Genomic DNA, 144,179 nt, shown 5'->3' with positions numbered 1-144,179 from the left:
GTCACACGTCAAAAGCAGCCCATAAGCTCACAACACGTATACACCTTATAAGGGTGAGTGGCTGCATCCAAAACAACCCATTGGAACCATGCGAGACATACAGAGAATTCTTCAACCAATAATGCAGGTGATGAAGATTTTGTGAGCGAAAGGTGAAAGGCCATGGGCAATTGCTCTCAAATTAGTTGTGCAGCCAGAGCCAGATTAAGCTGTTCCAATTGAATTTCAAATGAAACGCCCCCCCCCTAGCCACCAGTGTGTGGCTCGGGGAATTTGTAGGCATAGCTCCATTGGATTTATTATTTTGTTATTTATTATTATTGTATTGTTTTGCACATTTATGAGCTGCGCTCATCCTGGTGAAAACGAGAACCATCAGATGCATCTCAAAAGACTTCTTCCCCACCCGGTAAATGCAAAGCAGAAAAATGCAGCCATCCAGTTGACAAAATGTAGGCTTTGGCAAACAATAACATGCACGTCAGTGAGTTTGTTTCATTCGTTAATCTCTGTAAGTCTCAGGCCTATAAACTCAGACAGGAGGATAGAAAAAGCAGAGCACTGTCAGGGGAAATGCATGACTCACAAATACAACCATTATTATTTAATTCAGAAATAAAGAAATGGAGCATATGTGTGTGTGTTGGGGGAGGGGGAACAATGGCAAAGTGGAGCATGCGTGTGTGACTGTGTGTGTGTGTGTGTGTGTGTGTGTGTGTGTGTGTGTGTGTTGGGGTAGGGGGAACAATGGCAAAGTGGAGCATGCGTGTGTGTGTGTGTGTGTGTGTGTGTGTGTGTGTGTGTGTGTGTGTGTGTGTGCGTGTGTGTGTGTGTGCTTACTTGAAACAGGAGTAAAATTCCCTAAATTCATCGCTGTGGCACTGAAGCTTGTACTCTGAAGTCACATCCAGACTGTTCTCTGTTTCCTGTTTTTCATCTAATTAGGCAGTAACATGATACAGGTGGTTCTTCGGGCAGAGCAGAGTGATAATTGGTCCTCACTAATAAAGAATTAACATGGTCATGGTCCGTCTGTGTCTCAGAGGTGGGCTGAGGACAGTTCAGAAACCTGCCTACCAATGCAATGACTACTGATTATTTACTTTTTTTATGTTTACAATGGCTTTTATTTCAGCATGCTAACCTTGCAGAAAGAGCAAGGCTGTAGTTTCAATTTGCTTCTAAACCCCGCCAATGATGTCACTGGTAGGCAGGCTTCTGAACTGTCCACAGCCCACCAATGAGACACAGGGCGAGGACACGGATATTGTGCCTTATGATAATGAGCAATTAGTGAGGACCAATTATATGAAGATAAGCGCTCCTTTAGGACCTACACTATGAATTTAAACCTTTCCCATCAAGACGCTAGAAAGACAGAGGGGTTTATGGCGCCAGCAGAAGCCTAGTACAGTACAGTATATTCTAAACAAAATACGTCTATATTTCAATGTGCTGTCAGCACTATAAGAGTACCATAATCTACACCATGTGTCTTCTTGTGATTCCCCTGCAATTAAATTATGTTCCCCTCCTCTAAGCTACGATGCATGGAGAGTGTAGAGAAAACAGTTTATACTCACACTTCTATTGATTTATCCTTTATTGCTTGAGATTTATGAATTATTGTAAATCTGGTGGTGTCGCTCATAACAGTGCCACAGGCCTTTTAAATCAAGCTGACAGGCTTATTATTGTGCTCAGGCAGAGAAGGAGGAATTTACCATCCCTGATCCGGGAGGAGAAATTATTACCCAGGTCTCCCCTGGTGGTGAGGGGCTGTTCCGCCATAACGGCATTCCCAAATCCTTCCCATGACACTCTCAGACATTCATGGCAGTGAATAAGTCATTCAAGGCTATAGAATTATTTAGCCTTAAATCAATAACATCACCTTTAATGTTGGTATTGCATGATTACAAGACCCGACAACTATTTCAAGCACAGTTGTATCATAATATTTTCTTGACAGTGGTCTTTGGTAGAAATCGGAACAATTTTTTACACTTAACAGATTCCTGTGTGAACAGAGTAGAGTGGTGCAGTTTCATCTGCTTGTGGCATTATGTGTGAAATCCTTTTTTTCCCCTTTTGCTCCCCAATGTAGTTGTTATGTCAATTGATTCCACTTATTATGTGTTGTCACTGCTCTTGTTGACACTTTAAATGTTCTGATGAATTTAAAAAAAAGACCCAGATATAAACAAGTATTTTTTCTGGTTTTATCCTCGTAGCAGCTTTTGTATTGACCCGTACTTTCTTTGAACTGTGCCCATTCTACAAACTGTGAATAAAATGTTCAATCAATCAATCAATCAAACCCATGAGTAGCCCCACCAGGAGGACATAGAGCCTTCGTCATATTTCTCTCACCCCACACTCCCTGCCTGCTGACAGCCTTTCCTGGCTGCCTTTGCCCTGGGTTGGCTCCCACAGTGTCAGTTTGCTTGCCAATAGTTCCGGGTGCTTGACACTGCAAAACAGGGGGTGGTCAGATGTTCAATATTACCTCCCAGCCAGTATCCCTGTGTTTTACCCTGATGCACTCTTTGTGGCTGGTCCATTTCACATCTGCATGGGACCACATTGTGTAGATGAGTACCGCTGAGTTACATTGTGTCCGGAACCGTTCCTTTTTTTTAAATTAACCAATCGACAACCTCACAACGCGCCTCAATGAGATGTGTTGTGACTGTGAGCTTGTAGTAACCACAGTTGTCTGGCCATGGGGGTGAGGATATGCTGTAGTAGCAACTCTTGCAGCTTTGTGATAGCAGTACTATTATTTACTAGTACTATTACGCACTGCTCTGTACCACAAAAATGGCCCTCTATGATGCAAAAAAACAACAAAAAACTAAACTTCCAGGTGTCACAGCAGGCTTTACTTCATGAATAAAATGGAGGATTTGAAATACACTCCACTCACTTTGCTTCTCCGTTCCTCCTCATCTTGTTTTATGAAGTGTTTTTAAAACAGACGTTAACCTCAAGTAGAAGAGAATATGCCTTTTTTTTCTTCAAAGGTACAAGATTCATCTACTGTATCTCAGATTTATTGCAGACACTCGTGGAGAGAAAAGACGTGACCCTCTTTTATTGAGCTTCCATCCATTCACTTTTATAAGATCGTCTTTGTTGCTTCCACAGCAGCTCTATGCTACCTGACATCATGCATATACATAGGTTACAGTATTATTTTGTGAGCACTTGTTGAGAATTGCCTCATAATATCTCAGCCCCTTGTTTTACTATTGAATTTTGAAATGAACTTGTTTTGTTTTTCCTAATAGAGTTGAATTATGTTTTCTTTGTGAAGCGATTATTATTATTATTATTATTATTATTATTATTATTATTATTATTATTATTATTATTATTATTATTATTATTATTGCAACCAACAGTTTGCAGTTGGTTATAATAGTGATGTAACAGGAATAACTTCCAACAAATTTGGATCAATAGATTTATTCATTGTATGCCACTTCATACAATGAATAAAACACATACTGTAGCTTCTAACAAAAGTGATTAAAAGAGATCCCTCTGGTCCAAGGTCCCACTCCTGGTTTGCACACAACAGAGGGACCCCTGCTGTGTGTTTGGGGCCTCTGGTCCAAGGTCCCACGCACCATGCACTCCTGGTGTGCACACAACGGAGGGACCCCTGCTGTGTGTGCGCGCCGCACACCAGGAGTGTGCACAGTGTGTGGGTGTGTGTGTGCAAAGTACTAAGTAGCAAGCAAAGCAAGGTACTGCAAAGGACTACTACTGAAAGACAGTGGTTGGTACCTTGGGGCCATAGTCTAAGTACTTGACTAGGGGGTTAGACTCCCCATTGTTGTGTGGGTTAAAGCTCCATGTGATGTCTGAGAGTAAGATGCTCTCAAACAATGCAGTACTCCTGAGGAATAACCAGAACCTTTATTCATTTTTTGAATTACTGTATGTTTTTGATTCTCTTGTTAATTATGCTATTGCTGTAAACAGCGGGGCACAGCAACAAAGTACATTTACTTGAGTACTTTAATTAAGTACATTTGTATTTTACGTCAGTATGTACTTGGATAATTTGGATACTACTTTCACGCTGTAAAGCATAATCCAAGGCACCGCTCACTTCACACCGGGTGTGATTTATTTTCTTCCTGAATTGCAATTGGCCAGATTATTGTACATGTTGAGTCCACCACTTGTTCACCACTGCTTTTAAATGCATATAATTCGACTTTTCAAGGACTTTGAAATGAATTTCCCATTGAAATGTGGTATAGAAATACACTTCCTTGCCTTACCCCTGTAGTCCTGCCTTGAGAATCACACATGGCTCCAGTGTTGTTCTCTTCACTCTCAGCGCCATCACACAGGTTAAGATAAATGTAAAGGTTTCCATTATAGTCTCAGTGAATTGTGTATACACTGCAAATTAGACAAAAGACATATTTTATCAAAAAGGTTTGGCTGTATTTTATTCTTGTGATACCAATGGATGTGTGTCCACAGCTATTAATAGATTAAGTCCAACAGTCATATATCTTCTGTCGGTATATGGCATGACGCACATGTCCAATTCGTGGCTTCCTGTAAATTGATAAACATGCAGGCATGCAAATCAATCATCTGTCCAGCTGATAATGTCCCTAAAGAAGCTCTGCTCTACTGGCTAAACTATTCCATTCGCATGAAAGCCATTCTTCAAGCTCCTACAGTGCTGCTGCTTGATGTGTTATCAATTTCCGTGCGTCTGTATTGAACATGCATCCACTTTATAGTTGTGTCTATTTGTGTTGTATCCTCGGTCGATATCAAGAACCACTTTCCATCTTGACGTTGTGGGGAGGTTCATTTTTCTTTTGTCTTTATTTCACACTAAATTTAGAGCAGCCAATTATTTTGTACCCCATTTTTCTCCCCAATTTAGTCCTGCCAATTAATTCCTCCTCACACTTGTCTGTGTTGTCATTGCTGTTGTATCCTACTTACTCAGTAGCTTGTAGATCTGCTATTGTCATTATTTGTCATACAACAAAGTATATACTGTACTGTACAAACATACTTTGTTGTATATAAAAACAAAGTATGTTTGTACAGTGTACAAACATACTTTGTTTTTATATACAACAAAGTACTGTATATGTTCGAAAACAGCTCGAATTCAAACACTGGTGTTTGGTGATTGAAGAAATATGGAGATACAATAGTATACAGAGGCCCCTTTTCCACCGGGGTTGAACCGGTTCAGAGCATTTCTACTGAAAATGAAGGTTCCAAGACTCTGGAATGGAACCAGTTCTAGAACCAAAGTTATTTTGGTGGAAAAGGCGCCCGAGTGCAGTATCCCTGTTTTAATGTTGCTGGCAGTACAGCACATCTGAAAGACTATGATGTATGTTTCTCTACTACATCATTTAAGTCGTTTGCATAATCAGCCGTTATTATTTCAAGAATTATGGCTGAAACAAATTCGCTTTGTTTATTATTATAAGCATTTCATGACAACTTGATGGCTAGCGCACCATAAAACGTTTAATACATCATTGTTGCAAGTTAAGCATATAAGCACCTATATACTTTTATAAATGTGTTCACAATGGGACGGTCCTCTTGCCTCTTTTACTGTAATTTAACGTGGGGGATAATTTAATTTACGGATTGTCTCTCCCCTTATTGAAAAGGCTGCTGTGTGCTCTAAACATTATGCCGTTTCTTTTTCCCTGGGTCAGCCACATTGTTGGGGGGTACTTTAGCTAAATGCTGATGGCACCAGAGCTGTGGCCACAATCCCATTTGAGCAGTCACTGATACTTTGCATTAAATGCTTTTCAATCTGCTAGAGATCACATTAGGCGGTTCCCTCTTATCGACTCATCTAAAGAGTTTATGTCTTCATCTAATTAGAAGCGATGCTTTCTTAATAGCTCAATGCTTAGAATGATTTCATAAGCATGTCCCATATGGCCCAACGACGGTCCACTGCACAACACCCTTGCAGTCTCACTCAGAATGAACATTGAACAAGGTGTGGTCACGTCATATTGTGGCCTTCGCCATATTAACTATGACCATTATTGTGAATGTCACAGCTATTGTGATGATCTCAGATGGCTCCAGTGGAGAAGGAAGTTATTACCAATGTCATCGTCGTCAGCATCAATTCCATTCTCGTCATCATTATAACTACACATGCTGCTAGTGGAGAAACGGCTGTGTCGGTTTTTCAGTCCGCCTGAAGTTTTAGTCCCAAAAAAGATATGGGGGGGGGGGGGGGGGCACAATTAGGGAAGCCTGATGGGCAGGACCAAAATGTATTACTGCACCAGTAACTCTCCTACAGGTCAGGTTATGCAGGTTGTCTATCACCAGGGGGTGTTGAACTGTGGCTCTGGTGTTATTCCACTCATGCTGTGTCTTCCCGGCAAAGCCCATAATGACTGACTAGAAAAAGCTAAAAAAAATGAAGTAAACTACATGCAGTGCACTTGTACTACTGAATTCGAGATTTAGCACAATATGCTACTAATAATACTAGTACTGTATACTACTACTAATATTTATTTAATGATTTTAATTAGTGAATCATTAAATATTAGAGGCATGTTACCAAAATGCATCAATCTCAAACATAAAATAAAACATTTGTTATTTTTGTTCTCATAATCTGTTGGAGAACCTGCCTTGCAATCAGTCTACAACTACAGCTACAATTTATGTCCCAATATGAGCAACTATGGTCCAGTGTCCAAAACACTGCAAGCGTCTGTGTATTGGTATAGACCTTAGAGAATATATTAATAGAGATGTCACTGGATTTCTCCATCCATCCACTTGCATTAAGTTGCTCAAAAGCGCATGAGGCTATTTCACTCCTCCTTCCGGGTAGGAACAGAGTGCATTCTGGGATGGATTGGGCCAAATCGTGAACGCGCTGGCTGTTGATTAGCATTGCGCCATTTGCGCACGTTCACGTATGAAACATAGCGTTCACGTGTCATTGCCCCAATAACACAAGTAAGACACGTAAACGCGGGAAGCGAACGAAGCTGTTGTGGCAGTCTGACACACACACACACACACACACACACACACACACACACACACACACACACACACACACACACACACACACACACACACACACACACACACACACACACACACACACACACACACACACAGAGACCTCTGTATCGTTTCAATTTCAGTTGCCCTCTGGTGGCGGGCGGGTGGTGTTACAGCGTGACACACAGACACACAGACAGACAGTTTTGGCCAGCTTCTATAGTTGTCTCCACCAGGCCGAAGGCATGGGGAGAGAGTATGTTTTGCACTCCGTCCGTCCGTCCGTGTGTCCGTGTGTCCGTGTGTCCGTCCGTCCGTGTGTCCGTCCGTCTGTGAACAGCTAATCTCCGGCACCGTTAACCTGGTCGATGCCAAATTTTGCACACACACTCCCTGGATGCCAACGATGAACCTCTGCCCCAAAATTTCCAGAATGGCCTGTTATAGCGCCACCAGGAGGCCGCTTTGTGCAAAACAAGTTTTTGGACAGTACACCTACATATTTTGTCCAAACATCACGCAAATTGGTACACAGTCTCTCTAGAGCCATTCAACTAAACGGGTCTTTCAGATTTCTCAGACTCCATCCTGATTGGCTAAGATTGGCTTCCAAAGTTTGCAGGAGTGCTCGGTTTCAAACAAAATGCTGCAAATCATGAACACATCGTGTGATTTCCGTGAAATTATGCACGCACATTCCCACTAGGCAGAGGAAGAAATGTCCCATGAACATTTTCAACTCAGCCTCATGGTGGCGCTATAACTGGCCGAAAAGTGTTTTTACCTCTAACTGCACGGATCTGTGAATAACTTTGTATGCCAACTCCCTAGAGGCCAAGGAAAAACCTTTGCCTGGAATTTTTCACATCTGCTCTTTATAGCGCCACCAGGAGGCCGACATATGTAAAACACATTTTCTAATATTACTCCTTCAGATTTTATCAAAATTTCACGCAAATCGGTACACATGCTCTCCATAGTCATGTGATCAAGACGGGTTTGTTTGATTTCTCATAATCCACCCTCATTGGCTATGATTGGCTTCTAAACTTTTCAGGAGTAGCCCGCTTTGTACCCGTTTTGTACAAATCGCCACAACTACTCAACGCAGCGTCCGATTGTGGTGAAACTGTGCATGCATATTCCCACTAGGCTTTGGAAGAAATGCCACTTGACCGTTTTCAAATCAGCCTCATGGTGGCGCTACAACAGGCCAAGCCGCGACACACACACACACATTGCCCCAATAACATGAACGTGTGCAATGATGGTCAACGGCCCAGCGCTGGCTCGAGCAATACCAAATTCGGCCACTATGTCCATTTCGCCTCAGGGTTTCATCTCGGTGACTTTGATTGATTGAAATATTTATTAACAGTTTGCAGAATTACAGTACAATTCAAGCACAAACTCAATACAAAGACTGTTAACTGTGAGTGGACGACCCAATTAAGCATTACACTTGTTTACAAGAGGGTCCACCATGTTCAATTCATCAAAACATTTAGAGACGTACAAATAGACACTTCTATATAGTCAAAGAACAGAACAGGAATTCAGCCGTCCGTATAGGTGCCCTTTGACGTTGCTATTATATTTATACTCTTGTATAGACGTCTTAACAGACGACGTCACACTGATAAGCAACAGCATGCGCTCGCATACTGGCAGCACAAGAACCCTGCCTCTCATAAGATGCAATGGAAAAGTTCTAACTGCACTCACGTGTAAAAAATGCACCATCAAACTTTCAGATGCTGTTTTTCTCCCAGTGTGGAGGAAGAATGATTAGGATTTGTATTGTATCTCTCGCCCTTGAAATATATAATCCTTGGTTTCTGTTGTGTTCCAGTCGCTGTCATAAGAACGGCCCCGGGAGGTGCGCTCATGGCCATGGCAGCAGAGCCTGTTTGTGCACGGCTGCACGCGCACATGCAGCCCATGCCCATCAAGTACTGTAATTTATGCTTCGTCCCGCGATGGTGTCGCACAGACCACTACGCTCACAACAGTCGCATCCGCGATGCGATGTGAGCTTGTATGTCAGCTGTTCTCTGCGACTCTGCGTGCAATACTGTTGCGCAATGAAGTATAAATGTCTCACCTCAATAGAGCGTCGCAGTCCCGCCTCCTACCCTGGCCCAGGAAATGAAACCCAATGCATTATTCTCATAGACATTTCGTAAAGTATTTATTTAAAGACGGTTACGCCGCGGACAAAGCCAACTCGAGTCGTGACAACTCATGACAACACAAACAATATTTTGGACCAAACAAATAATTACAAAGAAGAAAAACAACAAAAAAAGTGTTGTAACCTGCCGTTTTTTTCTTCTTTCTAATTATTTGTTTGGTCCAAAATATTGTTTGTGTTGTCATGAGTTGTCACGACTCGAGTTGGCTTTGTCCGCGGCGTAACCGTCTTTAAATAAATACTTTACGAAATGTCTATGAGAATAATGCATTGGGTTTCATTTCCTGGGCCAGGGTAGGAGGCGGGACCGCGACGCTCTATAGCCAACACCCAAGAGGAGGTTGAATGAACTGAAACCAGCGCTCCCCAAAACAACAGGTTTGGAGATCTGTTGGGAATTGATTACAATACATGAAACAGTCACCCATGCGCCTGCAGTCCCAATGTTTGTAAACAAATAATTGGTCTATATATTCACAATCAGCAGACAGACAGAGTGAAGCTGACAGGATCAGGCCCTGGCTGATATCAGTGATATGAGACACGTCCCAGGTGTCCATGGCCAAAGTGTGCTGCTCAACATGGCTTTGTACTGTGCTGCATGTCACAGGGGCAATCCTTTTATTTAGAAAAGCAAATGGAGCTGCATGGATGTTTTTTGTTTGTTTGTTTTATGCATGTGCATATTATAGAAGATGTGTCTACACTAACAAGCCAGGTCTTTAGCTGCTCCATCTTTCACAGGGCAAAACCTGTCACTCTCTGAATCTGTTGTGTTTTCTGTTTTTCAATGACTAACAGAAAGTGGAGATACAAGAGGGAAATTGGATGCCAACATCACATCGTTGTAATGAGGAATCCCAGTGACATACCTTTAATACTGTTGCCTAACACCTCACGGTCATTCGCTCTCATTTTTATCGCATCTACTATCTCGCAAGTATTTTTTTCCAGTGGTTTCCATTATCTGTGTTTACCACCTGTGTTTTTTTTTTATTTTTGCTTTGCGTAGCAAAACCCTGTTCCTTTGTGTTTCAGCTGCCTTGTTAAATAAATGAGTCTTGACTTCAATCTGGGTAATGTAGTGCTGAAAAGACGAAGACTGGCAGGTAGAAAGAAGGTAGCCTGAGCCTTCTGTCCATACGTCCCAGACTCTTCGCCCTTCTGGCTCCAAAGCTATGAAATGAACTTCCCATTGCAATCAGAACTGCGGACTCACTCCCAATCTTCCGCCGTGGTCTGAAGACCCACCTCATCAGACTCCATCTTAGCCCGTAGCACTTGCCCTAGCCTTGACGACCTTGCAGGCGTATGCAAAGGCTCAACTTATGTATTTAGATAGCATTTATGTAGACATAGCACTCTATAGTCACTATAGAGTGCTATGGTATACACTATAGTATAGTGTGTACTCATAGTTTAATTGTACAGATATTTTACTGTTAGATGGATGTTAGGTTCTTATCTTATTTACTGTAAATTGCTCTGGATTAAGAGCGTCTGCTAAATGCCTAATTGTGACCTCCAGCTTTTCACCAGAGGAGAAAAACACAGGCAGACTCTTCACATACTAGAGCATGTCTGAAATATATGTCAGAGGTTCAAAGCTGAAATTGACATGTAAATATGAAATAAATGCTGTGTAATGTTAGAGTCCACAGAAGTGAAACTTTCAAGCCTGTTTTCTCAACTCGCTGTTTTCTGCAAGACATAAGCCATATCTCCAAAACTGGTGGGTCAAACTGAACAAACAATATGTCAATTTGAAGCTATGATTCCCTGATTTCATATCAAATGACATTGTAAATTATCCTCCCTTTATGAAGAAAAGGCACTGCCTTCTGCTGAAAATGAGGTGGTGTTTGTTTTGTATATAAATGGTTTTACATCATCATTATTCATTACATCATCCTCGATGGTGTAAGACGTAAGACGCACAGGGTGTGATTGATATGGAAAGTAAGTATGTAGGCAACAGTATTGAAAAATTAAACTAGCAACATTGAGCAATTGCACGGCCTATTTATCCTCTAAAATGTATAGATTGTTTACAGAGACGGACGGTGGGTGTTTGTGTTTCTCCTCCCTGTCTGTGAGCTCTCCTGCCAGGCACAGCTGCTGGCTTGAGACCCCTGGAGCTCACGCTGATTAATTTCCCTTAGGTTTTGATATAAAAAAGGCGGTGCCCTGGTTTTAAAGGCAACACAAACACAAATGTTGTGCATAATGAAGGCATATGCAGATCATGTACAGTCTCAAGCATTGCATACAGTGTTTTCTTTTCTTTCTTTTTTTTTTCTTAAAATGAAAAACAGCCATCATCATGTGATCGACATCATTTGTAAACTGAGTCTATTGGAAAGTGCCGCATATTGACAATGAAGTTTTAAACTAGTTGGTGTAGATGTGAAATTAATTAAGTCTGAGCAACTACATGGTATCCATCAGCTAAAATGAATCAATCTTTTATAGACAAGCTGTCAGTGGAACACCAACTGTCTGTGTTTCTCTTTGCAGGCTGTCACCTCTCTCTTCTGGCGGGCATGGCTATGGAGCAGTGCGACTGGCGTTGGTGAACCAGCGATATATGCATAGGTATGCCTTAAAGAACTACTTTGAGGTAGAAGGGGAAGAGGGACGCTGTGTAGTCATGATAGCCGGGGAGCCACAGGCCCAAAAGCTCAACGGTTAAGGATTAACCTGTGATGTCATGCCGTACCTTTTATTTGTGTTTTTTCTATTAATTTGGTCATTAAGGTCCACAGAATGAGAGGCCTGCTCTGCCGGAAACACTGCGAAGAAAAGTTATGGCCATTTTTGTATACCACACCATAGACAACCTTTAAGTAGCATGTGACAATTGTGACATGTCAAACTAGGCGGTTTTCATGATTCTGAATCCATTCCAAGCATTAGTTTTGCACGAAAAACACACCAAAATTCGGCCTTAGCCTCTTGCCACAATGTGCCCAAAATATGTGCTGACCTCATCACATTTGTGCTGACCTCATCACATTTGTGATGACGGCTATGGCCGTGTTTAGGCCAAGGAGTGTTTTTCGTGCAAAACAAATGCTTGGAATGGATTCAGATGCACTCTGCTTAGCCAGAAAGAGTGCTCTGATCAGCGCCTGCCGCTGTGTGGTTGCCTTTTGGCATTTCTCATAAGGCGAATGTTTTGTTTTTGTTGTTGACTAGTGATTGAGCATATACCCTTATGAATACTATACATATCTATGAAATCCTTTCCACCCAACTTAACAGCTTGATTGCTCTCTAGAGTCAATAATGATGAATGATGTTGGTTGTCATGCTGAGATTCTAAGAACTGTAGTGTTAAACACCATCACACATTGTCAAACACATGTTTAGCTGCAGCATGTATTTAGTAAAACAAAGAGAGCCATTGCATAGAGGGCGCCAGCTGGCCAGCAGAGCTGCACACACCCCAGGCACCTTCCTGTACTGGAGGTGAGATGGCGTTCCATGCTGTGCCGGTGACACGCGTGGCTTTAATAGTTCGGCTAGAGGACGGGCAAAGTAGCTTTCACACTAGCAAGCACTGCTGTGAAAGAACTCATAGAGCTCTGTCTGAATAGAAAGATGGATGTGGTTAAACTTTTTCAATATCTGAAAGTAAATGTTGATGTTTTAAAGAAAGAACCACATTCAGTGATTAAGAGGATAATAAATATTAAACTAGAACTGCACTCTGTCGAGTGCCTACTTGCTTGTTGCATGCGCAAGCAGAGCGCGCAAGTACTGTCGACCGCTACAAACTTTAGAATCTCAGCCTCTCTGTGAAAGAACATTTGCATTACATTACATTACATTACATTACAGTCATTTAGCAGACGCTTTTATCCAAAGCGACTTACAATAAGTGTATTCAACATAGGTAGGGAACAAAAACTACTAATCACCAGAAGTCTTTAGTGCATTTTCTGCAAAAAACAAGCAACCAAGAGTATACCTAGCGCTAAGGTAAAAGTGCAATATATCAGCTACCTATTTCCTTAACCGGATGAGACAAAATAGCTAAGTCAAATGAGCATGAGCTAAAACAATTAAGTGTATCGACTAAACAAGATCCAATAAACAATACAACAATAGAAAACAAACGTTCGTACAACTAGTTAACAACAAGTAGGTCAGGCAGAGAGGAAGGGTAGTGTTTCCTGAAGAGGTGGGTTTTCAACCTGCGGCGAAATATGGGCAGTGACTCTGCTGTCCTAACATCAGTGGGGAGTTCATTCCACCACTGTGGGGCCAGAACAGAAAAGAGTCGTGACCGTGTGGATCGGCCAGAAGGACCCTTGAGTGACGAGGCAATCAGTCGCCCGAGGTGGCAGACCGAAGTGGTCGGGCAGGGGTGTAGGCATCGACCATAGCCCGGAGATAGGAAGGAGCTGTTCCTTTCACTGCCCTATAGGCTAACACCAGGGTTTTGAACTGGATGCGGGCCGCTACGGGGAGCCAGTGTAGAGAACGGAGAAGGATGGTTGTGTGGGAGAACTTGGGGCGGTTGAACACCAGACGAGCCGCAGCTTTCTGAACAAGCTCCAGAGGTCTGATGGCAGATGCCGGAGCACCAGCAAGGAGGGAGTTGCAGTAGTCCAGGCGGGAGATGACGAGAGCCTGGATGAGCACCTGGGCTGCCTTCTCCGTGAGGAAGGGGCGAATCCTCCTGATGTTGTAGAGGAGGAATCTGCAGGACCTTGTCACTGATGCGATGTTTGCCGAGAACGTCAGTTGATCGTCCAGGGTCACACCCAGATTTTTCGCAGTCCGAGTTGAGGTCACCACAGCATTATCAATGGTGATGGCCATGTCTCGGTGCGGACAGCCCTTCCCCGGGAGGAACATCAGCTCGGTCTTGTCCAGGTTGAGCTTCAGGTGGTTTGTCGACATCCACGCCGAGATGTCAGCCAGACAAGCAGCAATGCGTGCCTCCACTTGGGTATCAGAGGGGGGGAATGAGAGGATCAGCTGGGTGTCATCGGCATAGCAGTGGTAGGAAAAGCCATGGGAGTGGATGACAGCACCCAGAGATGTAGTGTAGAGAGAGAAAAGAAGAGGACCCAGAACCGAGCCTTGGGGAACCCCAGTTGTGAGCCTGTGTGGTTCTGACACAGACCCTCTCAGCATCACCTGGTAGGAGCGACCCGTCAGGTAGGATGCAAACAGGGAGAGTGCAGAGCCTGAGACACCCATCCCCTCGAGGGTGGAGAGGAGGATCTGATGGTTCACCGTGTCGAACGCTGCAGACAGGTCCAGGAGTATCAGGACGGAGGAGAGAGAGTTCGCTCTAGCGGCATGGAGCGACTCCGTCACTGCCAGCAGGGCAGTCTCTGTCGAGTGACCCACTTTGAAACCAGACTGGTTGGAGTCCAGGAGGTTGTTCTGGTGGAGATAGGAGGACAGTTGTTTAAAGACAGCACGTTCGAGAGTTTTAGATAGGAAGGATAGAAGGGAAACCGGTCTGTAGTTCTTGATCTCAGAGGGGTCAAGTGTCGGTTTCTTCAGGAGGGGGGTGACTCTGGCAGTCTTGAAAGTAGAGGGAAAGTAGCCAGATGTCAGAGAGGTGTTAATAAGGTGGGTTAAGAAGGGAAGAAGTTCAGGTGCAATAGACTGCAACAGAGTGGTTGGGACCGGGTCCAGAGAGCATGAGGTGGGGCGACTAGAGGTAACAAGGAGAAGGACCTCGTTAGGGGAGAGGGGAGAGAAGTGGGATAGAGAGGGGATGGGGGGGGGAAGAGGAGTAGATGAAGGTAGAGAGGGGGGGGTGGCAGGCAGACGGGTGTGGGCAGTGCGCAGGGCACCAGCCGGGGGAGGAGGGAAGGAGGATCGGATATCGTTCACCTTCTTGTCAAAGAAGTTGGCGAAATCGTCAGGGAGGAGGGACGAGGAGGGAGGAGGGGGTGGTGGTTGTAGGAGAGAGGAGAAAGTTTCAAAGAGTTTTTTAGGGTTGGAAGCAGAAGCCTGAATTTTAGTGCAGAAAAAAGCAGCTTTAGCAGCTGATAGAGAGGAGGAAAAAGTAGAAATGAGAGATTGGAAGGTGAGAAGGTCCTCCGGGAGGTTGCCCTTTCTCCATTTGCGCTCAGCCGCTCTCAGGCTCCGTCTCTCAGTCCGCACTGAGTCCGACAACCAGGGGGCAGGTGGAGTTTGGCGTGCAGGCCTGGTGGTGAGGGGACAGAGATGGTCGAGAGAAGAGGATAGAGTAGAGAAAAGAAGATCTGTGGCGGTATCAGGGGATAGAAGAGCAAAGGATTCAGGGGCAGGGAGAGCAGAGAGAACAGAAGAGGAAAGATCAGTGGAGGAAAGTGAGCGAAGATTGTGACGTGAGGAAATCATGTGGGTAGGGAGGGGCTGTGAGGGGGGAGAGGAGAGAGAGAGAGAGTAGGACATGAAGTAGTGATCAGAGAGTTTCTTACCCTTTTCACTGGAAAGAGGAGTGACAGACAGGTTAGCAATAGAGCAGCCTCTGGTGAAGATCAGGTCCAGTTGGTTGCCCGCCTCATGGGTAGGAGGAGATGGGGAAAGAACTAGGTCAAAGGCGGCGAGAAACGAAAGTAGTGGGTCTAGCTGCTTCTCAGTCGGGAGGTTGAAGTCACCCAGAAGGATGAATCCAGAGCCATCGACAGGGAAGTGGGAGACTAGATGGTCCAGCTCCTCCAGGAAGCCACCAGGAGGGCCCGGTGGGCGATAAACAGCTGCAATGGTGAGCTTGACTGGATGAGAAACAGTGACCACATGAAATTCAAATGAGGTAGGAGAGAATAGTGACAGTGAAACAGGAGAGTATTTCCATTTTCTGGAAATGAGCAGACCAACCCCACCACCTGTCCGCACGGCTCTGGGAGTGTGAGAGAAAGAGTACACATCTGACAGAGCCGCGGGCGTAGCAGTGTTTTCTGGTCTGATCCAGGTCTCAGTCAGAGCAAGGAAGTTAAGGGAGAGCAAGGAGGCGTAGGCTGAGATGAAAGCAGATTTGCCTTCCACCACAGCCGAGTGGCAATTCCAAAGCCCTCCCGTTACCACTTGCTCGACGTGAGTTGAAAGAGTAGGATAGATGAGATTAGTTGTGTCGCGACATCTGGGTGTAACCCAGTGTTTGTGCGACCGCCAGGAAGAAGAGAGGACAGGAATAGGAAGAAAACACATTGTAGATCACTAAACATATACTACAATACACTACTATATCTATCACACTACTATATATGTCACTAATCAATGCTACAGCTTATCGTTCAGTGACGAAGTCGGACTTTGACAAAGTCGCCTGTCGCCTTTGTTCGCCTGGCCTTCGTTTGCTGGCCGCCGCTTAACAGCTGACGCTTTCACCTGGTGGTATAAGGCCAATCCAACTGATTGCTAATCGTCTGCCAGGAGTGCTGGCTAAACCACTCACTTCACACTTCACAAGGAAATCAAGTGGCCTATACTACTTATCAAGTGGCCTATTACAGGGTGAAACTAATTAAACTAGTCTACTAGCCTACTGTTTGAACACAAACAATACAACTATAAACTACTGACTACCACACAAGCTAATAATATAATACTAATACAAAAGCACTTAGAGTAACACTAACAGCAGTTTGCTAAAATACAGAATAATGCTACTTACTCAACTAGACAGGTCAGGAGCTCTGTTCACTTCAATTGCAAAATTGAATTATTAGGTTTAGCTATTTGCTACGTACCTATCTTTTGGAGGTAAAAAAGTAGTATGGTAAAAGCTTCTATCTATAAAAGAAATACAGTCCCATCGATTTAGAAGTGTCCAGGATCCACTTGTAGTTTCTCAAAGAAAAATATGTTTCAGTGTCGGTATATATATGTAATTTGTAAGTTTATTAGCGGTATACTGTGGTTACTTGGGTCGTTTGATGCGTATGTCCCGTAGCAGCATATGACGTGATGAACATATGACGTGATTAAAGGACATGCCTCTATGTATATATGTAATTTGTGAGTTGATTAGTGGTATACTGTGGTTACTCGGGTCGTTTGATGCGTATGTCCCTTTAATCCACCCGACACTGAAACATATCATCATTACGTCACCATCGTAAACCAATTATACCCTGGCATTGGTACATATCTTCATCACGTCATGGGACATACGCATCGTTAGCCTGGTTAATAAACCAGACCGAATCAGCCGTTGGCAAAGAAAAATTGCCAGCCGGCGGATAGTGTTGTGTGATATTAGTCTGGCTTATTAGCCAGGCTAACGCATCGTAGCACCGGACAAAAACATACCTGCACGGTCTGCTTGCGTATGTCCCATGGCAGCGTATGGCGTAATGATTACTTGAGCTTGTTATGGCAGTGGTGTCGGATTACATACATGTATATACATAGGGGCATTACCTTTAATCCACCCGACACTGAAACATATCATCATTACGTCACCATCGATAACCAATTATACCCTGGCATTGGTACATATCTTCATCACGTCATATGCTCATATGCTGCTACGGGACATACGCAATACGCATCGTAGCACCTGACTAAAAACATTACTTGCACGCTCTGCTTGCGCAAGTATTTAACACTTTCAAAGTTTGTGGCTTACTGCATCTACCAGTAAGACGCCCTGAGGGCGAGAAGCGACGCATGTATCCACCTGGGTGACGGCAGACTGCTGTGTGAGCGCTAGCGCTTTGGCATGAGGGGTCAGATCAACATATGGAATGTACTGTTCTGTACTGGCCATATATGGAGTGTGTACAGGGTTTGGTGAGGTCAGATCATCATATGGAACGTCAGAACAGGTCAGCTCCATATATGGAGATCTTAGGGTGGCAGCGGGGGGCAGTGTCATAAGTGTACTTGGTTTGATGAGGTCTGGCCATATATGGAGCGTGTCTTGATAGTACAGGGTTTGATGAGGTCAGATCAACATATGGAATGTCAGAACAGGTCAGCTCCATATATGGAGATCAAAGGGTGACAGCGGGGGCAGTGTCTTGAGTGTACAGTGTTTGATGAGGTCAGATGAACATATGGAATTAATTCTGTATTGGCCATATATGGAACATGCCACGAGGCGTGGCGGACGGACGGACGGACGGACGGATGGACTGTAAGATTCTGCAAGTCATCAGGGTGTGTAGTTGCATTATTATTGCATATGATGCATGTTTAGGTGCATGATGCAGATGCAGATGCAAACACACAAACACACACACACACACACACACACACACACACACACACACACACACAGTCGCACACGCCTTGTGTTGGTTTGATATCAACTGACACGTCCACCTCAAAGCTATGCTTCAGGGAAAGATGTAGGTGATGATCCAGTCTTCTCCATGTATGGCTATCCAGGGTTTGATGGGGTCAGTGTCATGATCTTCATATATGGAGACGGCCATATATGGAGCGTGTCACGAGGCGTAACGGACTGATGACCAAATATGGAGCGTGGTCACGAGGGTGACGGACTGACGGCCATATATGGAGGCGTGAGGGTTGGATTGGACTGACTGACTGACTGACTGGCAGGTTTTCATAGTTATCTGCGACCTGGTCGCCATAATCTGCGACCTACGGTCGCAACTACGTATACTTTCAACCTGGTGTCCCTATTTTAGGCATGTCATAGAAGAAGTTGAAAGCTTTCAAAATAATTGTCCATGTCCAATAAGGCATTTTTCCTGAGTACAGTACACACATTTGGAGTTGTTTTCAATGAGAGTGTTGCATATTTTTACTGTGCTGGAAATGGCAGCAGCTAGCGCAATGAGGTGCTGATCTTCTATTTAGCACTGCATGTTATGTCTGCCATTTTTATCTGGTCGCTGAAAGTTGAAATATGTATTGTGCTTTGAGCTGGGAAAAATGCTTTGGTGGACACAATGCCTTAGCTCATTTTTATAAACCTCAGTCTCCGCTGTCCAACATAAAACATAAAACATAATTTTAACACGAAAGCTAGCAGAGCCCTTCCAGTGCGAGCTCTTGACACACAGGACATGTTTGGAAATATATCAGATTTTCACATATTCTAGGGGATTCTGGGTACAAATCTGCAAAATTGTCCTTTAAGAAAACAAGAAAAGTGAGCTATTTTAGAAAGTGAAGGGGCCAATGATCATGTTGGTTCTCTTCCTCTGTTATGAACATTTTACCTATAATGCTAATGCTCCCTAGAGGTGGACCATGGACCATGGATAGTTCAAAAGATTGCATTGGCTACGAAATTACATCTCCTTTTTATTGAAGCAAGAATAGTGGCTGCAGTCGTGCTGCGTGCCAACTTTCCAGTAAGAGAAATGATGCTGTTTCCATGAGCTGATGTTGTCAATTTTAGGCATATTTCCATACTATCCACAGCCCACCTCTGCGACCTAAAGTGAGCAGACAGAAATGGTGCCATCTTATATAGACAAATTCAGAAACGGGTCTCATGGTCGCAGCTTACGTATTTCCTGTAGGCAGAGCCGACATAACTGCGGGGTAAACTTAAAAAACCTCTTCTACTAAGGTGAATGGTAGAGTGACTGATGTACAGTCTGCCTCAAACGTTACTCTTTTACCTGCTTTTTACTAACACTATCATTACAAAGATTCCCAGAACATTGGGATGAACCTGTGTAGTTTATAGCTGCTCCAACAGTAGTGGCAACATTCCAAAAAAATAAAAACGAAATGTCAAAATATCCACCGCGGTGGCTGAGAGCAGAGCCATAGAGTACCCAATACCCAATCTTTCAGTTTTATGAACACAAGCCTGCTGTACTTTATACCTCATAATAAGCATTTAAAGTATGAGGTATAAAGTACAGCAGCCTTGTGTTCATAAAACAGAAAGATTGGGTATTGGGTAAGACTGACGCTATGTATCTTTCAGGACCTTTCACTGCCTTGTCTCAACCATTACTCTATGGCTCTGCTCTCAGCCACCACGGTGGATATTTTGACATTTCGTTTTTGTTTTTTTTGGAATGTTGCCACTACTGTTGGAACAGCTATAAACTACACAGGTTCATCCCGATGTTCTGGGCATCTTTGTAATGTTAGTGTAAAAAGCAGGTAAAAGTAACGTTTGAGGCAGACTGTACATCAGTCACTCTACCATTCACCTTAGTAGAAAAGGTTTTTTAAGAGGCAGGTTTACCCCGCAGTTATGTCGGCTCCGCCTACAGGAAATACGTAAGCTGCGACCATGAGACCCGTTTCTGAATTCGTCTATAATGAATTATTATCTACATAATTATATGTAGATAAGGTTGAAAATAGGTGATATGTTCTTTCAACCACTTATACTAAGTCTTAGCAGGCGACATATAAGGCTCTGGAACAATTTGCCAATATAAACATCAGTCGAGTCGATTAAAATCCCCATTAAAGACTGCCTGCCCTTCAGTGACAGCTGATGGGCCTTATCTTTTCCCTTACTGGTGCTAATGTTTTTTTTGTGTTTATTATCTAATGGTATGCTAATGTCTGTTTATATTGTTTATAAATGTGCATGCTATTTGAGTTGAGTTGAGTAGTCTACGACAAATAGCTATAATATAAATAGGTGATCTATAGGCTCACAGCGCATTGAATCATGATGCAATGTGAGCTTGTAAATCAGCTGTGAACAATATTTGAAAAGTTACCAGGATAAAATTATGTGGTTAAAGGTAGAAATGCATGTGATGTACAGCCTATCAGCAGAGGAGCCAGCCTCTGTTCCTCACTCGTTTTGATCAGCCTGTTGCTCCTATTCTGGGCACAAGTCTGTACTGTGCCTGCAGACCACCTCTCAGTCCAGGACCATGTGTTTGATCTCTCTGCACTGTTCATCAGCAAAAAATACAGCACATCATGCATGCCACCCTCAAACATAGGCACTTTGTCGCGTCACGTGTAAGATGTACAAATTCAACAGCACATGTATGCCTCTGAAGTATCATTTGAAGATCAATCATTCTGTTTCATTCCTCTGACAGAAAGGACATTTTGCATGTGATGGTGAATTGAGTCTATTTGCAAGTCTTTTGAATAGAATAGAGGAATAAGCTTTGTTGTTGATGTTTTATTCATTTATTTTCATTGTGATGATAAGGATGTGAATAATTAAGTGGCACATGGGGACTGATTTCAATTACCTTCAGGAGGATCCCTGTTCACCGACAGACCGTATAGAATTCTGTAAATGGTTCTGGATCAAATTATTCTGGACAAACACAAGAGACATAGGCCCAAGGCCCAAACGCTATTAAGAATTCATTTGCAGGTTCATTTTGATATGCAAATTAAAAGAAGAAATCTAAATATTGACCACTTGTTCTTTGCTTTGGTTGAGAGCTTTTCATGCGCAAAATAAATTCAAAGGGCTATAATTAAAACGTGTTAAATCTATATTTTGGGAGGGCGGATTTTCATTTCAATGCAATTACATTCAGACAGGCTGTTTTTCTCCCCTGGTGTTAATCATTCAATACAAAAGGCACTGTAATGTATATGTAAGTGAAAGTGGAATGTCTTTAGAATGAATTCACAACACCATTCAGCCATGTATATCTATATATATCTTCTCGCATAAGTGCAACATACTGTTTACTGGTACTTTCTATGCATGGCCATATTGCAATACCATTAACACTCTTGCCTATTCAGGCTGCCAACATAAAGTACAGGACTATGGTATTTTTGTTATATGTTGATGCATTGTTAGGTATAGAGACAACCTGCGGTAGATGCTACTAATGTGATATGACTCATAAGTCACAGTGAATGGTATCCCTGTTAATTATGCAAATACTGCACCTGAGTAAAAGCCATTTGTCACAGCCTGTTGTCTAGGTTTCATTGAGGATGCACTCACCAAGAATTAGCCAACAGGTCCGGAGTCGGTGGGTGTGTGTATGTTGAGAAAGCTACTCACATAAATGGATATGGACATGAATATTAACGTCACAGATGGGAGAATCTCAGCCGCACACACGCACAGCCGCACGCGCACATGCACACACACACACACACACTTTGCTTTTAAATGGGTTTGAATTTCACTTTCTCCTGGAGGTTTGTTGCACTTGCAGCCGGCATCCACAGCCTGCCACCACCTGTGAGGACTCCCTCCTTTCCCCTCTTTTAGGGCTGTGAATATTGGATGAAGGAGGAGTGACAAGAAGAGGAATCAGCAGTGAGGCAGATAGAGAAGATGAGAGCCCCCATGGCAGAAGAGGTTTGTTTCTGCTGTAAGCTAACAGTCCCTGTAAGAGAGAAAAAGGATGCTTTAGGGGAGAGAGAGGGTGGGTGGCCGTGTGCACCTCATCCCCACCATGCTTCTGGCTAATTATCAGTAGCAACCTGCAGTCGAAGCAGCCAGATGTTCATATTATGAGGAACGTTGGCCTATACCATCTGGCATGGGTGATTTGACAATACAGTAGGTTTCATGTTTTAACCCTTTTCATTGCTGGGTAGATACTTTGTATGTCCAAAACTGTTACTTTTCAGAAATGGAAAAACCGTATTGTGCCGAATATAAGACGACTCTGATTATAAGACCACCCCATTTTTCAAGACTAATTTGTGGAAAAAGAACATTGAATGTCAAATAGTCTAGTCCCTGATTATAATACGACCCCATATTATAGGCTATTGCCATTGGAAAAAACATATTCAGGCCAATAGGGTATATAACCTGTGATCCAATGTGGTTATTACTTAGTAAAAAAAACTCTTGTTAATGCTTTTCACTTGTAGTATATTTATAGAAACCACAGACAGACCACTTTCAACCTGGCATCCCCATTTAGAAAATGTTCAAAATCTTTCAAATATTTTACTAGTGTAAATAGCAGTTCTGCAGGCTCAATGTGTCCTGACTCCTGACGTGACACTTGTAGATCAGCATTTTTTGCTACTTGTGTGTGACATTGTCATACGACAAAGACATATGTGTAAAATGTGGTATTTAAAAATGAAATAATGAGACACCAAGGTTTCTGCCTGACAGTGATGTTACATCCATTGTGCACATAACGCATGGATCCACGGATATAGTGTTCCAGGAGTGACTGACCACTGGTTCATCTGATCCTATCATTGGGGATTCGCCTTTTCTGTGACTATGCTAACCAGCGTTAGTGAGGGGGGAAAAAACGGTATATTGAGTACAGTCTGTCTTGGCTTTTATATAGTCAGACCTGCAACATACAGGATTAGCCTGTTAAACACCACACGCCTGCAAAACCTGCCTTCATAACTGGGACTTCCCTTTAAGCAAAAACTACTGTGCCCTGCAGTGCCAGCAGCTGCATGTACTGTTCACAGTAGTGAGCTATGACTGTGTACTGTTGTATATGCTCAACACGTACACAGCTTAGGAAGAATTTGTGTTACCACCAGTCCAGGAAGAAAGAAAAAAGTAATAAACTAGGCCAGGCCATTTTTGCAGTGGAAGAATGTGTTACAGGTACAAGGCATGCTTACCTGCTTGTTGTGCATTATAGTCACCCAGTCTACGATTCTTCCACTTCCATCTCAAACCTCCCGCCCCCCTTTCTGTAGTACATTGTTGTGTCTTAGAAAGAAACGAGCACACTGTGATTTACAATCCTTTACACACTATATGTACTATCCATTTGTCTATGTTCATGTAGCTCAGCATGTTTTGTGTTTCTGTGAGAGGAAGGTTTTTTCTTTTATTTATTTTCCTCCTCACATCTAAGGGTCCAATTTAGGTGATATACAGTATGGCACACATTGGTGCATGGTCTAAAACACAGGACGCAATTGCATTGGGAGGGTGTCCGCCTCCAATGTCGGTAGTTAAACATAAAGTAGACCAATCAGAGCATCTTCTACCATTCCCTTTGGGAAGTCGGAGGACAATTTTCTGCAGAGGAAAAGTGGACGTGTGCAACCATCTAGCAGTATTAATGTGATATGACTTCGGGACATAGTGGGAACTGGGTAGTCTGGGCACGCAAAGAATCACACTTTCCTCTATAGCAATGTCTCCTCATTCTAAGACTGCCCGATCAGATAAATATGTGAGCAAGAAAGAAAGAAAAATGGTAAATGGGGCATTTATATAGCGCCTTTATCCAAGGCGCTTTACATAGATTGTGCATTACATTCACACATATTTATACACCGATGGCGGTGGAAACCATGCAAGACACCAACCAGCACATCAGGAGCAATTAGGGGTTCAGTGTTTGCTCAAGGACACTTCGACACTAACTCTGGGGGAGCCCGGGTTCGAACTGGCAACCTTGCGGTTACCATCTGGCCACCCCTGAACCACCGCCGCCGAAAGAAAGAAAGAAAGAAAGAAAGAAAGAAAGAAAGAAAGTTCTAGCAGCATAATGCATATTGTTTGGGACCAAATTAAGTGTTGCCATTAAGTTCCATGCGAGCAGGCATCCGATCTGTGGCATGTAGCATAATTTGTACGATAATGTGAAAAATACTGGATTAAAGACATATCTGTGTGAGTTTGGTGTGTATTGCATTGATATTGGAACATCACAAGACCACAATTAAAACCAATTACAAGAATGAAAGGATAGTGAAATGAAGAGACTTGAAAGGCAGATGCAGTAGGCCGTATAGCAGATACGATTCATGATATATTTATGCCATACTACCAAGAAGACGTCCTTCATGAATACATACAGTACATTAACCAAGCGGTTACACACTTTAACACTTAGCACACACTTTATAGCCAACACAATATCTTTGCAGTTGTACCTGCAGTTATTTTTTACTTGGCCAAAAACCTTTAGCCAGCTATGTTATGGTGATTTTTAATTTAAAATGGTGCCCGTAGTGTAGTTTTTCCACCAAAAATGAGAAGAAACGAAAATGTATACTCTATTTCACCAGCAGAACAATATTGGAGCACATTCCTTCTGTTTAGGCCGATACAATTTCTTTTTTATAGGCTGTTTTGAGATACCATTTCAGTTCAGATCAGTTATAAGGTTTTTGTATATTTTGTAAATTCAAAATGTGATTATAGAATTTATTGCCCACTTAAAACATCTATACTTAGTAAACTAATACTTAATTGACCAGGGTTGGCTCTGTGCTTAGTCCGCTCGTTTCCCCCCTCTATTTTTTCCCCTCTTGCCAATCTACAAGTTGTGAGCTTGTTGATCTGCTTTTTTCAGCTAATATTTCCCCTCAGAATAGGGATGCTTCTAAGCTACCTGTATGCAACACCATACAGCCTGCGATATAGTCTCAAGATAGTATATTATTCTACCTCAGGTAATAATGAATGACATTCTGAATGATGACATTGGCAGGGGGTTAGCAAAGCTAAATGTTAGCTGTAGTGTCGTAGGCCATAAACTACTCGTGCATGCTAGAATCCTGTACCTTTGGTAAGCAATAAAGAGCAGGTCTTCTCTGTGTCCGCCCATTGGTCAATCGATCACGTAGTAATAACTGCTGTGGCATCGTCCCATTAGTTTGGTTACTACTACACACACCAATCAACATCCATTACATGTCCCATGGCCCGCCCCATCTTACTGTTTCTACAAGAAATCATTATGTTAGAATCAAACATGATAAGCGTGTCATATAGGAACATCATCATTGATCAGATGTGAATTCAAAGCAGTAAAATCTATGATAAAACAAGGGTATATTTTTGATGGCTGGATGGACGCTAAAAAAGTCTATTCCAAATGTGAAGCATCTCACATTATTATGTCTTGGAGTTTCATCCCATATCTCCACTAATAGCCCAAACTGTTGTAAGCAAATGATCATTACTTTTTTCATGAAAACCCCATACACCATGAGGCAGAATCTGAAACAGCACATAAGGTATGCAGAAACTGTAATTTGTAACTACGCAGAAACTGTAATTTGTCAAAGTATTTGTATACTCTGCAGTGACAATACATTGAATTTAATCTAATCCATAAAGCTTCATTTGTCAATCACCAAAACGATTCAGCATATTTTTCTGATCTTCGGATCAGCTAGTTAAATTACAGTATATATCATCTGCATACAAGTATGCCTACAATCATATAGGCCTAACTTGAACCCACAATTCAGAATTCACCATATATGTACCTGTATATATCTCTGTTGTCGGGAAGAAACCACCTAACTCCAAAATGTTCATTTTTCAGGAAATGAAAAATATACATTTTAAAGCAATACTGCCTCATCAAAGTTGGTGTTTTGACTTTATATATTGTCAATTACTTGCATGAGAGGGGGAGAGGTGGTGGAGTTAGTTGCTTTAGCAGACCGTTTGAGGGTCCAAACGAGTAAGGAGGTTTTGTCCTAAGCGTTTTTTTGGTTCGATATTTTTTAAACAACACACAGACGTAAAGGGTGTTCAATAGCACTGATTCATGAACAAAAGAAGAAAAAAAAAAACCCCCATAAAAAACAAAAACAAAATGATTTAGGTGGTTTCATCACGGCTGCAACGATACATACATGCATAAAGTAATTTACCTGAACACAAAAAATGGGTGCTCATAGAGACGCCTTAATGGAGGCATGAACATCGCCCATTATTAATCTGTATTCAAGGAGCTCTCTATAAAGTTGAAGGCCTTCTGAAAATCAATATAAGCATGCATATGTTGATTGATTTATTTCTTGAGGTCTTGGTGGAATAACAGAAGTCACTCAGTGGTCAATACAACAGTATAATAAAGTATCATATGGGTTATACATTGCAAAGAGAGGAAATACTGTGGTGTTTTCAGGGGCGGCCTTAGGAATCTGGAGGCCCGGTTCAAGACCAAATATGAGGCCCCCATATATACCTATGACATAATAATTCTGTTGATACAGGGTTACAGGCGTATTCACACGAATTGTTTTGACTGTTCAATATCGCGCGCAGCCACATCGACAATTACCTGATGCTGCACATTTTACCCAGGTTATTAACAGGAAATAGGTGTAACTTTAACATCGTGGGAGAGAGCAAGGCAGTGAGCGAGAGAGAGAGAGAGAGGGCCAAGGGTGGCGGGGGGTTGACTAACACCTGGCGGTCAGTCAGAGCTCGGAGGCCCCCCTGAGGGTGGAGGCCCATTTCAATTGAAACTGGTGAAACATAGCTAAGGCCTCATATGGGTGTTTTCTCTCTTTGCTATCTTACTAACAGCCGCTAATTTATTGATCATATTATATGAACCTAAAGCCTTGATGTCATGTAATCAATATGGTCTCAGACACAGGTTACTTGGTTCCCTGGTTAATTGTGAAGACATTGAGTAAAAAAAGAAGAAAATCTATTCTGAAAACACATAATGATTCAGAGCAAGTCCGGGCAATAGTACCGCTCAATTATCCCAGCTGAATATGGAAATGTGATGACTTTATTAGAACATGCTTCAATCAATACTATACAGTGAAGATGCATTTTAACAACTACCTGGCTTTCCTAATTTATACACGTCATTAAAGGCGAAATCTTCTTCAATATGCGTATACAATGCGTATACAATATATGCGTATACAATATGCGTATATACGTCAAACATATTCATGTGAGTATTTATTTTCATCTCCTGTTTGTGGCCCTTGAGGCAGGAGCAAGGAGTAAGTCCATCGCATTTAACCCTGTCTAATTATGGACGCTTTTCCTGCTCCTGTTATGACTGCATGTTGCACGGTTGCCACGGCAGCGGCCTGATATTCCCCTCCTCTGTGACAGGCTTTAATGAGGTCTGCAGGTTCCCCCCTCAGTATGCAGAGCGACGTTTTCTTTCAATCTGCTCAATGCTTCTAACACCAAATCAAATCCTCTCTTGCCACAGGGTTCCCTGGATTATCACACCGCCTACCTGTGCCATCAGATCAGAGGCCTCGAACAACAGACATGGAGATCAGGAGGACTGGTAGTGATCGTGGGAGGCATGGGGAGGGAGGCATAGTTGATGGGGTCAACGATTACAGAAGTGACAGACGCTGATCATTATTATCCGAGGGTTTTCCAGGAATGAGAGAGTGGTTAGCAGAGGTATTTAAACCTTGCTGTTGCCTGCTGCAGCCTGTCGATATTAGCAGCAGCCTGCCTTCAGATCATTCCCATTTGGCTGTAGGGGCCTACTCTTCTACTGTGGAGGAAACGAGTATAAAGTAACTGCAATAAATACAGTGATATGGTTCCGAATCATGCATTGTCCAGTTGGTGTGCATTTTGCCCATTAGCACAGCCTTCATGGGTCAATTCAAGTCAATTCCATAACTAGTGTGACACCAACATCGTCTCCCCTGGAGACTGGAGTGCATTGAGCATCATGCAACTACAATACGTCCAAAACTCAGCTGCCCGCCTGCTCACCTCCACCCGCTCCAGAGACCATATCACCCCAGTCCTCCGTGACCTCCATTGGCTCCCCATCAAACACAGAATTGATTTCAAAGTACTTCTCACCACCTACAAGTCTCTGCACAACCTGGCTCCCCCCTACCTCTCCGCCCTCCTCGAACCACACGCACCATCCCGCTCCCTCAGGTCCAGCGATGCCGGCCTCCTGGTGATCCCCAAGAAGATCAGGCTCAAAACCTGGGGCGACAGGGCCTTCTCTGTGGCCGCCCCTACCCTCTGGAATGCCCTCCCCAAACAGATCCGGGATGCCCCCTCACTCCCCACCTTCAAAACCGCACTAAAAACCCACCTGTTCAGACTGTTACTTGTAATGTTTTACTGGTTTTATTCTTATTTTCTTTCTTCTAATAAAGTTGTCCTTTTCTCTTGTTCCCCCCGGCCCCCACACATGTAAAGCGTCTTTGGTTATTAGAAAAGCGCTATAGAAGTCCCAGATTTTATTATTATTATTGTCTTTAAAGGTATATCCAGTGATTTCACTTAATTCAAATATCACTTATTTTTTTTGTTTTGTTGTGATAATCCTCAATACCATAGAGTGTGCTGACCATATAAGGAGTTCCTCCCTGTCCCCAGTTAACCCCTGGGGGTCAAAGAAACGTAGGTTTCGTTTTTTGGCTAGGTGGCCCAGCCTTCGTCCAATCAGGATAGAGAGGGGCCTTCCGGCCAATCATGATTGAGCGGGGGCGGGCCTTGGTGTGTGTGCTGTTGGCCTGCCCCACTGTAGTGCGTGCATGTGTGCACATCTTGTTATCGGGGCGGACCGGGGGGGGGGGGGGGGGTTCCAAATCACCCAAATAACTTTAATTAGTGACCTAACGTGTGCAACCGTGCATTCAAGCTGTTCAGCAGGTGGAGTAACAGGTCGTTAATCAGACACAAGCTTTGAGATTAATGCAGAAGCATGTGCACATCATCAGATGAGATGATCCCCTCTCAATACAGGCAAATAGGTTGTTGTGAATTGCATGCAGCAACAGCATCAACGCTGCTACAGTATCAGGAAAGGCCATGTTTCAGCGGATCCACAATCCCAGGGGGTTGAGTCATTGAAGTCGGATACCCCAGAATACATTTCATATAACTGACTGACAGGCCTTCCACGCCATGTATGCAGTGACAATCAATCTAATCTGCCTGCTGAATGTCAGAGAACATTCCAACTCCCACCTATCTCATGTGCCTGGAGTCTGATGAGGTTCTGACCGGGTTGTTTGGCATGCTGCTAAAAACAGCATCATCGTGCAAATCAATTTCAGAGCGGAATATATGTGCTTATGCTGTGCTAAGACTGGTATGGTTGGTTTACTGGACTGTAAGTGTATGGGAGATGCATGATTTTTATCCTGTCTGAAAAAGTGAAAATGACAATAAAAGTTAACAAGAAGGGCAATGGAAATGAAAACTAAAATACTGTAGTGTACTGTGCAGTGTGCATGGATTTGACATTCTGATTCGACGATTGGCTTCCAAAGTTTCTGGGAGGGTCCCATTTAGCCACAAATCACTTATGCAGCGTCCGATCTGTCACATATTGAGGTGCCTCTAAACAACACATGACAAATGCGATTTTATTCCCCCCACCTAATTACAGTTTGCCTGTAATTACCTTAACAAATTTGTGGGTGGGAGTATTTCTTTCTAAATTGGCATATGCAGTATTATGAACGCAAACTTCACTAGTGTTATACAGTAGCCTACATGAACCGATGTGTTCATGAAAATACTTCAGCTGCGTTACTGTGGTAACAGTTACACTGGAACTGGAACAAAAACGGAGGAAAATGTATCCAATTGAAGATGCAAAATACATCAAAATATAATCATTCCTCTTGTCATTCCTTCCTCATGACAAGACACTTATTTTGTTCACAGGCAGCCTCCACCTTGACTGACGTATGAGTTGACAGACAGACAGACAGACAGACAGACAGACAGACAGACAGACAGACAGACAATAAAGTGACACTAAAATAAAGTGACAATAAAATGTAAAGTCCTTGGCAGAGGTAATAATCTTATAAATTATATTTCCTATGTGGATTACCAAAAAGAGTTGTGTTATACTGTAGCACGTAACAGCATTGAAGACTGTGTGGTTGTGTTTCTGTATACATCTTGTCCCATATGTGTTACACAGAGGAATCATCTCAGATTCTATTTGATTCAGATGCCAAAACGTACAGTATATCCCTGTAGGTCTTCTCCCTCTCCCCGCTTTACATGTGTATGTTTTAAAGAACTGGAGTCATAAAGAAGCAACACGGCAGCACCGGCGCTCACTCTTTGCCTCCCCGAGGTGCCGCAGCGCCATCAGCCTTTGGAGAAGGCAAATTAGAGAGCTTCTACAGGTCCCCCTGGGTGGCTGGAGGGCTCTTAGCCTAACTTGGTGGAAAATGCCAGCACCCACAGGGGCCCTGTAACACACAGCCATGCAGGCTAATAAGCATCGCATAGAGATTCAAACGTTCACCGGTGAGCCGATACTGGAGAGCATACTGTTTATCAACCAGTGGTCCACGGACCACAGTGTGGTCCATGGCATAGCTACAGCCACAGGTGGTCCTTGGGAAAATGTTTAGCATTACTTAAATGGAACAAAGAACACTCGTGACGTGTCTATAGTGCAGCAGGGGGAGGGGGGTTTGATTGATTGATTGAAATATTTATTAACAGTTTGCAGAATTACAGTACATTTCAAGCACAAACTCAATACAAAGACTGTTTAACTGTGAGTGGACGACCCAATTAAGCATTACACTTGTTTACAAGAGGGTCCACCATGTTCAATTCATCAAAACATTTAGAGACGTACAAATAGACACTTCTATATAGTCAAAGAACAGAACAGGAATTCATCATAAAGGAGGTAAAAAGGGAAAAGAAACATACATATACAGTGAGGGGAAAAGGGGGGGGGGGGGCGGTGGGGGGGGATTCAAATTTTACGGGGGCTCGGGGGTATGTGTCGATTCATGTTCATGTTTCTGCTATTCCTTTGTTATTCATTCATGTTGTTTACTTCATCTATCTTATCTTTCCTCCCTTCCTTTTTGTCTTTGTCTCTCTTCCTCTCGTTCCTATTTATATTTCTATCTTTCTACTTGGTCCTTGCTTTCATATTTCTTTGTTTTCAAAAGTGAGATTAGATGCCATATGTTTTTGAGGGACTCTAGCCCCTCCTATATTCAGCTATAGATTCTTTACATTCTTAAATGCCATTGACAATGAACAGAGAATTTACGTCATATGTGTCTGAGCAAATGGCTATTTTTGTGTCAACACATGCCATTGACAATGAATGGAGAACTTATTTCATATGTAGACGAGCAAATCAACTATTTTTTTATTCTTCTGGGTAAGGTTACACAGAGGTTAACTAAAGTTTCTTCAGCATCAGGTAAGTGAAGGGTTAACTCAAGGTCCATTTGAGTTCATACAGAAGAACGTTCCGTTCTTCATAAGGTAAGACACAGGCTGGGTTCCGTCCTCAAGAAAGCACGCAAGTAGTTTTTATCCTACTTTGCATAGCATTTGGGGTTCTGGGTTAACGCTGGGCTGGGGCCCTGGTTTCCTGGTTCCTTAACCTCTCATATCATCATCATCATCACATCACATTTAGTATTGAGCCCAACGGTCAACGGGTGCCTGGAATGAAAGACACATGCAGTCACTATAATGTCTATTTCATATCATGTGGGAATGAAATAAGTGAGCGTTTGCTTGCCCGGGACTCTGCACTCCCACCTGGTGAGTGAGTGGGAGGCAGGCGTTTTTATAGTGCTGGTTTCAAAGCGACAAGGTGGCGGCTCATCTCGCTGATTAATGAGATGCACAGGTAGATAAAACCCATCCACAATATAACCCAGTGCTTCACTCCGCCTCCCGCTGTCTCTCTCTCTCCGAGGAGGAGGTGCCTACTTGGTGCATGGTCCCATATATATATATATATATATATATATAGCTTGTAGATCGGCTATTTTTCACATTTCACAAATAAAGGGCAGTTCTATCTGAATAGGCATAATATTATGCAACATAACAACGTGAGTATACTGTAGATACACCCTGCATGGAACTACGGGATGCTTCCAAATAACCACAATGACTGATCCACTTAAACATTCATCATAATAAGATTGCAAAATTACTTTAGTGACTCCAAGCAAAAACCAGCGGAAGACTTTTTTTCTACACAGTGGATAAGTTGGAGAGGCATGAATTGGCTATTGTTATGCAGTCGAAACAGCAAGGGATTCCAGCAGCTCATGCCAAGGATTAGATTTGTCACAGTTAAATTCTACTACTAGCCTTAATTTAAGGGAGGGAGGAGAATATTTAGCTACCTAGAGGTGGTCTGTCTTGTTAAATGGGAAATTCTCTGCTAGGGGACCTTGTGGTGCAAATATATCTCATTAACCATAACCTAGTTTTCATGGAAGAGGGAAACTTCATGGTTCACTCCCACCACAAGTCTCCAACACAAGTATCGAGTCACTTCAGTCACACACCCGAACCAAACTCCCCCATTCCACTCTCACATCTCTATTTCTTCTCTATTTGTTCTCTCTCTCTCTCTCCCTCTTTAGTTTAATAAGACAGCGTGAATAGCTGTGACCAAATTCAATGTCTTGGACCTGCTATAGCAGTCTGTAAATGCAGCCCTAATGGCTAAACCATTATAACATTTGGGACATGTCTCCACCATAGTGGATGCACTGCTGGAGGAAAGTGAGGCATGAGTGTGGGGAAGTGGGGAGGCGGGAGAGACAGCTGCCTGTCCATTAGCTAATTGAATTGGAATCACTCCTGTGGTCTGGGCTTTGCTCCCTTCACTGCCAAACCACAGAGAGCACGATTCAGAGAATTTCAACCTATCTTCATATAATAGGTCCTCACTAATAATCATGAAAAAATGGCACGGTTCTTTTCTACTCAGTCTGTGTCTCATAGGACGGCTGTGGGCAGTTTAGAAACCGTCTTCCAGTGACATCATCATTAGGCAGATTTTTTTTTAAACAAGATTTTTTTACAAAAATATTTAGATTTTCATTATCGTGAGAACGATGGCTTCTATTTTCGCATTGCAACTTTTCAGGACTAGAAAGCCTGCAGTTTTTATTAGCTTGTATTCTCCATCGATGATGTCACTGGAAGACGGTTTCTGAACTGCCCACAGCCCTCCTATGAGACACAGACCGAGTAGAAAAAAATTGCAAAATCTTTTCATGATTATTAGTGAGGACCTATTATATGAAGATAGGTTGAAAAGTGGTGAAGTGGTCCTTTAAGTAAAAGCATCAACCATCAATACTGCAATGTAGACATACTGTTAAAAGTCCAGAATTAAAAATTTAATTGAGTAAAAGTACTGGCAGTAAAGTATTGGCATCAAAATATACTTAAAGTACCAAAAGTTAAAATAGTCATTATGCAGAATGCCTCATTTCAAGTTTTCAAATGTATAAAAAACATTTGAAAATAGCAGATCTACAAGCTCACAATGGGTCGCGATGTGACGTACATTGTGAGCTTGTAGGTCAGCTATTTTCAAATGGCCAAAATGAATATAGGGCTGAAGTGGTTACTGTATATTTTGTGATAATAATCAAAATCTACAAAGTAACTAATGTTTTCAAATAAATGTAGTGGAGTAAAAGTACAATATTTGGATCCGAGATGTTGTGGAGTAGAAGTAAAAGTATTGGAAATTGGACATAATCAAGTAAAGTACAAATAACTCAAAATTGTAAAAAAGTACAGTACACCTACAGTACTTAAGTAAATGTTCTTAGCTACTTTCCACCACCAATTCCAGTTGTTTTTAGATTAATCGGCATCAGTTCAATCAATCAATCAGTCTTTACAGATAAACAAGCCCAAAGTAACAGCTTGAACAGATCTACAAGCTCACAATATTAAATATAAAGGTATTTAAGTTAAATCTGACTTGCATAAGCCTGCAGTGCAGATACCCTGTTACATGTATTTTTCAGAATGGACAAAATTATTATAATTTTTCAATACAGAATGAGATCATATCGACATCGGTAATATCGGTTATCGGCCATAACAGCAATTAATTATATCGGATATCGATATCGGCCAAAATGTCTCATCGGCACAATACATACACCAAAGCAAAAACACTCCATCCATCCATCCATCCAACCACCTTATTTATAGCAGCAGTAGTTGCCCTGGTACATTTCCCAATACTGGGGTTGTTTGGTTTCATCCAGTCCATGTTTTCCATGAGTAAGAGTGAAGGCCTAATGGACCATGCCGTGCTGCAGTAGCTGGCTGTCTGAGACAACACATCCCACGTTAAAACCCAACATGGACCCAAGTGCGATGTCAGATTTAATAATTGATATATCCCTGTTCCGGCTTGGTGCCTTGCCTTCTCCCATAGCTAAAAGTAGGTGCAAGAGGAGGAAAGGAAGTGAGAGGCTTCACAAACCATCAGTGTGTCCGTATTATACACACGGCAACAGCCTGGAACGGCTGGGGTGTGGAGCTGTTGTGATGCATAGTTGAACATGTGCTATATGGTGTGGTAACTGGTAAGGCCTCTCAGTTTGACTATTGACTATTTTAGTTTAGTCATAGTCTTTGGAATGAAACTTCATTTAGTTTTAGTCATGTTAGTGACCTGGAATGTTTTAGTGTCTAATTTTAGTCAACTAAATCTACAGTTGATTTAGTCGACTAAAATGTATTTTGGCGGGCCTTGATGGTGTCATAATGGCTGATTTTACACTCACTGAAAATAGCTCATCTACAAGCTCACAACGCGTCGCAGCGTGACGCGTTATGTGAGCTTGTAGATCGGCTATTTTCAGCATGCAACTAAGTGTAAAATGACTTGTACTGGATCTCTTGTCCACTAGTCCCTTGTGCTAACCTAGTTTTTATTTGTTGACGAAATTGTCAATATATTTCGTCTTAGTTTTAGTCATCATTGATTAGTTTTCAATTATTTTCCATTTAGTTTTCGTCAGCGAAATAAGGTAGTCGACGAACATTTTTCGTCTTAGTATTAGTCAACGAAATCAACACTGCTCTCTCTCAGTCAGAGTGAGATTTCTTTTGGAGGCCAAGGAGGCCTGTTCAGTCTCTGCAACGTCTTCCAAGAGTCACATCCGTGCATGGCAAGGGGGAGTGACCAAAGTGAGAATCAGCGCAAGGCAGCCAGATAGAAGCTGCACTACTCATCATCCCCTGTGGAGGAGGGGGCAGAAGGAGGGGGAGGACTGAGGAGCTATACGCCATACAACTTGCAGAAGTCTGGAAATGAGATGCTCATAACTTTTGAGAGAATAATGCAAAGTTAAAAACGAAAAAAAAAGAAAAATGCAAAAACAAAATGCAGGAAACCGTGAATGCACACCCTCTGCTTCTGCATTATTCAGCCAAAGAGAAAAAAAGTTATCTGTAGCCTACGACCTCAGTTTGCCCTCCCACGTTAGCCTGCTAGGTGTTTGAGCTGACACTGTAATTATGCGCTTGTCACTTGTCACAGAGGGTTTGACAAACCCTGGCGTGTTGTAATTGCAGCCGAGGCAATCTCTGCATTTTCAGACACCACACCTTTTAGAGAGAACCAAACTCTGCATGATCCCATACAGTGTCAGAGGTATTGTCTCAGGGTCTGATCAACTTAATGATGTGCTCAGATTGTACAATATATCATTACGTGTAATTACAGAGGTTGCATGCCGTAACCACACAGTATAAATACATGGCCCTGCTAGTGGAGCCTTTAGCAGGAACTCAGGAGCCAATTAGCAGAACATAGTTGACAGCGGCACGTTAACGGTTCACTACCTCGAAAAAGTGAGAAAATGTGTCTCAATTCTAGAGAGCGAATGTCATCAAGCCAAGGATCTCTGATTGCGACCACAGGTCGCAGTTACTATGAAAACGTACAGGAAGCCTGTCACCGCTCAAGCCTGTCACACTTCCTGTACTCGTTTTGCCCGTAGTGCTTGCATAGCTTTATATGGGCCAACCATAGAGAGTGCTTGCCTGTCACGCTTCATGTAATGCTTCCGTCACACGCTCTTCATGTAATGCTTTGTCACGCTCTTCATGTAATGCTGCTTGCCACACACACACACACACACACACACACACACACACACACACACACACACACACACACACACACACACACACACACACACACACACACACACACACCAAACACATGAACATGCACTAGGCTCCGCCTACTCCAGAAAGTTTCAGCTCCGTAGTAACAGCGGAGCACTACGCGACTGCCCGCATTAAACCAAGGAAGCTTTGAGAAGGAAGAGAAGTGGTCACATGACTGGGCTGCGCCATGACACTTTCATGGACACTTTCATGGGAGCCAAACTCACACCGGAAGTGCAATGAATACATGGCAGTGAATGGAGTCGGCTGGACCAGCTCATAACAAACATTATTTATGAACAATTGAGACCTTTGTCATATAATCGGTTCAGGAATATAAAAGAAGAAATATCACAGGTTGTTTTCTAATCATTTACTTTTCGATGTGCACAGAGTGCACAGTATATCATTTTATTTGAGGATCTAAACAGCAGCATGTATCGTTTCTGGCTCCGAAGTATCGCGATATTTGGCTGCCAGACAGGAAACAATGGGAAGTCTCGCAATACTTCAGAAAAGTACTTTGTGCTCTTTAGATACCATAAAAATTACACAGTGTACACATCGAAAAGCAACACAGCAGCCAATAATGTGTTACATGTCTTCTGTTATTTTCCAGAAGTGATAACTTTATAAAAGGTCTCATTCATTCATAAATAATGTTTGTTCATGAGCTGGTCACTGAGCTCTCATTGACTCCAGTGCATTCTGCACACGGGTAGTTTGGCTCCAATGAAAGTGTCCATGAAAGTGACCACTTTGTGTGTGTGTGTGTGTGTGTGTGTGTGTGTGTGTGTGTGTGTGTGTGTGTGTGTGTGTGTGTGTGTGTGTGTGTGTGTGTGTGTGTGTGTGTGTGTGTGTGTGTGTGTGTGTGCTGGGCGAAGTACAACAATGTGCAAACACAGCAGCAAGATTCGTGAGTTGCTGTGATAGGAGAAGGATATCAAACGGAACACAACCACCCTAAAGACTAATCATTGTGTGTATATTCCTGCACTATACCTGCATCCAGTGATCTTGGTACATAGAAGATTCTGACTTTCAAATGTACATAATTTTTGTTTTGATTGTATTGCTGTATTGTTGTATTGTGCTTTGGCAATGTAAACGTATGTTTCTCATGCCAATAAAGCCCTTTGAATTGAATTGAATTGAAAAGTGTGTGTGTACATTGCCAGATTTACACTGACTATTTTTTTAAGTCTGTTTCCCCACGGCCTGCGGTCGCTTCTCGCCCTTAAGGTGTCTTTTATGTTGATGTGACTCGACAAGTGATGTTGGAGAGGAAGCAAGTTGGGCACGTACTGAACCTATAAGGGATGGTAGACCTAAGAAATGCCCATATTGTTGTGCAAATGTACTGTAGGCCTACATAATAAGCATGCAATTATGTGTATTACACAGGGAAGCTCAGTGGCCTTGTGGTTAGCCCTGAGATTGGGAGGACAGGGTTCGATCCCGACCTTCCAAAATAGACAGATAAAAATGGGACTCCCTGCTTTGCACTCAGCATCATGTCCAGGGAGTGTATACTTCACTACATAAAGCTGCCTCACACTAAAGAAATAGGAGATAGGGCCCTATTGTCGACAGTTTCTTACCCCCTAAACTTCTTTGCCTTTTTTTGAGGGGCGCTAGCCCCTCCTATACATAGGTTTAATGTTTGTCTTTAGTTAAATGTTTGTTTTGTAAACGCCATTGACAATGAAGGGAAAATGTACGTCATAATGTCTCTTTATTGTTAATGGTGTTTAATGTTTGTGTTGGCACCGTTTGTTTTACATCATTACATCACCAAATCAACATGAGTTAGACTTTAATATATTAGCGGGTCACTTCACACGGGTGTGATTTTTTTGTACTATTTTGAAAAACATCTTAAAGTTGTTCAATTAGCCGTCCTACATCCACAAGTTGTGAGCTTGTAGATTAGCCATTTGAACTATTAAAAAATATTTTTCAAAATCGTTAAAAAAAAAGGCAAATAAGTTTAGGGACAATGGGTTTAGCACTGATGAAAATATGGCCCATGATATATAGCTCCCTATAAAATCACATGGCTCGGCAAGGCTTACTTTCTTACTTACATACTGCATGTACACAATTACACACAGACACGTTACATGGACTTTTCTTATAGTTATAGCCTATACTTATGTACTCACGTAGGTCTATAGCCCACAGTGTGTCTGTAAGAGTGGTTGTCCAAGCAGAGCGGAGATGCCATGTGTACAGTATAGATCTTATGATTTAGAAAACAGTAGAAAACAGTAACACGTGTCATGCATAATACCATGTCAATAATATTGTATAAACGTACTTGCAATGTAATGCATTATAATCTGTTATTTCTCTCTCTCTCTCTCTCTCTCTCTCTCTCTCTCTCTCTCTCTCTCTCTCTCTCTCTCTCTCTCTCTCTCTCTCTCTCTCTCTCTCTCTCTCTCTCTCTCTCTCTCTCTCTCTCTCATCATTTGCTGGGAACACGTAGAGCAACAGATATGCATGATGTGGAGGTAGATTGGCATATAGAAACATTTGATGTATGATATCACAGTTATCTGCAACCATGGTAAATTAGGTTTCAATTATGCCAAAGAGTGGCATGCGTTTGAAATGTATCAGCTCCAGGGCTACTTCAAATATTATGTTCCAATCATTACATCAGCATTATAACAATTAGCTAGCAGGCTATTTATCCAAGGCAGGCCCCAAGGATCCCTTTGATAATATTGGTGCCATTAAGCAGCAGGGATCATTGATTAATATGTGGCCTCTGTGGCTGATAATCATTTGTGTTTTCACTTTGAATGTGGGCGGGCAGTGGCCTCTATGGGCAATCTTCTGTAAAGCGAAGTGGACATTTCTGTTGCTCTGAAGCAAAAGCCACATTAAAGTAATGTAATATAAGAGATGTAATTTTATATAAATGTGGTCAAATTAAAAACTAATGCTGCAAGTGACTGAGGCAGTGAAAACATTGATCATACGTGCAGGCACAAAATCCATGTCACAAACCCACTACACGTGCAGGCACCTATATTCTGCGCACTCATCCGCACACATAGTCACATAAAGAATGCACAGCGTAGAAGCGCCACATTTTATTGGCAGAACAACTAAATCCATTCTTGCTGCATTTGTTTTAATCCCTGGCCCACGCCCGATTGTTCTTTTATTTTATTGTATTTGTCTCGTCATGATTGCACTCACACTTTCTGATAGTTATCGCACGTCGTTTTAACAGAAAAGGGAAGCGGGATGAGTGAGGTCCTCGATAAGACGCGCTGCTGAACAGCAGCTGCATGCATGTGCCGTGGACAGTCGCTCTCCAAGGTTCTGAACAGCGGCTGTGCCTTGGACAGTCGCTCTCCAAGGTTCTAAAAAGCGGCTGTGCCGTGGACAGTCGCTCTCCAAGGTTCTGAAAAGCGGCTGCTCCGTGGACAGTCGCTCTCCAAGGTTCTGATCAGCGGCTGTGCCGTGCAGGACAGTCGCTATCCAGGGTTCTGAATCGAGGCTGTGCCGTGGACGGACAGTCGCTCTCCAAGGTCCCGAATCGAGGCTGGACGTGGCGTGGACAATCGCTCCTGGAAGTCGGAGCGCGTCCTCCTCACTCGCAGAAGGATGATGACAACTTGCTCTGTCCGCTTTCACATCACTGCCCGCATTCGGACTTCTTGAATCGTGTGGTTATTTTCAAGCCGGAGGGATGTCCGTACAAAACACTTTCAAGCTCACGGTGAGCTTTCGCCGAAAACCGAGCACCAATAGCGCCGCATTATATCTCTGTAACTGCCCTTCTTGAATATTTTTCGACTCTTGAAGTTGTACAGTAAGCTATATTGTCTGGATTTTGTCTAATTCTCTCAGTCTATATGCAAAGTGTTGGATGTATGCAACAAGACCGAATGCCATTTCATACACCTGCATCGTTTGGAAATATTATAATGACTGGGTGACCGATTGCTCTGGGAACAATTCATAGGATTTCTCTGAAGGTTTTCCCCCATTTTTCCCCATCACGTGTTTTTCTTTCCATTTATTTTATTTTCGTTTTTTACATTACTGCTATCATGCTTATGACCAGTGAGTTCCCAGGAAAACCATGAATCAGACCTAGTTTTACGTGGATATCACTTTGCTTGCGGTGGAAAGGGGCTATCGATGTCTACAAAGGGCTGCTGCTTTAATTGCTTTTAAGCAGAGCCGCAAAAGGGGAGGATTACGCTATATCTTTTCGGAGCCTGGCGAATTTACCCCGTGGATAAACTGAAGGTGGCTGTCTTTGATCAGCTCTAGCCAATGCCAGATTCTGTTGCTTCAGATTAAGTGGAATCAAACAATTTAACGCGGTGAGTTTGTTGTTGCCAAATTTCCTACAGCTTACAGTAACTACCATTTGCTGAAATACATCATCTTTGGTGATTACTGTATACCTCACCCTGCTCGCTGCTGACAGTAAGTGACATTTCAACGCATTTCAATGCCAGTGAAGCAAATGCCGACAAAAGGAATCAGAGAATCCTTTAAGTGTTTACAAAGTCTATTGTGCTCTGCTTTAGTTTCCCCCTCACAGGAGGGCGATACATTTGGATTAAAGCCCACTGCGCATTTAACAGTGAATCGGAACATGATGGTGTGTACACTATAGGCTACCGTCTATAGCAGGCTACCTGTTGTTCCGCGCAACTCATAATGGATTTTAAATTGTTAAAATCGAAATTAACTATTTTAATTTCGACGTAGGCCTAAGAGGGGAAAATAAAGCTAATAGCCTGCACTCCACCCACTTTAAATAATGGACGTGTTGACATTTTCACACGATGGTGGGATCATAATTGTCATGACTTTGAATTAGGCCTAGTATTGAAATTAGAGTCACTCTCTATTCTCCCTCTCTCTCTGCCCCCTCCCCCTGGCACACACGCACACACACACACACACACACACACACACACACACACACACACACACACACACACACACACACACACACACACTTGTTCTATATTATGACTGAGTATGACGTAGACTTAATAGTCAAAAATGCGTTTAATTTGTGTCTGTTATTTCGTTGTCCCCATTGAAGCGCAGGAAAGGCGAGTGGACACAACAGGGGCCTAGAATGACATCCAGACCCTCTTGTTGAATGCAATGTTGGGAATACCGCCGTGGCGAAGGATGGGCCCTTTCTTTCCAACGACCTGTGTTGTTCTCCTCGCCCTGAACGCCGTCTCTCCAGCCTCCGTCAGTCCGTCAGAGGATTACCCCGTGGCGCCGGACGAGGCGGAGCGGACAAACAATGACAACATCGTCTTCGACGACTACCGGGGGAAAGGCTGTGTGGACGACAGTGGCTTCGTGTACAAACTCGGGGAGCGGTTCTTCCCGGGACACTCGAACTGTCCGTGCGTGTGCACGGAGGACGGGCCCGTGTGCGATCAGCCGGAGTGTCCCAGGATCCACCCCAAGTGCACAAAGGTGGAGCACAATGGATGTTGCCCCGAGTGCAAGGAAGTTAAAAACTTTTGCGAATACCGAGGGAAAAAATACAAAGTCTTGGAAGAATTTAAGGTAAGGAGCCTTAAACTTCGTTTAGAGCCAATTCAAATAATTTGCTTCATTGATGCGTTTGGTTCCATTGTGTCCATAAGTTCATTCAACATGTAGGCTATGCCTATAGGAATCTTTGGAAAAGCATTATTATCCTATTATTTAGTTTAATGTCTGGAGGTCGCAAAGCAGCCATATGCTATTATGGCTGAACCAGTTCGAATCAGCGGTCCGACACGTTAAAATTACCACCGCTGAAGTGCCCTTGAACAAGGCATTGAACCACTACGATGAAATGTGTTCTATGAGCAGGGCCTGGATGGAAACAAGTTCTTGAGCTTACCCTGGGTAAATATAGTAATCATTTCATTTCATTTCATTTCCAGAAAGTAAATGTAACTATACAAATAGCCTTCTCCTGCATGCTCACATTAGGGTATTATGCAATATGGTCAACATCACGATTGCCATTGACCCAAGAGCACTGCACAACGTCTCTGTTGTTGTGTAGATCAGTGCTTTTCAACCAGTGGTCCCCCCATGCTAAATGATGGAGAGTTGGTAAGCCTTATATATCTTTAACTCTTGAGAGTGTAACATGAAACCAAATGGTCCATTTGGTTTCATGTTACACTCTCAAGAGTTGTTAAACATCTGCATTAGTACTTAATTTAAGTCTACACAATTAGAGAATGTATGCCTGTATGAATGCCTGTTATCTCTCCTGGTACCAACATCAATACAGCATGGAATTGTAGACAAAACGTTTTGGGTCTGAGAGGCTAAATTACATCATTTGGTGGTCTGTGGCTCAAATGCAGAATAAATAATGGGCCTTGATATGAAATGGATTGAAAAACACTGGTGTAGATGGTTGGGTAGCATATAGCCTACTCTGAAACAGTCAGGGACCACCAACTTCTTTTTTTTTTTAATGTTTTTTTTTGTGGCTTTCGCCTTTATTTTATATATTTTATGGAGGGACAGACAGTAGGCTGACAGGAAATGGGGAGAGAGATGGGGGGAAGACATGCAGTAAAGGCCGAGATCGGGAGTCGAACCCGCGGCACACTGCCAGACTGGATTACCAGCCAAGGTGCCTGGACCACTGAGCCATGGCCCAGGCCAAGGACCACCAACTTAATATGTATTTTTCTGTGGAACCATCTGGAAAGATTTTGTGCCAGAGATGCTAAATAAGAAAATCAGGATCTTAAAAAATTAAAGAAAAAAGAAAAGAAAATGCAGATATAGGCCTTCATTGCAATTTTGTGAGCTTGTACAATAGGTCTGCTATTTTCAAATGGCCGCTGTGGGTTAACTTATAAAGCACGGTTAGACTGTTTTTGTTGCTATATTAACACATTCAGCTGGGGACCCCACCCCCGCACGCCCCTCAACAACCCCTTGGAAAAGGTTAAGACATGTGCAAATGCGAGTGTTAATTTAACACTCAAGTTTGTGGTATGTGAAGAGTCAAGACATGTGTTTGTGTGGGAGGTATGCATAATGATGGCTGCCTCTCTGAATGACATCACTTGCTCCTCGCTGCTCCAGTCATGCCAACATGCAGCATTTCTAAAGTTCCAAAATGCAGTGCTGATGTTGGGAAACCTTTGCTCTGTGGAGGATCTGCTGACATCAAACCAAGAAGCTGTTAGATGTGTGCTTGTGTGTGTGCGTGCGTTCGTGCATGCGTGTGTGTGTGTGTGTGCGTGCGTGCATGCGACCGTGCATGTGCAGCTGTGCTCCAAGATAGTTTATCTTTCTGGAACATGCATGCATGTAAACCTTGTGCTGTTCTTGATGGAAATCGCTTCCCTTGCAGACATACAACTTACAATTTAGGTGTTTAGCAGATGCTCTTATCCTGTGCTTACAAAGTGCAAGATGGGAGAAAGCAGCTTGAACCTAAAGTATAGTCCACTGGTCCTCAACATGAGGTCCAGCAAACTCAGGAGTCTTTGAGGGAGAACCACAGGGGTCCCCACAACTAAATGATTGATGGTTAGAAACCAAATGGACCCTTAGGTCTTTTCACTTTCTTGTCTGCATGGGGTTATTTTAACTGCTTTTCTGAGCACCCCAGACAGTTTTTATGTTGCTCGATTCAGTATTGAGATATTTGATATTAATTTCTATCAGACACACGGTCACCTATACAAACCCATTAAAAATAGCAGCGAGTGCCGCTCGCTACGAGCTTGTAGATCTGCTATTTTTTTTAAATCATGAAACTGTGCATGGCGCAAACAGCGAACGTATTTAACTCAAATATTTGCTTCTGGGGGGGTCCCTGGAACAACATATTTTCAGATGGGGGTCAGCGGCCAATTACATAGTTTTTGGGGTCCTTGACATGAAAAACTTTGAGAACCAGTGATATCAAAAACACACATCCTTGGGTCTGGTGACTCGTACTGCCCTCCTAAAACGTGACCTGATACGTGAACACTGAAGATTTTACTGTGTATTTTTGGGTCCAAAGATTAAAATAAAATGAAATGGGGGGTCCATGGTATCAAACTCTGAGTCCTTGAAATGAAAAGGGTTGAGAATCCTTAGTTAGTCAACCAACAACAGGTTGAAATGGTAAAGTAAATAGAGTGCCAAGAAAAGAAACAGGTACACAAAAGTATATACATCAAACCTATAGTTTCTCATAGTCCAGAGGCTTAGTGCACATTTTTAGGAGAATAGTGCACTTGCGGATAAAAGCGCCAAATTTTTTATGAGGCTTCTTTATGTCATGCTAAAGGATTTTAGCCTAGGAGCCCTTGTCAAATATCTATTTTAAATATCAAATTGCAAGACTATCAATATCAATGAAATATGTGAAATATGTGAAAATCCGCCTAGTATTTTTCAGACTATATACATCATAAAATGATCAGATTACTTCCAAATGTGATAAAGTTGACTTATTTTGACATATACAAGTCACAGAACATGAAATATCATCAATAACACCTTTATTGCAATGAAGAATACAAATGAATATGCATCATAGTGCGAAACATGTTATAGAGCTGTGCGCATTCTGCCTAGCTGTCACAATTGCATTTGCAAAGTTGGGGAACAGTCCAAATTTGCATTGCTGCATTGGCAGGTATACATCACCTTTACAGGTGCATCTGATCAGCTCTCTGCAAGCTCTGGAAACCTTTGGAATGGTCAGTAAACTAGCACCCATGACCCTTCTTCCTTGGCCCATAGTTTTGTGGAGAAGGAATTATTTGATGGCTTTGTGTGCTGGTGGCCCAGATGCCTGCTTGGTAGACTGCCCGTTTCACATGTGAGTGCACCCTGGGTGGGAGGTAATTTCTCTATCGTTCGATTTTGTTCACAGAAGAGTTATTTTCTTTTTTCGTTGATGGAGCTCAAAGGACTGGATTTGTCGTACAAAATTACTGTCAGTCTTTCAAGCTCCCGGAAGTGCTGGCAGTCAACATCTAGTTGCTGGAAGGGATGCTTTGCCAGATTGACGAATGTTTCTGTCGCAGGCAGCATCATAGGCTTGCCAGGTCCGCCAAGCTGACTTCTTACCCTTTCCAATAATAGCCGGGGAGCGGGAATAGAGATGAACCTGTGATGTCATGACATACTTTTTATTTGTGTTTTTTCTATTAACTTGGTCATTAAGGAACACAGAATGAGAGGTCTGCTCTGACCAAATTAATAGAAAAAAAACACAAATAAAAAGTATGTTATGACATCACAGGTCCTCTCAAATTTTGGGTGACTGGCTCCCCGGCTATTAAGGCATATGTTGTGTCACAACCGGAATATGCGTGAAACATAGGCAGGGCTCGAGATTTGGGTTCCCCTAGGGCCTAGGCTATTGCAGTCTACCAAGCGGGCATCTGGGCCACCAGCACACGAAGCCACCAAGTGATTCCTTCTCCACAGAACTATGGGTGGGTTAAGGAAGAAGGGTCATGGGTGCCAGTTTGGCTGAGCATTCCAGAGGTTTCCAGAGCTTGCAGAGAGCTGATCAGATGCACCTGTAAAGGTGACTGTAGTGTAGTACCTGAAAATGCAGTAATACAAATTTGGACTGTTCCCCACTTTGCAAATGCAATTGTGACAGCTAGGCAGAAAGCACAGCTCTATAACCTGTTTCACACTATGATGCATATCCTTGTACTATAATGGAAAGGGGGAGCAAACCAATATATTTATCCGTCCGGCTTCTCCTACGAAACTTGGCTATTCTGCTCAGCAAGCCATCCTGGGAAGCAGTATAGGGGAAGGCCTCTCGGAGGACATGAACACCCTTTCTTCATACCTGAAGGACTGCCGCCTCAAGCTCAGTGTTGAGAAGACTGTAGCAACAATGTTCCACCTCTACAAAAGGGAAGCAACTCGCCAAATCAACATCATGGTCGACGGTGCCCGGCTACAGTCCCAGTCCTCACCGACATACATGGAGTGAAGCTTGACAGAACACTGTCCTTTAAACAACACCTGGACAGTGTTAAGGGAAAGCCCGTGCCGCTCTGATACAGCATCTAGCTGGCACCACGTGGGGAGTCACCACAAAGACACTGCGCATCTCCACCGAGGCCCTAGTTTTCCCTGCCGCTGAATACTGTGCCTCAGCCTGGAATCGCCCCAGCAGAGGTCAGGCGAGAAGCAGCCACACTGGCCCTCACTCGGAAGGCACAGTTGAGCAAATCTCACCTCCTCCACAAGGTCGTCACGGAGACACCACAGCGTACGCATCTCAAGTCCCGGCGGCCCTTTGCCACACAGGCCCAGGAACTGCTCGGCACAACACCAGCCGACACCTCCAAGGCTTCCTGGGTGAAGGCAAGATGGAAGGACCAGTGGAAGGCAGCAGATCCTTCCAGGCTTCACTGCTACATCGAGGATCTCACAGATGTTCCTGGCCAGCGCCTCCCCCGCAGGGAGTGGACAACCCTCAACCGCCTGAGGTCGGGTGTGGGACGCTTTGGTGCATCCATGCAGAAGTGGGGTCTCACAGACAGTGCCCACTGAGAATGTGGGGATCCATTACAGACTGTGGAACACGTGCTGACCAGCTGCCCCACATACCGGCCACCAAATAGTGATCAAGGCTTAATTGACCTAGACAATGACACACTGGACTGGCTTGCTGCAATGGAGCTGAAGGTCTAAGGACATATACTACAGAAGAAGCACAAACAAATTCTACATGCCACAGGAATCCATCTGCACTACATTGCCTCCGCTCACCTGTCATATGTATTGTACAAATATTGCTTTTGTGTGCCATACTGTTATTGTGCAACATTTTGCTGTGACGCAAATTATATCACAATTTCCACATTCACCGACCCCTCCCCTTTTCACTTCACACACACACACACACACGCACATGCACACGCACACACAGCAGCACGGTATGGTACAGTACAGTATGGTACGGTACGGTACAGTACAGTATGGTACGGTACGGTAACGTACAGTATGGTACAGTAACATACAGTATGGTACATTGCAGTACAGTACAGTATGGTACAGTAACATACAGTATGGTACATTGCAGTACAGTACAGTACAGTACAGTACAGTACAGTACAGTACAGTACAGTACAGTACAGTACAGTACAGTACAGTACAGTACAGTACAGTACAGTACAGTGCAGTCTGGTACAGTACAGTATTGTACAGTACGGTACAGTATGGCACAGTACAGTACGCTACAGTATGGTTCAGTACCGCACCCAAAATGTAGTCTGACTGAACAAGTGGGCACCCTGCACAAGTGGCCACCCGGACAACTGGCCACCTGGATGGTGTGGCGCGAGACCGTCCGATGGCCGGTCGAGTTATAGTTCATTTGTATGTATTCTTCATTGCAATAAAGGTGTTATTGATGATATTTCATGTTCTGTGACTTTAATAATGTCAAAATAAGTCAACTTTATCACATTTGGAAATAATCTGATCATTTTATGATGTATATAGTCTGAAGAATACTAGGCGGATTTTCACATATTTCACATATTGCATTGATAATAATGTCTTGCAATTTGATATTTAAAATAGATATTTGACAAGGGCTCCTAGGCTAAAATTCAATAACTGACCCTAACGAACCATCATGCAAAAAATTACGCTTTTATCCGCAATTGCACTATCCTTTCACTAAGCCTCCGGACTATCAAGAGCATACCATTTTTTAAATATCAAACTGAGTAACCAAACAGCAGAGCAAGCCATACATACAGTATATCTAATTACCAATTAGAATGTACTAGACCCCAAGAAATTACATCTGGCCACAAAAGATCGCAGGATCTACTGAATGTGAAGGTAGCCTACTGGGGGGAAGCCTTATGTGTGTTTTAGGCTCAATATGTCAGTTTGTCACATTCAATAGATCCGGCAATCTTTTGTGGCCAGATGTAATTTCCTGGGGTCTAGTATGACTATAGTAAATAATAAAAATCACACCCATGTGAAGTGAGTGGTGCAACTCCGTGTGGGGGTCCGGGGGGGGGGGGTTCCAGACCCACAGGAACGCACCCAGGGTGCTGGCCCGATTCCGGCGAGCCGCCCCCCGTCCCGAAACGGTTGAGAAATGACAGAGTTACCGTGTGGGGGTCCCTCTACTGTACCCTCTACTGTACTGTACTGTCACTGTACTGTACTGGCACACCCAAAATCACCATATATATAGTTAATATGTGCGTGTGTGTTTGTGTGTGTGTTAGGTTGCGCACAGGTGGTGAAAAACAACCATGCTGTTTTCGTGCTCAGACACACCCAGCCAGCCACCCAGCCACCCACCCAGCCAGCCAGCCACCCACACACATAGCTCCGTAAGGGAGTGGTTGCACCACTCAAAAATAAATTGCTATAACATTTTGTAAAAACATACATATTTAGCCCCATGTTCGAATGCCCCCGCCCCCTGTCAAAAATAGCTACAATCCCTAAAACGAAAGAAAGCAGCAAATAAAAAATACGTAAACACTCGTCTTTTATTTTCTCTAATAACAAACTAAAACATGAAACTTGTTTGAAAAAAACCAATACAGGTAAAAGTACCAATACAAGTAAAAGTCCGGTATTCAAAATTTACAAATACAATACAAATACAAGTATTTGCATTTAAATATACTTAAGTAGCCTACTGAAAGTAAAAGTACTCACTATGCAGAATGAGTCCCATTTTACAAGTTTCCAAATGTATAAAAATGCTTTGAAGACAGCCGATCTACAAGCTCACAATGTGTCACATCATGATGCATTGTGAGCTTGCAAATCTGATATTTTCAAATGTCTGAAATATAGGACTGAACTGAAGTGGTTAGTGTGTTTTGTAATATTAATCAAAATCTACAAAGTAACTAGTAACTAAAGTTTTCATATAATTGTAGTAGGGGTTATGTAAAGTGGGCCATCAGGTAAAATGAGCCAGCTAAGATTTCAGCCTCCTAGCTACTGTGTCTTTAATTTTGTACAGCCAATGACTGCACAAATGTCTTGCCACAACTGTACTTGACTTCAAACAATTGATTTGATTGGCCTATGGTTGCATTGGAGGGAGGAGCAATGCCTCAAAACCAGACTGCATGTCAGTGTTTCCACACCTAAGCGCAAAACGGCCGACAGCCACGAACAGAAGAAGCTGTCCACAGCTTCTTTTTCCGGGTTTTTAGACAGCTGGTGGATGGAAATTAAGCTCCACCTCCGCGGACGACTGCCGCGGAGGAGAGAGTTTCCGGGAATCTGGCCATCGCGCAAGTCGTCCGCGGAGGTGGATCCACCAGCTGTCTAAAAACCCGGAAAAAGAAGCTGCGGACAGCCGAGAACGTCAGCGGCTCTTTAGATAGTGTGGCAGCACCTTGTGGAGTTTACAAGTTGAGTGAGATGGCAGAGAGATTTAACTTGTCAATGATAAGGAATGATACAGCAATGAAAAACAAGTGCACATCTATAAAAATAAAAAAAAACCCATCTTAGCTGATCAGGTGGCTCAATTTACATGAAAATGTAAAATCAAAAAAATATGTGACAGCTTATGTTTCAAAAGCTGTAGGGCCTGAAATATTCTTTTTTTTAATGTAAATGTAACTCAAACATATTGAAAACAGTCAATGTTAATCATAAAACCCAATTTAGTGTCATGTGTCGCTTTTTCTTAGATTCCCAGGCTAATTACCAAAAAGCGGCCCAAATTATTAAGATATTTTCCTGAGGTCATGATTAGTAGAAGTAAAAGTATCAATTGAAAACACTCAAGTAACACTCAAGTAAAAAATACCTCAACATATTGTACAATACTTGAGTAAATGTACAGTAGGCCTACTTGTAACTTTACACCACTGCTATGAGCAATGTCAAATACAGGCTGTTTAACCCACTTAAACTCTATATACTTCATTGACCGGAGTACCCCATGTGGCGTAGCTCCCCTCCTACGTTTTCCCTCTATACACCATATCTTAGTGGAAAATTGCCGATCTACCACCTCATGTTGTTGTTGTTGTGCTGCCAACGAGGTTCAAACAGCTTCATCCAACTGTGTGTGGGCTGTGGATGATCAACATCACCTTAACCCATTACTTTAGCTATTGATGCATGAAGAAGGTCAGTAGACCGAAAGCTTGCAAAATAAATACTTTGATTGTGCGCAGATTTGATTGTGCGCAGATTTGAGTGTGCGGAGCTTCCCTTTATTTTTCTCATTTTCCGTTTGTGACTCCAGCACCTCACTTAATATTTTTCAGCAGATGAGCCGTGGTTCTTTTTACATATATTTTAGCTATTGAAAAATAGCAGATCTACAAGATCATAGCGCGGCACCGAGCTACGTGCTACGAGCTTGTAGATCTGCTATTTTTGAAAAATCGTGAAAACATGTCGCAAATCTTTGAATATATTCTTTTAGAGTGAATGTTTTTAACTCAAATCTTTACTTCTGGGGGTCCCTGGAACAACATATTTTCAGATGGGGGTCCGCAGCCAAATACAGATAATTCTGGGGGTCCTTGACATGCCTTTTTTTGTTTTCTTTTGTCTTGTTCGCCAACTGTCTGTTACATGTCTGTCTTGTGGCAGCGGTGGCCGAACGGATAGCGGCGCGGTCTAGATACCGGAAGGTTCCCAGTTCGAACCAGCCGTCCGACACGTTAAAATTACCACCGCTGAAATGCCCTTGAACAAGGCATCAACCACTACGATGAAATGTGTTCTATGAGCAGGGCCTGGCTGGAAACAAGTTCTTGAGCTTAGCCCAGATACCCTGGGTAAATATAGATTTCATTTCATTTCATTTCATTTCATTTCATTACATGTTTGTCTAATTGCTTAGAAAAGTGTGTATTTCGTAATCTCTGGATCCCCTTGAAAACGAGATGATTCATCTCAAGGGGCTATTCCCAATAAAGAATTTCCAAAAGGTTGATCACCACTGACACAGAAACATAGGTTTTTCAGAAAACTTTTAGGATTTAGAAGACTTTTTTTTAGAATCGCCCTCGGGAAGTGTCAGGGACGAGTGTTAGAGAGACAGGGGCAGATTTTAATTTCTTTTTTGGCAAAAAAAAAAAAAGAAATGCGAAAATAGAGGATCCACAAGCTTTACAAGATTTGTTGATTTGCATTCCTTTCACCATAGTAAAAACTGCATTCTTGGTCTTGAGAGGGCAGTTTTTTACATATGGGTAAATGGCAGGGGCTCAAGCCCCCTTTGAAAAACAACAGAAAGGAGCTTTTCTCATCTTCAAGCCCTATAGTGCCACCGCAAAACAGGAGATCTGCTATTTTCACTTGGGGACTTGGGGAAATGTGTGAAAATCTTCACCTACGGTATAGCAACATGCCCAAAATAGGAATGCGAGTGTTCACATGTTTAAGTGTTTACAAGTTAAGATTTAGCATGATGCACTCATCGAGAGTCCGAAATAAATCAAAACAGCATTAATAATCCTGTTTAGGAATCCTATTACTACTATTAAATCCTAATACTTTTGAGTAATACAAATCGGCTTTTGAAAGTGGATGTAAATGTAGTGGTTTAAATAATTGGATTGAGGTTGGAACGAGAGCTATACTCAAAGAGTAAATGAGGCCTTAAATTAAGCTTACATGTTGAACTTCAAATTAATGGTGGTCTATGACGAGGCGGTGGCAGCAACAAGGGCCAGCAAGAGTATTATATGCACAGCAAAAGCCGGCTTAACCACTTTAACCCTATATAATTAGTTGATTGTGGTCCCTCCAGGGGTCTATAGGTCCCCTCCTTGATTCACTCTACACCCACTCTCTGTGCAGAAAATAGCCAGTCTACATGCTCACGTCAGAATGTTAATTTGCCTGCTCTGAATAGGGACGTTAGGATCCATGTGGTTAATTTAACCCATTTTGACCTGAGATAAGATTCTAAAAATGTCTTCTACATCCTGACAGTTTTCAAAAATAGCAGACCTACAAGCTCGAAGCGCCACTCGGTGGCGCGCTATGAGCTTGTAGATCTGCTATTTTTCAATAGCTAAAGCATAACATAATGCTAACACCAAAAAGGGTTCCCACCCAAAATGGGTTAACTCTGAGAGTGTATACGAATGTCTTCAGATTAAGCTTGAATATTGCCATAGAAATGTTGGATTTACACAGGATATGTTTTTATCATATCCTGTGTTTTGGTAAAGTAAAGTACATACTGTATACAGCCACTTAAACGTTCAATCATTCTAAATTCAACTACGTACATTCAGAGTATTACTTAATTCGTCTGGCTTTAGAGTCACATTGGACTGTGCAAAGTGTACCTGCACCGGATGAGTGCAATTACACACAACTGCAAACACTACTTATTGACTCACTGTAATATTTGTTTTAGGCTAATTTATGAGTCATATGTCAGGGGAATAAAAAAAGGTTCTCATTCATCAAATGTTATTTGAGGAATCGTTTTGATCCTGTGACGAGTGCCCTGAAAGCATACAGGTACATGTTTACGCTGAGAGATAAATTAGAAATCTGGATTGTCTGTGTAGGCATCAGAAGTAGCATTTGTGTGAGGGGCCTTTTATTTTTCCCAGGTACATTTTCACGAGCATATGTTTTTTTTAACATGACAAGCAGTAGGATGAGTCAGAGCATTTCTCTTTCTCAAACACCTGGAGCTAAATGTGGCTTGCTATTGTTTACACAGCTTATTAGCTCTCGGGGGCTTTAACATCAGGCATGAGCGTGGGGACTTCAAGCACAAACTTGATCTACTTATCTATGTCACATTGATAATCCTTGAATATTATATCTGCTATTTTTGCAAGCATTTGAATATTTTAACTTATGACATGCCCAAAATAGGGACAGCTGTTTTGAAAGTGGTTAAGTGACGTAGTGTGATGTTAATCAGGGGATGTGTAAAATCAGCCCTTTTGCCCATGTAGCTAATCTTATGTGACCAGTGTGTTTGCCAACATCAGCCCCAACTCAATGTACACACTCCCCCTGCAAGCATGTGAGCATCTCAGTTTTGAGTCCATCAATAGTGCATCTCACCCTCACAGCCACACTAACCTTGAATTGCGTGGCCGGTAAGGGAAGGACATTTCACGGCACTCAAAAAACGATTCATTTGCTGTTATTGATTTTTCCAGCATTGAAAAAAGACAGCCCTAAAGAGAGGGGAAATCGTGGCTATGAATGGCCACCCAATGTTAATCAGTGAAAAAAAAAACTGATATTACCCAACTGGGAAGGGGCACAGAACTGCTCTAGCAAGGCCATGCGGATTACTCTCAGGACAGCAAGTCTTTGTCAAATACAGCAGTGGTATCTCAACTTAGGGTCCGAGGTCCCCAAAGGAGATTCCTAGGGGTCCCAGAAAATATTTTCTGGGCTGCTCCTTACAGAAAATATTTTCTGTGAACTCCCAGAATGTGTTATTTAAATTGATAATGTTTTGATCATGAAAGGAAAAAAAGACTGCAAAAGCAGACAACCCGCAACACTCCAAATTAGAAGAGTATTCTTATAGAGCGTTGCAGTTCTGCTCCTTTCATGACGACAATTAAGCGTCCGTCATGATTTAAAGACCTGTAAGCCTCGGACAAAGCCAACTCGGATGGTGACAAATCATGACAATAAACACAATCTTTTGGGCCGAACAAATAATTAGAAAGAAGAAAAACAACAAAGAAGTGTTGTACACTGCCCTTTTTTTCTTCTGACCTCATCAAACCCTGTACACTCAAGACACGCTCCATATATTACCAATACAGAATTAATTCCATATGTTGATCTGACCCCCCATGGCAAAGCGCCAGCGCTCATCCAGCAGTCTGCCGTCACCCAGGTGGATGCACGCGACCTCGTCCTTTAGGGATTTAATTTCATCAGCAAATGCAATCAATATATTTGAGAAGATTTAACACGGGACCTCGTTCTTCTCTCCACAACCCGCCTTTGCCAGAACGAGGGAACTCATCTTTCTTTAATTTAATTTAATCCAGTAATTAAAAATAATATTTTAAAAATGTTCTGCTCAAAATGAGACAATCTGGGGTGTTTAGGATCTTAGAAAACATGAAAACTACACCACATGGTTAGTCAGGGAGCCCTTCTTCTTCTTTGGTTTTTCACGCACGTTCTTCTGGCACTGGCGCCCCTTCTTCCCCTAGAGGGCTGGGATGGATTGTGTTTAACTTACAAGCAAGCAATGTACAAACATACAAATAAACACAAGTGTGTTTTTGATACGTCATTTAATAAAACCACTTACAGTAGGCCCTATTAAAACGTTTAGAAAATGACCAACCTACAATGTTCACATGTCACATTGTGACACGTTGAGAGCTTGCACATCTGCTATTTTAGAATGTTTTTGAAAAGGTTTGAAAGCAACACACAGGCTGTGTGAGTTACCGCAGTGGGGGCAGCCATGTTTGTTGTCTGACGCTGTTGAGTGACGGGGCTGATGGCCAATCAGCTTACTACTTGGCTACGTTCGGATTTCCGAACGTAGCTAACACCGTCGTCGGGAGAGACTCCAGACCTGAATCGCCAGAACATATTTTCTACCGATGTATCGGTCTGGCCCTAATTTGGTGGACCTTGACAACTAAAAGGCTGGGGAATACACAGCATCCAGCGACAGCCTGGAGTACTTCAGTCAGGAAATGAACGGCCTGGCACCCTGCAGTGTTCAAGGAAATCAAACACTCCCCACAGTGTCTGAGAATAGAGACCCAATTAAAAGATGCCGACAGGTTAACCTTTGGTGCAGGCCTCGTGGCATTTATTTGGATGTGATCCTGGGGAGTTGTGTGCAGCTCTGTATTTGCATTCGACAGCAGGAGAGGATCTGCATTGACAAGAAAGGACCTCACATATAATAAATAGAGCAGTGGTTCTCAAACCGTTTCACCTCAAGGACCCCCAAATTGAATGTATTTGACCGCAAATACCCCATCTCTCAAGATTTTGTATATATATATATATATATATATATATATATATATATAAGATCTCTACAGTACAAGCATACAACGCAAGCTTTCAGATATAGGCTATTTCCGAATAGCCAAATTATATAATAGGCTTGCTTAAACTGACTTTGATGCTGTATCAACTCATTTTAGCTGGGGACCCATTGGACCCCTGGGTGTCCCCCGGGCCCCACTTTGAGACCCACTGCAATACAACATCGCCCTTGTTCGCCATCATTACAGTGATTCTCATCACATAACACAACAGAAAGGTCAGCCATTAAGTGACACTTACATAATGCTGAGAGCCGACATTGTGTCAGTGTTTTCAAGGGCCATTCACTCCACGTATAGCGTTGGACATGTGGTACATTGTTGGACTTCCATTTGTATAATTCTAAGCCTGGTTTGCCTCATGCAGTACATCAGCAACACATGACAGTGAAGCCCAGTTTTGCAGGGCAAAACTACTTTTACAGCTTCCCCCAAGCAGATGACGGCTCAGATGGCTCTGATGAGCACACAGGGGCATCTGTTATGGGTTAAGTGTTTTGGACAGGGAGGGACAATTTGACACGTAGACGTAGACTGAGCCGAGGGTGACCTTCCAATTCCCAGATGGCCTACATACAGTATAGTATACCCATTCATCTACAATACAGAACAGCCGGACTGTATCAGTGATGCAGTCAGTGGCGTTTCCAGGAATTACATTTTGGGCAGGCAAGAATTATATTTTGGACAGGCAAGATGTGTTAATTGTCGTCTCCCCGCGCACAATCGTAGCACTAAAGGTTTTCAAGGAGATATACCTGCCAGACGAGTAGTATACAAAGGCTGAAAGGCTTGCATTTACATTCCAATGGGTGATTGAGGGTCGCGCTCTACCGCGACGGCCAATCAGCTGTCCATTAATAGTTCTCAGGTCTTGTTTTTGTCTTCTTTTTTTCTCATTGTATGGATTTTGGCCAGGCCAGAAATGGATTTGGACAGGCGGACGCCTGCCCTCGCCTTATTGTAGATACGCCTCTGGATGCAGTGTTGTTTTGCTGTCCATTACTGCCCTGAGAGAGCTATACCACTCACTCTAGGCATTTCACAGGGATTTCATAGGTATTCCGCTTAGAGATACTGCAGGGGGGCCCAACAAATCATTATTGTTCGGCCCGAAAAACTGCGTTTGTTTTCATGAGTTGTCACGATCCGAGTTGGCTTTGACCGAGGCGTACAGGTATTTAAATGAATACTATATGAAACGTCTATGGAAAAAAATAATTGGAAATTGTATTCTGGGCCGCTCGTCGGGGGCGGGACTGCAACGCTGTATAACATCCCCATTGTGAGGAGAACCTTAGCCAAAGGGGTTTGGTGTAGATAGAAAAAAATAACAAGTACAGAGTGAAATGTCAAGTATTGATGGTTTAAGTGCATGGTTAAGAGTCTGAAAATACACATTAACATGAATCCAACATCAAACTATATACATTTCTATACTATACAAAACAATACAATCTATGATAATGTTTAATCTTCAACACAAATCTGTACAATATGTAGTGGGGGTCCCTTCTCTCTCTCTCTCTCTGATAGTAATATAGCTACTGCTATATTACTATCACTAGTACTATTTTCATAGAGTGTTCACTTTAGGGCTGCACTGTCTTGTCTTTTTCTATGTGGCTGTATGCCAAGTAGTAATTTCACATCATTCACTCTTACAGTGTATACAGTATGTATGTGCTGCACAAAAGTGTCTGTGTTTGTATGTGCATGCATGCGTGCGTGCGTGCGTGCGGGGGGGGGGGGGGGGGGGGGGGGGCGGGTGGAGGTAGTAGTAGGCTAGGCAACATAGTGTCAATCATTCACTGACTATCTGATCAAGATTATCTCTCATCTATTATCTCAAATAGACCCTTGGCCTATAGATTGGTGTCAGAGACAATAGTGACACGTTTCACTATTTGAAAGGAACATGGCAAGTACATGAAGTAAAAAAAAAACCACCACATTCCAGAACACATTAAAATTCACTATGTCGTCATGCCACTTTGTGTTTTGGCATCAGCCGAACCCGGCAGCGTGCGTTTTGTCTGCGTCTCTGTCCTCAGGCTGCAGGCAGTGTGTGAGCTGAACCTCTTTGAACCACTTACTGTAAACCCTATATACTTCATTGACCGCGGTTCCCGGAGGGTCTGTACTCTTTTTATTTCCCTCAGCTGAATGAGGTGCACAACTAAAAAGCATTCTCAGTGGTGCTGAAGCAGTGCATGCTTCCGCACAACAACAACAACAAAAGAGAGCGTCTCGAAATAAGGTGCTGTGTGTGTGGTGGCAGTGGCACCACCACTAGCCAGCCCTTGGCTTATAGGGCACGTGTGCCACTGAGAAAAAGGGAGCAGTGTAGCATGTCTGTTCAGGAAAACGTCTGGCCCCAGCCTCGCTTCAATCAAGAACCAAGAGACATAGCTTTCGTCTCTGCAGAACAAGCAGAATAATTCCTCATTTAAAAGCTAACAGAGTTTACTGATTCATTGTTACAATAAGATAACTGTCGAAATCTGCCATCTAAATACTTTTTATAAATCCTCAGGACACAGATCCAAATGTATTCAGTCAGTGCAATCATTGACTAATGTGTAGAAAAATACGGAGGAAAAATGACTTTTTGAAGTCCTATAGGAAATTAAAAAAATCATAGTCTCAGATTACTTATAAATGTGAATTTAAAATGCTCACACAGCTTTGCATAACTTGACATGATTACTGAAAACTAGATTAGATGAATGCACACATGCGCAGCCGTGTGCACACTCATAATAACCAATCCTGGGTAAACGCGTACGCACGCACGCGCGCACGCACGCACACACGCACACACACACACACACACACACACACACACACACAATTAGTGACTTCTCTTGCTCTTCATCAGTGACACCTATGAGAGGAAACAGCTATAAAAAGCTGCAGCGATGAGTAACTCAAATTGATTTTCCTATCCAATCTGCCTAAAGGCAAAAAAACTGTTTTAATTTGAAGAAGTGATCAAGAGCAAACAAGTAGGCCAGAAGCAACTTTCAAGACAGTTTTTCCTCAAGAACTAAGACAGGTTTAAAAGCAGTCCTTGCAAAAAAAAAGAACATTCCTCCTCTTAACATCTATCAAACAACCCACCACCTCCATTCCTTCCCCTGATGTGCTGAACTCCCTGACTGCTGATAACATGCAGCTCTGACACGGGTGACACCAGCTTCCAGTTTGACTGTCAAAGCACTAACCCTTTATCTGTTAGCTGCCTGCATGAGCTCCCTTTGACCATGTTGTCTGGCTTCAGTGTACGTTTACTCTGCTGTTTACCCGCTCGAAGGTTGGCTTTTAAGCAGTTATTTTGCCTCCTCCTACAGTAAAGTCGGAGTGAAACTGGAGGGGCGTGACAGCCGACTCACTCATACAGTATACCGGGGTGAATGGGATTGGGGGGGACTTTGTCTGAGCATCACAAAAACATCCTGCGGCACTTCTGAATTCGGTGTCGGTGTTGAGGCAGGGCTGAGGCATGCATAACTGACACAAAAGTTTTCATTAAAGACTTGAATGCCACTGAATACTGAGTTGATCGCTGCTGTATCACAGGTGCATGTTATTTATTGTCTCGGCCGAAGGCATGGGGAGAGAGTATGTTTTGCACTCCGTCCGTGTGTGTGTGTGTGTGTGTGTGTGTGTGTGTGTCCGTCCTTCCGTCCGTCCGTTACCAGCTAATCTCCGGCACCGTTAACCTGGTCGATGCCAAACTTTGCACACACACTCCCTGGATGCCAACGATGAACCTCTGCCCCACATTTTCCAGAACGGCCTGTTATAGCGCCACCATGAGGCAGCTTTTCACATTTTTTACCTAAAACTGCACCGATCTGCGTGAAACGTTGCATGCACACTCCCTAGAGGCCAAGGACAAACCTTTGACCTGCATTTTCCGCATCTGCCTTTTATAGCGCCACCAGGAGGCCGACTTTTGTAAAACACATTTTTTTATATTACTCCTCCAGATTCTGTCCAAAAATCTCACAAATCGTTACACAGTATCTCTATGGTCATGTGCTCAAGTCGGATCTGTCCGATATTTTATATTCCATCCTAATTGGCTATAATTGGCTTTCACAGTTTGCAAGATTGCCCCGTTTTGAACAAAAGCCTCAAATCATGAACGCAGCATGCAATTTACGTGAAATCTTTCACACATTTTCTTACTAGGCTGAGGAATATATCCCACCCTTTTCACATTGGCCTGTTATAGCACCACCAACAGGTTGATTTTTGCAAAACACATTTTTGGAACAAAATGCCTCAAATCATCCAATTGCCATCAAAGGCGTACCTTTTCACCTTGGCCTATTATAGCGCCACCAGGAGGCCACAACCTGACCTGCCCTGGTGGAGACCTGTGCCCCGAGGGGCACTTTTTCTAGTTATTATTATAATTAAGCCATTTAGACCGGCTGCCATGGCACCATTACTTTATCGCCAGGAATGCATGCACTTCTCCTTGATTTTACTCGGTACTTGCTTTCTGCGATTCTACCAATAATCATTAATCTTTGAGCCATGCATCCGAGTTTTGCGGGGACAAACAAAGAATCACGTTCCCCTGTTTCATTCTAGGACATGACGTATGTGTAGGCAGAAGAATATAGGGCTTGTGTGGTTTATCTTTGTTATTTTTTGTAAAAAACACAGTAATTTAGTTGTAAGATTACTTGGAAGTGGTCTATCTGGTAGTATAGTTTGCAATGTAATGTATATATTTTCACAGAAAAAGGATTAAAAGAGAAAGAGACTGGCAGTATCCATAGCAATTATATTTGGTTTGGAACTCATATGAGCACCATTATGATACAGTCCACAGACGTGAGATTCCAAATCCTACACAGGTTGTTATAACAACGGCCCGCTTCTGTGGCCAATGCGGAAGTGCCTCTCGCCTACAACAACTGCGGACTAGACCTAAATATATAATTCTATGGACTAGACCGCGACGGAGGCCCGCCGTCTCAAGCAAACTTGTGCCACGTGAGACATTATCGAGCGAGCTAAAGCAAGTGAGTTGCCGTGTCGAACGTTACAAAGTCGAGCCGACTGAGGGGCGTTCGAGTTGCGACCCGATAGGCAGAGAATAGTAAATCATGTTCTAGCGAGAGCGTTTTCCCAGAGTGCCACTCGAAGAGGCTACTGGCCAATCACAAGTGCACTGGCCAATCACAGTGCGTCCTTGCACAACCCGTTTAGGCTTTCCAAGGACGCAGTTAAGACAAACAAACAGACAGGCCATAGGATACAAATATGATGCTCCTGGAAGTGCTGTATGACACCATAAGAATAACAAGTACGTTGTCACATTGAGCGGTATTGACTGTCACCAGTGCCTTTACCATCGCACTTTATGTGGCACCACGATTTGACAGAAACCTCTCACTAAGGAAAACAAACGATAGCTTAAGCAGGTTTAGTCATGCATCACTAATGTGGCCCTCAAGGACTATATACAATAACAAATTTTCTCCTTTTTTAGTCTCTCTCTAAAGATTGTAATGCATCTTCTGAGGAAAAGGGTGTCTTTGTTTGCCAAATATAGATTTCAAATGACAGTTTTCTGCACGTTTTATAGTAATTCCCTTCTCCATGGCTTTGGCAGCTGGTCAAATATTAATAAAAAAATTAGTTAGTTGGATCCATACCATCCATTTAACTAATTGTACCACCTGGAACTCCAATCGTGAGTTCATGTTTGTAAATGTCTCTGCTCCCACAATTAGCTACTTTGGACTGACGCGTATCAGAGCATCTGGTAATTCCTGTGCAATAGCATTCTGCTCATCAATTCTACTGTACTCTGCTGTCCAAATAACTATCACATGGATGGTACAAACAAATATGATTTTACCAGGCTCAGGATCAACATTACACTAAATATTCAATTCAATTCAAAAAGGCATTATTGGCATGAGAAAACGTACGTTAAAATTGACAAAGCAAAAATATCCTGATAGGTTGAGATAAATATCTCAACCTATAACAAATTGTGTTTGTCATAAGACACATCTGCTTCAACAACAAGATGGAGATTCAGTGCTGCTAAGGTGCAGGTAACAGATTATGTTCAGCTTGTCACAGATTTATGAGTGAAACATACTGTATATTTTACTGTAGATCAGACCCTTATTTGTAACCATACACATACATAGCCAATTTGTAAAATAAGCTACAGTATTCTTACTTTAATTCCCTGACTAAGCATATCTGCTGTGACTCAACATAATCTTGATTGAACATGGGTTTTGGCCGCTGGCTATTTGGTATCAGTATAAAGCCAGTTGTGAATGTGATTGCTATTATATTTTTCACAGACCCAAAGCACCCTAATTTCACTCGACAGGCAATCAGTCTTGCCAGTAAGCCCCATGTACAGTACTAGTGTAACCACACACCTTCTTTTCTCCTGCAGGATAGGTTCCCAAACCTCGCCTCAGAGTGCAGATATTCTCATTGAAGCAACAGACAAGAGAATCATTAGTTTGAGATAATCCAAAAACACGGCAATTACACCGTATTACATGGTTTAAACGCCTCAGACGTGTAGGGAGGTCTCGCTTCTTACCCCCGGTGTTCCTCTACTGACCCTGGCTCCCACCCTCTCCTGACCCTGTGTTCCTCTACTGACCCTGGCTCCCACCCTCTCCTGGCCCCCGGTGTTCCTCTACTGACCCTGGCTCCCACCCTCTCCTGGCCCCCCCGGTGTTCCTCTACTGACCCTGGCTCCCACCCTCTCCTGGCCCCCGCAGACGCAGCCCTTCAGGCTGATACCCCCGGTGTTCCTCTACTGACCCTGGCTCCCACCCTCTCCTGGCCCCCGCAGACGCAGCCCTTCAGGCTGATACCCCCGGTGTTCCTCTACTGACCCTGGCTCCCACCCTCTCCTGGCCCCCGCAGACGCAGCCCTTCTTACCCCCCGTGTTCCTCTACTGACCCTGGCTCCCACCCTCTCCTGGCCCCCGGTGTTCCTCTACTGACCCTGGCTCCCACCCTCTCCTGGCCCCCGGTGTTCCTCTACTGACCCTGGCTCCCACCCTCTCCTGGCCCCCGCAGACGCAGCCCTTCAGGCTGACAGGCGGTGAGCCTGTCTCCTCCATATGCATGAATCAATATCTTCTGCTGTTTTAATTGGCATGCTACCGCATGGACGGGTGAGAGGGGCAGCAACCTGTAGTAATGTTAAACACTGCCATTTGGAGAGCATTTCCTTGCATTTCGCTGGTGAAAGAATACAAACTCTTTGACCACTTGTCTTAAACCCTATATACTTTGTTGAATGGAAGGGTCCGTACATGGTTCTCTTTTTTATGGTAATTAAATAAACTAGATGGATGGATGAGGGGGATTTGGAAGGAGGAAGTGAGGGCAGCTATTAAGAGGGTGAAAAATGGACAGTTGGTCCAGATGACATACCCAACCCAGTCTACCATTATAAATAAACACTCAAACCCACAGTTCCACCAAGGCTCGTGAAAATAGTAATAATATTACTTTTGGAAAAAAGTAAATGTAATATTATTACTCAAAATGTGAAAGTAACTAGTTAAGTTACATATTACTGGAAAAAAGTAATAATATTACTGAAAGTAATATATTACTTAAGTTACTTGACAACACTGCATACCGGTGGTGGAGTTCCTCACTAGATTGTAGTGATCTTGGAAGGCAAGAGGATGCCTGAACAGTTGAAAAACAGAGTGTTTGACATTGACATTGCTTGTTGATATTGATGAAAAAATTGCCACGTGTATCAGGGGCTTTAAGCCCCTGATACACGTGGCAATTTTTTCGTCAATATCAAGGTCTAAAAGATTGATGAGCCACAGCATACAGCTATGGGAAAGAGCACTGGACGTTAGGCTAAGAGAAGAGGTGACAATTAGCGAGTAGCAGAAAGGGTTTATGCCAAGGAATAGCACAGACACTGTTCGCCATGCGAGTGTGTAGAATACATGGAGAAGGTCAGAAGGAGTTACACTTTTGTCTTTGTGGACTTAGAACAAGCAGGTGCCGGAGTGAGGAGTTTGGTAGGAGTGACGGTTTCAAGGTGGGGATGGGCTTACATAAAGGATTGTCTACGAGCCCTTTCTTTTTTGCATTGGTAATTGGACAGGCTGACAGAGTTAGGCAGGAGGCACCGTGGACTATGATATGCGCAGGCCACATTACATTATGATATGTAGTGAGAATTGTAAGACAGAATATGTGTGCTTGAACGAGAGAGAGAGAGAGGATAGTGAGGATGGAAGGAGTATAGAGGTGGCAAAGGTGAAGGAGTTTAAATACCTGGGGTAAACTATCCAAAGTAATGAGGAGTGTGGAAGAGAGATTCTTATTTAGGAGTGCAAAGGAATATGAAATGTGACACTCAGGGCAGTATTATGCGTGTCTTAAGTACCAGGTCTTATTACTTAACTTCTGTAGTAGTAGAAAAATCACACCCGTGTGAGATAAGGGGTTGCTCTTATCATTATACATCATCAGACATCATCTCATGAACAACTGCATTTATGTGATTGGTTAGGCGATTTGCTCGTCTACATGTGACGTATATTTTCCCTTCATTGTCAATGGCATTTAATGTTTGTGTTGCCACAAATTTATGTCATATTTGAGGCACATATGACCTAATTTCTCAATTCATTGTCAATGGCAAATATGAGACATGTGGGGACAAAAGCTGTATATAGAAGGGGCTAGAGCCCCTCACAAAAGTACACTATGTGAAGTGAGGGGCGCTCTTAGCCAATCAAATCATCACATTCCGTGCTACAAACACATTCCGTGCTCAAACACACCTACACACACACCTACAAAGCTGTGCATAGGAGAAAAAGTGTTTTGAAGTAAATGCAAAATTACGGAAAAATCTTGTTAGGCAGAAATGTGTGTGGCCTATATGGGGAGTTATGTCATGATCCAAGGAATCCAGGGCAAAGTAAATGTTGATAGTGCAACCTACAGTATGGTTCATGAGTTATAGGCCAAAATGTAAAGCAGTCTGGTATAGCTCCACTATGAGGTTAACAGAAAAATAAAAAATGTGGGTAGTGTGCAGAAAACGTTTGATGACGATCAGTCCAACAGTTTGCGAAATTAGTTGCACATAGACACAAACATAATCGCTGCCGCCCAGTGTTAATAATAATTATTACTTAGTGTTAAAGTCTATACCAGTGTCAGTTAAGCCTCAGTGAGAAACCACAGAAAGTCTGGTTTAAGACACTCAAGCTCCCACAGAGAGCTTAGATAAAATAAAAAAAAGAATACTAAAAATGAAAATCCTGTCACAGCTCAGTTGAGACCGAAGGCTCATTCTTGTTATGAAGCAATGAGCAGGACAACAGTGACATCACTTGAACTGGAGGAATAATGGAATAACGGGGGCTAACTGTGTCACACATTCGCTTCTCAATCTTATTTTCCCCGGTGATCTGCTGCAGTCACCTCACTATACTCACTTTCCTCCCAGCTGGATTGTGAACAGAACGAAAGGGGAAATGAGCAGAAAGGTAATGTTAGCACAGAAAGTGCTGCTGGAGCTCGCATGAGTGCAGCTGGGAGGGACTGTCGATGATGGCAAGACTAAGAGAAGAGATAAGATAAGATAAACCTTCATTGATCGCTGGAGGGAAATGTGGGTGTCATAGCAGCAGCAGCAGTAAGAGTGAAACACAGGAGACGTACAGGTACTAGAAACAATGAAAGACTTTCCAAACAAGAACGAGATGTACTTATCATCGCTAGCAAGAAAATATAGCAGATGAGTTATTGTGGTCTCATCATCTTAAAGGGATAGTTCAGATTTGTTGAACTTAAGTTGTATGAAATACTTGCCATTAATATAGTGGTTGCAACTGTATTCATTGATTGCCCGAGTCCCATGGTGGGAGTTCTGCTCTGGTTTTGGTCAATATTAAGTAGTTCCGGTCATTTTGTGGGGGGCACTGGGGCCACGCAGTAAAAGTAAATGAATCCACAAAACGAACGTAATTTGTATTGTTGACCTATTTCTAAAATATTAGCGTGACTTTCGTTCAACTTTGACCCCTCTATCACATGGAACTATTTTTTGGGCGTAGTGATATGGACACAAAAAACATAGTTCTGTGTGATAGAGGGGTAAAAAAAGAACGGAAGTTGCACTAATATTTTAGAAATAGGTCAACAATACAAATTACGTTAGTTTTGTGGATTAATTTACTTTTACTGCGTGGCCCCCAGTGCCCCCCACAAAATGACCGGAACTACTTGATATTTCACCAAAACCAGAGCAGCACTCCCACCACAGGACTCGGGCAATCAATTAATACAGTTGCAACCACTATATTAATGGCAAGTATTTCATACAACTTAAGTTAAAAAAATCTGAACTATCCCTTTAAGACTTTTGCATGCTATGTATAGACACTAATACATTGGACAAGGCCATGAGTTGCCTTCTCTTTCCAATTCTCTGGGGAGGTGGGAGGGTGGGGGTGGTATGAAACACGTTGTGGCATCAATATTATACATCTTTCCTACATCCATATTTTCTCAGCAAGTGCAGACCTATCGCATTTGTTGACAGAGGGCATGCACTGCACATCTCTCTGAGGAGGTCCTGCTGATGACGAGCGGTTGGAAAATGTGGAATGATGAGGAGTAGTTGACCTTTGGCGTGTTGTGAACAATGTGTATTTTTCCACTTCATGCAATTGCAATTTTACGGTCAAAAGAGTTTGTACAGTTGATGCAGTCAAGATGCACCAGCGCAGATGGGACAGATCATCACTATAAAGAATGCTAGGCGAGGTCCCTAAGCCGGGTCTGGAGGCACAATGCAGCAAAATGCAACACACTGTGAGCTAATTGAACGGCTGAAAACATACCAGATTCTATATTACATTCTTACTCCTAATGCCTTTGTTCAATGTTGGCTCAAGGCTGTGCCTGTGCACAATACACAGACTTACTTCTCAGCTGGACATTAGTTGCAGAGATGGAAAAATTTGTATTAGACAAAGATCAGCACAAAGGCATAAAAGGAGCTGCGAAGTGTGGAGAATGAATGTGAAATATGACTGGCGTTACTGTATCGGCACTCCAACTGCACTTCAATAAGGGAGATGAAACATGTTGAGTCATCTAACCCTCATTCCTCTCTCTCTATCCCTCTCTCTGCTCCCACAGCCGTCGCCTTGTGAATGGTGCCGCTGCGAACCAAATAATGAGGTGCACTGCGTGGTCTCCGACTGTGCCATTCCAGAGTGTGTCAACCCCGTGTATGAGCCGGAACAGTGCTGTCCCATCTGTAAAAACGGTAAGTGGCCCGTCTTCTATGCTGGAATGCAATGCGTGCACTCTCTCCAGAAGTAATTAAAATTGCATTAAACACTTAACCATATATAATTAGTTGACTGAGGTCCCCAGGGATCTATACTAGGCCTCCTCCTTTTCCCCTCTACTCAAAAAAGCTTTGCCGGAAATAGCCGAACTTTACAAGCTAGTGTGTCCTGTTGCAACGTGCTGTGTGCTTGTAGATCGCCTATTTTCGGCAAATGGTCTCCCCCATAATAGAGACACAAGGCTTGTTATTAAACTGACAGCAGAAAGTGTATCTGTGGCATGGCCATAATGACCAAGCCTTCAGAGGATGAGGACATAATTGATGTTTTATGAATTAAAATTGGCCCGTTGGTCACTAATGAGTGGTACTAGCTTTAATTATAAATGACACACTAAGCAGAGTAAACATTGGCCCATTGATTAAGGCCAGAGTAGGAGGGGCTATAATGGGACCCTGGAGAGCCCTTTATCTCCCAGTGCCCCCATGCCCTTGTCACACTCAGCCAATCCCCAAATTAGAATTATAGGATTCCAATGGCTCATTGGCTATTTACAAGGTGGGATGGGAGATTTCCCTTAGCCAGCCCCAATTCTGTAGGGCAGATGGAGCTTTATGACTGAACTGCACTAACGGCTCCTTCTGAACATGGCCCTAGAAGGGCCTGGGAATGATTAAGTACAAGAAGTGCTTAGAGTACATAACATCGAATGCAGTCGACAACAATGTTGCGGTATGCAAGAGATTTATAATCAGCCATTTTGCATGCCACATACGTAAGAAGTTGTGGCAGTACTGATTAGAAGACTAATAAGACTGTCAAAGGAACCCCTGATAAGCAATGATAGGAGCATAGAGAACAGAAGGAAATGCAAACTCTGGGTATTTCGATAATTGCTTTTGAATATAGGATATAGATTTTGAAGGTTCTAATGGCTGACCTACTATACTCTTCAAATTAGCTTATTTAAAATACAAATGAAAATGGCATTGGACAAAGATATTGACAGGAGCTCTCATTCAAGGTTTCTTCGACTATGCATGCACCTCGTGGTACCATGTACAGCACCACAAAGGCCTTAACACGGCTCCAGACATCCCAAAACAAACTGGTCAGGCTACTGCTTGGCCTCACTGCTACAACCCACCTTACCCCTACTCTTTTTTGTTTTTTAAGATTTGTTTTGGGGCTTTTTTATGCCTTTATTGATAGGGAACAGTAGACAGACAGGAAATGGGGAGAGATGTGTGAGAGAGAGAGAGAGAGAGAGAGAGAGAGAGAGAGAGAGAGAGAGAGAGAGAAAGGCTGTTGGGCTCGGGAGTCGAACCTGGGCTACCAGGTGCCCAGATGGTTGAGATACCCGTCCGGGCCACCCCTACTCATTTTGATAGGTTGGGATGGCTCAAGGTAGAGGACAGTACATAAACTTGCAATGGGCCAAGTCTACAAGATATGCTACACCACATAGACACCCATGTACCTGTCAAACTACGTCCTAAACATCAACGCCTTCCACAATCACCACACCAGAGGGAGCTCCACTAATCACGTTCAACCCAGATTTGGCTCAAACTTGGGGTTAAATTCGTTCTCCTCTTATGCAAATCCCTACTATCCTTCAAAACTGCTCTCAAAGAGCACTTACAGGTGGCTGCAATTTGTTTGATTTCTAACCGTTTTTTTATGTTTTTGCATAGTACTGTATATTTGTATGTCATTAAATGTTTCTTAACACTCCCAACGCGGATCGCGTATCAATACGTTATCAATTAATCAAACGTCGGGTGCGGATCACGTATCAATACGTTTCAATCACTTTTTTATAGCATACTTTCATTCATCTTTTTACCCACCCGGACAATGAAGAACCATCGCCCTATCATTGTTGCTTAGTCCCGCTCACGTGATCAGAAAAAAAACCAAAAAAAAAAACCCCCCCTCCCATCCTGAAAACAGGAGGGCGGGCCGCTTTACGTGTAGAAGCCACTAAGCCAGTCTAAAATGGACGCGCCCATGGAATGATCCAGTCGGTGTATGAAAAGAATCAAATTTAACCTAACCTCGCCTCACCAGGCTTTCCTCCAGCTATTGGCTTTCACACAACACTATACTACTCGATTCCCCCCTCCCCTCCTGTTTCTCCTGCAGGAGGAGCCTGCGAGATGGGGGCTCTGTCCTGGCTGGCTCTGTCTCTCGGAAAAAAACAACCGATCGGCATTGCATTGCGTCTGCAACACACATGGACAGATGCATGTTTCCTTCTTCATACTGTAGCGACCAAACGATCCCCGAGCCTACAATACTACGAACTAACCACAGTATCGACGGGCCGCCACGACAAGACAGTGTGCCGTTGGTGGATCACGTATCGCCATGCAGAACCGTCATAATCGGAGATCGCTCGGACGTGTGATTGTAACGCTTTTTTATTCATTATAATTGTAGTGATAAGACCGCAATGAACGCATCGGGGACGTAATCGACCCGGGTGTAATGTATAACGAACTTTTCCGCGTCCTAAACCGTGGTGTTGTGATCCGTTGTCGTTGACATCACAGCCGGGGGAATCTTTTTTTTTCCTCCATCGCCTCCAACCTGCATGCCCAGGCATGTTCTCTTGTTAGTAAATATACTTCACTAGCTTGAAAAACAAAATCAGCTGATGATGACAACGCGTCTCACCGTTATACTATAGTTCTGAACCGAACGGTGAAATGGGACTTTTTATAGCCGTACGGATCAAGACTTTTGCTGCCCAATGTGCCCATGACCCCCCCCCCCCCAATGTTACTGCGATCAAAACAATGAAAGCAGTGAGATAGATTAGGCGAGGCGGCAATCATCATCAAAAAGAAAGCATAGTTATGAAGGTTTATAGTCAGACATTGACAGGCAGATATAACAATAAACACAATAAATATGCTATACATCCTATACATCGAATGAAAGCCCTGAATGTGTACTTTTACGAGGAAAAGAGTAAACATTGATCCCATGTACAGTTTGTCATAAATTGGATACTGGGTGGATGCACATTGCGCCCACCAGATATAACTGCAGAGAAGACATGGACCTGAACTCAATATTCACAAAATAAGGCCTATAGCGACATATAAATACTATATACCGTATGAAACAGAAGACTCTCTGCTTTCATAAGAAAAAAACTTCTACTGTAGTAATAATAAAAATCACACCCATGTGAAGTGAGTGGTGCAATATGGGACAGAGTTGCACCGCTCACTTCACAGGGGTGAAGTTATCTGGTGGGCACAAGCTGCATTCAATAACCAATTACTGTCTAACTGTAGATGGGATCAATGTTTACTGTTTTCCTCGTAAAAGTACACATTCAGGGCTTTCATTCGGTGTATAGGATGTATAGGATATTTATTGGGTTCAATTTTATATCTGCCTGTCAATGTCTCTGACTTTAAACCATCCATAACTCTGCTCGCTGTTCAAGATAACCACTTCCAGGCAAATGCAGGTGTTGCAAAAAGGTCAATATCTCCAGAATGGAACATGGTAAAATCAAAATGTATTTTTTTAATTGAAGTGGACAAGTTCAGCTTTCTTTTGATGTAGGCGTGTGATTCTCGCTATAAGAGAACATTTTACTGTGGGCCCCCGAACAAGGCCTTTGTGCAATGTTAAATGGCAGCAACATCCAAATAGGCCTGTTGAGATCTTCCAGCAATCAAAGTGTTAAGTATGAAGGACCCTGATGGAAACAAGCCAACAGGCTTTCATGTCTTAGCAGACATACTGTACTGTTCTTTTTTCTGCAAACTGTTAAAGCAATCAATCAATCAAACCTCAACTTAATATATTCTAGCAGCTTTGTTGAAGCTTTGGAAGCAATAACTGCAATCAAGCACTTTCTGTAACTGAATAAGATTTATCTACTTTACTTGTACAGTAGCTTGTTGGCCTACTCTTGAGCAAACCGTAACCGTAGTGCATAATGCAGCAATGCAACCCCAAATCATCACTGAGCTCTTGCCTTAGAAAAGATAATTTTGTCTTGATGGGATTTACCAAAACAAAGAACATGACAGTGGTTAATCTACATGCATGATCTGGCAAAGTCCAGTTGGACCTTTTGTGCATTCAAACAGCGACAAATGATGCAACTGTACCTTCAACTTAAAGACCAGTGTGATCTATTTAAAAGTTTCCCTTGCTTTTTTCCCTCAACCATTCAAACAATCTTTCTTTTCCATCTTGGGCCAATATTCCTCTTGGCACAAAAGACCAATTAATTGATGTTCTCTTTTAAACTGGCTGCATGAGTGATGAGTGAGTTCCCCACTCCCCACTCCCACAACTACACTGAAGAAGGCTTGTTCTTCAGTGTTCCCCACTCCCACAACTACACTGAAGAAGGCTTGTTCTTCAGTGTTCCCCACTCCCACAACTACACTGAAGAAGGATTGTAGCCGAAACGTTTGTCCTGATGAAGTAAATAAACCTGCTCAAATTTATTTCTTGGTCTCTACTTTTTATGAAGCACATTTCAGGAGAAATTCTACATTCTCTTAAAAAAAGGGTCTCAATATTTCCAGCCATGTGTGTAAGCCAAAGAGTCTCCTGTAGCAGTAGAACGGGGAGAGTTAAGCCTAATATATGCCTTGTCTCACCATTGTGGCGCGTGACAGAAAAGCCACGACACTGTCGTGGCTTTATTGTTTTGGTGTCTTTATTTGATAGTTCAGTGAAGAGACAGGAGACGGGGAGAGTTGCTGAGTGACAAGCAGCAAATGTGCCGGCAGGCTCAGGAATGGAACACGGGCCACGCTGTCAGGCATCAAACCCTATGTGGTACATGCCTTAACCACTTGGCCATCAGCACCACCGGAATCAGGCTTTAATCCGGGCAGACAGGAAACACCACAGTGGCATTTTGGGGAGGCCTGCTGTCTCCAAGCCCCCAAGGGAGACTGGCCCAGCTTTGGCAGGCATATGAAAACTCTCTGAAGGTGGACAGCTGAGTGGTGGTGGGGGTGGAAAGAAACACATAGTAGCAGAGCTTCGCTTAAGCCATGGGAGGTACCGTGGGAGGAAGCCATCCACTCGTGTACTGCAGATGGGTGCACAAGTCTTCAGGCTCGTGCTTGTCTTTTTTTTTTCTCTCTTTCTTCACCTGCTTAGAGAAAGGAGAGAGGCGGAGATAAATGTGTGGAGGTTTAAGGCTCCAGTCACACATTCGAAACAGAGATTTGAATGTGTGACTAAGGCCTAAAACCTACCGGCCATTGGCTTCCTGAGATTGGACACTTGGCCATTGGAAGGGGCTCTTACACGCATCGCCAGATACAACTCTTAACTAAAACATTCTGCCGGAAAGAAAGAGACATCAAGCTCAGAACAGTTTCACCCCCAGGCCAGTGGAAACTCAAGAAAATGTCTCCTCCTTCTGTGCCACACTAATCATATGAAATCACGAAGGGGATACCTGCAGTATAATTATAGAATACTTGTGCAAAGAGCCCCCCGGCACATAATTAGCAAGTAAAAATAAATGGCCAGTGTTATTTGTGAACTCAAGAAGGCTGAATCATTTACAACTATGTCAGCCCTCGTGTCTCTGAAGATGGCCATTGTGACATGCTGTCAGTCTGTCACGCAGTGACACAGAGGTTACTAAAGCCAGGTAACACTTATTCATGATGACACTTTGACAGCGTTTCATGGACAACTGACAACTGACAGTGACACAAGACTTGATACACCAGATAATGTCATATACTGTAGCCTGCAGGTGCATTCTCAAGACAGAACACGATCTGAAGCGACGGCGTGGACACAGAACCGGGCAGAACTGGGCTCGTTTCCCTAAAACTTTATGGACCATAAACCCAGTGAGAGCCTGCAGACCAGCATCCTTTGAGCGGTGACAGGTAGCGGAAACTGTGTCCTTGTGCCTTGCAGCGATACGATCTATCTGGCCATAAACAATCACACACTTGGCAGCCATTAGTGGTCACCCTCTTTCCTCATTAACCTCCCCTGGGTTTGTCCTGTAACCTGTGCCAGCTGTCCGGGGGCAGATCTATGAGAGTTGAGACTTGGCAGGCTCTCTCATAGGGGATTCACACTGAGACGGACTGAGTCCGTTTCATTCCCAAATATGGTTGACTGGTCCCCACTGGCCATGATTCACATTGGCCGAGATTCAACAGCGCACCCGGGTACACTTCATTCAACTTATGTGCCTCAGAGGGGCGCTGTGGACTATGGGGCCTTGGGAGAGATAAAATGGTCATGTCACAGAAGTTCAGAGTTTAGAGCAAATAATAATAAAGTTTGGCTGTGTTCCTGACGTTGTCTTGAGTTATAATAATAACATAACAACAATACACAACTAAAGCAGTGTGCGCTGATGGTCTTAAACAGCGCAATGCAACGTTGTCTCTCGTCTGTATGACGGTGACATCACATACTTATCCTTGGTATGTTAACAGTGACGTCACTGACTAAACCTTGGTATGTTTGTCCTAGCTGCATGGCATGTGTTTTTTTTGTTTATGTTTTTTTTCCACGGCACGTGCTGTGCTACTCAAACACTTGCGGATTATCAATCATTCTTTGTCAACATTCAAGTAGAACTACCAGAAGTACAACCCAGGTAAAATAATGTGTCATTATAAAAAATATCTAAATTATGATTATAATAATAATAATAATAAACTTTATTTATATAGCACCTTTCATACATAAAATGCAACCCAAAGTGCTTCACATAAAACAACAAGCAGCCGAAGACCAAAAAACAAGTCAGTACAAGAAAAAAGTATACAAATTAACAAATAAAATAGCAATACAAAAAATAAAAATCACACCCGTGTGAACTGAGTGGTGTAAGGCCTGTCTGACGTAATTAAATCATGTCTGACGTAATGAAATCACACCCAGGTGAACAGGGTGAACATAGCAACCATGCTCATTTTTTCTGCACAGACTAACAAAGCCAGTTGTAGGAGTGGTTTACACCACTCAAAAATCATGTCTGACGTAATGAAATCACACCCGGGTGAACAGGGTGAACATAGCAACCATGCTCATTTTTTCTGCACTAACAAAGCCAGTTGTAGGAGTGGTTTACACCACTCAAAAATGGTAAGAACATTTGTAATGGTAGATTGAATGTGAACACAAGATCAATTTAAACAAATGCCAAGTTGAAAAGATACGTTTTCAACTCGCCCTTTTAAGGAGCACTGCAGTGGTAGTGTGTTCCACAACTTGGGGCCTCACCGGTGTTCTTATGTTGAGCTTTAGGCAGTTTTAGTAGAAGAGGGGAGGAAGACCTGAGTGTTCTAGGTGGAACATAAGAATTTATGGAATCCTTATGAGGGTGCCAGGATATTACGTGCTTTATACACAAATAAAAGTGCTTTAAAATTATTCTAAAAGATACTGGTAACGAATTTACAGTAGTGTTGACAGGACTGGACTAATGTGATCTCTTCTTCTAGTATTTGTTAAAATTCTAGCTGCCGCATTCTGGATTATCTGTAATCTTTTTATAGATGTTTTAGGTAGTCCTGTAAAAAGGGAGTACTTATGCACCTCTCTGATTTAAAAAAGGTCTTACTTTAGCCATGTTTCTTAAATGAAAAAATACCATCCAATCCACTTCCTCCTTTTAGTACGGGTGGCTTTCACATTGCAGCAATCCGTATTCGAGACTTGATTGATTGCGAACGGTATACGCATCATTCACACTACCACAACATCTGAAAAGTGGTCCCGAGTGCGCACCCGGGACCATAGTGTGAATCCCCTATCAATGTCTCCTCTAAGGCCAGATCGAATGGCTTTTATCATGTCCAAGTTGACCATGGGACTCATCTGTGCCGAGGGGAGGCATATTAGGCATAAGAGGTTGCCAAAGATTGCTTTTTATGGCTTTCATATACCTGTAGTGTCGCCGTCAGGTCGGAAACTGTGTATGTACAAAACTGTTACTTTATAGGATTTTTTTTTTCCTTTAACACTTTCAACCAGGGGTCCCTATTTTGGGCACGTCACTGCAAACATTTTCAAAAGTAGTGAAAATAGCAGATCTCCAATCTGATGACATGTGAGCTTGAAATAGATTGGCTATAGATTGCGCAACACTGTTGTACAACGTCTAAAAGTATAACGTGACCAATACGATAACAAAAAACAAACCAAAGAGATACAAGGTTCCTGCCTGACAGGCTAACAGTAACATATATAATAGGGACTTTAAGCAACGACGGTTTTCAGGACGGCTCCGCTAGACAGAAGTACGGCTGCTATGACGCAATCGCCATAGCAGTCAAAATCGTTAAGCAAACAGCCGTCTGCGACGGGTTCCCACCCCTTTTTGGTTCCCATGGTGACGACGCGTCTATGCAGCATGTGTCAAACATAAACACAGACATAAAAAAGAGAACACCCCGTCGCGTGTCAGCTAACTTGCCGATAACTTGCTTGGACATGATCAGCAGTGGAAAGAGGAAGGTACTGGATCAATTTTTTGTTATTCTAAAACAGTTTTAATAAACATGGTAATTATGACATATGGAATTAGTGTTATTTCTTCATTCAGAGCATGCCAACACATTACACAGCAGAAAGTGAGAAGTGATGGAGCAATCGGTGTAAATGTATGACAGTTTATTTCAATAAACATGGTTATGACATGGCGTTGTAGACACTACATGGAAGTATAGGTTCTGCCGTAGTAGGAAGGGCTACGCCGGCAAGCAGGCTTATCTATCGAGCACTGATCCATTTCCGGTTGCCGGAGCGGACTGCCGTAGTCGTCGTTTCTTAAAGTCCCTAATGCTTGCTCACTGCACCTCAGCTCCACTCGTAAACAGGATGCAGAGGCAGGAAGTTGAAGCGAAGGAGAGGAAAGTGATTTTGAATCCAGTCTGATGTGAGAACTAAAACAACACATATTCTCACTAATGATGGTCCCACGGGGCTGTGGGCTGTTCTGGAAGGCCCTGCTCTTCATGCTAATCTCTGAGTTGAATCAACATCCTGGAGAGGAAGAATCAGAGGCCGACGCTATATAGATATATATATATAGTCCAATGCCGATCCCAATTTTGTCTTGTTGATCTCAGCTTGTTGATCCATTTTTTTTAAATAATAATAATTATTATTACAATAATTAAAACGTATGCTCCGATAATGACATGCACAAAATAGTTCACTAACGGCTGCATAATTGCAGATGGCGATGACATCATGAATGTCAAAAATGATAGGCTGGAACAACAGGTCTGAATATTAATACACTGTTCAAATTCCACTAATATTGCTGACTGCATGGTAGTCACTTGGTCCGTGCTCTTGAGACTGTCTCAGTAATAAGTTATTAACCATTTTTAAAAATGTAATATACTGTATAAACACTGTAGTGCTTATAATACAGTAGGCCTATATTAGACAGCACTAATCAAAATTATAATTAGATATATGATGTGCGTGAATAATAATCAGAAAAGCCAGTGTCTCCTGGGGTGTCAAGGGTTTTTCATCGTCAGAAGCGGAGGTACGGAGTCTGGCAAGATGTACAGAGCTAAACGTAAGAGACAAATCCAAAGTGACCGTCACACTAATTGAGCCACTGATTGTTTCATTTAAATTATTACAATTGGGACCAATTCCTGGCACATGCATGCACTTCTGTCTTGGCAAGGGACAGAGACGTGGCAGTCTTGAATCTTCACTCACCAGAGGCAAGATCTTGATCATGTGGTTTACATTTACAGTAAGGTCGATGCATTTAACGAAAGTGACAGCGATTTGACACGCATACTCACGTCAGATGATACATCCGGTGAAATAATTGTCCATCAAATCAGACAATTTGCCACATGAACCCTATAGCGTAACCCCATTCTGGGAATGTCATAATAGGACAATCGGCCAACATTATATTTGACGAACAACAAAGTAGGCTATAAGATTTAAGTGGTTAAAGGAACCAGAATCTTATCACCAGAAACAAATCTATGGAAGTAAATCTTAACCGCATTTCACAGATAAATGTGACTTCACGCCTTATCAGTTCAATAGTTCTCTACAGTTTTGGACCACAGGACGGAATGAGCATCCACATCCAGAGGAATTGTGTGTGTGAGGAATTTCTAAGGAGTCTGTGGCCTTTTCATGCAGACTGAAGTGATTAACACCATCCTCCCTGCTGCCTCTCAAAGCAGCTTTCTCTCTCGCTCTCTCTCTCTCTCTCTCTCTCTGTGTACTCCCAACCTCTCTGTACTGCCAAGCCAGTGCCTGGCAGCCTTCTCTGCTCGCGGCGCATTAGGATGCAAAGCGCTCCATGTCAAGGGAGAAGGGGAGGCTAACAAAAGCGCTTTAGTGTAGCAAAAACAAGCCCATCGGTGCATGCCCGTGAAAAGATCTGTGCGTGTGCTCCGACTTGGCCGACTCCCTGCGGCCCTACGCGTTGCTCCCGACACCCCTTGTGAAAAAAAAGTAAAAAACAAAACGCATATAAAAAACAGAATCCCAGGAGAGCCTTACTCAATGTATCCCCCCCTCTTCTTTCTCACCCCTTGTTGCTCCCCCCCTCTCCCCCCCCTTCCTTCCCATCCTCATACGGCAGGTCCAAATTGCTTTGCCGGAACGACGATCATCCCAGCCGGTATAGAAGTGAAAGTGGACGATTGCACCATCTGCCGCTGCCACAACGGGGACTGGTGGAAACCTGCGCAGTGCCTGCGGCGGGAGTGCCTCAACGGCCAGTCGTTGTCATAGAGACCCCATCAGGGAGGACGGTGGCAAAGTTAGGGCGAGGGCCCTGCCCGCTGCGCGTGCCATTTTGTATGATTGACAGGGAGAGGAGCACAATTCCTTGGCAACCTGAGGCTGCGTGGTGCAGCCTAGAGACACTTCACTGGCATCAAGCAAGAGTGGCGGACTGGGCCACTGCTGGACGAAAAGGACGGAAGTTTGTCTCAAGACTCTTTTCACCTTTCCAGTTTTAACCGTTGCTATATATTTTCAGAGATCGACTTGCTTGACTTTGCTGCTCTCACACACTGAAGTTTATATATTTCACAAACTCTTTCCTAACCATTTGGCACTGATGAAATGCTCTGTTGATTTCTGTATGTATGTCATCCCGCTCGTTGTAGTCGCCATCACGATCACGCAGGTGTTGTAAAAACCTACCGACAGCAGGTGAAATACAAAGTAAGCACACAACTTGGGGCGTTTCTTTCTTTCCTGTAAGGATAAGATATACGGATGGGAACGGAACACTGCAAAGCTTTGCTAATGTCTCACAATGTTAGCTTAACCACTTAGTATATCAAACATGTCACAACGCATGTCGTTGCGACCACGTTGTGAGCTTGCAGATTGGCTATTTTTGCCGAAGAGATCTGGTGTAGAGGGCAAAAAGTGACCAAGTACACAGCCAACCCCATTCAACTAAGTATTAGTTTACTAGAGAGGGTTCAAGTGGACAAGAGCTTGTTTACAAGATGCACATAATCACACAGACACACATTTGTGTCCTCGTATCGCTTTTTTGTGCTTTCCACTGTGGCAGGAAATTATTACTTAGGTGCTGCTCAGTATTCTTATTATCAAACCCAGCAATGTGCATATGGTACTATGGTTTGTGACTTCATCAACCATGATAATGTAGTTTCAAGCCCTGTCTGTGATAGGGGCCGACATAGTGGGTGGAATTTGACAAGATGACAGGAAGGATTTAGCCAGCCAGCAACTATCACAAATCATCTGCAAAGAAACGCACACGCGAAAGCCGTGGTGGACAGCATTTCCACACAGTCAACCCAACTCTGGGCAATCCCTTTTCGCTTAATTGCCCTTATTGTTTTCCCCTGCGGTCCATATCCACCAAAAATATTCCTACCAACAGCTTGAACTTGTTATCTAAGCAATTAGTGAGCCAAGAGCAGGCTGCTTTAATTTCCCTTAATCAAGGGGTATTCTGTGATAAATCACCCGGCTAGAGGCTTGGCACCACAACAGCACCCTGCATGCAGAGATCAGTTGGCACGAACCCGGAGACAAAACTGGGAAATCGCCGTGTCTTCGTGCTGTAGAGCGCCGTTCATAGCACATTATTCACATGCATGAACACAAGCACTTCCATCAACACGCATAGCTCATTTCAGTTCATGTTTCATTTCAGTTCATGGACAACACCGTCCCACACTGCACCATGTTAAGCACTGAAGCCAATAAGAAACTTGATGGGACAAAAGGCTGTTACCCGCCACTCTTCTGCTATAGATTCTACCATAGATTTTCTGTTTTGCCACCTCCTCCATATATCTGCATAGCTCAGCCACTGCATTGTGTGGAGGTAACACCGGCCTTTACCTTAGGACAGACTTTAATGCATTGGCTTGATAGATTCCAATTCCAGGTTGGCTTTTAAGAGGTAACACGACACTCTCCCAACAAACCCTGCCTATCCTGGGCCCAACACATCACCGCTTTTTGAGATGATAAATACTAGTCATTAATGCAAAGGTGAATTCTGGTAAGCTTGCACAATTCATCACCAGAATTTTTCTTTTTCCATTTCCAGAAAATCCGTCCCTGTTAACCTTACAGACCCTATTTCTGGGCTGTGATGGATGGGCTGTTTAATAACGGCTCCCAGCGCTCTGTAATGAGACAGAAATGAACATAGTATGAGGACCCCAGACTGAAAGAGGTGGCAGACTGAAAGACGGCGCGGAGGAACACGTCACCTTTAAAAGCCACAAAATCACATTATTTTGGAGTGGGCATTCTGTGAAGCTGCAGTGTACAGCGAAGAAATGCAGATAGGGAAGGATGCCAGATTTGTGGGTCTGATGTCGATACTGACTTTCGAGAGTCCTAGAACACCGATTATTGATGTTTGTGAGTGATACTTTTGAACATTTTGTAATCAATTTGGAAGAAAAAAAACGTTATTTGATGAAAGCTTTTATTGGAGTAAATTCAACTAAATCAGCAAACAGAAATACAAATAAACCCAACACATGTTTTGGATAGGTAAAAAACTAAAGTGAACTAAGTAAACTTCAATATTTGAACATAATATTTAGGCATACGCTAACAACAATATAAAATACACACATGATCTGAATTTGATTCCAGCCCTATTCAAATATATTAAAAAACAAATAGCCTATATATACATGAAGCTCACAATGTGCCATGCTTTAAGCTTGTAGATTGGCTATTTGATTTATGTTTTTAACATTTTTGAAAACGGCCACATAATTGCACATAACGATTGTCAAATAAGTAAAATAATGGCTGATATATCGGTCTGACCCTAAAATAACGTGGGTGAAGTTCAATCTGAGGTCCAAAATTGTAGCCGGGGTCATTTCTACCATTATAGCTGCAATGATTTAATGTCTCTCTTTGTAGAAAGACAGACCTCATCCATCTGGCTTGAGACGCACTGGTCTGCAGACAGTTATGAAACTGATGTCTATATTTTATCAATCAGTCTCAGTACTTCAACCCTTTGTGATTAATGGCGGTGTTTCGTTCATGTTAATTACTTTAACTGTCAAAGGATTATTCAAGTCTATATAGACATGTCTAAGTGAATGGGAATGACGGGTATTGAGGGAAAGTGAGTGTTCCACATGACGGGGCATTATTGCCCACGGATGCCTTAATGCTACTGTTCCAGAGTAGATCCTTATTTAAAGCATGGCCTTGGGCTGCATACCAACAGCTGAGACCTCTCTATAAGAAAAAAAGAGCAGGTGGGAGACCACTGTACAGTGCAAAAAAAGAACATTAAAGATGCATCCTTTACTGCATTTTGTCTAGGCATGCCTGCCTAGAAAGCGTGACTGGATGTGTATTTGAAGGCTTAAAATCAAAGGCTTCTTCAAATGTTTTGCATTGTACAATGGTCTCCCACCTCATCTTTTTACTTTGGACCTTGGCCTTATTGGGAACCCTCAGACTTAACACTTGTGTGACAAATCTACATATAAGTGCCGTTTTACTTTGCACCCTGTGGCGTACTGTTATGTACCAGCATTGCTGCAACGAACCACAATAAGCAAGCCAGACTTCAACCTGGTCGCCTCAACCTTTTGTGGGTGTCCAGCCGCAGCAAGCAGGGCAAAAGTCAGGGAGAGAGACTCGTCACAGCACAGAACTAAACGAAAACGTGTCTATGACTGAGGTTGACAGCCTCCAAAGATAGCTGATAGGACTTTGAAGTAGCAGTAAGTGGTTTCTGGAAAGGACATCTACAGCATACCTACTGCATGTAGATGTATATGGATGTATGTTGCAAAATTCAAATAGGAGCTTGTAGATTTGAGCACTCAACTCATTGAAATGTGAAACTGTAACCTGTAATCCACACACATGGATTTGAAAGAAAATCGAAACGCATCGATAGTTGCACACCAAGAATTGTTATTCTTGTGAATTTACATATATGAATAATTCATGCTTGTGCAAATTTCAATGTGCAACATGTATTGCATCGCATTTTACGAGTGCTCAAATTAAATCTATCTATATCTCAACTTTACAACATATATACCTTCATGTGTATGACCTTTCCTTCTTTTCATAAATGTGCAAGTGTGAAGATAGAGCTGCTAGGGCAGAGGACCTGAGCCAATACTATCATTCTCATTCCCTCAACACTGACTAGACCGGAGGTTTAACCCTCACTGGCTAGTGGCTACCCACCAGTCTTTTGACCCCAATGCTGCTCACTACCGTTAGTCCATTCCACATCAACTCACCACCAGCTAGGCTGCACAAGATGAGCGACAGGATTGAGAGAGACTGAATTCAGGTAATGTGATAAGATAAAGGAAAGAAGCAGGGAATTATGGGGATTGCTTGAATGGAGAACGAGGCATAGTACAAGACTTTGTACATCACAAGAAGTAGGTCACGTAATTAGTTCCCTGAAACTAAGTTTGGAAAAACTTTGATCAACTGTGAGTTGAGAGTTGGGGGAGTGAAAGTAATGCCCCAATTAGATTTGGATTCCACAGAGGAACACGAATAACCCAAAACTCAGTTTGACAGCCCCACCCCCTCTCGTAGGCAGGGTTCGTGCTTCGATGTCAAGATGTATGCACATCATCTTTCGTGATTCGATAGCATAGGCTGCATACACACCACCGTTTATTAGTGTTCCCATGTACAACGCAGCCACACACAGCATGATGGGCTCCATGTGAATGACTAACTGTAAACCCTGAGGTGAACCTTTCTCCCGTTAGCTATGTGAATTTCAGGAATAACCCGCAACAATCTGTCAGTGTTCATTTTCCATCAAGAAATTGATTATTTTGTGTCTGTCCCCAAGTGTCTATTCAAATTACAGTACCCCCCCCCCCCCCCCCCCCCCAATCCATTACAAACCACAGGCTTGTACATGGGCGTTTTGTAATAGGTGTACTACTTGCTCTTTCCACGAGACACCGACTTACTGTAGCTGGAAGCTATGAAAGATTGTTTTGTTTTGTTTTTCTTCTTCTTCCTTTTTTTTAAATAACAAAACTGTTACATAATGTGTGCCTGAAAAACAAAGAGAGAACTATCTGGATTAAGGAGAGAGAAACACTGTTATTATACAATCAATTATATTCCTTTTCAGGGGCACCAGGGGTCTGTTGATACAAATGGTGGTTTACTATTACGTCTTCATAGAGTCAAACCGTTATGTAAAATAGAAAGAAAAGTTGAAGTTCTGGCAGTCCCCATAGCACGCACACCCACACAGGATCATCACTAATACAGTATGTATGAGCAAAGGGTACGCCAGGCCAAAAATAAATTCAAATTACAAATTCAAATTTGACATTTGAAAAGTAAAAAACAACCTTTGGTGCTCCTCATGCTGTGAATATGTAAATATCTTCAAACGTATAAATGTGTATTCTGACATCCTGAGGTGGAAAAAGGAAATGTGTATTATTTATGGAAACAAAGACTATTTTGTTAAATAGACTTGAAAACGAAGTGTTATTCAGAAAAACGGTATGTGTCGTGTGTGTGTATTTCTTTAATCTTTTCTTTAATTTATGTTTTTCTTTGCGTAGGAGTGCTAAAGATCATTCACTGCCCTGCAGGTCACTATACAGCAGACTCTGCATGACAGCACGCCGATAACAGATACTGCACACACACAATTCCTTTAACTGCTGACAAGGCCGGTATAGCTCCCTGTTTAAATGTACACTGGGCGCTGCATGTTCGCTCGCTGAAATCCCACCACAGCTCAGAGAATGCGGCTGCAAACAAATTTCCCTGAACCTAGTCCCACCACCACTCCTCTCCTCTGCACGCCAATGTCGAACAAACAAAACATACAACTCGCTCTGCTATAGATTAAAGCTGACACTGCGAAACACACACAGAACCTGTCCACCGGGCAGAGGTCTGTTGTGAATTTAGGTCAAGATAAAAAACTATTCACCTGTCTTGCTGCTGTGGGAGACAGAGAGTGACCTGTCTTGCTGCTGTGGGAGACAGAGAGTGAGATGGTAAAGAAGATTGCGGTGGATAAGGGTTTTGTGCCGCTCGGTGAGTTAAAGGGCATTTACTCACAAGTTCACCCCGCCCTCCCCCATTCCAATGCATTACCAGTCAGTCTGGGCTTCTGTCCTGTCCGCACCACTAATTGCCTTCACCCCCCCCCCCCCCCCACGGACGGGAAGGGGGAAGCAATTTAATGCAGCACGCACCAATCAATAGCAATTAGGCGCATCCCTGACTAATCCTATTGAAAACAGCATCTTGGGAGATGGCCAGTATGAGACCTCTGGAGGCGCAGGGCCAGAAATCTGCTGCCTTGCACCGGTAGTGGTGCTGGTTGGGAAAGGGAGGACGCACACATGCACAGTGCACACAGAGTACACACACGCACGCACACATACAGTGCACACACTTTGCAGAGACAATAGGGAGAAGAAAAGTTTTTGCATCCTTTCCAGCGCAACTGCGAACTGACAGCAATGAATTGCCTTGCATTTCCTCATTCTATAATTAATCTTGCTTTATAATCGATTATTTCTTTCTTTCAAAGACCCATTTTCTTTGTGTTTCTTTGTTTTACCAGTCGCATTGGCAATTAGAGTTAATTAGTTAATTAACTATTTCTGGTGAGTATTAGCTCACGCGGTAAGACTCGGCACTAGCTGAGTTTTACCGTTGACAAGCAAGAACACAAAACAATTGATTCCAATAAGCTGCAACCACGGTGCAAAACAGGGATATTCATTTTCAAATGCATTTAACATGACTTTTATACAAAAAGAAAAACACCTTTACAAAACACACAATATTTTGTTTGTATACAACATCATGAATACAACACAATAAATTGTCATAGCATGTCTATAACACAATACAGACATTGAGTCATGTTGGTATTCCTGTTTAGGAGCGGTTATCAACACACAAAAAACAAAATTAGTATAGTTTTCAAAGGATCATTCTGGCAATACATGTCATGGACGCAAAACAAATTTCAGTGCAAGCTGACAATAAAGTTGTATCGTATCGTATCATTAGGGCTGGTAAATGCATCAACATTATATCGAGACTAGATATTCTATAGACTATACTTATACCGATCTAAAGCCTCACAGTGTTGTATCGTGACCCGTTATGAACTTGTAGATCTGCTATTTTAGGGTGTAAAGATTAAAAAGTTATCGTCACAAATAATACCATATTGGTCTAAAATATAGTGGTATTTGATTTGGTAATATGATTGATTGAATACTTTATTGTCAGAAATGTAATGAGTACATATCTTTCACGTACGGCGCAAGTGCACACACACACGCGCACACACACACACACACACACACACACACACACACACACACACACACACACACACACACACACACACACACACACACACACACACACACACACACACACACACACACACACACACACACACACACACACACACACACACACACACACACACTTCGGGTAAAAAGGTTTAAGAATCACTGTTTGGCATCAAAGCATCACAAGTTTAATTTGTGGTCAAACTGAACCAGACTAAAGGTTCCTGCACACTTTCGGATTTTTAGCGGCTCCATCGGTTTTCTGAAAAACGCGTCCAGTGTGCAACCACCTTAAGTCTTAGAGTTGGGCACAGGCAGCAGGCGGAAGGCTGCGATGCAGTCAATGACCCAGGAGGAGGGGGCCGACCACACCTTGCCCCGCCTCACCTCCGGTGGCTTGTGGGGGCCCCGGGGCTCGTACAGGATGTACTGGGTGCACAGGGCCTGGTCCGAGCCTGGCAGGGCATGATAGGCGGCGGCGCTCAAGGTCTGCGTGACGTCGCTGTCGGGCTTGGGCTGCCGCATCAGGAGCTGGCCGCCACCTTCCCTCAGCAGCTGGATGAGTTCCTCTTTGGGAGGCGCAGTGAAAGAGCCCAGCAGGAAGAAGAAACAGCCGTCGAAGAGGGGCGGGAGCTGAGACCGGGAGAGGAGGAGGGGGAGGGGGTTCACGGAAACGGAGTGAGCGAGATGGGGAAAGGGGAGGAGGGAGAACGCAGTGGGAGCCAGAAAGAGGGACAGAGAAAGAGACAGACAGAGAAATTAGACATCAACGCCCAACGCATCACAAGCGAGTCGTTTCATGATTCACGCAGCCCTGTTCCACATTAGCAGCTTTCTGCAGCATCAAAGGCCTGGCTCCGAGAGAGAAACAGTCAGGAGTTAGATCCCTTATCTCCAGCCGTTTAAAAGATGTTAATCATTCAGCGGGATTCACTGGGTAAAACCTCACAGTCTTAACGAGAACAGAGGCGGAGGGAACAAAGTGGCGCCCTGTTACCATTTCCCTTTGCTTGTAATGAATTTGAATGCTGAATCATTGCATCGACTCAGTCTCACTGCTCTGCTGTTGCATTACCAACAGTGTGGGGTACACAGCCGTTTGTGCGTTTGAGTCGTAGCGTGTGTGTGCTGGTGCTTCATAATGACTCGCTCCCCAACTTTTTAAAGCAGCAGGGACAGAAGCAAATCGAGCCACCTGAGGCCGTTCTATTCGCAGCATCAATGAACTCAATTGTTTCTGGTTGAAAAGAGTTTCACCAATATAGTGTGCCACTCTGCTCTAGTCTCCTCAACAGTGACCATTTTCACTGCACAAAATGAAGAGGACCAATCGAAAGGCAGGTCTTTGTTATCCTGTTCAAGGACAGTGCTGTATTACACTGTGCTGAGCATCTCAACGGGCTGCTGCTGTCCTTCAGGTAATAGTAAACATTCTACAAGTAGCTAAACCGAACTGCGTACATGTCTGAGTGCGACTCTTTACCCGTCTTCATGTTTCAGACTTACCAAGCTGCATCTGTTGATGCGGCTGCGCTGGGGGCCTTCCACTGCCTCGTACTCAGGCTCAGGAATCCAGCTGCCTGCCTGCAGGCATGCATCCACCCCTAACAGTGGACAGAGGGGGCGGTAACCCGAATAAAAAGATAAAAACACACAGATAAAAAGCAAGTGAGACTTGCAGCAAGACGGCTGCAGATGAGGATAATAAATAATGAATTGCATTTTTATAGCGCTTTTCCGAGTGCTCAAAGCGCTTTACAATGGTTCATTCATTCATACATTGGGATGTGAAGCGGCGAACAGTCGACGCCAGCGTCCTCACTTCCCACACCAATGGTGGCGAGCTCACTCCGACCGACTCATTGGAGGCAATGTGGGGTTCAGTGTCTTGCCCAAGGACACTTCGACATGTGGACAGGAGGAGCCGGGATTCGAACCGCCGACCCAGGGATCATTGGACGACCTGCTCTACCTCCTGAGCCACAGCCGCCCTACAGGATATAAGATGGCTGCGTCCCACTCATCGTCGTCAGTGGCTAAGATGAAAGCGCTGCCATCACTGCGTGTGTTGACCAACACCAAGCGCCATCCCCAGTATGATGGACTTAATGATGCAATTACTGTTCAGAATAACAGAAGACTTAAAAGGGATCAAGCTCCATCTCTACCCTGCCTCACTGGAGCTGCGTGACAGTAAAAAAATACTTCTTTATTTGCATATTTTCAGGAAAAAGATGAGGAATGTTTCCACTAAAACTCTTTTGTGAAATTCTTTTAAGCAGAAAATACAAGCACAGTGACAGTGAAAATCAGCTGCCTTCATGACCCAACGCTGTCACAGATAAAAACATGTTTTTTGAACAATTGTATTAGATATGGGAGCAGTCTTCAGATGCAGCTATTTTTCAGTAAATGCTCGGTTATTTGATTGTTGATTTTTTTTTTAAAGACGACAAAAGAAAAACAGGCTTCGTGGATCACCATTAGGAAACCAGTGCATGTTAAATAGCAATGCAGCTGAAATGACTGAAACATGGGGTGGAAAAAGATGGCAAGCATGATCCATCCCTGACAAAGCATTGACATGATTGCAAATGCGTCTTGCCTTAGATTCTATAATCACACAAAAACACAATATAATGACACAAAATAAGCTAAAACGGCTGTGCAGCAACTTTTTAAAAATAATGATACCCTTCTTTGTAATGATGATTCATAGATTTTGCATTAAATACTGTCAATGCAAATGGACTAGCGGACTTAATGGAGATCGACAAGGTAACAACTACACACCACAACAACTACACACGAACCCCTCTTCATTCATTTCACCTCCCGTGGCCATTTAATTTCCCATGTGGTTATGCCTGGCTGCAAGATACAGTGACATTAACAGATTAGGTTACAATGTGTGCGAATGCCCCATCACAACATGGCCATCTAAAGATGACACAAAGAAACCCAGCAAATTGCGCGCACACACACACACACACACACGTTGGGTATAATTACATTTCCTCATCCCCCTTAATTACAGCTTTCATTTGGAGACCTTGTTGGGGGGGGGGGGGTATTAATCCAGCCCTCGCTCCGGACGATAGCACTGGTTCGTTAGCCCAGTACCAAGAACTCATCATTAGCATATCTGCTAATTACAGTTGCACAGAAGACGAGTGTGTTCTGCAAGCCCTCCAAACTCTGCCTAATATCCTAAGTGAGCAGTAGATACAAAATAAAATAATGCGTGTGCACTGGATGCGCAAGTATGTGGGCTTTAGTTCCCTCCTCAAGCACCAGCAACTACACCTAGAAGGCGAATTCACTGTGGTGTGCACCGCAGTGAACCGCAGCCATGTCAAGTTTCAGAGGGGCTTTGCTATGAAGGCATGGGGCCAGAGACACACACTAACATAAAGAAACAGGGGGTGACGGGGAGAGGGAGACAGAGAGAGAGATGTGTATCCACCAGAGCTTGGATACACTAGTTCCACAATAAAACAAGGCACAGAATGAAGGAGTAGGGCCGGCAAGAAGCAAACTGTGGCTTTGCTATGAAGGCATGGGGCCAGAGTCACACACTAACATAAAGAAACAGGGGGTGACAGGGAGAGAGAGAGAGAGAGACAGAGATGTATCCACCAGAGCTTGGGTGCACTAGCTCCACAATAAGACAAAGCACAGAATGAAGGAGTAGGGCCAGCAAGACGCAAACTGTGGCTTTGCTATGAAGGCATGGGGCCAGAGTCACACACTAACATAAAGAAACAGGGGGTGAGGTGACAGGGAGAGAGAGCGAGAGGTATCCACCAGAGCTTGGGTGCACTAGCTCCACAATAAGACAAAGCACAGAATGAAGGAGTAGGGCCAGCAAGAAGCAAACTGTGGCTCGAACCTCACCGCCAGTGGCAGGCTACTGAGGCATGGCACGCCCAGAGCTGCGTGCACGCATGCACGTGCACACACACACAAACGTGCACACACACACACAAACGTGCACAGGCCCACACAAGGAACAGGATGCCCAAGTGATTGTGGAGAGGAGACGAGATGTGTCAAGAGCTCAGCTGCTGTGGAGAGGACAGGGGAACGCGGAGGGTACCACACACACACAGGCATGCAGTGCACGCATCGACAAACATTGAAATGTCTAACTTCTAAATAAAAGATGGCAGGGACACAAGGGGTGTGCACAACATTTGGCATTAATTCACACACACACACACACACACACACACACACACACACACACACACACACACACACACACACACACACACACACACACACACACACACACACACACACACACACACACACACACACACACACACACACACACACACACACACACACACACACACACACACACACACACACACACACACACACACACACACACAATAAAGAGACTGCTGATGGATACACCAGTCAAGGGTATACCACAACAGACACCTCTTTGACAGGCTGTCCTTTTCACTTCCCCTGAAGCAAAGCGTCCCTGAATATCTGCTTGTTGCAAGAAATGTCGTTCAAGGATGCCAGAGGCAGGTTGGGAATGGCTACATTTTGTCTGGACCACATTATGGCGGGGCCAGCCGTATAAAGGTGAGTGTCGCCGAGTCCCTGTCCGATTGTCTGATTAATTGAAAATGGTGGACCCTGTTGTAAACAAGTGTAATGTTGTGCTTTTATTTGAAATGTATCCATTCTGCATACTGTGAATACATTTTTCAATGAATAAATCAAGCAGACTTTTTTTTACACCATTACAGAAATTACACCATTGGTCGCCCAGTTGGCCTAGAAACGAAGAAGCAAATCGTGAAGCAATCTTACCTCCAGGCTATAGCATGTAGTCTATTCTAATAACCAACCGTTTCTACAGTGTGTGTATTTGCCCGTAAAAATAGATATGTACAGACCGGAAAAAATATTAAGCAGACACATCTGACAACGTTTCATTTCCCATTCACGTGTCATAACATGAGCTGTGACTGTAATATAGCTCTAAGTAGTTTGTGTAGTCAGGTCACTGCTGTGAACACAATGATAGCCTCTCCTCTATTTAACATCTCCGGCACCCTCCCTCCCCTTCAATTTGATTATTATAATAAACACATTTTTATAGCACCTTTCATGACATAAATGCAGCGCAAAGTGCTTTACAGAGTAAATAAAATCACACCCGTGTGAACTGAGTGGTGTAAGGGGTTTCAAGGGTTTCAAGGGTCTCAAAGACTGAATGGCCTTTAGGTCTGATTCTGGTAGGGTCGTCTTCTGATGTGATGATTTGTGACCATGAAGCTGATTCAGCTGGAGTTTTTTTCGATGTGAGGTATTATATAAGGTAAGGTATTATATAGCCTGATCAGCTCTGATCTGACGTAATGAAATCACACCCGGATGTGATTTCACAACTGGTTGTTTTTGCGCAGAGAAAATGACCACGGTTGCTACGGTCATCCAGTTCACCCGGGTGTGATTTAATTACGTCAGAAATTATTTTGAACATAGCAACCATGGTCATTTTTTTATGCACACAAAAGCCAGTTGTAGGAGTGGTTTACACCACTCAAAAAGAGAAAAGCAAAAGACTAAAAATAACATAAAAAAATCACACCCGTGTGAACTGAGTGGTGTAAGGTTTTATATAGCATGATCAGCTGTGGTCTGACGTAATGTCTGACGTAATGAAATCATTATTATTATATAAGGTAAGGTATTATATAGCCTGATCAGCTCTGATCTGACGTAATGAAATCACACCCGGATGTGATTTCACAACTGGCCTTTTTTGTGCAGAAAAAATGAGCATGGTTGCTACGGTCATCCAGTTCACCCGGGTGTGATTTAATTACGTCAGAAATTATTTTGAACATAGCAACCATGCTCATTTTTTTCTGCACACAAAAGCCAGTTGTAGGAGTGGTTTACACCACTCAAAAATAACATTAGAATAATATCATAGAACATAAAACATTAAAATAATATCATAGAACATAAAACATTAAAATAACAAAAGGCAAAAGGCAGCAATTCAGGCAGAACGGTGAATAACAGTTTTAAAAAATTCAACTAAAAGCTATGTGTAAATATTTCAGAGATTGGCCAGAAAGTTGGTTGAATTAAGTTCATTGCGATCTTAAATTCCTTTAGGGTTTGTATAACACTGGGTACGAGTGATTAAAGGCGTGCTGTGTGTCTTACCCAGGCCCCGAGGGTTTAGAACTCTGCCTCAAAACCAACCTATAGTCAAAGGCACGTCTTTTTCACTTGACACTCTCTCACTTCTGTCAACGTTTCTGTGAAGTCAGGAGTTTGGGAAGGAAAAAAGGTGCTCGGCTCATACTTGACATTCAGGTCAGGAGCGTGCAAATAGAATTTAGAAATGGGCAATGTTTTCTGCTATGAATGCACCTAGACGCCAACCTGACAGCGTAGCTGGGGGCGGCTGGGGGGTAAATTCAACTAGGACAAAACCTAGGAAATATACAGGAAGCAGTGACACTCTAACGAGAGAGTTACAACACTCCAATAGTCTTCCATTTTTGCAACCGTAGGTTGCAGTTTACTATGAAAACCTGCGTTTCATGTCAGTCAGTCACACCTTGTATCAGTCAGTCCGTCCGTCAGTCATGCCTCGTGACATGCTCCATATATGGCCGTCTCCATATATAAAGATCACGACACAGACCTCATCACCTAGATCTGCATATAATGAAGTCGGCCAGCAACTTTACATCTGGCCTCACAGACACCATGCTGATCTGATCTCATCAAACCCTTAGATCTCCATATATGGAGCTGACCTGTTCTGACATTCCGTATGCTGATCCTTCTCCCTTTTGACTGATACCTGTCCATTCAAACTCTAGACGGACCCACTCCAAAGTCATTAGTGCAGCCGGCAAAAACTAGAGTTCTCAAATCTCAACAGGCCCGAAAATTAGGGTCCGGCCCTACATGGGCCCCAACTGCGCTGGCCCGAGGCCCCACCTGGCCTTACTAATTAGTGGCAGCGGTGGCCGAACGGATTGCGGAGCGGTCTTGATACCGGAAGGTCGCCAGTTCGAATCAGCGGTCCGACACGTTAAAATTACCACCGCTGAAGTGCCCTTGAACAAGGCATTGAACCACTACGATGAAATGTTCTATGAGCAGGGCCTGGCTGGAAACAAGTTCTTGAGCTTAGCCCAGATACCCTGGGTAAATATAGTAATCATTTCATTTCATTTCATTTCATTAGCACACATTTTACGGCCTACCCGGCCGGAAAACAAATCTCATTATGGGCATTCCCAGAACTGTTGTTTCAGCGCGACCTCGCCCTTTAGGGTGTCTTACTGGTAAATGATTGAATAAAATATTCTATATTCAATCATGTATTGCCAAAACCAGCTTAGAATTGATTTAGAATTTGTTTGTGTGTGCTCAGAGCTTTCAAACAACTTTGATGATGTAATTTCATCAAGTCACTGATGTTCTGGAGGGTTTCATGTTCACGTCTTCCTCGTAGATGTTTGGACTTTGGGTCATGTCAGTTCATAATTATAATAGATCATCCTGGCTGGCTGAAAACAAAGGATCGGCCAACCAGCCCTGGTGTCCTCTCTGCTTGATCGACTGCTGAGCTCAGCAGAGGTGGAAACTGCAGACAGGGGCTGCAAGAGCTCATCTAAAACGTATCAAACAGTATGGGCACAAAACCTCGCTACGTGATCTATTATCGACCATTATGAATAAAAGGTTGTCTGTCACCTTACTAATCGTGACATTCTTTTACCAGAAATAAATGCAGTCCATCTGGAGCGAGACAATAAAATCTCAGAACTAAGATTAAAGAGCATCAATGCAAAGTCTGTCCTCACGTACAGCTCAGAATGCTGGGGAGTGGTTCAAAGTTGAATAAGTTCCTTCCACAAAGGGTGCTTGAGAAGAATCTGCCAAATCTCATGTTATGTTATGTTGATGAACTGAATACATATGACCTCAATGGAAACAAGTCTGCAAGGGCTTTTTTGTGTAAATCCTTTAAGACCATGACTACTTCGACTACTCAAATCTTAAAAAGGTACAGTAAAAGTAAAAATCTGGAATGAACCCCACAGTTCATTCCAGGTTGGGACCTTAGGGCCACTCACTTCATAAATATTTCATATATGCTGCTACAACAGTACCTTCACAGGAGTCTGTCTTTATTTTATTTTTGTTTATTTATTTATTGAGCACACAGCTCAACATTGGTGTGTTTTAAGTTTAACTGACATTTTCCTTCTCTCAAGATTAACTATTTTGTAACAGCAATTCATGTCTTCTTGTACAGAAAGTAATTTCACCCGCTTTTTTTAAACCTCTAATCTTGTGACGTGACAATAAACTTGACAATCGACTTGTGCCCTCACCAAAGCATTCCTCTCACCAACCATCTGTCTGTGTAAGGATGATGGGGACCTCTGGAACATACTGGCTGTCCCTGCGGAGCACAACCTCTCACCGTTCTGAATCTGGTGCTGAGCATGTGGGTGTCTGTGTGCTGCTCCCAACTTTCATTGATCATGTAGGAGTGCACAATCTTTAAACACTTCAAGTTATCCTATTAAACTTTACTGGTGTAAGACATTAGCTGCAACAAACAGTGTTTTACACAGGCTATGAATAGGTCCCACATTACATTTTCTATACATTTCCTGATTGTTCAGGTGCATTCACAAAAGGTACAATGCTACTCATGCTCTATTATTTTATGCTGTGATTTGATTTAATGAATGGCATGGGAGGTATATGGTCTTGACTCTTGATGTATGTTTCTATTTACTTATTTGACAGAAGTTTGCCACTTGTTAAAGTCAAAATACCCAGGAAAGACATCCTTGCATTTGTTTTAACCATAGCGGATGGTCTCTAGAATATATGATTAAAGTCAACTCCATAAACGAATACAAAACAGAAAAAGTACCAAGATCCTGGCACTGCCTCATTTTTGTCTCCACCAGGCCGAAGGCATGGGGAGAGAGTATGTTTTGCACTCCGTCCGTGTGTGTGTCCGTCCGTCCGTGTGTGTGTGTGTCCGTCCGTCCGTCCTTCCTTCCGTCCGTCCGTTACCAGCTAATCTCCGGCACCGTTAACCCGGTCGATGCCAAACTTTGCACAAACACTCCCTGGATGCCAACGATGAACCTCTGCCCCACATTTTCCACAACGGCCTGTTATAGCGCCACCATGAGGCAGCTTTTCACATTTTTACCTAAAACTGAACCGATCTGCGTGAAACGTTGCATGCACACTCCCTAGAGGCCAAGGACAAACCTTTTACCTGCATTTTCCGCATCTGCCTTTTATAGCGCCACCAGGAGGCCGACTTTTGTAAAACACAGTTTTGGATATTACTCCTCCAGATTCTGTCCAAAAATCTCACAAATCGTTACACAATATCTCTATGGTCATGTGCTCAAGTCGGATCTGTCTGATATTTCATATTCCATCCTAATTGGCTATAATTGGCTTTCACAGTTTGCAAGATTGCCCCGTTTTCAACAATAGCCTCAAATCATGAACGCAGCATGCAATTTACGTGAAATCTTTCACACATGTTCTTACTAGGCTGAGGAATATATCCCACCCTTTTCACATTGGCCTGTTATAGCGCCACCAACAGGTTGATTTTTGCAAAACACATTTTTGGAACAAAATGCCTCAAATCGGTACACATGATCTCTGTAGTCATGTGATCAAGACGAGTCTGTTGGATTTCTCAGATTGTACACTGATTGGCTAAGATTGCCTTCCAAAGTTTTCAGGAGTGGCCCGTTTTGTACAAAATGCTGCACATGTCCTGCTCATCCAGAATTCTATCCTCAGAGATGCTATGAGTGATCTGGCTCTGCATTTCCTCAACAAAATGAAGAAAAAAAAAACATCCTCCTAAACATTTTGCCAAACATCACACACACTCCTATCCTCCTGGTGGAGACCTGTGCCCGGAAGGGCACTTTTTCTAGTTGTATTTTATTTCATTCGAGTCACCACAAAGGAATGAGTTGAAATGCCACCGGCACCTACTACGTGCGCCATGTGTAATGCTGCGGCCCCCGATGTTATGGTCTTCGCTCGTAGCGATTTTTATTGAAGAAGAATTGAATCGGGTGTGATACAGCGAATGAAAGCAAACTCCCCAAGGGTTATGGAGATGTTTTAATTTTTTTTTAAAGGTTGAGAATTGAGCGAACAATGACCATTTCAAATCTCAACGTTTTATCGAAGAGCTCTGAGACCTCAGAGACAGTAAATACCGGTAGGTCCATTTTGACAAGTTAGAGACCAGACTTACCGGTGGTTGGGAACCTCTGCTCTAGAAAACTATTTCACAAATCAAATAGCATGTGAACCAACATGTATAGTCGTACCATCCTCCATTAGACAACATAGCACAGTCTTCTCCTTCCCCACTGTCATTAGGATTTCGTCGACTAAAACTAAGACAAAAATGTTCGTCGACTACCTTTTTCCACTGACGAAAACTAAATGGAAACTAAATAAAAACTAAGCTATGATGACTAAAACTAAGACTAAATATACTGACAATTTCGTCAACAAATAAAAATTAGACTAAAATGTTAGGAAGGGACTAGTGGACAAGAGATCCAGTATAAGTCATTTTACAATTAGTTGCATGCTGAAAATAGACCTATAGATCTACAAGCTCACAAGTTGTGGGCTTGTAGATCGGCTATTTTCAGCAAGTGAGAAAAAAGTCATTATGACGGCATCACGGCCCACCTAAATACATTTTGTTCGACTAAATCGACTATAGAGTTAGTTATATATTAGACTATAACACTATAAAACGTGACTAAAATGTGACTAAAACTACATGAAAACTATTCAAGAGACTATGACTACAATTCAATTAGCTGTCAAAAACAACACATTTCTGGCCACTTTAAATTACTATCTTTGAGAATCTTTGAGAATTATTAGTGAGGACCTATTATATGAAGATAGGTTGAAAAGTGGTGAAGTGGTCCTTTAACAAACTGATTTGGACCAAACCCAGTTTCATCACAAACACTTTATTGATCTATCTGTCTGTGGTGTTAAAATAAAACAGATGGCTGTTATTCATTGATTACATGTTACATTACATAGTCTCCCCTTTATCTGAATAATGGAAATATGAATTATCCTCTTGAACCCCAGCATGGCTATTATGGGGGGAATATTTCCCAAAATAGCAGATCTACAAGCTCATTGTCTATTTGAACCCCCTCACCCCCCCACAGGCGGGTGGTAGCTCCAGGCACCACAAAGGGTTAATCAGGTGCATACACAACTATTACTAGTTAATGCATAACTCTAGAAAACTATTTCACAAATCCAATAGAGTGTTGACCCACATGGATGGTCGTACCATCCATTAGTCAACAAAGCACAGTCTTCTCCTCCACGGTCATTAGGCTCACCAGAGTGCCAGTACCTGTATAAGTAGAAACATTAATACATTACAATACCTTCACAACAATGATTTCATCTGAATGTTTAGTTTTTTTTTATCATGACTTCAAATTATATTACATTATATATTTACATACAAATTAACTGGACAATGAAATAGACAACGGATACAGAGTAACTGTTGTATTATAGCCTTTGATTCCATTTAGAAATAAATATGAAGAGGAAATAATGTGAAATGTAGTTTGCTGACAATAAATGTAGTTAAATTGTTTTCTTTAACCCATTCTGGACGGGAACCCCTCTTGGGGTTCTGTACAGTATGTACAGTATTAAAGAAATGTGATGCTGCTATATAAATATTTGTTTTTCAGAAAACTTAGGTCAGTATTTAGAAGGCGTTTTTAGAATCGGCCTCAGTAGAATAATGAAGGTAAAGTCTTACGTTGTGGTCAGTGGTGTTCCATCCACCCACTTCCACACTCCTTCTGTCTCGCTGTCGGTCAATCCAATCCACACTTTCTTGTTTCTGCCAACGAGTCTGTCAACAAAGTCCTGGACAGACAAGCAGCTGGTTACTGAAGTACAATGTGTACAATACTAGATGTGTGTCTCAACTAGATGTACACTTACAGCACACACACACACACACACACACACACACACACACACACACACACACACACACACACACACACACACACACACACACACACACACACACACACACACACACACACACACACACACACACACACACACACACACACACACACACACACACACACACACACACACACACTGCACCTGCTTCTCTCTGCTCTTTATGGTCATCAGGTCAGATTGCCAGGCTGTACAGAATGTTCTGCTGTCCTCCCAGGTCTTCCTTCCAGTAGAGATGTAGTAACACCCATCACCACCTAAATGTGTAAATCCATGTGATTCTAACAACAAAATATAATGTTAGACACTGTTTTTAATGTGATCAGATTAATGACAAAATTATGAACAACATGATATAAGAATGTATAAAAACAGTGACGTCTTACTGACCACAAAGAATCCTCTTGGTATGTCTGGTCAGTAACTCATCATAACTAGTCTGCAACTGGTCTCTCTGTTCAGTCATGGTGTTAAGTCTGGTCTCTAACTTGTCAAAATGGTCAGTCTGTTCGGTCAGGTTGTCATGTCTGGTCTTCCACTGGTCTCTCTGTTTAGTCATGGTGTTAAGTCTGGTCAGTAACTGGCCTCTCTGTTCAGTCATGTTGTTAAGTCTGGTCTCTAACTTGTCAAAATGGTCAGTCTGTTCGGTCAGGTTGTCATGTCTGGTCTTCCACTGGTCTCTCTCTTCAGTCATGGTGTTAAGTCTGGTCAGTAACTGGCCTCTCTGTTCAGTCATGTTGTCAAGTCTGGTCTCTAACTTGTCAAAATGGTCAGTCTGTTCGGTCAGGTTGTCATGTCTGGTCTTCCACTGGTCTCTCTGTTTAGTCAGGTCCAAATCTGCAAGAAGGATAATCAACACACTGATTAGTTTTACATCCAACTTTATTGCATTTGACAATGAGACAAATAGAGGTGTCCGGTTGCCACAGGGGTGAAGTTCTAGTTTTAGATTTTCATATTTTAATCTGTCATGTAGCCAGAGGCGGAACAACCCGGTTGACCACACGACCGGGCCTTGTCAGACAAGGTGTCGGACAAGCTAATACAAATAATATTTATTTTTATGCTGCTGCTGTGCAACTTTGCAAGCACCTGTCCGCCGCTCCCGTCCGCAACAAAAGAATAAGTCCCATTTAGTCCTGCACCATCCCGCAATTTTATCGTTTCATATCGCTAAACCATAGTCTCACATGGCAGCGGTGGCCGAACGGATTGCGGAGCGGTCTTGATACCGGAAGGTCGCCAGTTCGAATCAGCGGTCCGACACGTTAAAATTACCACCGCTGAAGTGCCCTTGAACAAGGCATTGAACCACTACGATGAATGTTCTATGAGCAGGGCCTGGCTGGAAACAAGTTCTTGAGCTTAGCCCAGATACCCTGGGTAAATATAGTAATCATTTCATTTCACAATCACAGACATTGCGCAGCAGGGCGCACACATATGAGAGAGAGAGAGAGAGAGAGAGAGAGAGAGAGAGAGAGAGAGAGAGAGAGAGAGAGAGAGAGAGAGACAGAGAGAGAGAGAGAGAGAGAGAGAGAGAGACAGAGAGAGACAGAGAGAGAGAGAGAGGGAGAGGCTGCGTGTTAAAAAAACAAATAGCCTGCTCATCTTTGTGTTCTGTTTCACCTTATTGCTGAGTGACCGTGACGCACACAGAGCAACAAGTGGTTTAGAAGCGAAAAAGTCTGTTGTGGAGAAAAGGAACTCCACACATGCACTTCTCACAGAGAGTGATTAGCCTACTAATGATTGACAGGTGCTGCCACTTTGGGAGCGTGGCTGAGGATGTCTGTTGGAGAGAGTGAGACAGACTCCACAGTGCTTGTCCAGCGCAGTAGGGAAATTATACATTCTCATCAGACATTCATATTTTGCTATTATAGGCTATAGCTATAATCTCTGTATCTGGTTAATTGCGGGAGGATGCGGGATTCGCGGGGGCCCGCTGGTTTTATCTGTCGTGAGTGACTGTGTAAAAAATCATCCATCGATCATCTGACAGCCCGGGCCCCCAAGAGGTCCGGGCCGGGGGGAGACCAACCCCCCTTCCCCCCCAGTATCTCCGTGCCTGCATGTAGCGTTTGTCATTGTAAAGTATCTATGTGTCCACAAGGACAGACAGGACCAGGTCCTAAAGGTCCACACTGCAGTCATTTATTTTGGTGTTGTCGGACAAATGTCTATAATTTGGGCGGTATATTCTCTGGTCAATGCACTCCTAAAGCTCATGTTTTGACTTATTGCACGCACGCACGCGCGCGCACACACACACACACACACCAAATCTTCAAATATCAGACTTTGTATTGAACTTTCCTGCATGTGTTCTTTTTGGCGAACTGTTAATAAAGTAATCAATCAATCAATCAAACTATTCCTGACTCAAATATGAGACATAATGATACAGTAGTGTTTATAAAATGCTACTCACGGAGTATGACCAGGACAATGATGCCAGCCAATAGGAGCAGCCCCACACACGCTGCAACAGCTTTGAAGACATTCTTCTTAAATCCTGAATGTAAACATCAGACACATTTTCACTATTATTGTATACATTAAGGCAGAGCACATGTATTGTGTTGCTACAGTGATATGATTGCATGTGAATACATGTTAGTGTACCATTAAACACATCCAATAAAGCATTGATATTAAAGAGAGGCACTGTGATTTGGCTTCGCCGACACTATACAACTGCTATTGCGTAAGATCGATAGATGTGTTACTTAAATCATTGTATTATTATTATTAGTAGTAGTAGTAGTAGTAGTAATAGTATTCTTTGTTTTTACCTCCATGCTGTGCTGTGTTCCCAGGGTCAGAACCTCGGAGGTTTTCGTAGACGGTTAGTTCTATACCTCCATGCCGTGCTGTGTTCTCAGGGTCAGAAACACTGAGGGTTTCATAAGTGTCGTCGGTCGGTTCTGGTGTGGTGTAGATGTCTTCAGACATTTTAGGTTGAGTTCAGTTGAATTTCTGAGTTGAATTGAGTTGAGTTGAGTTTCTGAGTTGAATTGACTCCAGTTGAGGTGTACACGTCTTCAGATATTGTAGTGGGTTTTCAGACTGCTCTCCTTGTACAGCTTGATGGAACAGAAGTCACAAGAGAGGACGTTGATGATGGACTCTTTGAGAGAACAGCGATGTGGTAAAATTGCACTGCTTCTAGCCAATCAGAAAGCAGCTACTGTGGTGTGAATTTCCTCAGCAATGATGCCGGTGGATTGACCCATAATATGTGTCAATCCACCGGCATCATTTCTGAGGAAATTCACAACAAAGACATGCACATCCCCAACCCAAACTTGGGCAGGTGTTGAGCGACTATAACAGACACTGAGGAAGATCATTGTGGTGTTGAGTGACTATAACAGACACTGAGGAAGAGCATTGTGGTGTTGAGTGATTATAACAGACACTGAGGAAGAGCATTGTGGTGTTGAGTGACTATAACAGACACTGAGGAAGAGCATTGTGGTGTTGAGTGATTATAACAGACACTGAGGAAGAGCATTGTGGTGTTGAGTGACTATAACAGACACTGAGGAAGAGCATTGTGGTGTTGAGTGATTATAACAGACACTGAGGAAGAGCATTGGACTCCAAACGTCAGTCACTTTAAAGAAGTCCCAACTATAGTCATTTGAATTTCATACTTTGATGTTTCCGAGTGATTTGAACCTGGGCAGGAAGGCTATTTCTCAGCAGAATGTTTAAGGATTCCTAAATGATTCTTCCTTGTATTGTTTCATTCTGATGGTGTGAAAGAAAGGCTGTTTTAATTGTATTGAAGTATTTGAATAGTCTCTTTTCACACTTTTATACTAAGACAATTTATTGGACTGTAGGCTGTTGGGGTCAAGGTCGGGGTCGAGGTCAGGGTCGAGGTCAGGGTCGAGGTCAGGGTAGTTTGTATAAGTGGTGACCCTCTGAAGGACAGTTGCACCAGATAGAACCCTTCAGAAAGGCCTAGTTGAACTGAAAGGGTCAATGACCTTTATAGTTTCTTGTGTGAGAGAGAGAATAGAGAAGTTGGCATAGTGGCATTATTGATGAAGACATGTCTGTGAGAGAGAGAAGAATAGAGAAGTTGATATTGTGGCATTATTGAGAGAGTCTTACTGTCAGAATCAAGGGAGAGACAGGAACCCACAGGGGAGACGTTGTCAATTGCAGCACTGCCAACTGTCTGTGAGACACACATACTGACCCAATTCACACGTACGCAACACATCAGGGGGAGAGAGAGAGAGAGAGAGATCCACTGGTGAGTGATTAGAGGGATTGACTATTTTAATTTGTGATGTAGTCTGTCTTAGCTATCATATTTTTATGGAAATCAATATGGATATTGTATAGTAATCCTAGGCACACATCAGTGAAGGCCAATAGGAAAGTCACCACACATCAGTGAAGGCCAATAGGAGAGTCACCACACATCAGTGAAGGCCAATAGGAGAGTCACACATCAGTGAAGGCCAATAGAAGAGTCACACATCAGTGAAGGCCAATAGGAGAGTCACACATCAGTGAAGGCCAATAGGAGAGTCACACATCAGTGAAGGCCAATAGGAGAGTCTCCACACATCAGTGAAGGCCAATAGGAGAGTCTCCACACATCAGTGAAGGCCAATAGGAGAGTCACACATCAGTGAAGGCCAATAGGAGAGTCACACATCAGTGAAGGCCAATAGGAGAGTCACCACACATCAGTGTTTTACTGACTATCTCCTTACAACAGTGTTTTACTGACTCTATACATCTCCTTACAACAGTGTTTTACTGACTATCTCCTTACAACAGTGTTTTACTGACTCTATCTCCTTACAACAGTGTTTTACTGACTATCTCCTTGCAACAGTGTTTTACTGACTCTATACATCTCCTTACAACATGAAAGTGTAGAATTCTGGGATTTCCAACCAGGCAAAGGTCCAAAGTAAAAACAGATGACGAGGTAGACCACTGTAAAACGCAGACAGACTTTAAATACAAACTTTGCACACACACTCCCTGGATGCCAACGATGAACCTCTGCCCCACATTTTCCAGAACGCCCTGTTATAGCGCCACCATGAGGCAGCTTTTCACATTTTTTACCTAAAACTGCACCCACGATCTGCGTGAAACGTTGCATGCACACTCCCTAGAGGCCAAGGACAAACCTTTGACCTGCATTTTCCGCATCTGCCTTTTATAGCGCCACCAGGAGGCCGACTTTTGTAAAACACATATTTTGATATTACTCCTCCAGATTCTGTCCAAAAATCTCACAAATCATTACACAGTATCTCTATGGTCATGTGCTCATGTCGGATCGGTCCGATATTTCATATTCCATCCTAATTGGCTATAATTGGCTTTCGGAGTTTGCAAGATTGCCCCGTTTTGAACAAAAGCCTCAAATCATGAACGCAGCATGCAATTTACGTGAAATCTTTCACACATTTTCTTACTAGGCTGAGGAATATATCCCACCCTTTTCACATAGGCCTGTTATAGCGCCACCAACAGGTTGATTTTTGCAAAACACATTTTTGGAACAAAATGCCTCAAATCATCCAGTTGCCATCAAAGGCGTATGAAGAAATGGCAATCGGTACACATGATCTCTGTAGTCATGTGATCAAGACGAGTCTGTTGGATTTCTCAGATTGTACACTGATTGGCTAAGATTGCCTTCCAAAGTTTTCAGGAGTGGCCCGTTGTGTACAAAATGCTGCACATGTCCTACTCATCCAGAATGATATCCTCAGAGATGCTATGAGTGATCTGGCTCTGCATTTCCTCAACAAAATGAAGAAAATTGTTGCAAAAACAAACAAAAAAACATCCTCCTAAACATTTTGCCAAACATCACACACACTCCTATCCTCCTGGTGGAGACCTGTGCCCGGAAGGGCACTTTTTCTAGTTTGTATTATAATCGTGCATTAGATTACTATACTATTGTGCTATAACTGCACAGAATTGTCTTGTGATGATTTGATCGTTATATTGATTATCAATAAAGCCCAATGCCTATCGTCTCTATACAGAACTGAAGATGGTCAAAATAAAAAGCCTTCCAATCCAGGCATAAGCTTACTCACAACTGTTTTCACACAGATTCAACCATATAGATAAAACATGGTAATGATGTTATATGGAATGGAGTATTTATTTTGTGTTATATTATTTTGTATTCGCCCATTAATTAAGACCTGAGGCCGATTCTACAAATGCCTTCAAAATCCTAACAGTTTTCTGAAAAACTGATAGCGTATAGCTTACATATCGCTACAATGGCATGCTTTCCCGGTTTTAATGGGTTGGGGTATATAATTTTGGTATCTTGTATTATTTGAATTATTTTGTATACTTTGTATTGCTTGATCATTTGTGTTTCGCAAGGTGGAGACTTGGTGGAGAGGCTGTTGGACTGGGAGAGAGAGTGGGTTAACTGGCTGGTTGACACCAGCTGCTTTCTGCACAGGGGAGTTTAAGCTTTTAGTTTCTTTCTGCGGGAATTGGTTGCTCCCAGCTTAACCCTGCTGATGATTCCATGACGCCGAAGCTGTGGCAGCTAGAAGAGCCCTACTGAACAGTTCATAATAATAATGAATTGCATTTTTATAGCGCCTTTCCAAGTGCTCAAAGCACGTTACAATGATTAATTCATTCATACATTGGGAGGTGAAGCAGCGAACAGTCGACGCCAGCGTCCTCACTTCCCACATTCACACACCAATGGTGGCAAGCTCACACCGACCAACTCATTGGAGGCAATGTAGGGTTCCGTGTCTTGCCCAAGGACACTTCGACATGTGGACAGGAGGAGCCGGGATTCGAACCGCCGACCCAGGGATCATTGGACGACCTGCTCTACCTCCTGAGCCACAGCCGCCCACAGTTAGTGATGACATCTCTGAGGGACAGCTGAACGGCAGACACTCAAATCTTTCCTCCCACCAAAACAACCTTTGCTACTTCGGACTCACGAAAGACCTCCTTATTTTTGTGCTTTTTACCCCATTTTTTTCTCTCCAATTAAATCGTCGTGCCAATTGATTCCGGCCACACACTTGATGTGGTACTTGTCACTGTTGTATCTTACCGACTCACCTGCCAGTGAGGATCCCCCACCGGGAGGATGTAGAGCCTTCGTCCTACTCCTCCCGCTCAACTCTCCCTGATGACAGCACAGTTGCTGCCCCAGCCCAGAGGATTCCGTGCAGTGACAATTATCAGTTGCACCATGGTGGATTCAAACCTACAACCTCCACGGTGGTGGGATAACAAAAGATTGTATTGTTTGGAACCTCTGTGAAAGAGACTTATTTACTTTGGGTTTACAAGTAGTTATAATTTCAGTTCACATTTCAGTAAATGTTTATTTTCTGTTGTACAGTTGTCCCTTAGTTTATGCTGTGTCCTTTATTCCCCTAAGGCGCTAAATAATTGGGTGGAAATAGTCAATTTGGAGTGTCCTTGCCTTCTTTGGAATACATTGAAATACCTCTGCTACAGCATGCATATATTCAATGTTCATGGTCACCTGGTGCAGCTGAGTGGAGAGCTCCTGATTCAGTTTAAGCAGTGTTGTCGTGAATGAAAAGTACCAGCCAGTAGCCTGTTTGTTTATGCAAACCAAGAATTAGATGGTGGGAACTGCAAATAAGTTGGCTTCTCTTCTCACAAATCCTTTTTCGTTTTTCATGGACAATTCTCATTTTTTTTTCCATCACGTGTAATTCCTGTCACTGCTCACCCCTACAGTTGGTCATGTGGGCGGTGTAGACAGTCATTTGTCTCCTTACTATACACACTAGTGTGTATAGTAGTTTCCAGGAGACTCTTTTCACCTGACAGTGAGAAGTTTCAGTGGGAGGACGTACTGCATGTGGAAAAACACCATTTATCCCCACTGAACAGACAACCTGACCACCAACCTACAGTATAGGAGTCGCTAGTGCAGTTACCGGCTTCCCACCCATGAACACAGGGTACTGAGGATAATAAGTATATTGGTTACGTTTATTCGTTTAGATAATTTATTGCTGGTTAATTTATGTAAAGAATCAAAGTTTTTGTTGCAAAATGAATCAACGAAAATTAAATAAAATGAGGCAGAATTAGCTACTGTGATTTCCTTGGTTCCTTTCCTTGCCAAAGTTATACTGCATTTTTTGTAATTAATGATAAAGGGATAACACATCTCTTAAGTACTGCCAGGTTTTTGGTTAAAGATTACAGGCATACAGTGTGGCTAACATGTTCCTAGGATTTTACACATTTGGCTCCACAGAAAAAGCCTGTCATTGTGTAACCTGTCCAAACATGTCCAAGTAGAAACATTTGTATACTTGTATTAGCAGCAAAAAAATAAAAATAACGAAAAAAGACAAATATTGCCCTGTATTACAGTAGACACTTTTGTCTGGTCAGCGTAGCATCACTCTGCATTTTTACTTGGGACAGCACAACAATACAGGACAGGGTTATAACTTAAAACACTAATACCTGCTTTTGGTGAGCCAAGTATGTCTGACTCGTACAGACATGAATATGAGGAACAAGAGGAGGAATATAGTAACGTGCTACTGTGTGTGTCGTATCGATTTGAACCAAATGGACAGAGAAAGTCATGCAGAAATATGTGGAAAGGGTCACTGAGGTTGTGTATGACAGAAATTACTGCTGGTATACAGCTGCAGTATACACAGGACAAATGGGAGCTCTGGGAATTGTTTGGTGATGTCAACAGAGGATGAAAATGAAAGAAAAACAAAAAACTTTGACTTTCAAATAATAGTCCATCCTGCGTATCGTAGTGTGTGCACCCAAACTACGACTTGAGACTGCAACCACCGATAGGCTCACAAAACATCTTGATGGTGGTAACACTGTATAGGAAGGCCGGGTATATAATGCATTGTAAACACATTCATAATGCATTTATATGTATATATCCGGTACCCAACCTTCCTACAGTTCCTATGCAGCTAATATTAACAAGTTCACAACTAAAGCAATTTGCAGGCGTGTCACACAGATTTGTGCAGTGCTGGTCAGCAGGCTGTGGGTCCACTTCCCAATGCACTACAAACACTCAGAAAACAGCCACAATTCTTTCTATAATGGACAAACCTCGACATCAGAAAAAGTCTTTTGGAATAGTACATCTAATGTTAAAAAAAAAACTAAATATTATTTTAAATGGCCGGTTATTCATTACAGTATTACATGTATTTCCATATGAGGACCCTGAACATCTCAACACCTACCCAGGTGGGCCTCGAGTTGCAAAACGAACCATTGATTAGTGTTAGTTTGAGTAGATTTCTTTTGAAAAATGACTTAAATATTTCCTGAATTAGGCTGCAGCCCAAACATATTTGGTAAAATTCCCTAGATGTTCCATGAATTTATCAGATATGTATCAACACTTGGTACTTGGCGAGTGTACTGTTAAGAGTTGTGGTCATGTGTATCTTAATGGCATAACATCGTAAAAAGGACCGTGTGGCTTAATGGCTAAAACATTAGTACTGATTAGTACTGAGGTTATTAGCCGTTTCCTGCAGGGCCCCTTCTATAAATAAAAGGCATACAAGTAAACAGTTTTTTCGCAAGCCGTTTCTGGCACATTGCAGCATCCCATGATTCCCATAGCCTATGAGCAGTGATACAGTCTGATATCCTATGGTTCCCATAGCCTATGAGCAGTGATACAGTCTGATATCCCATAGCCTATGAGCAGTGATACAGTCTGATTCATCCCATAGCCTATGAGCAGTGATACAGTCTGATTCATCCCATAGCCTATGAGCAGTGATACAGTCTGATATCCTATGGTTCCCATAGCCTATGAGCAGTGATACAGTCTGATATCCCATAGCCTATGAGCAGTGATACAGTCTGATTCATCCCATAGCCTATGAGCAGTGATACAGTCTGATTCATCCCATAGCCTATGAGCAGTGATACAGTCTGATATCCTATTTGAATTCATCATTCACACACACAGACACCCAAGGCGAGAGCTCGTACTCACAGCTATATCTGAGCACCCAGCTACCAGCGAGCACACCCAGGAGGGTGGAAAGGGTGGTGGGCATGGGTCCGTCTGGTACCACAACATGGCTCACTGGGGGAGGGGGGGGGGGGGGGGAGAAAACATATCTCAATCAGGTACAGTGTACACACACACAGACTCACAGGATAAGTAGCATACTGGATGGGTACAAAGTAGAGTGCCTGCCCTGCGCCCTGGTTAGTCACAAGCATACAAGCATATAAAAGGAGTGTAAGTGTATCATTACATTCAACATCAAATCTCAGGTGGAAACGACAATGTCATTTCATTCTCCTTCACTTGTTCAAAAACAGCAATGAAACCTTTCCTTTTATTATTTTTACAACCTTTTATATACCTTTTATGGGGAGGTATTTGAAAGACACAGAGTCTGACTATTAAAATGCCTTTGTTCAGATTGCTGATTGACTGCAATGATATGCAAGTCTGAGAAACCGCCCAATTCATAAGAGACTGAGACAAAGACACAGAATTATGAGTTAACCCATTGATGCCTGGTGCAACCTATACGTTGTTCTACCCTTGATGCCGGCGCTCTCTCTGTGTCTCATCAGCTATTGTTATAATTTAGCTATTGAAAAATAGCAGATCTACAAGCTCATAGCGCGCCACCGAGTGGCGCGCTATGAACTTGTAGGTCTGCTATTTTTGAAAAAACATTTAAAAAAATAATGAATCAAAATTTGAAGGTTTTCAGAAACCTTAGGTCAGGCCCTAGAAGGCGTTCCCAGATTCAGCCTCAGGTATCAATGGGTTAATCAAAAATTAAGCACAGGCTTATTGCCTCTTCAGTCAACAAGCCGCAGTGGCTGACAACTACCAAATGACTATAATTATATCTCCGGGGCGAAAAGATCCTTGCATAGTGCGTCAAGTGTGGATTCGCCTCGCCTTAAGTTCAACACGCCAGTGATTTTCTGAAAGCGTCAACTTCAATCCCCTCCGGTCAGACTTTGGAGACGGGGAGAGAAACACTCCTAATTTCCATTACTGTTTGTTCGTCACTCTGACAGTGCTTCCAAACGGCTTATGAGGAATCGCTTCAATTACTTTTGCATTCTGCTGTTCTTCCAGCCATTACTAGGCAACAGTGAAGAAGCTGCCACCTCGGCTACTCTATCAGAATGACATATGAAGCTATGAAAGCTCTCACTAGTTACTGCTGTGGTTCTGTGAGTGATAATCCTTAAGTAGCTACCATCTGGAGGTTCTCTTTACTTCACGCAAAAAAGGTCAAATATAGCTGGTAAAACTTAAACGTCTGGGTGGGATGTGAGACAAAAACTTCCATACTTCAGAAGTATCAAACACTATGAAAATGCTACAAACACGGGGACAATTCAACCAGCAGTTTAGGAACATCCTTCAGTGGATGTACCACTTCAGACTTCACCTCACCCATTTACACTCCTCTCCTTGTATCCGATTCCCTTCTTGTCACATTGTTCAATGCTTAAGACACTAGTTTACTATACTTGTTCACACGTTTGTTATTTAGATACGTTTTTTCTTGACCACAAAAGTTGAAATGTCATTTAGTTCACATTTAGTTTAGACAGATGCTACTGTAGGTTAGATTATTTTTTACCAGATATCCTAGTTTCACTGAGGCTCATTTTGCACTCTACTTATGTGACGATTTACCTTGTTAGTGGGTTCATGCTTACTCTGATGATCTCGCGCTTGTTAAGGGTGTCTGCTAAATGCTTAAATTGTACCTGAGCCGGAGAAAGCCTCCGCTTTTTTTCCTCCCAGTAGCCGGCCCAGTTTGGCCACTTGGTTCTGCTGGGCTCGGGACAGTTTACTGGCCAGAAGCACCACCTGCTCCTCCCTTCTTGCCACCACACTGCTCAGCTAGAACAGTACACAACAAAATAGCACACAGGGTCAAAAAAAAAAGAAAGAGGATGCACTCACCCACATAATGAAAAGTCTTGTACTCTAGAGGAAAGGCGTCAAAGAGAGAAAAAAGGACGTTGGTCTTTTTTAAGCAATGGTTAGTCATTAAAATGTGCTGTACCCCAACTAGAAGGGTTCATCTCTGTGGGGACCTACAGTACGGAACATCGACGACATTATGGTTTATGAATGCATGCATCATTTAGTTTCAGTCTCATGTTTCTACTACAGTAGGTCAAGGTCAAATCTGACTTCATACCAGTTTAATCTTGTGCCATACACTATTCTAATTCCCATGTGGCCCTACCGAGGCTGGAGGAGTAATCGCTGTGCCAGCAGGGTCGGGTCCTTCCGAGACTGTCTGGAACACTGCCTGCATCTCCGGAGTGACTGCGTAGTCTGCCGGCCGCTTTCCATGCAGATTCCTGTCATTAAGAAAGAGGCTTTGTTTTACTTGAAAACAAATCAAATAAAACATGCACGCACACACACACACGCATGCGCGCACACAGTAAAATTGCAGTCTGTGTGTGTACAGAGGGCAAAGCCAAATATATAAAGATGGATAACATCATGACAGGTATACCCGAGTGTGTAAGCACAAGACTGGTATTGTTTCTGCTTCCCCGTGTGCGTGAATCCATGTCTCAGTCCTGTTCCACTCCAGTGCATACACACTACATATATAGATGCTAAAGGTTACATTTACTTAACCATGTATCCCCTATACACTTAGTAAAACGGACCCGAGTTGGGTCCCCCAGTCTACACCAAGCTTGTGAGCTTGTAAATCCACTCAGAATTCCAACATCCCATTATTTCGTCTGTCAGGTTAGTGTTAGGTTAGGGATAGGGTTAGTCATAATGGGGGCCAGTCGGACCAATGGGACGTCTCAAAATAATGACACGTTACCACCAGAATGTGGATGCTGCGGTTCAAGTGGTTAATACACTTTCATGTACATTTCTAAATCATTTTTTACAGGTGTAAAATACATATTAGAAGAATAGGGACAAGTTAGCCGTTGGCCGTCGTTCAGTGATTAGTTAGTTCATTACAGTGCACGTTGTTAACACTTTGGCACGCCATGTATCTGTATGCACACAGTGGTGAGAACATACACGTCATGTATCTGTATGCACACAGCGGTGAGAACATACACGCCATGTATCTGTATGCACACAGTGGTGAGAACATGCCATGTATCTGTATGCACACAGTGGTGAGAACATGCCATGTATCTGTATGCACACAGCGGTGAGAACATACACGCCATGTATCTGTATGCACACAGCGGTGAGAACATACACGCCGTGTATCTGTATGCACACAGTGGTGAGAACATACACGCCATGTATCTGTATGCACACAGCGGTGAGAACATACACGCCATGTATCTGTATGCACACAGCGGTGAGAACATACACGCCGTGTATCTGTATGCACACAGTGGTGAGAACATACACGCCGTGTATCTGTATGCACACAGCGGTGAGAAAACATACACGCCATGTATCTGTATGCACACAGTGGTGAGAACATACACGCCATGTATCTGTATGCACACAGCGGTGAGAAAACATACACGCTATGTATCTGTATGCACACAGCGGTGAGAACATACACGCCATGTATCTGTATGCACACAGTGGTGAGAACATACACACCATGTATCTGTATGCACACAGCGGTGAGAACATACACGCCGTGTATCTGTATGCACACAGTGGTGAGAACATACACGCCATGTATCTGTATGCACACAGTGGTGAGAACATACACGCCATGTATCTGTATGCACACAGCGGTGAGAACATACACGCCATGTATCTGTATGCACACAGTGGTGAGAACATACACGCCATGTATCTGTATGTACACAGCGGTGAGAACATACACGCCATGTATCTGTATGTACACAGTGGTGAGAACATACACGCCATGTATCTGTATGCACACAGTGGTGAGAACAAGTTGCCCATGTATCTGTATGCACACAGTGGTGAGAACATACACGCCATGTATCTGTATGCACACAGTGGTGAGAACAAGTTGCCCATGTATCTGTATGCACACAGTGGTGAGAACATACACGCCATGTATCTGTATGCACACAGTGGTGAGAACATACACGCCATGTATCTGTATGTACACAGTGGTGAGAACACGCCATGTATCTGTATGTACACAGTGGTGAGAACACGCCATGTATCTGTATGCACACAGCGGTGAGAACACGCCATGTATCTGTATGCACACAGTGGTGAGAACACGCCATGTATCTGTATGCACACAGCGGTGAGAACACGCCATGTATCTGTATGCACACAGTGGTGAGAACATACACGCCATGTATCTGTATGTACACAGCGGTGAGAACATATACACACCATGTATCTGTATGCACACAGCGGTGAGAACATACACACCATGTATCTGTATGCACACAGTGGTGAGAACAAGTTGCCCATTTACAATCTCATAAGGCCAGAAGCACGTTAACAGCATGCCCATATTCTGGGCATGCCAAAATAAACATTCTCCAAAAATAGCTAATCTATGATCAGGTCATATTGCGTTGCAACGTGCCACGCTATGAGCTTGTCGATCGCCTATTGACGGCGATCGACTGGAGGGGGCATGGTACTGTATAGGGCCCAGGGGGAACACGGTTAACTATAGTGTAAGTCAGGGGTGGGCAACTGTGACGATGGCCAATATATTTCCAGTCCACACTCACTCCAGAGGGCCACAGTGCATATTACTATCGTAGCATAAATAGCCGATCTACAAGCTCATTTGCGACGCGTTTTGAGCTTGTAGATCAGTTATTTTTGCTATATTGTAACTGGCTTATGGCCAGCCTAATTAACAGTGGATTGTGCCTTCTGCCTGCAATATTCATATGTTTAATTCGTCATTTTAATGCCAATAGAAAAATCTGTGATAAACACACTATATCTCATTCTGACACGGCAATCCTATAGTATTATACCCAGTCCTGATGGTGGAGGTAACGTCACCATTATGCCGATTTTGAACAAATCTGGCGAAAGCACTTCCGGTTTAACAAACAATAACATCCGGTAGTAGTTTTGGACTGTGCTGAACTGTCAGATGTAACGTCACCATTATGCCGATTTTGAACAAATCTGGCGAAAGCACTTCCGGTTTAACAAACAATAACATCCGGTAGTAGTTTTGGACTGTGCTGAAGCGATCATGCTAAGCGGGATGCTAAGCGATCGTTGATTTTAATAACTAAGTCAAATTAAGCTCTAATCAAGCCCAAAATATCGCATTTTACGCAGCGATGCACATAAAGACTAGTTACAGTTATGTTAACTTTATGAACTGTTAACATAACTACATTGGACACAAAAAGACAATAACATTTTAATACTAGTCATTAAGTACTAGTCATTTAATACTAGTCATGAAGTAATTAAAGCGGGTTTGGAATTGTAAGAGCTGAAATCAATACTATATCAGTATTCTGATATTAACATGTGGGCCGCATTAAGTGAAGGTGTGGGCCGCCAGTTGCCCACCCCTGGTGTAAGTGGTTAAGTGGACACATAATTACCCAGAGATGAAAGTAAAAGTACTAGCAGCAATCTTTATGTCACATGATAGTACATTTATTACAGACTCTGAATAGTTTCTGCTAATTACGTGAAGTAAGACCAATGACACCTTGCACCGAGCGAGGAGACAAAGAATGGAGGGAGAATTAGGAAAGGGAGGAAGGAGGTGGGAAGGGAAAACCAGTGGGTCGTCTCTAAAAGATTAGGCGTCAGCAAAGATAACACCTGGGGGACAATTAATAGGTCCAGTGGTCCATAAAATATTTCATTTGGATTCATACCTCCACACAAACACACAGTCACACAGACACACACACACACACACAAACAAATGGAAACGGTCCATGGCTCTATCGTATTAAATGCAAAGATCCACACACTCGGGCGGCAAAGACATCACTTTTGGTTTATGCTGCAGCATGCCGACAGAATATCTAAAGAAATAAAAAAATAATGTATGGAAAATTGTGCGGGGGAGGTGGAGTCTGAGAGCTGCTCTCCTTACAAGTCTCCTCTCGTATGCTTTTATTTTGTCAGAAGGAGAACCACAGGGGGAGGCAGTGGTGATGCTTCTGCTGGCGGTACCGTATAGCCACAGCCGCAACTCCAATCAGGAGAGGAAAAATGTGTTAATTTCGCAAGCTCTGATCGGAATGCTGATTACTACTGCAGCAGCACAGCATGCTGGCCTTCATTAACACCAAACACCAGACAGACACCTCAGTTCTCATACACCAAGCAACGGGCTTTCAAATCAGTCAATCGAGCCATTAATTAATACAAAAACAATCGTGCAACACCCCTGATCGTAATCTGTGGAGCGGATCTAGAGAAGATGAGACAAGACGCCGGGAGGTGTCACGTCACGTCACGTCACCGGGGGTGGGATGTGATCATCTGTGGAGGTGCAGATACTCTCCCGGAGAGCGTCAAAGCAAAGGCTTGGTATCTGCATAAGCAGGAGGTGTGCCAGTCCAAATCCACTGCATATGAACAGTATTCACTCGTACGTACAAACACACACATACGGTACACACATCCAGAATAAGACCTTCCACCAATTTAAAACAAGGGAAATGACATAGATTGTTGTAATGTTGTATAATGTTTTTTAGAACTAATCTAAATGATGTAGGAGTTTTCTGGGTGCATTTAACAATGAGGTCACCATATTGAATTTGATCATCACAAGTTGTCACCTCTTTTTCAATCACAGCACTGTCTAGTGCTTGGTTGATCTTGACCCACATGTTTGTAACTCTGGCAAAATGCTGTATTATGCCTGAAGAAGGTCAGCGACCGCAATGTTGCCTACTTCAAATAAATTATCCTCTTAGCAGATCAACAGTGTGTGGGCGTATTTTTCTATTTTACCATTGACGTGCACTTGCCTACGCACCTGCTCTTAAGCCTCTACTGTAGGTGTTTTTCTCAACAGTTCATATCTGTCCTGTGCAATTTGTGATTATGAACCCTAAACACCAAACAAATAAAAATGGTATTCATATGTTCCAATGTTCAATGCCAAAAAAACAATCAATAACACCAATAATTGCAATTATTAGTGTGACAGGTAATCGTCAAATACATTTGTCAACTTAATCGTATTTGTGATGAGGGCCTCTGTTCAAGAGCATACCGATTTACACACACCTCGACAGTGGGTGCAGGGCCAATGAGGCAATCATGGAAGGAGGTAGGGCCCGCTGTTCCGCTGGATATAGTAATCAGCGTTTGGTTTCTATTAATAAATATGCACTGTATAAACTTCAATAAATTCTTAGTGCTATAACTATGGGAGTGATGGCCTTGTCAGAGAGCCTTTCACCCCAAAGCAGGCATTGCTAACAGGAAGGTGTGAAATGTGACACCTCCCTCTCCCTCTCAAGCGAAAGAGAATGTCAGTGCTTATAACTATTGTATGTACCAACAATTGTCTACTAAAACTCAAGTTATCAATTATCCATTGAATGTCTAATTATTGTAATGTAGCAGTAATGTCATGGGTTGAACTTATAGTCTTGGAGTAGTCAGACAAAGGGCTGTGAGGGAGTTGAAAACTCTTTCCTCACGAACTGCCATAAAGGAAGCAGGCCAGGGAGGCACAGCGGGGGAGCTCTGATAAGAGGGTGACCAGAGCCACTACCGCTTCTACTAGCCAGCATGCTTCTCAAAGACAACCTAGCACATGTCAGTTGTAATACTTCCTGGTCTTTCAACCAATAGTAAGGTTGGCTGTAAACCAACCACAGGAAGGACTGATGCCATGGTGCTCAGCAGCCAATTGAATGTTAGCTGATGTGAACCTGCCCAACAGGGCAGGTCTAAGGAAACAGAGTTTTTATAAGCCACTTCGGCGACTCTAGTATAAGTCAGATTCAGTAACATCAACCAAGAGTCCAACCTCTCCAAACGGAGAAGAGAGATCCGGATGGGGAACTGGTAATTACTGTTTTATACTCTGCCTACTATCTCTGTTTAATACAAATGATTAGAACATATTATGGGAATGTAACAAATGTATATTCTTGTGTTTCTATATCTATTTCAGGTTTAAAATCTATGCCTATGCCTATACCACTAAAGCCATACCTGGCATAACATCTGTCAATTAAGACTACATATAATTGGTTATGATAGACACTTTTCACTGTCTGTAATAGCTCAATTAATCTGTTACCATACTTATCTAAAACCAGGCAGTCTGTGCAGATAAGCCATTTATAGATGTGTTAAACTAAATGTTATTTGTTGAAACCAATGAATTGATAATAAAGTTATGAAATACACTCTGTAGTCCTAAAGTATGTGGGCGTGAATATTAGCTACTGCTCTTCTGAGATCTCAATCTAGGTGTCTTCTACCTATAGTAAAGTGTGACAACCACAGAATGCTAGAAAGATGTACACCCGCACATCATATTTAGGCAAAGGAATTATTTTATTAAAGACAACATTTCGATCTCACAGGATCTTCACTGACCTGATGAAGACCTCCTTCCACCTGTGTTCATTCATCCATTACACGGACCAGCATACACACATTGCTTCATTACACGGACCAGCATACACACATTGCTTCTGGGTTGCTTCAGTGCATAAAACAAGAAGCCACGTGTGTAAAACTATTACTTGAGAGAACATGGCCCTGAACTACGAAGCTGGATATGGTGTTAGTGCGCTTTTGATTGATTTATTGGTTGACTGAATTCTGTATTAGTCAAAGATGTAAACAGCACGGAAGTACAGTAACACTTGGGCTAAAATTATAACATATTGTGGTCCTAGTAACTTGGGGTTTAACTCTGGATTTTCAGGGTTAAGAGTCACAACAGTGGTTTACTTCATACATGGGGAACACTCGTCCATCGCCATTTATGCCGCACACCTAGCCTTCTCCGGAGCAGGGTAGGAGGTAATAGATTAGCCTCGATACCCAGGCTTTCATTTCGTAGACTCCAGTGGAGTAAGTGGTGGAAAAAGTACACCATTGTACAAGTACAAATGTTCAGATGAACAATCTCACAATGCGTCACATCTCCACTCGTTGTGAGCTTTTAGGTTGGCTATTTTTTAATAGACAAACTATAAAATGGTTGATTTACACATAGATAGTATGTTTTGGAATAATAATCTTAATCTACACATTAACATGTAACTAAAACTTTCAAATAATTGTAGTCAAGCAAAATGTTACATTTTACCTCGGAGATGTTGTTGAGTAGAAGCGTACTGAGAAATGTAAATACTTAAATACAATAAACTTTTACTAAATATACAGTACTTGATTAAATGCCCTTAGAATGTGCAGATCATGGCAAAACCCTTTGGCTTCCCCTGTGGATTTTTATGAGAGCTTTATGAGATATAGTCCGTCATTGGAGGCAGTGTTATCTGTGTCAGCTTCTTGAGCCGTGAGCTGTTGGCTGCAAAGAAATATTAAAACCATTTCATTGTGCTTTTGTATACCCATATCATCCCACAACAGAGACTGATGGAAGCACTAAAGCCTTGTACTTGGGAGATATGAAAAGTAAGCCTACTTACCGCCTTGAATTGTTTTATTTATTTTGTATTTACTCCCTAGTCTGTTTTAGGCCGCCAGAGTCGCAGCTGAGAGAAATCCTAAAGTCAGGGGTCGAGTTATAATCTGACTTTTGTGAGGGTCTCTTAAAATTACAAATGTTAGGGGCGGTAGTGAATAATTAATAGCCTAATGGGTGCGCTTTCTGAGATAAAACAAAAGATAGACTTTACTTCTCATTACCTGGTTCTACACTTTCACTCACTCTCACACAGCCACCCACTACTTGCAACAACAACTCGAAACCGCCCCAGATCTGTGCTTTCATCATTCTAGCTAATGCGGGAAAGGGATTTGACATTAGAAATATATTTATTTATTATATTTTAATTATGTTTCCTCTCTTGTGCGACATGGTCTACTCTACAATCTAGGCACATGAATGATCGGATCAGTGAGCAGGGCTGACTGATGCACCATTCATCTTGTTAAGTTTAATAATAGGATTCCTTTGTGTACACTATAAACACAACCTTTCTTTACTGCCATGAACAAACTAGCTCTCTTTAAACAGAGACAGCTAGCAGAAACTGGCGTTGGGTTCCGCAATTGGCATAAGAAACACGCCTTGATAACGATTCTACGCAACATGCATTAATTCGTATTCACAAATCTGGTATATCCAGGTTTTTTCTCTTCCAAAAACAGTTCATTAAAATGTTAAATGTATTTATTTCTGTGGACACATCACAAATGTCAGATGTCACAAAATGCAGAATGCAAAACTTGTTGTGAACTTGTTATATATCCAGCTTTTTCTTTTTCCAAAAAACACTGAAAAGGTTTAATCTACAAGATCCCAATGCTGATACTATGGGAAGAGCGGGTCATCTACAGCCAACCCTTTCCGGGACAAGATAAAATGGTACGGCAGATGTATTGATGATTTATTTTTTATTTTCACTGGTTGTGAACAGGAGCTACTTGATTTCCACAAATATATCAACTCGACCAATGACAACCTCAGACTTACCTTGGAATACAGCAAGTCAGAAATCAACTTTCTGGACTTGAAAATATCAAAGGCTGCCAATGGTGATATACACACATCCATTTTCAGGAAAAGTAGTGATCGCAATACTATTTTACGGGCAGATAGCTTCCATCCCTCCGGTCTCATTTCAAACATACCGTTTGGACAATTTCAGAGACTCAGGAGGATATGGGACTCTGACAATGACTTTGAGCAACAAGCAATGATTATGCATGACAGATTCACACAGAGAGGCTACAAAAGCAACACATTAAACCATGCTTATCACAAAGCCAAAACATTGGATAGGAGGAATCTATTTAAAAAAAGTGCCCGCCCCCAAAAATCTGGACAGATCTACTTCACCACTCAATACAGCTCATTTGCTGTATTTGCTTTATATATAAAGCCCTGGTCGGGAAATTACCATCATATATTTCTTCCATGTTACATCAGAAACCTAGTCGCATTGTAACTCGCTCCAGTGATTGGCTAGGCCTTCTGGTCCCTTTTGCCAACTCTGAACTTGGAAAGGCTGCTTTCAGCATCGGTGCACCTGAGTCTTGGAATGTCTTGCAACAAGAACTTAAACTTAATACCCTGGCATCAATTGGTCATTTTAGAAATTTACTCAATAACCGTCCATCACCTGTATGTTGCTGTTTTAACTGATTGCTGAATATATAATTGTATTAACGGTTTGTTGTAACTAATATTGTTGTATTACTGGTTTTTTTTTATGTAATCTCGGCATCATTGTAAATGAGGGGTTCCCTCAATGGTCTCTCCGAGAATTTAAATAAAGGTTGAATGAATGCTCACGACATAAACCGCATAATAAAAAACAACTGGGGTATCTTACAGAGCGACCCTGACCTAAAACCTGTGTTTCCCGACTCCCCCTGTTTCTCTTTCAGACGGGCTCCAACCCTGAAGGATAGGCTTGTAAGGAGCTATCTACCTCCCCCTCCAAAGAGACCCATGGCTTCAACGACCAGTGGGAAACTTCATGTGTGGAAATTGCAATCACTGCTCCAACATAGATAAAACGAAAAGCTTTATTGATCCATCCACTCAAAAGACGTACCACTTCAGAGACTATGCCAATTGTAATTCTACTTGTGTTGTGTACAGACTGCATTGTGAATGCGGCTGCTTCTACATTGGGCGCACCAAGCGCAGATTAAGAGACAGATTGGCTGAGCATCAGTATGCTGTACGGGTGGGAAACCCAAACTACCCAATGGCAGAACACTATAAGGTAGCCGGACACAACCTAAAAATTATGGTAATCGAGACCATCCCCAAATCAGTAAGAGGGGGTGACAGACTAAAACAACTCCTCCAAAGAGAGACATTTTGGATAGTCACTCTGAAAGCTACAGTACTCCCCGGCCTAAATGATGACGTAGATTTCTCTCCCTTCTTGTAAAAGTTCTGTTCTTACTACAGTGACTTCTCTCTATTCCTCTCCTCCATCCTCATACATAGCATTACATACCAACATTTATACTTTTATTTTTCCTTTTTTGTTTTCTCCATTTATATACTGTATTTACATTTGATTATTCTTTTGTTTTTGTACGTAATTTTCAGTTTGCTAATGAGCTGTAATAGTTAGGTGTGCACACCCAGGTGTTTGTCGTTGTTTCTGCATTATTCTGATGATGTATAGTCATGTGATCTAATGAGATGCTGATTACTGGCACTACTTAATGACGTGTCAAACAGTCATCTTTAGTTGACCCTGATGAAGGCCCATGCAGGCCGAAACGCGTTGGTCGTGTTTTTAACCCTTGTTTTTAATATTTAATTAATTAATGAAATAAAGGATTTTTCTACTTCTACTGGACAGAGCTGCCTTGGACCCTCTTTTAAGTTTGCCACCTTATATCTCCTTCCACAGTGACATTGACTCAAGGTATAGAACTTTTTAAGAACTCTTGTGCTTTGCTATATGAAACCCTCTCCAAAGAGAACCTGTCTACAGTTCTCTCTACATATAAAGGACCCACGTAGCGCTTCTTCTTTTCTTTCTTTTTTCTTTTTTGCTGACATTTTAATAATGATATTTCTGCTGAATCTTAGCCCTAGATAGGTTCAAAAATATAATTGCGATCAGACGATTATGTAATAATTGTGACATGCCTAATAACGACACCAATAAAGGTTCATCATCCAAATTCAGTATGAACACTTACACTTTGGAGCTGCTCAAGCAGCCAGGTTGGCTCACAACAGTGACTGTCCAAATGTGCTGCACTTAGGGCAGGTTATAAATAGGTTTGCAAGATTGAGTCCCATTGACGTAAGCCTTGCTGTGTGTCGACACTCTGCAAGCTAAGCTTAAAATGCGTAGAACCGTCTCGTCTGAGATAAATGGCCCATAGTGTAAAATGTGTCGATATTCACTGAGCACTTTACTTCATACCTTTCCTTTTGTATAAGCAGTCTATTAAAAAAAATGTATGGCGTAATGTACAAATATTCCTTTGGCAATTATTGATTTGGGGGTTGGGATGGCACTCCGGTCAAAATGAGTGTGCAATTGTGAAAACATTTGTGCTGTAAAAACACAGCACGAAACTCCACTTCTTTATTACAGAAAACAGAGATCTGCAAGACACCAAGTTTTCACTGCTGTGCCAATCACTCCATTAGGGAAAGCATTGGCAAATCCAGGCCTCGTCTCACTCAAGCTTCAGCCTTCAGGGAAATAACTTATGTTGGTGGAGGTGGCCCAGTGTCGGTCGGTCCAGTGTGCCGTTTGTGTGCGTGAGCAAGTGAGTGTAAGGGAGGTTAATTGACTGTGCGCGACGGAGAAGGATAGCATTTGTCTTGCAGCACAGTGACAGCTTCTCCCACTCTGTCTCTTTCTCTCTCTCTCACTTTTGCCTAGCTGAGGAGTAGAAGGGTAAAGACTTGTAAATCAGTCACCACTATCCTCAGCCGACACGGCCAGAGCCCTCGTAGCGGAGAGAGAGACAAAACAAAAAAGCAACAATGGATGGAGAAGGAAGGAGGTGGATATAAAAACCTAATGCCAAGTGCCAAGGGAACGGGGGAGAAGAGACCGCAGTGCATGGCTGCCCTGACTTGACTGTCTGGCCTGTCGATGGGCATTGATTAACTGCCGTCCTCTCCTTCCTACGTGGGCGTCCTGTGGTGCACATGCCACGCTCCCACAGGGCCAAGAACGCTGAGGTGGCATCACCTGACCGCCCCGCAAATAATCAGTGTCCCTCGCCGTTCCCCCAGCTATCCATCTGCCTGCTGCACGTTCAGGAACATGGGGAGCTAAGACCCATTTACTTGCTTTGACTGATGAAAGAGCTGACAAGCCCGACAAGCTGACAGACAACTAGGCATTTATAGACTTTATCCAAACAGCTGACAGCAATCAGCGGAAGGCTATAATGAACAAATAAGGTTTATATAATACTAATGCGAACGCTAATAATTTGCTAAGTGCAGGGAGTTGGAGCTGTTCTGGACCATCAAATCTTTGCCTCACTTACTGAGCCACCAAGTTGTCTAAAAATAAATACTTCATTAACATTCAGGATTCCAGCTTTCAGAAGGATAGTGGTTAATTTAGTAATAATAATAATAATAATAATAACATTTAGGCTACAGCCAGTCGGCCACACGTGTGAGGGGAGTGGCCAACAGCTGCTGAATTGTCAAAGTTTATCAAAGTTGAACTCCAGTCCAGTGAGTCCACATGAATTTGCTCTGCCCCTTTGATTGCACATGAGTCCATTCCTTTTTTTTTTTTTTTTTTAAGATATGTTTGGGGGCTTTTAATGCTTTTTATTATTGATAAGATTTATAGTAGGTTGACAGGAAATGTGGCGAGAGATGGAGGGAGTGACATGCAGCAAAGGTCGTCGGGATTGGAGGTCGAACTACTACATGGCTAGTGTTCTCTTGTACTTCCACTGGTCTTTCCCTTAGAGTATATATTAATAGAGACTGCACCCGGAGGAAACCCTGAGGCGAAATGGACATAATGGCCGAATTTCGTATTGCAGCTCGAGCCAGCGCTGGTCCGTTGACTATTATTGCGCATGTTCATGTTATTGGGGCAATTACACGTGAACGCTGTTTCATACGTGAACGCGTGCAATGATAGTCAACGGCCAGCGCGTTCACGATTTGGCCCAATCCATCCCAGAATGCACTCTGTTCCTACCCGGAAGGAGGAGTGAAATCGCCTCATGCGCTTTTGAGCAACTTAATGCAAGTGGATGGGAGGAGAAATCCGGTGCCGTCTCTATTAATATATACACTATACTCTAAGGTCTTTCCCTATGCTAGCACTGCTAAGGGTGTATAGTCTAATGATCGATTAAATTGATTCGTTTCATTAACTATTGCAACCCTTCTGCCAATCATGGTAGTGTCCCTTTTACCAAAGTAAAATGAGAAAAAAATGAGAAAAAAAAATGCAAGCCTCAAAATACACACAACACCCACAATGAGCTCAGACTCACTTTTGGTATCGTATTAGCGAGGGGAGACGGGAGTCCTTGACATGAAACATTTTTAGAACCACTGACATTACAGCAGCATACGTAAGTTTTTCAGAAAACCTCTAGAAAAGACCTCAGGTCTTAATCATGGGTTTAACACGAAGTCGATGGACGTCTGGGTGGCGTGCATTGAACTGTGGTACTACTTACAGGACGTTGGCAGACGCTCCGTGCTGCAGCAGCAGCCTGGCGATGGCCGGGTAGCCGTTGGTCACGGCGTCGTGGAGCGGAGAGTCGTTCTGGTAGCCGGGCGTGTTCAGCATGGCTCCTCTGGACACCAGGACCTCCACCACAGCCTGGTGGCCAAGGTTACAGGCCTCGTGCTGGAGGGAGAACAGCAGCAAAGGAGCTTTTAGCCCACCAGGAACCAATATTATGAAGACAGTATATACTATACATGCATTGGTGGAAAAAGTAGAAAGTACTCATTGTGTCGAATGTCTCATTTCAAGTTTTTAACCCATTCAGGACGGGAAGTCGGGAACCCCTTTTAGTGTTTTAAAGGACAACTTTAGTTTTTTTCAACCAAGTTTCATGTTATTAGAGAAAGTAAAAGATGAGTGTTCATTTTTTTCCATTTGCTGCTTTCTTTCGTTTTAGGGCCTGACAGGGGGGCGGGGGCATTCGAGCATAGGTCTAAATATGTATTTTTTTTAACGAAATTTTATAGCAATTTATTTTTTTATCATTTACTACAGTCCTACTAGACCCCAAGAAATTACATCTGGCTACAGAAGATCACGGGATCTACTGAATGTGAAGGTAGTACTACATACTCAATATGTCAGTTTGACACATTCAGTAGATCCTGTGATCTTTTGTGGCCAGATGTAATTTATTGGGGTCTAGTAGGACTATAGTAAATAATAAAAAAAGAAATTGCTATAAAATGTTGTAAAAAAATACATATTTAGCCCCATGCTCGAATGCTCCCGCCCCCCCTGTCAAAAACAGCTAAAGTCCCTAAATCGAAAGAAAGCAGCAAATGAAAAGAAATCTAATTTCTCATCTTTTATTTTCTCTAATAACAATAAAAAAATGTTTTAGGGGGGCTAGTGTGTGATATGAAATGTGAGCTGTAATCATATTCCATCATATTCACATGCTTTTGGAGAGAAATGAGACAGACTCCATGCAGTCACTTTCAGTAGTAGAGGCCTGCAGAGGGGAGCTGTGTGTGTTATTGATGCTCATTAATACATCCAGGAAGGCAATTATGTTTCTGCACTGTCAAATAGGTCTACATCTATCCTAAGATGCCATCAAAGGAAATAAGAAATGTTCACTCGAGCTAGGTTTAAACATGAAAGCATGTTGTTGCAAAGAAATTAAGTAATTTCACATGAAAAGTAATGCTACTTTTGTAATGTAGTTAAATAAAAAATGTGAAAAAAGCTTGGGGGGAAGATAAATCATTTAAAAAAAAAAGATTTTCAGTCATTTGTCTGGAAAATAATTGTGTTGAAAATATCGTGAAAAATCGTATCGTGAACCTCATATCGTGATACGTATCGTATCGTGAGTTGAGTGTATCGTTACATGCTTAGTGGCGGCAGTAGCTCAGGAGGTAGAGCGGCCAGCGGAAGGTTCCCAGGTTAATACCGGGCTCCCCCAGAGTTAGTGTCGAAGTTTCCTTGAGGAAGACACTGTACCCCTAATTACTCACGATGAGCAGGTTGGTGCCTTGCATGGTTTGCCTCCACCATCGGCGTATGAGTGTCAGAATATGTGTGTGATTGGGTGAATGTAAAGCGGCTTGGATGAAGGCGTAGAACCACAGTGAACTTGAGCCAAACACAACATTGCTTCAGGAGCGGCAGTGAAGTTGCGCCCAGCACTAATGGTGGCGTTTAAATGGCACAACTCCACCAGTTAATAAGACACGAAAATTGGGATTCAACTGGAGTGAGGGAGGAAGATGCTACAGACAATTGTGCACAGTGAGATTCTCAGTAATGAATGTATGAAACAAAGAGTTGAAAGGCACACCACTTCTTAAGAGAAAAACGGAATCAGGCCACGATTAAGAACTCTGTTACACCACGCCAATTAAATCTCATGTAGAGCCAGCCTCCGCATTGCAAAATCTGGTTAGTTCAACTTTGTTCTCATTAGCTGTGTGTGTGTGTGTCGTGTGTGTGTGTGTGTGTGTGTGTGTGTGTGTGTGTGTGTGTGTGTGTCAACTGCATGAGTTAAAGTGCCAGTTTTAGCCCTACCATAATGTACACAACTGTGAAAAAGTGTCACTTGACACCGCCAGGTGTCAGTAGCGATAGTTCAGCTCCCGCCACCGTTCACCACCATTCCGCCCTCGTCTCCCCAAAACAGGCAATGGTCGCGCTGCTCGCGCTGATCGGACTATTGTCTATAGAAGCATCGATATTTTAGACGTGCGGTCACCGGGAGTTGCTATTGAGCCACTAAACACGGTCGCTTTGTTCATCCAGCGCGATCTTAGCTGGAATTCTCATAAAAAGGACTAGAAATGCTCCAGCCCCCACCTTTCTGTTTTTCAATGCATTGAGGCTGAAGGGAAAGCCAATGGAACACGGAGCAGCCAATCGACCAACAGCTTTGATATGCTGTAAGCCAACATTATATGTTTATCAATAAATAGAATGCTAAATAACACGTTAAAGGTGTCCATGGCGCTCCGGGATATTATTAAAACCACGTTAATTAAGTCCATGGCGCTGGCTGCTGGATGAGTTAAGAGTGGAACTGTCAGACAGTATGAATATGGCATAAATGCAAAGATGAAAGCACTGCAACAAAAATTGGAGCGGCGTACTTTGCTAACCTCTTCTAAAGTCTCTGGTAGAAAACGACAGCCAAGGCTGAATTAAAAACAGAAGATTAGGCTGTGAGGGAAACAAGTAAATTGCAGTTTAGTATGAGAGTGTTTGGAAAGGTGATTAAGACCCATTGCAAAAATAATATGAACAGCATTTAAATATGGCCACAGTCCTTGCTCAGAGAAATTGGGGCTAAACAGGTTGCCAGAGAGAGCAGCAAACAGCATTCTCATACTCTCCTGCCGCAGCAGCCACAAGGTTCGCTAAATTCTTTGGTTTCTTGAATGTTGCCGTTATGAATCAATGGCACAAGAACAGAACTGTAGCGGAAATACTCCATTCGCTGAAAACAACAATTATGCTTTCATTTGGTTGCAAAATAACCCAGTATCGTTTTTAGATTGACGATCAAACAATGTTGTCCTATTCAATAACAAAGTAAAGTAAGTAAGCCTTGCCGAGCCATGAGGACAGGAGCCCATCTCCTGTTTCTGTAGCGTGAGGCAGCTTGAAGTACAAGTACACCCCCTGGACATAACGCTAGTATGTTGCAGGGACTTACCCCCAATCCAACCCTTGATGCTGAGTGCCAAGCAGAGAGGCATTGGGTCCCATGTTTATAGTCTTTGGTATGACCCGGCCGGGGATCGAACCCTGACCTCCCAGTCTCAGGGCAGACACTCTAACCACAAGGCCACTGAGCTACAGCCTACATTCAGCCCATGCTGAATGTACAGTATAAGATTGAAAAGGTTTACAGCATTCTATTTGAGTCCATGTTAAATGTCTGGCGGGCATGGCTCATCCCCTGTGGACTGAGCCATGTCCATAAAATTACTTTCAATGATTTACTTTGAGTAATTGAGTTTTCATTTTATGCAGTTCTGCACCTTATTTTTTTTAAAGCTAAAGACACTAAATAGTAAATACATTTTATGATTTGTGAAAAACACTTTGCCATGCACACAGGGGGAACGACGAGGACAAGGATAACTGTGCATGAGTTACTGTGATGCTCCCCATGGTAACTAGCCAACAGCCCACACCGTTTCCCAAACAGTGGGCCGGGACCCATTTGTGGGTTGCGGACACTTTGTTATGGGGTCCCTTAGTTTTCGTTTCCTACATTGTTTTGAATTATTATTTCAAAACATTTAAAAAAAAACATTACCAAAAAAGCTAATTTTATGAATTAAGAATGAATTGAATTTCATAAGATTATTTTCGGAAATTTCAAGAAATTCCATAAATTAGAACAAATATTTAAGAAGTAGTGAAAATAGCCGATCTACAAGCTCACAACGCATCCTGGGCGAATATCTAATTTCTATATGACACAGACACTGAGGAGTCAAAAATAGAGAAACTTGCTGTTGCAGTGCCTTTCTCAGAGATCAATAGCTTTTAAGGCAATAACACCGGTTGAAACAAAAGAACATAATGAAACAGTTTCTTTAGTTCCTCTTTTCACCCACAACAAAGATTGGATTTATATATATTGCATTATAGCTTTCATTCCAAAACCTTGTTTTTCTCTATAGCCAATTCATAATTTAATGCCATTGTATAAACATGAATACGGATTTTTCTATGCAAGGCGGCATGAAGTATATAGCCCCGACAGCTCTGTGTGTGTGTGTGTGTGTGTGTGTGTGTGTGTGTGTGTGTGTGTGTGTGTGTCTCTCTGCCTCACCAGAGGTGTCCACCCAGCATGATCCTTCAGGTTGGGGTCTGCCCCTTGGTCCAGCAGCTCCTTGGCAGCTTCCACGTCTCCCTGTGGGACCAGGACAAGAGAATTAACAGACCTCAGGTCATCCACCAGAAACCACCAAACATAACCCTTCAAACGCAGCGGCTGATCTGCGAGCAGCGGGGAGCCCAGCCGATTATCAATCATGCCCCGCAGCGCGCCATTGATTACCTTGTCCAGGATCCAGAGAGGGATTACGGCTATGTTTACAGGGATTACCCTAAAACGGTTTATTCTTGCCGGGCCGGAGAATGTCTCTGATCATCAGAAGACTAAAGCAGGATTTATGCTTAGTTGTGAGCCAGTGTCGTATGCCGAAAATAGCCAATCTGCAAGCTCACAATGCGCTGTTTGGTGACACGTTGAGAGTTCGGAAAACACAGATTTTCGGTGCTGCGCAACACCACATGAAACAAGTATATCAAGCCCATAGGGCTTGATATACATATAGGTTGATGGGGGAGCACCAACCTACTGTGAGGGGAGATTTGAGGCAGGAGCAGAGGCCAGAAAAAAAATAGAGAGAGTACAGAACATAATAAAAAGCCCAAATTTGGTTGTATTGTTATCGGCTCTACACTTTTGGAGAGTTCTAGTTCTAGTAGAGAGCTCTAGTTCCCACCTTTTTTCATCAAATATTCAAGTATATTATTCAGGTCCATAATTAGCACATTGCTCAGGTCACCTCAGACCCGTACATTTTATGATTTTGTTTCGTTTCCATATTGTTTATTTTGTTTTGTCATGTATGACTGACATGCATATTAATGTTTTATTTGTAATCGGTGTGTATATATTCCACATTTCCAGTGAATGCCACTTCTCAAACCCCTGGAGGGTTTTTTTTAGGGTTTTCTCTCCTTCACATGTATTGAATTTGATACTTATGTGTATCAACTTTAAATTCTTGTTAGTGAAAAACAAAAAAACACACACACTCAATGGCATTGATATGGACTACTACAATATCCACCAGTCCTAATTAAATTAATGTTACTGAATCTTCCAGACCTTTATAGCAGCAAGATGTAGTGGCGTCTCCCCTTTGTGGTTCCTCTTCATGAATCCAGGGCTACCAGGAGAATATCCCCTCCCAGTGATTGCTCTTGAATCAGGGCTGCCTCTTTTCTCCGCTCTGGGACTTTTTATGTTTTTTCCAGACGTGAGGCTGGCTGGCGAGAGTGGAGCGAGGACGACTGAAACCATTCTATGTGCTGATCGTCTACTTTGACCAGCTGAAGCCATTGGCCTCTTTGGGGTGCCCTCTAATTCGGATTCCTTCTCCTCCTCTGCCACCCGGCATCGCTTTGCGCTACGCTTGTCAGGAGCTGCGCAGTTTGCCATGCCGTCGTCATCCCTGAGTTCGAGCTGCCGAGTGGGCTCCTGCCGATCATGTCGGAAGGAGCGGGCCAACTGGCCGGGACTAGAAGAGGCTTTGTCTTCTGAGATAGTAGACGCATCTCCAGAGAGACTCAGGATGCTCTTGTCGGGGCTCAGAACCATGCTGTGTTCTTGAGGGCCATAAGGCTGGTGGTTCTCATTGGAAGCATTGGGGCTAACAAAGGACACCCTCCTACTGGACCTCCTACCACCTTTCTCCTCATCAAAGGCTTGCTCCTCATCCCTCACGGCATCCTCCTTGCCGTTGATGCCCCACTGCCGGTTTACAGCCTCCAGCCTCCTGCTCTGTGTGCCCTGCGTGCCCTGCTTGCCCTGCGTGCCCTGCTTGCCCTGCTTGCGAGGTACCCGCTTGGCTCCGCCTGCTGCCAGCTTTCTGCTGCCAGCTGTTTTGGTCGCCCTCTTCCTCCTGCCGCCGGCGGCAGCATTTTTGCCTCTTTGCGTCGTGGCGGCGGAGTCAGACTCTTGGGAGGAGGAGGGGATGAAGTTGTATACCGATAGGTCCTGGGTCTGGGTGGTCTCTGGCGGTGCGGCGACATCCACACTGCTGCGATCCGGTGGGATGACCTCTTCCGGCTTCTCTACCCTGCAGCGCACCTTGCGGCTGCGGGGGCTGAACCAGATCTTGTAGTTCTTTTTGTGCTTTAAGACAGAGTTCTGAGCCTGCGCCTGTAACGCAGTGGGAGATGAGTCTGCAGTCCAGAGACAGAGAGATAGAGAGATAAAAGGAAGAAAAAAAGACAATAAGCCCACATGGAATAAATCAGCACCATGATCTTCTTTTTATAGTGAAGGTACATATTAGCAAGACTTCAAATTCCACTCAAATAGAGCTTGTCAAAGCCACTTTTTACAGAGATCTTGCAATAGTGGCGTAAGAAGAGCTTTTTTTTTTTTTACACAGAACTGAACAAAGCCACCCACACTGTGTGCTTTTAACTGGCGTTCAGGAGAAGTTCAGAGAAGTGCTGTGTAACACAACAGTGTCAAGTGTCTATGTTATAGTGTGTATGATGACAGCTGCTGTTGTCTGTGGATTGTAGATCTTTATATTTTATTTATTTATATATACACTGTACATATACACATATGTATATAGACTAGCCTACGCATTTATTGCACACAAATGATGTAGCAGGCACACACACACACACACACACACACCTCAAGTCCTAACTATTACTCAAAGTATTTTTTTTCACTGTATAGTTTATAAAATATGAATTGAACACATTAATAACATTCCCTGATGCGGTTCCCTACTGTGGTTTGACACAGCCAGTGTGAAGGCAAACGCAGCAAATTAAATATGCAAGAATGATGCAACCTCTCCGCCGATTCGCATAGAGTCTACCGAAGTAAGTCGTTAAAAGCCATTGTAAAGTCAGTCAGGGCTGAAATAAATGCAGAAATGTATTGGAGATTAACCTGAATAGAAGCAGACACCCATGCCTTTATTCGGCTCTGTGACTGTCTCTGCTGTCAGCTCAAAGCAGAGGCGACACTACAATGTCCTCCCCATTCCATGTCAGTACCTTTTATACAGAACAGAGAGGCAGAATAACGGTGGAACAGAACCACCTTCAACAGGCTGTGTTAAAGTGGCTAACCTAGACCAAGATTGATCACTTGCAAATACAAAATGTTTCACTAAACAAACGATTACTGAGCAACTGAAATGATACATGACAGCTGAGCTGGCAGCAGAACTAACTTCTGCACAAACTTGCACGTGAGCTCATTGGTCTTGTTCACACAGCATCAACATGCAGAGAGTTGCCCCGCAGGGTCTTACACACTCATTTTTAAGTAAAGTTTCGATAGCTGTTGCTTAATTGAGACATCATCACGCCACAAGAGACGGCAGCTCTCAGGCGAGGTGCAGCCGAGCCGTGGCATCCTCTTTGTCACAGCCGATATCTACTTGCAAGCCAAACACCACCATGGCTAATTGCATTACATAATTACAGTCACTGCAAGCACGCCGCAACGGAGATGACGATAACATGCCACAGGGACAACGGACTAATACGATCATTCAGAGAGATTACGCAGCAGGGGCGGAATGTTTAACATCTCAGTCAACAATAGATAGAGAGATGCGTGGGTTGATCGGGGCGAGGATGGAATGAATGAATTGACGTTATAGCACGCGGTGGCATCAATTCATTACATACCTACTGTACCTACCTGATTTTTCGGTGGGGTTCAATATTGCATCCAAGCTGCAGAAGGCCTGCGTGATGTTGTGGAGCTGTCTGTTGATCTTGATGTCCTGCACCCACGCAGGGCTGTGACACACCACACAGCCATCCCCGATCTGAGGAGCAGCACAGGACCTAGTGGGAAAAATATATTAAAGCACGTCTCAGTCTGAAAGAAAGCCCACTTGAGATCTCAATTTATCTACCAGAGATTATTGTCTCTGGCAAAGTCTTTTTTTTCTCTCTCTCTCTCTCTCTGTAATTGAACTCTTATTCACTTGAACTCTTATTCTCATTAAATCCACTTCTTAGTACCTACTAAGTTAGTACTAACATGCTAAGATTCAGTTTAAGATTATTCCAGCAATAACAACTGAAATGTAGAAAATGGCTGCAACGCTATGCCAGGAAAACGGTCCTCTTCGATTTGAATTTAACTCATTTGAAATAAGTTATCTGCTATAGAAAGAACAATGCAATTTGACCTATGACTGCCATTACCTGCAAACAATGTGTTCACACGCTCCCAGACACACTGGTTCGTTCAGTAATTTCGAGCTGTGGAGGAAAGGAGACACACAAGAATCAGGGTGAATATATAAAGGCCGACAATAGCAGATCTATACACTGACACCACGCTAGACAGGAACGCCCAAAAACGTCACATCCGGGGTAAGAATTTACCCCGGAATTTTCTATGGCTGCCAATGCAACTTGGTCCAATCCTTAATCACATACGGACAAACATCTATTCCGATGCTATCTAACTTGCGGAGGTAGCGTGCCTTGTCCACGGGCAACAGATCTTTCAACGTATGGCATTGCAAATACGTTTGATAATCGCTACTCTGCTCAATATTGTTTTGAAAATGCCGCAAATCGCATTGCATTGAACGAGCGAAAATCACAACTTCCCCCGTTTGTGGGCGGAGTCACAGTTTGAGGCGCTGTTTACGCGCCGTGGTGTCAGTGTATAGCCTTGGATCAAGGCTATCATTCATTAGTGGTGGAAATAAACCACCAATACATTTACTAATTTAGGCCTACTGTATTCAATTTTGAGGTACTTTTACTTAACTTGAGTATTACCAAGTTTCAGTACTTTTACTTCTACTCCACTACATATCAGAGGCAAATATTGTAGTTTTTACTCCACATTCATTAACAATTAACTGCAATTAAATACATTGCAGTATTGATGGTTTTACTTAAAGGACCACTTCACCACTTTTCAACTTATCACTAATGTTCTTCATGATAAAACTTTTTTTCTACTCTGCCTGTGTCTCATAGGAGGGCTGTGGGCAGTGCAGAGTCAGACACCCTTCCACCAGTGACATCATCGATGGGGAATCCAAGCTAATAGAAACGGCAGGCTTTCTATTCCTGAGAAGTTGCAATGCGAAAATTGTTATCGTTCTCACGATAATAAAAAAAAATATTTTTTCAAAAAAATATTGTTTAAAGATGGAGTGCCACAATTTTTTAATTTTTCCATGTGTCTATGAGGTGACAGTACTTCATTAGACACCCTGGAGTCGTTTTTATGTGCAATGGTGTATTAACTTCCTGGAGGCTGAACCCTTGACAGTCAAACAGGCCAATGAAATAAACAGTAATATAGTGACATCACATTATCAGCCCCTCCCCTAACCCCTCCCCCTTTATCATACAACTACAGCTGTGGGTGCGGCTTCAGTTCAGGTGGATCACCACCCATCGCGTGATTTCTTTCTACGTACGCTTTACGGCATAGACCCGCCCATGGTGACGCCCCGCGCGGCCCGCCTGCCTCTGATTGGCCGCGAACCCTCTTATTGGCTAGCTATGCTGCTGCTGTCAGAAGAAGAGTAGAGGAAGTAGGGAGAAGCTTAGCGATAATAATATTAAAACGTTAGTATTCACCGTATTCACATTATGGCATAGACCGAATACGGACACACGCTAATCAACCCAAACACTGTAGCCTATTTATTAGAAAACCCTACATCATCACGCTAATCAACACAAACACTGTAGCCTATTTATTATTAGTATTACATCGTCGCCGCATGACAATCATAATCATGACATGATTCATGACGGTGAACTTATGTTATGAGTCTTTATGACAAAGTCAATAACAGTATCCATAAGAAAGCACGCTAGAGATGTCAACATAAACATGAAACATTATTGTACTGTAAAAAGGGACTTTGTTATACTATTCCCTTCAGCTTTATCCTTTGTAGTATTAGACCGAATACAGACACACTGTATTTATTAGAACACCCAACATTGTGATCAAATCACAATTCAATCAAAGCAAACCGCGTAAACAATATTAGTAAATACGGACACACGCTAATCACCACAAACACTTTATTTATTAGAACACCCAGATCGAATCACAATTCATTCAATCAAAGCAAACCGCATAAACAATATTTGTTTGCCTTTAATTCTGGAGCGTCATCTGTGCCTTTAGAATACTACGCCTATCGCCTGTCATCATCTGTCACAGGGCGCCGCCATCTCTGACTGTTTCTGACATTGACAACAACGAGCTCTGGCCAATCAGACGTCACCAAGGGCGGGTCTATGTTTTAAAGCGTACGTAGACAGAAATCACGCACAACCCATCAGGCAAACCAGGCATACTTAATGAACTGGTGGGTGTCCACATAAAAACAACATTTTAACAAATACCATACACTTTTTAAAAAAAAAATATACCTCCTTATATAACAATAAGACCTGATGACCATGTTTTAGGGTGGAAAAAAATCACGGCACTCCATCTTTAAAAAAGAATCTGCCTAACGATGATGTCACTGGTGGACGGGTTTCTGAACTGCCCACAGCCCCGACACAGACAGAGTTAGAGTAGAAAGAAATGGTGGTATTTTATCATGAACATTAGTGAGGACAAATTATGAAGATAGATTGAAAAGTGGTCCTTTAAGTATATCAAGTACTTTTTTCTCCACCACTGACATCATAGATGTAAGCAAAGTCAGACTCACTAAAATACACAAGTCTTGATATCTAGCTCTTATCCATGGACCAGCGTATCTAGATCTAGCCATGGTTCACATGACGCTCGTACTTCATGATAATCATGACAGTCATGTTTCAGGGCTAATCTAGATCATATCTAGCAGATCCAAGCTCACAACGTCGTTATGACAGTGTGCTTGTGTGAGCTTAGCCCCATATGTGCCCTCTCCCTACGGGATGAGCGTAGGGAGAGGGCACATATGGGGCTAGTGTGAGCTATGAACTTGTATTTCAACTTGTCGGACGGCGAGGGGGAACACGGCAAACCAAAATCCAATGCAGTTTGCTTGCGTTAACTTCACAACAAAGCAAGTCGTGCTAGCGTTAGCCCCATATGTGATATAATATATCAGTCCCTACGCTCATTCCGTAGCTCCGAAAAAATGAGCGTAGGGACTGAAGCATAGGACTGAAGTCACATATTGTCACACACGCTAGCATTAGCTTAGCCCTGCTTCTCGCTCTTACCACTTTGAACACAGCAGCAGTTGCTTAAAGTTGGCGACAGCCTCTCTAGTTTTCGCCCAGGCTTGTGTCGGAGCGCGATCGTCGCGATGCATACTGCATATATTCCTTAAAATGTCTATTGTTATTATTTACATCGGTCGTTCGCTCTCTTTCTTATTTGCAGTTGTTTTGACTTGACTGATCGTCTTACTGACAACAGTTTTTCATAACATTCATTCTTCTCTTCCTACTTCCTACTCGTATCTCCCGCCAGAGATCCACGGAAGTTGTAGTCCTCTTCAAGTTCAACCAGTGGTCCGGGGACCACCAGTGGTCCTTGAGCGGTTCCAGGTGGTCCCCAGCTAAATGATGGAGAGTTGGTAACCATGAGCGTCGGGTCCATTTGGGTTCATTTTCATTTTTGGTTTCATTTTACGCTAAGAGTTACATTACATTATTGTTAAACATTTGCATTAGGCTACTTTACAATTAGTCTACACAATAGAGAATGCACAATAATTGTTATTTTTGATCAACGGTCGCCTTTGGTAGTTGATATAGCGGCCTATAGCATGCATGGAATTAGAAACATTTTGGGTCTGACTCTAGTAGACGGTATTGATTGATTGATTGATTGATTGATTGATTGATTGATTGATTGATTAACAGTTTGCAGAATTACAGTACATTTCAAGTACAACTCAATACAAAAACTGTTAACAGTGAGTGGACGACACCATAAAGCATTACACTTGTTTACAATAGGGCCCACCATTTTAAATTCATCAAAACGTACGAATATACACAACTATAGTCAAAAGGAAATCATCATAGGAGGTAAAAAAGGAAAAGAAACATATACACTACAGTGAGGGGGAACAGAGGTGGGTGGGGGATTCAGATTTTACGGGGGCCAGTTTCGAATTGCAGCCGTCCGTAGGTGCCCTTTGAGAGCAGTTTTGAAGGAGTCAAGGGATTGTCTTGATGTCTTAATGACTGTTGGAAGGGCGTTCCACATTTTGGTGGCATAGGAGCGAAATTAATTTAGTCCCTTGTTTGTGCCGAATCTGGGTTGCACATGGTTTGTTGAACTCCCTCTGGTGTTGTGGGTGTGGACTTCGTTGACATTAATTTAAGGAAGTATTTAGACAGGTACATGCGTATGCAGGTACATGCGTATGCAGGTACCACATAGATAATCTGGTTAAAAAACTACGTCAGAAAATTGGCTTCCTATACAGAAATAAAGCACATTTTCCCAGGATCTGTAGAAAACGGATTATTGAAGCCACATTTCTATCCGTACTGGACTATGGAGACATAATCTATCGTCATGCAGCTGCCTCCACACTCAAGCCACTGGACTCAGTTTACCACTCGGCTCTGAGGTTTATTACTGGAGACAGCTATGATACTCATCACTGTACCCTATATGGAAATGTGGGCTGGTCTTCTCTGACTGAAAGACGCAATAATCACTGGTACCTCTTCATATATAAAGCCCTAGTCGGGAAATTACCATCATATATTTCTTCCATGTTACATCAGAAACCTAGTCGCATTGTAACTCGCTCCAGTGATTGGCTAGGCCTTCTGGTCCCTTTTGCCAACTCTGAACTTGGAAAGGCTGCTTTCAGCATCGGTGCACCTGAGTCTTGGAATGTCTTGCAACAAGAACTTAAACTTAATACCCTGGCATCAATTGGTCATTTTAGAAATTTACTCAATAACCGCCCATCACCTGTATGTTGCTGTTTTAACTGATTGCTGAATATATAATTGTATTAACGGTTTGTTGTAACTAATATTGTTGTATTACTGTTTTTTTTGTATGTAATCTCGGCATCATTGTAAATGAGGGGTTCCCTCAATGGTCTCTCCGAGAATTTAAATAAAGGTTGAATGAATGAGTATCTTGGTGGTGTAGAGAATCTTGTGGACCAGACCCATTGCAAGGTGCTGTAGAGACTAGAGAGGCTGAATCTCATCACATAGTGGTCCGTGGCTCAAATGCCGAATAAATATGGCCTTGCCTTGATATGAAAAAGGTTGACGTTGTGTGTTGTATTGACATTAGCCTACGTGAGATTCTCAGTATTGTGTGTGTGTGTGTGTGTGTGTGTGTGTGTGTGTGTGTGTGAAGGTGAAGTAAAACTAAAATGCACTAAATCGCGGCGACTTGGTAGACTGCGAGTTCTCCGGATACCTATAGTGATATTATTTTAAGAGTCATATTAATTTAATTAATAATTAGGATATAGTAAAAATGTCAAGGGAAATGTCACCAGCATAGGCCCCCATTATAGAATGAAAGACATGTTGGCAGTTTGGCACCACAGACATCTGGGTTTTTGGTGTGTGTGTGTGTGTGTGTGTGTGTGTGTGTGTGTGTGTGTGTGTGTGTGTGTGTGTGTGTGTGTGTGTGTGTGTGTGTGTGTGTGTGTGTGTGTGTGTGCGTGCGTGCGTGCGTGCGTGCGTGCGTGCGTGCGTGCGTGCGTGTTAGCACTATCATGTTCCATTTCAGAGATATTGGCAGTTTTAGATTTAAAAATCTCACTCTTTAAAATAATATATGGCATGGGTATGTACGCCCAGCAGAAAAAAAGTTAATTGGAAAATAGAATTTCAAATGAAATTATCTCTGAACTAATCCTAGAAACAGTACAAAACTGAAAATACAGGCCGTTTAAGATTGCTTCCAACACAAAAACTAAATATTTTACGGTTATTTTTTTTCCTGAAAGCAGAGCTTTCTCATAGTCAAGCTTTCTCTGAAGGTCTTTCGTTGTCGCACATTCATTCACAACAGAGAATTTTCAATAAATCATTCAACAACTACAATCTGCTATAGCAGAAACTAGCAACCAAAGTGATTTGACACAAATCTGCTAAAGAGTTAAACATTATGTTGGGGGCCAAGTTTGTAATCGGCAGGAAGTATGTGTCTCTGATGTGTGCTAATCCTTTATGGTGTCATAGGGTCTTTGGTGCTAATTGATACAATTGGCAGGTAGAAAGTGCAACTCGGGTTCCATCTCATTTTGTGTGCAGTGGGTGTACAGTCTGTCTTGTCTTGGGAGCCGGCCCGCGTCTCCTCTGCCTCAGGTGGCCTTATATTCGATTGCTAGGCTCACTCACTGAGTCTGTGTGCATAGTCAAGGATTTCCTTTGTTTTGGATCAGTCACAGTGCTTAGGTATTCTGCACTGTGTATTCTGTTTAGAGCCAAATAACATTACAATTTGGTGTGTGTGTGTGTGTGCGTGTGCGACTGTGCGTTTGCATGCATGCGTGTGTGTGTGTGTGTTTCTTTCCAATGGGTCAGATAGTTTTCTTTTTGTTTTCTTATGAATTGATTTGGTCCAGTGGGGTTTCTGTTTGGCTCTGCTTGTGTTTACATAACCAGCTGAGCTAGGGCGGCCTCTAAACTGGAGGTGACAGCTTTGTTGTGGAGCCGCATGTCTGTCTCACTTTCTTTTAGTGCTTATAAAATTTTAATGTGCTCTTTTGAAGTTTCATAATTAGCAGGTTTCATCCTAATTCTGCATTATTTGGTGTTTTCTGTTGGATTCGGAAGTGAATAATTGATTTGCAGAACTCTGTCCCAGGCCATTTTGCAAAATGGTTGTACGTCTGCTCTCTGTCTGTCTGTCTGTCTGTCTGTCTGTCTGCCTGCGTCCACAGTAAAAGAGAAACATCTTCTGAACATAGTAACAGTAATATTAAACTGCTAAAGACAGAAGGAGATGCATTTTTAATTGCATAGACTATTTTAAGCCTGCAGCATATCTGGGATATCAGACAACATGCTAATCTTATATCTACACACAATGGAGAAGGCATGACAATGAACAGCAGATGCATTTGGAGATTTGCTTTATTAGATGTATAAAAAAAAGTTAAAGCTCAATAAGTTCTAGACTATGTGGAATAAGCCTAGAGCCTTAAGCAGGAAAGGAAAGTATCCATAAAATATTCAGTACATTCATTCTAAAATTTAGACATGGCCTTAGAGGAGGTGTTAATGAGAGGGGAATAGTGCAGATATTGAGGGAGCTGATCTCTTTGAGCCAGAACATTTTCTTTTGTGATATACCGCCAGAAGACAGTAATTATATACACGCCTAGCCTGCGGATAAAAAACCCACTCATTTGGGAACATTATATGCCCTTTAGTGTATGTGTTATTTTACATGAAGTTAGATCATGTTGTGTCCATACTAGAGTACATCAGCTACCTAAAACATAATGGTATCAATTAAGAAAAGATCTGATTAAAAAGGTAATGGATACCTAAAGGTAAAGTGTTCTGATAAAGTGCCCTCACCACAGACAAAAAGAAATGAAGACAGCAAGACAGAAAATTAAAAATGTATACAATTAATTTAAGCCTCCTTCCTGTTAACTTAATTAAAATACAAGTAAACAAATAATTGCACTTCTGTTTGCAAGGTGATTAGATGCATTTATACAACACACACACACATAGCTAATCAGCAATGTGTGTGTGAGGGATATATATATATATAGTAAAAATGGGTATACCGAGTGTGTGCATTGACCATTGCTTTTGCTTTGAGACATGTCCTCATAAACAGCCAGAATCCTGTCATTTTTGCAATATTGCAACATAATATATTATTTTAAACAACCATCGCGTGCTCTCCTTTCGCACTGTGCATGGACCAGACGTGTGCGTGGTCGTGGCGAGCGGACAGCATCAAGGACAAACATGGCCGCCGGTAGACCGGCTACGTGTCAGACGAGTCGATGGAGCACAGACTGTCGGAATCCTCGCTGTTGAGAGGTGCGGTCTCCATGCCAACCTTCCCCATGGCGAAGTTGATGAACACCTGTGTGTGTGGCAGAGGGTTATGTTAGGGGTTGAGATGGGTGGTGGTAGTGGAGTTATTTGAGTGCCGGGTAGATATTAAAGCCCATTCATTCTCCCCAAAGTATTTCGCCTTAGCTATTCTACAAGTCAATCTCTCTGCCTCTCTCTCCCCCTCCCTCCCTCTTACCACCAATATAACACCTTCCTGTGCTCGAGTGGATGAATATCACTGCTAGCTGTGAGTTTAAAGCTCATATATTTTTCTCTCTGTAATTCATATTGGCTCTATTTTCCCTCAGGCGTTAGCACCCGCCACCCCTCTAACTTCCTCAGCTCATTCTTTCGTTTTCCTCTCAATACTACTCACTACTGTCTCTTCTTTCTTTCCTTCTTTCTTTCTTTCTTTCTTTCTTTCTGGGGTGGGGTCCGGGGACCCCCAGGGGTCGTTGAGGGGGTTCCAGGGGGGTACCCAGCAACATTAGTTAAAGGGATATTTCACTTTCAAACTATATTGTATCTTCAAACTGTATTTTAACCATGAATTAATTCATTGAAAACACCTATCCTTAGTTCTAGAGACTGATATTGTCCGGCCAATATATGAGGGGGGCGTGATCTTTCAATTAAAAATTTCATTAATTATCTTATATATTTTATATATGTTTATTTTATTCGAAAGTGAAATATCCCTTTAATATATAGCCTCGAAATAGTTTTTTACCACTTTAACCCTAAATGCATTGGCTATTTGAAAATATCTTGAAAATGTCATGTATGGGTCCTGGGCACAACATCTTTTCTTTTCAGATGAGCTTAATGACTCCGCTGTGTCTTACCTCGTCCAGTGTGGTCTGGCTGATGGAGAAGTGTTTGATCTGCAGGGTCGTCTTGTTGGACTCCAGCTGGTCAAAGATGTCAGCCACCCCTCCGGGGGCCACCGGGACATGGTACTCCACCATGGCAGAATGCTGGTCCTAGTGGGTGGTCAACAGGGCACATACAGTAAATGAACCCTGTCACATGAAATGTGACATTAATCTGAGCCCCTGAGCAACCTTTCCGGGCACATGACCCATCCATCCAATCATAAAATGTAACATGGGTGGCCCCTGGAATTCAAACCCACAACCATGGTGCTGTATGGCATATGGCATAAAAAGTAGGAGACTGTTAATGTCATTGCCTTAGAAGGGCCATGGGAGTTCTCTCAAAAGAGAGATTGTAAAAAAGAAAAACGGTGCATGCCCCGCTAGCTATACTTGGAAATGATTCAGAGTAAGCTGACAGTTACGTATCACCTCTAGCCTACATTTTTCCAAGTTTCCATGAGCTGTCCGCAGTGTACTTGTAGCAACGACTCACACCACAGTGCGAGTGTGTGTCTGTCCTCTCTCCCGTCAGGGCCTTGTGACTTTCCTAGCTAGCCTGCGACGCTCACCTTGAGATAAGTGCTGGGGAAATGGTGCTGCATGAAACTGGTGATTGCTTCCACGTCACAGGAGGCCCGCGCCAGGTACATTTTCACTGTAAAGCCACTGCCGAACCTGCACAAAGGCAATTTTGAAAGAATTGTAAAAAACAGTAATTGTAATTGCGTGTGCATGTATGTGCGTGTGCGTGTGTGTGTGTCTGTGTGTGTGTGTGTGTCTGTAACGTGCGTCCGTACAACAACAAGGCTGAGAGAGTGTGGAGAACAAAGCCACTCCGGGGTGGAGGATGAAAGGGTGGGGCGGTTGGGGTGGAGAGGGCACTAATGACAGGCAGGGAGGACTGACCTGTTCTTAATGTGCTGCAGGGAACCCAGGCAGCGGAACTGACCCTTCACCATGATGGCCAGACGGCTGCACAGTGCCTCGCACTCCTCCATACTGAGGTCGCGGAAGAGAGGGATGGAGACAGGCAGTCAGACAGAGATAGAGGGGACAGGGAGACAGAGAGGAAGAGAGTAACAGATTAAATAAATTAACTTAATTACCACTGCTTCTATCATACAGCCTCATAAACATCCTGCTGTTCAGCTAGTGCTTAGCCATTTTACTTTTATAACACAACAAGCCACGTGTCCATTCACGATCCTGTTACAAAGAATATAAAATGACACAGCAACGGGCAATGCAGAGATAACGTGCTGCTGACCTGTGAGAGGTGAGAACCACGGCACACTTCCCCTTCACCTCATCGGAAATGATCTTCCACAGGTGGCGCTTGGTGCGGGGGTCCATGCCAGAGCTGGGCTCATCCTGGGGAGAGATTGATGAGGGGGGAGTGAGTGAAAGACTGTAAAAGACGAGGGCAGTAGGCGTGAAAGACAGGAACCGACGGGAGAGGGGACAAGAGGATGAAGGAAAAAGCAGCACAGTCAGATTCAGGCAGAGAGAGAGAGAGAGAGAGAGAGAGAGAGAGACGTGGATGGACGGACGGTGGGGAGAGAAACGAGATAAATTGAGAGGCAGGCAGTGGTGTGTGAGCGAGAGACCCACAGAGGAAGGTGAAGAAATTAGGACAGGGAGGGAGGGCGGAGATGAAAGAAGTAATAAGCACAGATGGATGATGGGAGCAGAATAAAATAAGGGGGGGGGGGGGGGGGGGGGTGGCCTGTCAGCATGTGACAGGCGGACAGAGGAAAGGGAGAAACAAGGACAGAAGGAGTAAGAAAGAAAACGGACAGGGGGATTAGTGGAGAGGGCTTATGGGAAAGTGAGAACACGCAGGACAGAGGGAAAGGAGAAACAAGCGAGGACAGAATGGAGAGAAAGAGAGCACAAGATGGAAACAGGAAGTATACAGTACATGGAGTTCAATGCTACACTAAAATGTTAGGGAGGGACTAGTAGAGAAGAGATCCACTAGAACTAAAAGACATGGCCCTATTATGCGTGTCTTAAGTACCAGGTCTTATGACTTAACTTAAGACCTGGAGGCGTGATCAATGCCATTTGGCTATTCTGAGTGGCCAAACAGCATTGACCACGCCTCCAGGTCTTAAGTTAAGTCATAAGACCTGGTACTTAAGACACGCATGATAGGGCCCTTGTTGGTTGTTCTTGGGTGTTGCGCTCTGAAAATAGCAGATCTACAAGCTCACAACGCATCGCAGCGCAACGCGTTCTGAACTCGGCTATTTTAAGCATACAACCAAGTGTAAAATCAGCCATTGCGACACCATCAAGTCCTGCCAAATTCCATTTTTGTAAAAACAAAACCAACTCTAGATTTAGTCGACTAAAATCTTATGATATTTAGTCGACTAAAACTAGACTAACACTTTCAGATGAATAAAATATGACTAAAACTAAATCAAAATTGTATTCAAAAGACTACGGCCTCTATTTTGGTTAGTGCATTAGGCCTTATCCCTTTTACACTATTTTGAAAAACGTTTTTTTAAATAGTTCAAATAACCAATCTACAAGCTCACAACTCATGTCGATGTGTGTAGATCGGCTAGTTGAACAATTTTTTAATGTTTTTCTGAATAGTAAAAGAAGGCTAAGAAGTTCAGGGATAGGGGGTAAGGCACTGACCGACTAAAACAAATGTACTGTCAAAAATCAACACTTGTGCTATGATAGCGCTACAGTGGGTCCTCACCAGCAGCAGGATTTGGGGGTGTCCGATGAGGGCGAGCGCCGTGGAGAGCTTCCTGCGGGTGCCGCAGCTGTAGCCGTCGGTGATGGTGTTCCTGTGGTAGTCCAACTCCAGCTTCTTCAGCAGGTAGTTCACCACCTGCACCAGGGAGGGAGTAAGTACAGCACTTAAGTAAATGTACTCAGTTACTTTCCACCACTGGAGAGAGCACACTGGAGGAAGTATTGATCGCTAGGATGAGCGGGGGTGATGGAACAACAACAATAACAGAGATGCTAATCTTGCCTCTGCCTATGCATTTTTCATGCTGCTTCCTTGGACACCGGCGGAGGATTTGTCTGGTGATCGTGCTGAGTCCAGGAACAACAACATTGTGGTGGGGAGTTTAGGCCTGAGGCCGATTCTAAAAACGCCTCTAAAACCTGACCTAAGTTTTCTGAAGAACTTCAAATATTTATATAGCAGCATCACAAAATGTACATTTTTGAATACTGTACATACTGTACAGAACCCCAAAATGGGTTCCCGGCCTGAGGGGGTAAAACACCAAAAGGGGTTCCCGCCCAAAATGGGTTAAGACCAAAGGAACTGATACGACATGCCAGTTTGGTGGAGAGAGACAGCTCAGTTTATCCAGAGCGTGACATACCGGTAGAGCTTTGGAAGAAGAGCTACAGTAGAAAGTGATGTGCTGTTGTAAAACTAAAACACCAGCGGTATTACAGCTAAGGCCTTCACTTTGTTTGTTTGCAGAGCTGGGATTTGCACATCCTTCTGGGTGTCTAACATGCTAGACATGTCATTCCTTTGAGTTATTAAAGATGACACAAAGCATAACAAAGCTGTAAACAGTATGTGGTTAAATGGCTGCAAGTTTATTTTCCATCCCAGACTCATTTTCTTCAAACCGATGACAACAGGCATGAAGTGGTTTTTATCCCCATACGTAGGCAAAAGTTACACATGACTGTGTTTTGGAATTCAGATTAATGGAGTGAACCAATCCAATACAGGTACAGTAATGCATGCCCATATATATATATATATATATATTACAACACTGTGTGTAGACCTATTAGACACTTCACAGGCTACGGGCAGAGACAAAATGTCAACAGCGAATTTGAATTATTATTACAACATCCCTCACTTTGTTACAGTAGATCAAAATATCGTTGCTGTCTGGCTTTTAATTGATTTAATTAATTAATGAAATTATTTATTTCCATAAATACTTCATCATACAAAAAGTAGATTTGAAAACTTTTGAAAACCATAGACAGTTGAAGTAAACGTGGTCTATTTGCTACTCTATATGCTACTTTTGAAAAACATAGAAACTGTCGGGGTTTTACAATCAATATCAAGTATTAACAAGAGCTTGGGACTAATTAATAACGGCTGGGTTTCCCAAATACATTTTGTGTTGCACGTAGCTTGAACACACCCCGCACACAGAAGCCTGTGTGCGGCCTAATTGGCTTTTGGGAAACACTGTCAAACACAACAACATAGAAATAGACAACCTAGCCTAGAGCACAGCCATACCTGTCCTCATTGCACACGTAAGGCCTCCTGCTAGCCGCAATTTGCAACTCTAGATTTTTTTATAATGGGATGAATCTAGAGTTGCAATACCCTCCATTGACTCCCCACTCATCATTTTGCGTTTGCGATCTGCTCGTCTTAAACGACGTTAAACTCACCAACATTGCAGCTGTAGTCCAAGCTTGAATTATTCTCTTTCAATCTGCAAAGCTTGTTTTTCATAAAAATCCCCCGTAGACATGTTATGAGCTACTTTCTGTCAAGAAGAAGAAA

The 144,179-nt window shown here is 42.8% G+C and overlaps 3 protein-coding genes across 3 annotated transcripts in view; 1 reads left to right on the top strand and 2 right to left on the bottom strand.

The window, feature by feature from the left end:
- Positions 1–41,951: 41,951 nt before the first annotated feature.
- vwc2l (von Willebrand factor C domain containing 2 like) lies at positions 41,952–77,943 on the top strand (the record flags this gene model as incomplete). Its single annotated transcript, XM_079518407.1, has 3 exons — positions 41,952–42,344; positions 67,022–67,151; positions 77,792–77,943. 3 exons carry the CDS (start codon positions 41,952–41,954, stop codon positions 77,941–77,943), a joined length of 675 nt encoding a protein of 224 aa, XP_079374533.1.
- A 6,469-nt stretch (positions 77,944–84,412) lies between these two features.
- bard1 (BRCA1 associated RING domain 1) lies at positions 84,413–134,202 on the bottom strand. The gene is made up of 11 exons (XM_079519115.1): positions 133,959–134,202; positions 130,953–131,009; positions 130,438–130,586; positions 127,861–128,939; positions 126,793–126,873; positions 122,455–122,627; positions 109,433–109,550; positions 108,945–109,080; positions 107,185–107,277; positions 86,535–86,632; positions 84,413–85,661 (listed from the first exon to the last, which is right to left on the bottom strand). Exons 1-11 carry the CDS (start codon positions 134,048–134,050, stop codon positions 85,320–85,322), a joined length of 2,418 nt encoding a protein of 805 aa, XP_079375241.1. The 5' UTR covers positions 134,051–134,202; the 3' UTR covers positions 84,413–85,319.
- Positions 134,203–137,795: 3,593 nt separating this feature from the next.
- Positions 137,796–144,179, bottom strand: part of abca12 (ATP-binding cassette, sub-family A (ABC1), member 12) — a 102,706-nt gene continuing 96,322 nt past the window's right edge. Inside the window, exons 66-71 of the mRNA XM_079518737.1 lie at positions 142,362–142,496; positions 140,907–141,010; positions 140,546–140,638; positions 140,209–140,314; positions 139,607–139,744; positions 137,796–138,789 (exon numbers count right to left, since the gene is read on the bottom strand). Coding sequence (XP_079374863.1) covers positions 138,688–138,789; positions 139,607–139,744; positions 140,209–140,314; positions 140,546–140,638; positions 140,907–141,010; positions 142,362–142,496 — 678 coding nt within the window. The 3' untranslated portion in view covers positions 137,796–138,687. The remainder of the gene's footprint in view (positions 138,790–139,606; positions 139,745–140,208; positions 140,315–140,545; positions 140,639–140,906; positions 141,011–142,361; positions 142,497–144,179) is intronic.

Source organism: Electrona antarctica (assembly GCF_951216825.1).
Source record: "Electrona antarctica genome assembly, chromosome: 13".
NCBI lineage: Eukaryota > Metazoa > Chordata > Actinopteri > Myctophiformes > Myctophidae > Electrona > Electrona antarctica.
This window is presented reverse-complemented; position numbering and strand designations above follow the sequence as displayed.

Coding starts and splice junctions, on each gene's coding strand:
- bard1 (XM_079519115.1), bottom strand. CDS start 134,050: ATGCATCGCGACGATCGCGCTCCGACACAAGCCTGGGCGAAAACTAGA. Junction 130,587..130,952: donor TGTGAACACATTGTTTGCAG/GTAATGGCAGTC, acceptor TTTTCCCACTAG/GTCCTGTGCTGCTCCTCAGA. Junction 85,662..86,534: donor GCATCAACAGATGCAGCTTG/GTAAGTCTGAAA, acceptor TCCCGGTCTCAG/CTCCCGCCCCTCTTCGACGG.